At 48.5% G+C, this 143280-nt stretch overlaps 4 protein-coding genes and 2 long non-coding RNA genes across 15 annotated transcripts in view; 5 read left to right on the top strand and 1 right to left on the bottom strand.

Annotated features, from left to right (window-relative positions):
- The window catches only part of LOC144145727 (monocarboxylate transporter 12-like), a 46952-nt gene extending 25386 nt beyond the window's left edge, over positions 1 to 21566 (top strand). For all 5 annotated transcript variants that reach the window (XM_077677430.1, XM_077677427.1, XM_077677426.1 and 2 more), the window contains exons 2-7: positions 1274 to 1558; positions 3480 to 3623; positions 4642 to 4790; positions 14219 to 14375; positions 15507 to 16529; positions 21226 to 21566. In XM_077677430.1, coding sequence (XP_077533556.1) covers positions 1348 to 1558; positions 3480 to 3623; positions 4642 to 4790; positions 14219 to 14375; positions 15507 to 16529; positions 21226 to 21365 — 1824 coding nt within the window. In that variant the 5' untranslated portion in view covers positions 1274 to 1347 and the 3' untranslated portion in view covers positions 21366 to 21566. The remainder of the gene's footprint in view (positions 1 to 1273; positions 1559 to 3479; positions 3624 to 4641; positions 4791 to 14218; positions 14376 to 15506; positions 16530 to 21225) is intronic.
- A 1156-nt stretch (positions 21567 to 22722) lies between these two features.
- On the top strand, positions 22723 to 28626 carry LOC144145723 (uncharacterized). The gene is made up of 3 exons (XR_013317574.1): positions 22723 to 22950; positions 23558 to 23644; positions 27806 to 28626. It is a non-coding gene; the product is annotated as an uncharacterized LOC144145723 (long non-coding RNA).
- Positions 28627 to 42911: 14285 nt separating this feature from the next.
- Positions 42912 to 87372, top strand: LOC144145722 (uncharacterized). Of its 3 annotated transcripts, none has more exons than XM_077677420.1 (7): positions 42912 to 43310; positions 59432 to 59716; positions 62444 to 62587; positions 64377 to 64525; positions 73212 to 73368; positions 76187 to 77209; positions 87011 to 87372. In XM_077677420.1, the coding sequence occupies exons 2-7, from the start codon at positions 59506 to 59508 to the stop codon at positions 87148 to 87150; spliced, it is 1824 nt and encodes a 607-aa protein (XP_077533546.1). In that variant the 5' UTR covers positions 42912 to 43310; positions 59432 to 59505; the 3' UTR covers positions 87151 to 87372. The 3 variants fall into 3 exon arrangements, with proteins under 3 accessions (XP_077533546.1, XP_077533547.1, XP_077533545.1); XM_077677421.1 differs by having other exon boundaries at positions 42912 to 43349; XM_077677419.1 differs by lacking the exon at positions 42912 to 43310 and adding an exon at positions 46212 to 46447 and having other exon boundaries at positions 87011 to 87371.
- Positions 87373 to 87701: 329 nt separating this feature from the next.
- LOC144145721 (uncharacterized) lies at positions 87702 to 94445 on the bottom strand. Its single transcript, XR_013317573.1, has 3 exons — positions 94234 to 94445; positions 93414 to 93551; positions 87702 to 88725 (listed from the first exon to the last, which is right to left on the bottom strand). It is a non-coding gene; the product is annotated as an uncharacterized LOC144145721 (long non-coding RNA).
- LOC144145719 (monocarboxylate transporter 12-like) lies at positions 90901 to 103651 on the top strand. Of its 4 annotated transcripts, none has more exons than XM_077677417.1 (7): positions 90901 to 91263; positions 94875 to 95090; positions 96328 to 96471; positions 97486 to 97634; positions 98312 to 98501; positions 99892 to 100815; positions 103335 to 103651. In XM_077677417.1, the coding sequence occupies exons 2-7, from the start codon at positions 95042 to 95044 to the stop codon at positions 103454 to 103456; spliced, it is 1578 nt and encodes a 525-aa protein (XP_077533543.1). In that variant the 5' UTR covers positions 90901 to 91263; positions 94875 to 95041; the 3' UTR covers positions 103457 to 103651. The 4 variants fall into 4 exon arrangements, with proteins under 4 accessions (XP_077533543.1, XP_077533541.1, XP_077533540.1 ...); XM_077677415.1 differs by having other exon boundaries at positions 90903 to 91263; positions 94878 to 95166; XM_077677414.1 differs by having other exon boundaries at positions 90903 to 91263; positions 94875 to 95166.
- A 3236-nt stretch (positions 103652 to 106887) lies between these two features.
- LOC144144336 (serine/threonine-protein phosphatase PGAM5, mitochondrial-like) lies at positions 106888 to 117269 on the top strand. The gene is made up of 5 exons (XM_077675734.1): positions 106888 to 107039; positions 111356 to 111534; positions 113223 to 113440; positions 115054 to 115184; positions 117119 to 117269. The coding sequence occupies exons 1-5, from the start codon at positions 106888 to 106890 to the stop codon at positions 117267 to 117269; spliced, it is 831 nt and encodes a 276-aa protein (XP_077531860.1).
- The last annotated feature ends 26011 nt before the right edge of the window (positions 117270 to 143280 follow it).

Here is a 143280-nt window from a genome sequence, read left to right as displayed (position 1 = left end):
TCGCAGGTGGTTGCCTTGGTCGCCGCGCGTGACAGCGCGACCAAATTTGGGGAGGGGGTGCGTGCTGAAGCCCCAGAAGTCCCCCTCCCTACGCCACTGCTTCCCTGCAATGCATATTTAAGCAGCAGTGAGGCCGACTTTAAAGGGGATGGGTGTTTACCGCTCGGTAGGAATACCTGAGATCTTATGAACGTATTTAATAAAACCATGCACCACTCCGCCTAATGACGACCGTGGTTAACGCGAAGCGTTCTCGTGGCGCATTCCTGGGTTTTCATTTTAGTTTGTACTTTGACACTTTGAGCCTTGCATGCAGTTTGTTCGCACTTTAGATCGCCGCGGCTTTGACCCTTCGCCATTTGATTTCGCGCGAAAAAAGCTTTGTGTTCCAGCAACCGTCGTGATCAGACGGAGAGGTGCATGATTTTTCTAATTTTGCACGTCCACGCGCCCCTCTGCAAATTCAGACTCCTTTGGCCGTGACAGAATGGTGCAATACTGTAGACTTCGCTTTCATAACGTGAGGGACCGAGGTTCGACTCCAACAACGGGAAGCGTTTTTTTCTTTCATTTCACCCACGATCATCAGCACCATCGTCTGCGAAAGTTGGCTTTCCTGCCGTGCGTTTTCAACGCGACATACGCCACCAGTGAGGCGTAGGAAGCTTCGATTTAGAAGGTTCTAGAGCATTCGTACCTGGGCCGAGGAATGCTTCCGGAACGCAGTATTCGCACTCGAACGAGGTTCTGAGACAGTTCTTGAAGTCGAGGAAATTATGCCCGAAATGGTCAATCGTTTCCTCCTTTTTAGAAAAGTCGCTTGCCGATGGCACTATGCATGTGCGGTGTAGGTAAAAAAATTTACCAGTCGAGGAGACCTGCGAAGTTCTCGTCGTCGTTGTTGTAGTTGATGGTAAATAATGGGTGGAGCTAGCCTTGCAAGGTATGCCGGTGATTTCTCCACCCGATCAACATCTTTTTAATGCTGTGCTCGGGAGATTTGAGGCCTTTTTTCTTTCAAATGCTGTTTGACGAGGCGCAAGATGTCCGTTTTTTAATCCAAAGTCCATTAGGGAGTATTAACGCCCAGCCTATAGACGCCTATGGGACGCAAGACGAGGGTTCCACCCCGTCCAGTGCCTGGGTGCACTAGCCAATACCTTTATTGGGCTCAATAAAAGTTGATTATCTCTCTTTCTTAATTATGTTCGCACACGCGAGATAGCCGAGGGTCCCTTTTTTTAAAGCCTGACGGATGTTTTGCAATGCGCAGCCGCAATGACACCCATCGGCGGGCCAGGAAGCTGAGTGCCCGCTGACGTCGTCACGAAGGAGTTGCAGCGCAGCATGCCATGCTGTCGAGGCCTGCCGGCCTCGGGACCGGACAGTTCCCGCTCCTGGCTGGTGGCGGTGGCCTGCTCGTGGAACCTGCTGTGGAGCAGCCTGGTTCGCCGCTCCTCGGGAGTCATCTACGTGGCACTGGTGGACACCTTCGGAGTCAACCGCGAACAGACGAGCTGGACGCTTAGCGTCAGCATCAGCCTCGCATGGCTTTTAGGCGAGTTGCACTCAGAACCACTTTGTGTGAACGTCCAACAAGGTGAAACATCTGACCGAAAGATAAACGGAAACAAAGTTTACCGCCAGGCGTAGAGAGTGAGTCTGTTAAAGAAGGAATTATCAAGAGGCTGAATTTATGTCTTAAAGAGGGATATGTGGAAGTTTCCGCATGCATATTTAGAGAGAACGGTTGGGTCGACCGTAAATTCAGACGCTCTGGCGAATGAAGAGCCTTACGCGGTGATGATGAATATGTAGAGGCGATGATGATGACAGGAGTCAAGAATTAGTACTGATGATAAAGTACAGATGATGAGGAAATCTTATGAGGTTCGAAACACTGTATTACAATATAATTACGGTAAAATGTCGGCCCCTCATTGTCTATTTATTCCTCAAAAACGATTGGAAAAGCTCCGCCAGTAGCGTTTCACCATTCGCGATTTGCGACGTCAGAAATCTTAGCGCGGGAAAGTGCATGAGGAGGTGATTTTTGTTCTCACGCTTTTAGAATTTTCGGTTGATAGACAACCGCTACTGCCACGGATGATACATTTATGTTCATGTGGCATTGTTTACCCTTTAAAGAGATTTCACTAAATGCTTTAGTTTCTGAGCTGCTTAAACCGGTGTAAAAGCTTAGTCGTCAATAGCATAAAGTTGGCTCTTTCTATGGCCATTAAACTGGTGGAACGACATAAAATTGTGCCATTTTTCAAAATAATTTCATTTTATTCACTTGGTCTGTTTTTAAAAGTGGTTGTTGAATTTTTCTGCGGCTTCGGTCGAAACAAAAACTGCGAAAAGCGGCTTTCTTCGACATCTGATGGCACGTGGGCCAGCAGATCACACCTAAAATTTGAAGAGTAGTAGCAAAAGGTGGAAAGCAAGGGATTTGTAGCTAGAATCAGCGCCACACTCTTAAAAATCGCCGCAGGTGCGCCTCAGCACAAAACTACAGGATGGCCAATCATCGTGACCAAATGTGCGAATTGGTGAATGACGAGTCCCAGCATGCGATTAGGGCAAAAATTAAAGCCGTTCCATTCAATTTCAAAGCTATCAGAAGTGCAGAACAGTGATTCGCCATAATGGGCTGTAGTGCCATTTAATAAAGTTGACAGTTGGGCTAGTTGTTTTGAATCATCGTAAGTAGCGCTTGAAACTTCTACCACCCATAACGCTATTCGCCGCCATGTCTCACTCCTCTCTTCGTGAATATACAATTCAAATTTCCTGCCTTCGCAGCGCTCGCGTGCCCCCTGTCTGAAACTGCGCCAGCGGGAGTTCTGTTCTTTTTGTGCTTGCTTTGATTTCGTATGCTGTAGCTGTTTTGCATCATTTCGAACGCGTCATTTTTGTCATGCGCAGCTGAAGCCTTTCTGCGTCATTTCGAATGCGCCATTTTCTTTTTCCTGCGCGGCTGCTTTTTTTGCTTAGTATCGCAAAAACTAACCCAACGAGTGTTCCTAACTAAACGGACAGGGAGGCTGCCGGTTATATACACAGATTTTGACTGAAATGTACCTGCAGTTTTCTTTGCGCTAAACAACGAGGAGATTATGACAAGCGCCAGCGTTTAACGAGGTTCGAACGGCTATGCATATTTAAACCACGTGGTTTTCGAAGCCTCCGCGTGACTTCCCTGACGACGGTACACCAGGCTCTACTTGGGTCCGTTATCTCGCTGCGCCGCCTGATTCCGGCAGTTGCTTGACATCGACCGTTAGCGAGCTACGACGACAAGGCGAGCCCATAAGGCGCTCTGCACTTAAAAATGCGCTGTGACAACAGCAGCGCTATACTATTTTTATTGGTCCTCAGCCAGAGTTGGTCTTCAGGGTCGGGGCTGGCCAGGTGGGCCCCCCACTGCCCCTAGTCGGTTAGGTAATGAAACTTCTGATATCGTTCATTCGCAGGTCCCGTCATTGGCGCGCTCACAAAGTGCGTGCCGCTGATGGCACTGTCGATAGCAGGCACAGCGGTATGCAGCGTGAGCGCCATTGGCTGCGCCTTCGCAGGAGATATGACGGCAGTCTTTCTGCTTCTGGGGATCTGCGCCGGTAAGTTGAGCAAATTTTTGGCGAAACTTGTCCCGTGTCAGCCGACGGATAAAATAAAATCGGTGTGTCACCTCCCCCCCCCCCCCCACCCCCCCGACTCCCACCTCCCACTTCCTAAAAAAATTAACAGTTCTCAGCGGCGGCCATCTTGCGAGTAGCTCGGATTTTACCCTTAGATAGCCAGGCAACAGCGCTACTAATCCACGACTAAAAATTTACCATCCCTTCGTAAAGAAAGTTGAGAGAAGCGCGAAAGCTAAAGTGCGTCCAAGCTTCGCTGAGACTGCGTCCAGTCGATGGCCAAACCTTCAAAGACCCAAATGGCAAACGAAGAAAGAACCCGTGCGACCATTTTTTCGCGCACTAAGTAAACGCATCTGCGAACGCTCTAAATGTATACCGATACCTTCTTCATGACCTATGCTTGTATTATCTCATCTGGAACCATTTCCTTGTAGCGATTTTCAAGTAATCGTTTCGACGAAATGGAAGCCCCGTTTCACGCGCTCGCCCTATGTCCAGAGGTCCTAAAAGAGCTTTTCCGTCGATCAGCCGGCCAATGGAGAAATGCATTCGTGTTGTGACAGGACACCATTGTCCCAATAAGAAAGCTTTCGCTTAAAAAAAAAAAGGTCTCCGTAAAAGCCCTTAGTGACCCGAGATCGGCCGTGGTTTAGATGTAGAGACAAACGTCGGGCTCTTTCTCGACATGCGCTGCCAAAGGGCTTTTCTTTTGTTATGACTCGAACCACGACATATTTGATTTCCTCCCACCGTAGTGCGTGCGTACGGGGAGGCATAAGGTTGGGGGGGGGGAAGGGAGGTGTCAGCATGCTGATTTCGCTGCGTGAGATTCGTCCGCTCTTCTGAAACCACACTCGATAGCTCGACTGCAGTGCGTTATCTTGTCTACAGGTGTGTACCAGAAACAAAACAGGACGTTGACCGTAAACTGTACTCCAGGGTCCGAAGGATGAATTGACGAATAATTTTTGTTTCCACGTTCGTTGTCTGTTAGGCATCGGCAACGGCATTGTGGTACCGACAAGCGACGTCATCATCGGCCAGAACTTCCGACTCTACCGGGGCTCTGGGAACGGCATCTACTACACCGGAGGAACGCTCGCCGCTTTCGCTTTTCCACCTATCTTGCACATCTTGCTAAAGGTAGGCCCTGTTCGTGAGCTGTCTGCTGTGGTTGCAAAGCCGTTGTGCCGCGGCTGCGTACAAGGTCGCTGCATTGGCGTCCGCAATAGATGCATCTCTGCTGCAGGCCAAATAAAAAAACACAAACAATAAAAGAACAACTGTTTTATCATTTTTAGATGCGTGTTAAAGGAGAACTCAAGGGTTTTACAGCGCAGTTGTTCTTCCCGTTTTGTTGGGACGTCTCGGTGCAGTTTGCTCGGTTGATCACTCGATAGGCAAAAAGAAACAGTCCTTGTTATCGTCGTCGTATCCGCAGACGTTGAAAATTTGACAACAAGCTGAATGTGAGCCACCATAACGTCTCGAGTGCGGCGTTGCAACACAAATGAATGTTTTTCAACAACAACAAACAACGATAACGATAATGTCAACACGAAAGGTGTATTTTCCGCTCAGATAAGTTTGGTAGTCAACTTCCACGTAAGCTGCGCTTACGTGGAAGTAAGCTGCGCCTAAATTAGCCAATACACCTTCTGTGATCACCTGCCAACATTCGCTCGCCATTTTGAGTTGATTGTCGCATTATTTTCGTGAGAACGTAATTTAATTAGTGCAAAATGCAACTTTTAAATCTTTAGTCGACATATTTTAAGTGTTTTTTTTTAATTGCCAGCGACGGCAACAGTAACTCGGTCGATCGTACTAAAGTTCAAATGCCGTGGGACAAAAGAATATGAAAAATTGCGGGGCGGGGCGCGGGTGTTCTGTGGCTTTGGATACAGGTCAGTTGACAGACGTGCATTTGATGCCAGCCCACGCAAATCCACGAATGCGCGGGTACTCAATGTCAGAGTAGCTGAAAGAAGTAGCGACAATCTCTAAGGCATTGAGGCGGTCGATAGGCAGAGTAAACCTTCTGCTGAGATGCGTGTTTCTTCCCAACGATATGCGGTTACAAGAGGCAATGACGTGGCGCATGTGTAGTGAAACCGTGTGTAGGGCCGTGGTTCTTGTGGCTTTTTGTGGGCGTTGGCAAAAACGGGAATGGACATCGCTATGTCCATTGCACCTGCAGCTGTAAACAGGTATCCAGCCCTTCGTGACGACAGAATCCGCGCTGCATGTGGTGCGAGATTTTCTCACCGCCCACTCTTAATCTGGTTCCACGTAAGATCCACTTAGTAACTGGAACTTTTTTGCAAAAAAGTTCCAGTTATATATTTGGAACCGTGTTCCACATATCCTGAAAATTATGTGGAACAGTGCCCCACATATTTTTGCAACTAAATTATGTGGATCGGTGTTCCAAATAAAAGTATGCGGATCACTGTTCCAAATAAAATGGTAGTTTAGGTTACTGGAACATTGATCCATGTAAAATGATTATGGAATTTATCCGGTGCGCCGTTCCAGGTACCTTCAGGCCAGCTGTTTATATGAAACTGTGTTCCTATAGGCATTGGGAAGCTGTCTATGGGACTCCACTTTTCCAATATTTCTGCTTTCCTGTCGGTATACACCGAGGTCATATGCCAGGCTAGCGGATGCATTGGTATCAGCAGGAAACCGCAACCACCATTTTAACACAGCCTTGATATATGACCCGCAGTGATACCAACAATTGGAAAGCAGAAACCACCGCAGCAGTGTGGTCCCTGACAGTTCCCAACAGTTGCCTATCGGAGCACAGTTCTATATAAAAGTTGGTCTGAGGCACCTAGAGCGGCACAGTCTTTGGCTTCACCCGCAGAATCCTGTTCTGACTTTCAGCTGCATGTAAAAGAAACAATATACTTGCAATAAAATACGCACGAAACCAACTATTATGACTCATACACTGCTTTTCAATATACTATACAACTTTATTGGGTGTTAGTATGCATACATTTCAGATTTGAATAGCTGTCTATTTTAAATGACACAGGAAATGACAAACGTACAAGGAATAAATACCATAACGATAACACTAGGCTCCAAGTGGCATTTTCACATATTCACCTTTACTCAAAAACATGGTTTATAAAGACGGTATTAGGGGCAACTGCTTCACAAATAAATTAACGTGTGCGTCTACCGCGGCACTGACACAGACATTATACAACAGTGAGCATCAAATATGCTGTCTTATCAGATAAACCAAGGTAATTCAAAGGCGGAATGACTCATTCCGCTTGCCATACTATGTTTACGCATAACTGTTTGGGAAAATGCAGTTGGCTATTAAATTGTAGGGAAAGGCCTAAAAACAAGCCATACATGGTTGTATTATCACAAACCTACAACAGTGCAGTGCAAGAGTTTAGGAAAACAACGCTCGAGCCAAGATTAACTATAAAACATTTTGACACGAGAGGTCACATGTGGCAGTATGCCACCATTAAAACATGAATATTAAAGATAGTAGTTTCCTGACACCAGACGTAAGTGTAACATCAAGCTATTTGTAGGCAAAATAGACTTTATGAGCGTCCTGAAAAGGCCTTTGACTTAAGGCACGTTACTTGCCCAAACAATTTGTAGTTGTTTAAAATATTTCATCCCAAAAAATCTCACAAAAGCCAGCGTGAATCTTATATAATTTTGCAAACCAGGTAGCTGGAAGTATGTTACACATATTAAAATTTAACAAGCAGACTAATTATATACGTCATCAATTCAAGCGGGAACAAGTCAGACATGGTCGCGGGTTCGATTCCCGGCCGCGGCGGCCGCTTTTCTGATGGAGGCGAAAAGCAAAAACGCCCGTGTGTACGAGATTTCGGCGCACGTAAAAGATCCCCAGGTGGTCTAAATTAATCCGGAGCCCTCCACTACGGCGCGCCTCATCGCCTGCGTTGCGTCGGCGCGTTAAACCCCACCATCATCATCATCAACAAGTCAGACATCCTTAAGAAGCATACAAGCCAGCGTTGAATCATACAGGTGACCAGTTTTACAAAGCAGACTTGAAAGCATTTTTTCCAGCCTCAACATTTTACCTAAGGTGAAATTCACAGTTGCGTGTTATAAAAACCCTCCCGTCTTGCTATCAGTGTAATTGTGACCAAAGCCTTGCTTCTGCCAAGCAAGAAATGCAGCTTTGTTCAAAGAAGAAAACTTGTTCAAGCCAAATACGCACATTTTCAATTCTTCTAGGTCATGGGTGTCAGCTCATATCCGGTACTAAAATTTATCAATGAAGGCGGAAGCCATCTGCGTAAATAACCACTGTCACTTTTGCATCAGCAGCAGCACTGCCATGAAAAAAATATCATGAGCTACACTTGCATAATAAGGACGTTACAATGCGGTGCCATGAATTACATTAACACCCACTATAGATTCAAAGGCAGCCTGAGCATTGTGCCAATGATGAAAAATAAGGCACGACTTCAATGTTCAGTTGACATGAAACTTGCATGTGAAAGTAACTTAAACCTCTTCATCTGATTTCACCCCCTTCATGCCTTTCATCTGACCTCCTTCATGCCTTTCAAGAGATACTTTAACCTCTACCAATAATTTAAAATCCCAAGTAGTGTAGAGCTGCACACTTCAAGTACTATTTCAACAGAGACTCCAACTTAAATGCAACCAGGCCACTGTCAAACTTCTCATGATTTCCAAGAACTCCCCGCAAAAGTCCCAAGAACTCTCCAAAGGCACACAACCATATGAACATGATTGCACGATGAAAAAGATGACATATGCGGAGAAGAGGATGACCACATCCTGAAGTGACAATGCAGGCGGCGAATCCGTGATGTGTTTCTTGCGGGCAATATTGATGCCGCCAGTCCCTTCTCTCAGAATAACCGTGCCTCGAGAAGACTTACTGCTCACCTCATGTACCTTCAAGGAAACAAGAAAATGTTGTTACATGGTTGCTTTAAATGAGTGAGTTGCTTAGTCCCTTTCATAACACAGTAATTGATTTAAAATCAGTGATTTCTTGGGTTTTTTCTGGGAGTGCTGCTAAAGGTGAAAGTGCGCTAAACAATATCACCACAGACAATCAATGAAATTGCCTTGATTCTGGAAAGTATCTAACTTTGCTGCCTCGGTATCCTCCTGAATATAAGGTTTTTTATCCTTGAGAGGTTTCGTTTATTAATCAAATAATAATTACTATAATCACCTTTCGGCATTATATTTCACACATCTTCTCTCTGCAAGAAATGTTCTCTGTACTGTATAATGTGCTCCCTAAAATGCTGTAGTGAAACTGGCTTATTATAGCTTACAGCTAAATGATGTTTCTACCACAAAGAAATAAATGGCCAGTCATAGGAATTCATAAATATCGCACTGTGGCAAAACTTTTTGTAGAGTTCGTTCCCCCTAAAATATTTCCCTCTCGATATGTATTACCTCCATGGTTCATAGTGGTATGAGGCAGAAGTTGAGCTGACTAATGCTGAACTAGGCTGTTGCACAATTTTCTTATAAATCGCAACTATAGCACATTTTCTTGCAGACGTCACTTTCTGTGCTCTAAACAATTCCCTTTAAAAAAATACCCCTTATTTAACCACCTGTGAAAATCCAATGCAAGCTTTACTCATGCTACGCCTGTATTTGGGAGTATTTTTGGTGCTACGGGCGTATTAAAAGCGGGAAATTTAAATCGTCAGTTGCCACCGTATTGTTGTAGCAGCAACCACGTTGGGCGTGTCCGTGGTGCTGGCAAATCACAACAACTCTCAAGGTGTAAAAGCTAAATATTTACAAAACTAAAATACAAAATAGTGTTTTTTTTGGCCACTGTTGGAGCATCCGTAATAGGCGGAATGTGAACACAATGGCTAAAATATTGGCGTTCACGATAACTTCTTAACACTGAGATTTTATAAGGACGAACAGACCCAGAAATTGAGTATCGCAAAAACAAAATGCCAGCTTACCCAACCAAAATTAAGACCCGGGTGTTTCTGCCAGGGCCGTCTCAAAGTGCACTTCCAGGAAAGTTTCGCTAACGTGTTCCGAAAAGCTCCTACTGTCACCTTGAGCCACAGGCCAAGCTGTCACTGAAAAGAAGTTTCAAACCATTAGTTATAAAGAAACTGCCTAAAAACGCGCAATGAAAGACCCAAAAATGGCAGTGCGTACTTACTTGTAGAATGCAATGATTTCATCCCGTGCAAGAGCTTTAATGTGTTGCCTTCTGATGATACACTTCCAAGAATGTGTCCAAATACAATTAAAATGGCCATATGCATTCCTTGTACCACTGTTTAAGGTCTATCTTCGCCCTATTGCCAAGAAAATAAACAGTACAAAAATATCAGAGAATACATTTATGCCTTGCTTTACCCAGGGAGCACGAGAAAATATTGAACAATGTCTGATTCGTTCCACGAAAGTAGAATGTCTTTTTTACAGCGGAAGCACTGGTAATCTATCCTTGATAAACAATTTGAGATATGAAAATATTTGAACATACTTTAAGCTCACATGTCCTTGGTCTATGCGAACTGGTGAATATCTGCACAATATGCACAACTCAAAAAGTACTCTTTTGTGGCTTATGAGCTCCACAGGGCATTCATAATCCGCCACACTCTCCCCGATGACCCTTCAGCATGCCAAAGATGTCTCCAGCCAGTGAATGCCACAGCCATGACTTTGCAGGAGCATGTAAAGAAAGAAAATAATTTGGTTTCATTTTTTTTTGCAGAGGAACAAAAACATTTGTCACAACCTATCAGTGGAGGGCCAAATGTCTCCACAGTCAGCCATATACTCTTTTTGAACAGGTCATAGAGTATGAATCCAGAATGTAGCAATCTGCTTTTGCCGTATAATTTCTACGTTCAAAGGAGAACAGAAATGGATTAATGTTTGGTGCACATCATGATGCAACAACTTTGCACCCGAGCGTTTTGAAAATTATTCCAACTCTCGAGCTGCCACTGACATTGATAGCATAAAATGGCAGGAATGGATTATTTTTAAACTTACTTTGTGACGTTAAAACTTTCTGCGTGTTTCCACCTGCCTTCCCCTCCACAAAAGGAACGTTTTGTTCCTACGCTACTGCTCAGACAACCACTTTTCCTTGCATTTCACTACACGTCAGGGAGCCAACTAACGTTGACTAGTGTAAATAGACCATCTGAATTCATCGAAGGGATTGGAAGAAACAAGGAACAACTACACACACAGCACAGATAAACGTAAGCAGTGCTGCCGCCAACGCCTTGAACGCACGTCAACATTAGGCGGAATAGCGTGATTAGCACAGTAAATTTATGGCTCTCAGAAGACCAACACAACGCAATTAACACGGAAGTTTAAAAATACCGATACGTCTAAAGACAGACGCTCCGACAAACATGTTGTGCAGTGTGCGCGCGTGAGACAATAGCGTGCGACTAACCCGAGAAGATTCAGTACCGCTGACAGCTACAGCAACCGTCAATATACAACTAAGCAACACCACACCATAAGGCGACATGCACACTCGAGAAATGCGCGCACCAGCCACTTTCTAAATAGCACTAGCTAACGTACGCAGTCAGAAATGTCCAGCCGACTCCGACCCACAAACACACAAGCTTAGTGAATAACGGCCGCAAACGTTTCTCGCATCGAACAGGCAGCGGAGCGGCACGTTTATCGGACTCAGTGATGAACAAGTCAAAGAACAACAACCGTTACCAGAACATAAATAAGCAGCACTGACCTTTTTTGCGTCTCCCGGCAAAACTTCACTTCGTCGAACAGTAAATACAGCCCGAGGACATGAAGAAATCCGCAGTCTCGCGCCACAACCAAACTGGTAACAGTTCCCGCCAGTCTGACCGACAGTTTATTTAGTACATCAGGCGCATAACGCGAGCAATCGAGAAAACCGCTATAGAAGGCCACTGGTGGCGCTGCATGCGGATGAACAAAAACTAGCTTCCGTAAACGTTGAGATGTAGGGGCGCTGCTGTCGTTAAAAGTGTTCACGCAGTCCCGTTTTTCCCTCATCGTCGTTGTACCCGTTGCCGTCCCACTATACCATGCATCAACGCAAGCGGCGCTTCCTTGTATTCTTTCCTCCATGCTGTCAACGCATGCGCACGGCATGCCGCACTGAAGTGGCGGTCGTTTCGTAATCGTTTCGGCCAACTTTTTCTTCCTCCGTGCCTTTGGCGATGCACGCCGTGGCCAGTGACCAGTCCGCGGAAAAGATCACAAGCTCGGCACCCTTGATCGCTTATATTTGCTTCGGAAAATGGGAGTAGGCCTGAGTAGGCCTCTAAGCGGACATCTACGCTGCTCTGAGGCTGGAACAAAGAGCTCAGATATTAGCCTATTTAACACGTTAGTTGGGCTAAAGTTGTTTCTCTCCGCGGTCCGTGAGCGCGTGCGGTATGTGTGCATAAACTTTGATGATAGCGTTATTTCTTTCTGTGCAGTGAAAACAAAACGACGCTTCTTTATTGACTGCGTTCTCTTGACAAGTCTTTCCAATACCAATAATATATACTGCGACGCTCTTTGATACCCACGTTATAGAAAACTACTTCCGCATAGTGAATCCAGTGTGAATACTCGCTAATTAGCGAGTAATAATAGATCTGCCCATTTTCCAGCAGTTTTTCTTCATGAACACCAATAGTGCAAGAAAATGGCAACGGGGGGACCAGCAGGAGAAGGCAGGTCATTCGGTGAACTTGAATTACTACAGCAAGTAACAAAATTAGGGTAACACTGCGAATTTTCGCGATACTGCAATGCATAATTTGAAATAAGAATGCCATTTCAGTATAAATATATAGAATGTAAGGCAGATACCACGGGGTAGATTTAGTTCTCCGGGTTTTGTGTCATTCTCCTCCTGCAAAGAGGCTTTCGTTTTTGCTTGTGAAAATTACTAGCCGGGACGAGACAAAATACAAAAACTAACTTCTAAGCATATAATTGCATGCGTAGCATGATGTATGTGGTGTAAAATGTGACGCAGTCGGTTATCATGTATGTACCCCATCACAACATAAGTAACGTGGACTAAGTGCCATTGAGCGCGTACTACACCACAGCGAGATGATGACTGAGTGTTGAACAAAAACTGCCGTTTCTGCGACGCTTTGTAAACCAAATGCATAAAATGTCATGGCCTCAACAAGTATTTCGTAATGAAGATGTTCACAAAAGCACCACGAATTCTTCAGCGCTATAGCAGCTATGGCTTTGTCCGAACGGCATATGGGGAAAGGGAAGACGTTTAGTCTTTCTCAAATTGAAGTCACTGGTGATTTTGTACTTGACGCCTCAAATTAGAAAAATACGATGTTCACGAAAGCGGTTTGGGTGCCGCAGAACACCTGGAAATGGGTTCCTGCAATTTCTTCTTTTGCCTAAGATATCCTCCTCTCGACATTTTTAATGCTTTGTACGGCGTTGACAAAAAAGTGGGATTTCGTTTTCTGTCAAAGAACATCACTAAAACTACAGCTTAGCCGTATTATGGAAGTTAACTGCTGCAAGGTAGTTTCATAGATGTCGGCGAAGTTCATTAAATTTTATGTGCGGTGTGCGCGTGTATATTAAATGCGCACGTGCATCTTGGGTCAAGAAGCACCTAATATATATGCGGTTCATTGTTCCAGTTGATGCATGAAAGAGTGCATACTTCGCTGCCGTGCACGAGTTATGTGGAACAAGAAACGAGCAAAAAATATACAAACGCACTCTCCCCAACCGTTTACTGGGACATAAGTGGAACAGTAACCGGAACCGCCGACATCGCATGACCACATTTCTTCGGTTCCAGATAAAAACCACGAACATAAAGAAAACAAGCTGACGGTTCCAGATAAGATCCACCTATGTGCCTCGTTCCACTTATTCTTTCGTTCGGATCCACATAAAATATATGGATCACCCTTTTTAACTGGAACCTATATGGAACCAGATTAAGAGTGCCGCAGGGCCATGAAAACGTTCATTCACGTATGACGCTTTACTGAATTACACGGCTAAATTTTATAAGCAGGTTTGTGTTGTACACAGTCGGCCAATAGTGCTCCTTAGTTTTTGGCACAGTTCTTTTGTGGTTTCGCTGATTGATTGATGATGTAAAGACCTGCGTATTGTGGCTGATGTTTTGTCTTACCTTCCGCTGACCTCCTTTGGTCGCCTCTGCCATAGTGCAGAACGTCTCTGGTCTCTGCCAGAGTGTCCCTCAGCCAGCCGCTTCTTGTGAGATTGCAACTGAGCGACGTGTTAGGCTCCTGGTCTAGTCCCGAAAGCGCATTTTGGGCAACCAAAGCACTTCTGGCTTTCTTGCGAAGCACGCTCTTATACCAGTCCGTAAACCACTCTACGTATGCGGGCACATCTTCATCATCGCCAACATTGTAGTTTTCAACACTATTTCTCATCCATCCGGTGTAGCAATTTTTTTGCTAGGCTAACCTGGCCCATTTTATTAATGAATATTCTTCCTCCCCATCCATCTCTCCCTCTCTGTACAGGAGTACGGCTTCCGAGGCGCTTTTCTCATCACGGGGGGACTCATGCTCAATGGTCTGGCAGCCTGCGTCTTCTTCGGCACGCCTCCATGGGCGACAAGTGCGGCAGGGAGCGCAAAGGTCTCTCCACAGGGGACGAAAGCGTCTGAGGAAGTTCCAGGTAACACCAGAGAAACTGCGGGCATGCATCGCTAATGTTGGTTCAGTTCTAGTATATGTAGCTTAGTCTGAGTATATTCGGTTGGATCGAAAAGGTTATCAAATCAGATCAGCTTTATTTCGGACGTGAATACTGGAACACAGAAGACCCACGAGGTAATGCAAAAGGAGGCAAGAACATCTTCCAACGTCAATTAGGTCTGGCGTTTACATGTAGGACAGCAGCGTACAGCATGCGGTATCAATTACCACATCACCATCACATCGACAACGGTAGTAACTTGGGAACCGTGTACACAATATATTTTCATGAGTAAGGCCGGTTCTTTACGGGATGAGCCGAGGACACTGAATCCCGCCGGTTAATACCCGTCTTGTTGAAGGCTACAATATCAGGCGGGGCTGCAGCAGAGATATGTCATTGTTTCTGGAGACGTACCCATAAGAGATGGCTAAAACGGTATATTAGGCCGTCAGATCGAAGCGTTTTTATGCGTCATCATCAACGAGCTCGAACCAGCTTAACTCCGATCTGAAATAAGCGCCTGAGAATTCACATCAGCCGATGAACATAACTCCGGAGTAACTTATGTGCATCCCTATATTAAGATTTAGCAACTCCGAACGGAAAGTTATATATTTTGTTTGGTTTACGTATGAGTCGATCTGATTTTTAAAGAGGCCCACAACTAACTGAGATGGACATGGGATATTCACCAAGGGCACCCAAGGTCGGCACCATAGACAAAGCAGATGTGTTACTTATCTGTGCTTTGTACTTCGCATTTTTATTTATCTATACTACTTGCTAATACGTATCCCTGAACAGTATTTAATGGCTTAAAGTAGCGAGGAGGGGACTAGAGTTGCAAATTAGGGTTTCCTTCTGTTTCCAAAGCACAAAGTACAGAAAACATACTGGACATCTGCCAATCAACAGCAAAGCCACCTTGGCGCCTTATATCGACTTAGTTTGAAGGGCGCGAGTAATATATGAATGTTCCGGAAATCAAGAGATGCCACAGAAAATGTTCTGTGCATACTTAAAAAATAATATTAAGTCCACCACGTAAGCGTCCTAATTTGCTTACTATGCTTTATTGCTTAAAAAAAATGTCTTTCACGTTTGCAGTGGCGACAATCAACGATGCGTACAAGGCAGCAATCGAACCCGCAAGCTCGCCTGACAAGGGAGTGAATGGCGTTAACCACAACGAAACCAAACCGGAATTCAAAAGCACGGTGAACTCGGGAACGATCACCCAATCTTTCGGTTGCAATGACAGGACTTGTCCAAGCGAACCAGCGGACGCTGCTGTGGTTCACAGGGGAGACAGCCCTACAGAGAACGGGTCCTCTACGACCGTGGACATTGCGAGAGCAGTGGTGAAGTACGAGTTCCCGCCATCATCTTCGCCAAAGCATACTCGAGGTCCCCGCTCCAACCTTCTGAAAAAACTAAAGCATGGCCCTGGTGACGTGCCAGAAGGAATACAAGTGATCAACATGCGACAACTTCACAATGACCTTAACGGTAGAGGTGATTGTTCGCACGGACAGTTTGACGAATGTTTAGAACGGCAAATGGAGGTAACACTAAATGGAAGAGCTACCGCGGTAGAAGATGCAACGACGAGTCGTCGGGGATCGGAACCAGAGACAACGTCTGCTCCACCGGACTCCCAAGGACACTGGACCTTTCTCCGCTCGCCCGTCTTCTACATGGTAGCCGTGACGTGTGTCTTCTCAGTCTACAGCCTCCTGATACTGATGATACTCGTGGACTTCGCGGAGGAGAAGGGCTTCACAAAGCGTGACGGGGCCGTGCTTCTCTCGTTGACTGCCATTGGCGACGCGTCCGCGCGTCTGATCTCCGGCTTCTTGTCGGACAGGAAGTTCTGCGACCGACGGACGCTTCTGGGCGGGAGTGCGCTGCTGTCGGGTGCGCTGTGCGCGACGCTTCCGTCGATGCATGCCGACAACTACGCGCTGGCGGCCACCCTGTGCGTGCTATTCGGCTGGTGCAACGGCAGCGTGATCGTGCTGTTCGGCCCCGTGCTCGCTGACCACGTGGGCGTTGCCAACCTGGGCCTCTCAGGTGGAATCATCCGGTTTGTTATGGGCCTGGTATACCTGGCCTGCCCGAAGATCACCGGTGAGTAATGTTGCGAATACCTTCTGCACTAGACGAGACTGCCGACCAGCAGCAGGCAAATCATGTATGGTTGTTGCTTTTTAACAGCGCAGCTGTTTAGCAATTCGTTGATTTCCGCGTTTCACAAAACTCATTCATCATCATCATCATCATCATCATCATCACCACCACCATCATCATCATCATCATCCTGTCTACACCCACTGCAAGGCCAAGGCCTCTCCCACAGATCTTTTTTCCGGTCCTGTGCTAACTGCGACCAATTTATCCCCGCCAACTTCTTGATCTCACCTGCCCACCTAACTTTCTGCCGCCCCCTTCCACGCTTGCCTTCTCTAGGGACCCACTCTGTTGCCCTTATTGACCAACGGTTATATTGCCTTCGCATTACATGCCCTGCCTGCGTCCACATCTTCTTAATTTCTGCTAATATGTCCTTAACACGCATTTGTTTCGTGACCCACTCCGCTCTCTTCTTGCCCCTTAATGTTACACCTATCATCTTCTGTTCCATTACTTTCTGAGTCGTCGTCAATTCGAGTTGAACCCTTTTAGTGAGCCTCCAAATTTCTGCCCCGTAGGTGAGTACCGGTAAGATGCAGCTGTCGTACACTTTCTTCTGCAGGGACAATGCTAGGCTGCCATTCATTATCTGAGAATGCCTGCCGAATATACTCCACCAAATTCTTATCCCTCTAAGTATCTCTGCCTCATGGTTGGAATCCGGGGTTACTACTTGGCCTAAGTAGATATATTCGCTTAACGAACTCAGTATAACAGTACAAAGGAAAGAAATCACCGGTACCGGCAGGATTCGAGCGTGTGTCTGGTAGAACAATGAAGTTCGAGTCAGTCGTCTTGCCCACTCGGCTAGAACCGCTTTTTTTCTTTATTACCTTTTGGTTCTCGGCTACAACCGTGAGTTAGCACCCGTGGGTCAAGCGGCTTACTCACTCGACTTTCACTGTCGGGAAAGGAATCGCGGCACCTGCTCGACGCAGAACACGTTATAGAGTACATGTTGCACCGGCTGGAGCCTAGTTTCTGCGTGCGCGTTCTGTTCGTTCATTCTGCTTCTTCGATTTGCTTCTTCTTCGCCATTATAACAACAAAGATGGAGTAAAGGTCGTAGCGGCAGCGAAGAAGAAGCAAATCGTCTGCAATCGTGGATATAAACCTTTGGGGTGGTCGGGAAGGTTGCGCATAGCTTCACTGCATTCAAGCCTTACGCGTTAGTGTTAGCTTCCGTCATTTTTTTTATTGCACGGTAAAATTAGCAGGGATAGGAAGGGCTTCCAAATTACAAATAAAAAAACAAAATCAAATTGGCTATTTTGCCTGGGACTGTGGGGAGGCCTGCACACACAGAATGCTCCAGAAGTGGAGGGACGGGAAGAACAAAAGAAGAGTAATAAATTGGCAAAAAAATGTGACAATTTGTAACGCTGTCTAATTTACAGTGCGTACAGTGCGCCAAAATTTTCTAGGCCACGCCGACCGTGACCGGAGCAGGGACGCGGCCAGGCAGGGACACTGCGGTTTCCGTTGTGGGCTGGTTGCGCGGCTAAAAAGAGCTAAAGGAACTTTTGCTCTTGCTGTCGTATTGTGGATGGACCGACAAGTGCAGCGCGCGGCCGGTTTCTCAGAGCAGGTTAACTTCGCTTCAGCGCAGGCACTTCGCGCAGCACCTTTCCGACCAGCCATACTTTGAAAGCAAGAGCAGAAGTTCCCCATATATCGTTAGCCGCGCAACCAGCCGGCAGCGCAAACCGCAGCGCCCCTGCCTGGACGCGCACCGTGGCTTACAAAATTTTGACAAAGACTTCACGTGCTATCTGTCTCAACTTTTCACCCGGTTTAGAAGCGCCTATATTAGGACTCTACCAAGAGCACATATATGGTTACCGAAATAGGTCTCGCAGCGGCTCTGAACAAATCGGTTTCGAATTCACGAATGATACTGTACAGCAACGAAGTAACGCTGGAAAGTGGTCGGCCGAACTACGTGTTTTCCCCAGCGGAGCACGGGTGCTATTCAGACGCTTGTATATGTGTCGTAAAACGTGTAGTACGTCTGGTACACCTGAAACTCGGGTCAGTGCCAACAGAGATCGAGATACCATTGGTTTTAAGCGCGAAAGAACCCTTGCCTACCTGCCTAGATTTTTCCTTTCTATGAAAACTCTTCGCAGCTTGAAAAAAAATTAGATCCACTCTGTGAAGGCGGATGCCCAGTGAAGTGGTATAAAATACACTTTACACACATGGTTAGAGAACGTTCACGTATTTATTTTTTTCATCGCTTCGTTATGGTAGTGGCGATGGCTCTGTGACTAGCTCATGAAACTTGGATCGTATAGAGTTTCATCCTGGGAGACAAACATGGGGATGCCAGTTATCTGCCGCAGAGGCCCATCATCACATGTACCGACAGCAGACGGGAATCCCACAGCCTCTGCAACTTCACGGGGAAGTAATTGCGATAAGTAAATGAAACTCGGAGTAATGATAGAATCGTCTTATCGGCCAATCTTCACGTAAGTGCTTTTAGGAAAATTTTGTTAAATCAGAGTTACAGCCGTTTTCTGGAGAGTGTTAGCGGTAAGGCTGACTTTCCCGCAAGGCCCTTCTTGAGCATTGCCGGACACATAGTGAAGTTTCAGTATCATTGTTCATTTGCATAGTTTCGGTGCTACTAATCGTCGTCATATGCATCGAAGAGGTTGTCGTCTTCACGGCGAGTGGTGGATGCAAAGTCGTCCTCAGAATTGTAGACTTCCACCAGCTTTTCGTCATCGACTCGAGGCAGCGGTGGCGGGATCTTCAAGTAGTCATGGGAAGGACTGGCACACTCGTAGCCATATCTCCTATTTTCGTAATGGCTTCTCAAGAATGCGTTTGCTGCAGTGACCTCTCCCAAGCAGGGTGTGTGTTTAGCTTTAGCATTAGCGCGGGAGTTTTGTTGTTTTTAAATGCGCAGTAGCGCTTGACGACAGCGCTGGAGTTTTTTTTTTCTTTTTGCTAAAGCCGCTCGGGGACTCGGCGATCGCCGCGTGGCAATTTTCTCGCTCCTCGGGGTTTTTTCCAGTTTCTTTTTTTTTGGTAAATCCACTGCGCCTGCCGAGGACGCTCTGCGGTAGCCACGACGAGCGCGCTAACGAGCGCTCGGCATTTTTTGGTATTTTTTCTTGCAACGGCGAAGTGACGGTTTGTACAACAAAGAGAGAAAGGGTGATGCCACATTAGAAAATTGTAATTACCCCGGACGGGTATGCGTCAAGTACTTCAAAGGTCGCGAGCGTCCCCAAGTGGTCCGAACTGGTTTTGGAAGAGGAACAGGTTTTTCTGCCGGTTTGGCTCTCGTTCGCTGTTCTCAGCGCTACATTGCCCATAAACCTAGCACTGCTCATCTCAACTGCTTCACTACCTGGTGACATTTTGGTGGAGGTGCTTGTCAGCCAATACAAGCTCCGCTTGTTGTTGCTGTTGATAAATGTTTATCGAAGCGTTCATTGTGAGTGGCCTTCATTGTGCCGTGGCCACCGCTCTTTCCCGAGACTTCTGGATAAATTGCGTCTCAATCAGGCAGCTGGTCAGCTCGCGCTCCCGCTGGTCTAAGGAGGGGGAAATGATGGGATCTGGGTGGTAGGGACAAGCCGAGACTAGGTAGTATGCGGTGTTCGGGTTTTTATAGGTTGGGCATTCATAGGGGTACATAATTAAAGATATGTTATGTAGAAATGTTGTGTTGTAGTACGTCCGGGTTTGTAGCGGACGCCAAAGGCGTGCGTCGTTGGTGTTGAAAGATGGATGAGAGGGGAGGGGGTGGATAAAAAAATTGGCCGCGTATCTGCTCCTTTCGTCACAAATGTCGTCAAAAGACGATAGTCTTTGTGGACATTTACCTAGGAAATGCACCCTTTTGCTTTCCCGCTCACCTCTCATGCTGTTCCTGTACCGTCGCGCTCATTCCAAGGCAAACACATAAAGGTTTGCGCAAGACGATTTGAATTTACCGCGTTCCACTGCCACAGGCCGAGTTCCTCGATGCCAGCGATGCCGTACGGCGGAGACGCGCGTGAATGGAGGCGGCCGACTAGAAGGTCTATAGAGCCGCGTGGCCGTGCTTCACGTGCGTTCCAAGAGAATGTGCAACCTAGCTAGTGGAACCTTTCGTTGCTGTTGCCGCGTGATTTTTCCTATGCCGCCAGAAGGCGGCGGTTTTCTGCAGTAGATGGAGAATATCATTTGCTATCGAAAAACCAAGCATCCATAAATTTTTTAATAAAGGAACAGTGTAAATATCCCTTGTGTACTAATTTCCTGTCTTATATTTGCGTAATGCCTTGTTTTTGTTCAACAAAGTTGACAAGTATGAACACATAACCCGAGCTTAGACGTTTACATGTGGCTGTGAGCATATAAGACTATAGCGCAATATAAATTTTACTTTGGCCGGGTGGCTGAATCGAGTCAGACATACAGACAGACCAAAATTTCTGGGTTTAAGTAGCCCAAGAAAGTCTATCGTCTTAAATAGCAATCCGAGGCCAATACGGAACAATCAGTGTGGGCGCGCTGGTTAGTTCTCGTGTCTGCGCGTTGGGCGGTGGGGCAAATGCACCTTTAACGAATTTGAAACAGGTCGTTATTGAATGTTTTTTTTTCATAAATGTCACGATTGTCTTTCTTTCAGGGTACTTCAAGGACGAGGTTGGTTCGTACAACGGACTGTTTTACCTCATCAGTATTGGCAGCTTCCTCGTGGGTCTCATGTGGACAGTCGAACTCATCCATCGAACTCTTCGCAAGCGGAGGACAAATGCTGGACATTAGAGTGGATAACCTGCTCGTCTTCACGTGGGTGCGCTGTGATAACACGAACAGATCTGAGCACAGTGCCCGCTTGGCGGGATGGTGATTACGATGACTGCACGACTTTCAGACGTGATGTAGTATGCAGTGCTGGCAAGCTGAAATTATTTTGTTGCTCATTCTTCTACAATAAATATTTTTATCACAACAGGAAGTCGATTATATGTCGAGGCTTTTTGACAAGGTTTCAATTTCTTTATTTCCACCGTGGATATCACATAAAAGTGAAGGAGCGGCTTAGCGAGCCCGCGGCTCCTTTTGCATCACACTAAACTTTTTTACGCCCTTTTGGCCAAAAAAGGTGTAAAATAATTGAAAAAAGGGTGTTGGGAGGCCCTCACACCCTTTTTCTTGAATCTCCACACCCTTTTTCGTAGCTCTCCACCCTTTTTGCGTGAAAAAAAGGGTGTTGACCAACCTCAACACCCTGTTTTTAGGAAGGGTGTTGAAAGGGTGTGGGAAAGGTGTTCAGTTCTTCATTGATTGAGGCCATGCATGCAATATAATTTCAAAAAGACATCCCATTGCACCATCCTCCCAACCTCGTCAAAAATTTTCAAAAGAAAAAAAAAAAGCTGCCAAATTCAATAAAAAGCATCGGCAGCACCGACGTTGAAACAGGAAAAAATATCAGCCCTTGCTTGTTACGACTTCGACAGAATAACACTCCCCCTCCCACTTTTTGTTTTCTACAGCCTTGCACGGAGCACAGCACAGCCTTGAACTGTGACATCTGTATCATCATTCCGTCGTTCCCTGTTCCTCTCCTGCCCCACCAGCACAATCATAGCCCTCTCTGACAACAGTCATTCTCGTCACTCAGTGGAGTTATAACGTACTAGCAATCACAATTTTATTCCATTCTTATTGTTAGCGACCGTAAATATTGTGTACAAATGCAATAAACAGACCACATAGTTTCTCCTGCAGAAACAACGTTGGAGAACAAGGCAGATATCAAAAGAAAACAAAAGTTGGGGAGGTAGGGGCATGAAATCGGGCGCTAAATAAACAGACGCCAAATAATAATACGATTACTTACACTAGAACACTGCCAAATTTCATTGCGCAGTGTTATCTTACTATCTGCTGCTTTTTTTAACGTTCAAATCGAGCGCCAAAAGCTTCAGTTCGCGTTTTGTGTTTGTAAACTTTAAATATCTAAGCTTCTTTATTATAATACACACAATAAATAATAAACCTAAAGATTATGTTATATTCAGTAAAAGAGGCAATTATTTATTGTTGTCGTTTTAATTTGTTTACGCAACTCCCTGCCAACGGCCGATTCCCTGAGTACGGCGCGCGGCGGCGTGGCCGGATTCCGGAACAGATACCCCGTGACCCGTCTTACGTGTTTACAGTGGTGTGCGGTTAAACAAGCGCAGTTATTATGATTAATTGGGCACCTCGTCGTCTTCGGTTGTGTCTGTCGTGTTCGACTTCGCGATGGAGTATTTGAGAACAACTTTGCCACCTGAAGACGGCTAATTTCGTTGGCGCTTGCCTCTGAACGTCGCTCGCTCTTCTGCGTCGGCTCCTCTCGGTAAGCTGTCTCGTCACATTTGCCGCCTTTCTTGTCACTGGATGTCGTTTGTAGCTGTCATCGCCGCTTTAAGGATTCGTTAACAGGAGCACGCGTGTGTGAATTGTTTAACTGAACTGGCGAGGTTGAACCTAGAGGGCTCGTCTCTAGAAAGGCGATGTGCGAAAGATTGTGGTGCTTGCATTGAGCGCTAAACACACTGGCGCTCAGTAACGCCGTGGCGCTCAGTAACTCAGTAACGTTTCCCATTCCGCAGCACTATATTGAACAGCTTCAGAGTTCACCACTGCGAACCACGTCTTACGCGTAGTTTATCAGAACACGGGCGGCTACTCCTCTAAACTGTGCTGCGCAGCGTTTTCGGCTTCGTTGATCACCGCAGTCGTTTGTGCCGTGTTGGGAATTGCGAGGGAGAATCGTTTGCGAGCGAATGTGCGCGCCTCGCAAGCTTCGTTGCGTTTGCGGCGAGCCACCTCACCATGTGTACGGTGCCGCGGTACGCGGGCAGTGATTTTGGCTGAATGTTGTGTTGCCCGAGACGTAACATTCGTGCACCTAATCATTTCCATTCTTGCATGTGTGGTAATCATGTGTCATCCCGTTTTAGACCTCTGGACGGTCTGAGCGCATCACGTCCCTCCATTCAACCGGACAAGAGCCACAAGCATTGTCAACAGTGTTTGGCCGCCAGAACGTAAGTTTTCAAACACAGTTTTGGTAGCACAGTGGGCTATCATACTTGAATATTGTTCGATCACTTGCATGTACAAGTTCTCTCCCCCGTAACAATTATTGGTGTTTCATGCATAACCTAACATGTAGGCGCTCAATGGCAACCTTTATTGTTAATTTCGGAAAACTCAGTTTCACCCAAAATCATAATGTGGGCGTAGCAGTTAATCACCATGTATACGAACTTCCTGGTGTTAGTCATGTTTACGGTGAAGCCACATTTCTTAGGTGGTGACACAAAAATGTTATTACCTTTGTAGTTTAGTCTTCGATAAAGCCTTACCAGTTCTGTTTTCAGCTATTTTTTGGATGTTTATCATGTGAATTGACAGTCCTTGCAGTCCACTTTTTCAAATAGTTATGTAACTGCCTGTACCATTTAAACATGCCTGATTGGGGTTCTGAAGGCTGCGATTTACGCACGCTAGTGCTGTACCGCCAATAAACAAACATCCTTCCACAAAGAAAAAGATTTGAAAAATGTAAAGTATCCGCAGCATTATTCTTAACTGGAACATGCTAATTGTTAGGCCTGGGGCTTTTCCTGAAAGCACTGTGGATGTTATGAGAGAGGAAAACCACTCAAACACATCTGCCAAGGCCGTTGCTGCTCCAAGATGCGTGCAAGCATTGAGTCTTCTGAGCAATACATTACACCCTTTTTTTTAAACAACCGACGTGCATGCTGAACGTACTCCTGATTGGGCGTTTGCCAGGCGCAAGGAATTTTTTTTCGGGGGGGGAGCCGTGGTCGACCAAAAGATGGGACGGGGAAATATGTAGGCAAGGCATCTTGCGCGTTGTTTTGCAAACGATGCTTGAAATAACTGACTTTAACATGCGATTTGTGTATGCTCAACGCTAACTGTAAAGCCCACCTTAAAGGAGCCATGAAGAGAAAATGCAAGTTGGTTTTATTCGAAAGATTTCGTGTTTTATAGTGCCCCCAGCGCTTGTCTGGATACAAACGGTGCTTTATTCACTGAGAAATTAAACAATTTAGGTTAAAATTTTGATTTTCCCGCTCAATCGTGCGTTTTCGTGGTCCCAAATGACATCACAGGAACCGACCGCTCTGCAGCCTAGAGTACCTTCATTCACGCATCCGCCGTACAGGGCAGAGACACGTATACGCTGGCGCCGCCATTTTCGGTTGCTCGCTCGCCGCCGAAGCAAGTCATTGTGTCAAAACCGCGCTAAAATTATCGCCGCAACGCGGTTTACTGAAGAAGTTTGAATCATATTGTCTGTTTCGCGTTGCTAGGTCTCGTGGGAAACGAAAAGAATAACGCGTTGAGCCTGTTGGCCCAATTGCGGCGGCACGGGACCGTTCAAAGGTTGTCTCCACCCTGTACAGCGGTGTTGGTTTGTTCCCGCGTTTTTTTTACGTTCTGTAACCTAGATGGCGCCACCATACCGTGGCAAGCGTTTGGTTTGTTTTTGCCCGCATTTAAATCTGGCTTGTTTTTGTTCTGGGAGAAAATATTCGTTCCCTGAAACAGTGCTCGCTCGACAAATGGGGTCACGTAAGACACCGTTGCTTGCGTCAATCGGCCAGTGTCGTCTGAGACAACCCCAAGCCCCGTAGTGGTGTGCACAGCTAAACCAAGCATGCTGTGCGCAGTACGAACAGCAGAACGCATCAGTACTTCTATGTTTACATGTGCTTTCGTAACTTCCACTGTTTGTCCCATCATTCTTATTGCTTTGTAAAGAATGTGCCCTAAATTTAAGCGCAAATCGCTCATTCGTCTAGTTTGTAAGCTCTACCTAATTGGCGTCTGCTTCTGCCAGCCTCCGCCAATCGCAGAGCTTAGCTCATGTGACATTATAGGTTCTGTTGCGGGAAATGAGCTGGTGGGTCGTATGACCATTCCCGTTTTTCCTAATTATGTAGCTTATTTGAGCGAAGTTTACGTTAAAAGTGGTGTCAGTATGATTCTAACGAGACAATCTTTTGAATGAACCAAACTTGTGTTTTCTCTTCATGGCTCCTTTAAGGAGCTTAGATGGTGATGATAATTAGGATCACCTAAATTCCCGTTCGCTGGTCTATGGGCAGACCACGGGCGAATCATTCGTCCGCAGAGCAGGTGGTTAGGCGGACCCGCGCTCGTGAGCGTGATCATGAGTGCGCTCGTGAGTGGCGCGCGGTCCCCGAAGTTCGTCGGGAGGAAGTGGAGGCCAACACTGAATGTTTGCTATCAAGATTCTCGTGTTTTAGATTTTCCTTTAGAAAAGGGACTATTAAGTTTTCTTGTCAGCTATGAAGTACAGTCGAGCACGATTTGAAGGTTATCGCGCCAGCATCGAGCGGCCAAGCGTGCCACGAGCCCACGGTTTCGTTTCGGAACCATGAAAATCGAGATTTCGCACTCTTCGCTCCCTTGTTGGCTGTTCCATGATACAACAATGGCCCGCACGACTGACTTGCCACCCTTTGGGTTTCAAGCTGTACATTCGTTGTTATCAACCACAGACTTGGACTTGGTTGCCCTTTATTACGCCGACGATAACGAAACTTGCATGGAATATTTGCTAAAGCTGGTGTTCTTTCTGCTTCGTTTGAAAGAGTAGCTTTCCCGCGACAACCATCGAATCGCAGTGGACTGTACATGCGGCGCATTCGTATATTATGGCGGTGAAGCTAGCAAACGTGCGTCTTCGTCCTTAAGTAATCGCCTTTTGTTATTTTTTGTGCTAGTAACGTGAGTAGTACACTTGCGCTAAGCAGAACACCTTATTGCACTGCTGTTGAATGTTGAGCTTGTTGCACGTTTCTTAAATTTCATTATATTTCTATCTGTTAAATCGAAACAGACATGGCTTCAGTAAAATTCCGGTTAAGCAAATACAGAATGCTGATTCTAACCAAGAGGGAGGTCAAGGAAACAGTGGAATAGTGCCAAAAAAACAAAGCTCCGCAATAAGGAGAATTGTGTAGTTTTGTTGATGTGGAGGAAATACAACATGGGCAGAGCAATGCTTTTTATGCAGCAGAAATTATGGATCTGCAATAGTCAATGAAATGCGATGTCAGTAGAAAAATAAACATATCAAGGATTGATAGTTGACTGAACAAAATACAGCGACATGCTCTGTCATGTGATTATACTTTGTACCAGTGTAAAGACAAGGAATGACACGCTCCCGACCACATGTAAGCCTATATGCGGCTTTTCCTGCTGTTCTGCCATTCCCCGGCCGTGCTGTTCCGCCATTGAAACAGTGGGGCTGTTTTGATCGGCTCGCGGCAGGTTCCCGGTGCTTTCGGTGTATCCGGCGCGAAATGCAGCCGGGCTGTATATATTGACAGGTACAGCATCTGGAGCGGGCGCAGGGATCAGACGTTGACATAGCCCTTGTTTTCAGCTTTATGTGAGCAAGAATGTCCTTAAAACTGCAGGTAACTTCAGGCGGTTTTTCAGGCTGCCTAAACCGCACCCCAGCCTTGGCATAAAACATTATGAAGAAGGGGGGGGGGGGGGAGCACCTGGACCCCCCCCGGCTACGCCCTTGGCGTGTGCTTATTCTTTCTTGCATCCACCACATTCGAGTCGTCACGTTGAATTGGGAATGCTGGAATCCAGCATATGCTGGCAAGATACGAGAGCTTGAACACAACCCACTTGCCCGCAATGAGTTTTCAAAGATCTCCACCACCTGAAGGTACTGAAGTGAGGTGTAAGCATTGCCTGAAAACCATTCCAGATAAGGGTACGAAATCATAGTTATGGGCCTTTCTCGCCCATTTACGTGTTTTGAACAAAAAAAGTGCCATTTAAAGGTAACACGTCGTTCCCTGCCGATTTCTGATGCCTGATTAAGTTTGTGGGCATAAATGTAGCAGCTTTCTCACATGTCTAACGTGTATGCGGGCTTGTTAGGAGTGAAGTAGGTAAAAATTGAAAGGTTTGATTGTAGTTGTGTATAGATTACCTACATTGTTTTCATTCCTAGAAAAGAAAAATTGAGGTAACCTGCCAATTGTTCTGCATTGCTGCATTTTATTATGCTTGTATGATTCGTAGAACCTGCAGGAGTTCAGCTGCTTGTTAAAGGAAAAATGAACAATGGTACAAAAAGAAGAGCATCTACTAAATAAAAATCTTCACAATCGCAGGATGCCAACGGTCCACCTACCAACTTGCGTCCTCCATTGTTTCTGCTGGCTGGAGCGGCGCATGGAGCATTTTTCAGCTTCTCGAAGTTTGTGATCAAGCGGTGCCCCAAGTGAAGGATGCCGCAGACGGATCTTCTGTTTTAATGCCACAATTTCATGTGCTGAGCACTTACTCGTAAGGCATTTTAAATATTCATCATCCCAGAGGGTATGTTACCTTCGTCTTGGGTGGAATGTGGCTGCAATCAGGTTATTTGTGACAGAAACAAGTGAACCACGTGGGGAGAGTCATTGAGGCCTTGTTGATTGCGCATGCTTCTGAAATAACGTTTTCATTCAGCTGAATACTTTCTAAATATTACAATTTGTGAACAAAATATGATAAAAGTCATGATTAGTTGTACTACAGTGCAGGAAAGAAATGCCAGCACATGTTTTAAGAGCCTCTTATATTTCAGGTCATTGGCTGGTGAGCAATAAAAGAGAACTCAAAATTGTTTAAAGTGAAATCAAATATTTGTTGTCACCAGTGCATGACCCGTAGTAAAAGCTATCTGGTCTCCCAATTTCAAATGAGACAGGAAATGCCAAAAAAATAAGGAAATAAACAAGACAGCTTGCTACAATAAACCAATTCAAAGAATTGCTCAATGTCCATAAAGTGGTTGCTTGCTACAATAAACCAATTCAAAGAATTGCTCAATGTCTATAAAGTGGTGATTCAGGCGGGTTAGTTCGGTGTTGATGAAATACAAGCAGGCACTCGCCTGGTCAAAAACAAATAAACAAATAAAGACATTTTGGGGCCCCTACTGATCCCTTGATCACAATGAAAGGGGGGTGAAAGGTCTCGATTATTTATAGGTTCGGTGGCGCAGAGTGCGCATGTGTATCTCGGGGAGATTACCCCGCGACCGGTTAATCGTGTTTTTAGTTGGTTGAATATGCACTGATTCTAAAAGTAGTGTCGACAGGCGCTTCTCTGATGCGATTATGCTTGCGGAATCCCAATTGATGACGTGGTCAGTAGCCAGGTGATGATCCGCCAAGGCATTTCAGCTTACATTGCCCTTTTTGACATCGTTCTGGTGCTATTGAATTCTTCTTTTAAAAATTTCCAGTGAACTATGTAGGATGCATCGCTATCCTTGCATGGAATTTTGTAGGCAACTCCGGGGAATCTTGATTTTTCTAAAGGGTCCTTCACGCATACCAGCTTCTGCTTAAGCCTGTTCGTTGGCACGTGTGCAGTTTTAACGCCATATGTGCCAAACACCCTTGCAAGAGCTTCACTGATGCCTTGCGTGTAGGGGACGGCAGCGCGTTTTTGCCTGTCTTCTTCAGGAACCCTTTCGGAGGAGGCAACTGAAGCCCGCAATTGTTGCGTCCTCACAAGCTTTGAAGGGTAGCCGTTACTGCGAAGGTCCTTCCTTACCACGGCTAGCTCTTGCTTGCGCAGACCAGGCTCAGAGCAGATTCGTGATGCGCGTGAGAAGAGTGCAGCGGCGACGGAGCGTTTTTGGCCTATAGGATGCGCAGAGTCGAACCCCAGGTATCTACCCGTGTGGGTCGGCTTTCGATACACAGTGGTTGTAAATCCTTTGGCCGACCGTCTCACAAGTACGTCGAGGAAGGCGATCTGTCCATTATTTTCCTGTTCCATGGTGAACTGGTTGCTTGGAACACAAGAGTTTAGATGCTCAATTAAAGGCATTACGTCTCGGTGGTGGATCACGCAGAAACAGTCGTCTACGTAGCAGACAAAAATCTTGGGGCCGTCTTGTACAAGCATAGCGCAGAATTTTCTAGAGCCTCTAAGGCAATATTCGCACAGACTGCTGAAATGGAATCTCCCATCGCTGTTCCAAACTGCTGCTTGTAACATTATACGTTGAAAACAAAACGTGTTCTGCAGGCCAAATTCCAGGCAAAATTACGCGGTCCGGAGTTGCAAGGATCTACTCGAGAACGATGCATCTCTGCCTTCACGTTCGCCAATTGAGACGCAAGACTTATATTGTCTCCTGGAATTTGGCCTGCAGAACACATATATTTTGTTTTCAACGGACCAGCGGTTTCGAACAGGGATGGGAGCTTCCGTTTCAGCAGTCTGTGCGAATATTGCCTTAGAGGCTCTAGAAAATTCTGCACTATACTCGTACAAGACGGCCCCAAGATGTTTGTCTGCTACGTAGACGACTGTTTTTGTGTGATCCACCGCCGAGACGTAATGCCTTTATTTGAGCATCTAAACTCTTGTGTTCCAAGCATCCAGTTCACCATGGAACAGGAAAATAATGGACAGATCACCTTCTTCGACGTACTTGTGAGACGGTCGGCCAAAGGATTTACAACCAGTGTGTATCGAAAGCCGACCCACACGAGTAGATACCTGGGGTTCGACTCTGCGCATCCTATAGGCCAAAAACGCTCCGTCGCCGCTGCACTCTTCTCACGCGCATCACGAATCTGCTCTGAGCCTGGTCTGCGCAAGCAAGAGCTAGCCGTGGTAAGGAAGGACCTTCGCAGCAATGGCTACCCTTCAAAGCTTGTGAGGACGCAACAATTGCGGGCTTCAGTTGCCTCCCCCGAAAGGGTTCCTGAAAAATACAGGCAAAACCGCGCTGCCGTCCTCTACACGCAAGGCATCAGTGAAGCTCTTGCAAGGGTGTCTGGCACATATGGCGTTAAAATTGCACACGTGCCAACGAACAGGCTTAATTAGAAGCTGGTACGCGTGAAGGACCCTTTAGAAAAATCAAGATTCCCCGGTGTTGCCTACAAAATTCCATGCAAGGATTGCGACGCATCCTAGATAGGTGAAATCGAGAGCATGATGGAATCCCGTCTGGCCGGGAGGGTACATTAGGAACGAAAAAGAGACGCCGACCAGTCCAAAAAAAACGTACTGACGTTTGGGCTTCCAGCACCGAAGCCTTGTTCACAATAAATGCATCACCAGAAGTGGGTCGTTTAAGTGGGCTTCTATAATCGCTGCAAAGAGCGTGAGTAGATCGGGTTTAGATTTCCGTCGTTACGATTGACTGTGTTAGATGTGGTCTGAATGATTAGTGATTCCAGATGTAGCCGTGATGGTCACTTTTTCTGTAGCGACGATTCTTGCATTGTCCCAATCAATCTTGTGGTCATTCACGATGGCGTTTGGCTAAAGCATTGTTGCGGACGCTTTTATTCTTTACTTCACGTGCGTGCTGCTGCCGATGATTCTTATAATTTCCTGATTCCCCGATATACACGCCGCTGCAGTCTGCACAAGGTATCTCGTATACCACACCTGGGAAGCGCTCCTTGTGCAAGCGGTCCTTGACTCTCACGAGCTCATGGCGCATCTTTTTGGCTGGAACGTGGGCCACCTGCACGTTATATTCCCGTAGGATACGTGCCAAACATTTACTTGTTCCTGGAAGGTAATGCACAGGAGCTCGCTTCATCGGGGCAGGAGGCACGTCCAGTTGTCCCCGTGGTGTCAGTTGGCGTTCTGTTGTGTTTTTAAAGTGCCTAGGGTAACCGCAGCTAGCCAGGTCGTCCCGTACCTTTGCCGTGTCCACCGCCGCATCCTCGGGCTTCGAGCACGATCTTTTCGCACGCTGCAGTAGCGTGCTAACAACAGCCGTCTTGCGGGAAGAGGGGTGCACGGAGTTGAAGTTTAGGTAGAGGTCTGTGGGCGTTTCCTTGCGGTACACGCTGAAACGTAGCCTCTGGTCCTGCCGAGACTCGAGGACGTCCAGGAAGGGAAGTTTGCCATCGGCCCCCTCTTCTGACGTGAACTGAATGGCACGTTCCATACTGTTGAGGTGGGCCAGCAAGCTGTTCGCCGCGTCTTTCTGAACGACGCCGAAACAATCGTCGACATAACGCAAGAACACTTTTGGTTGAGGGGCAAAGGAGGCTAGCGCGCGTGCTTCCAGCGCTTCCATGGTCAGGTTCGCCGCCGTGACCGAAATAGCGGCACCCATTGGAGTCTCCTGCCTTTGCTTGTAAAAATGGCCTATAAAGACGAAGTACGTATTGTTCAGGCAAAAATCTAGAAGCCTGCGTAGTTCTGGCTCATCCATCGGTGATCTCTTGGGCGTTTGATCAGCCTCGAGAGCAGCGGTGCATAGTTTGACAGCCAGGTCAATCGGAATGCTCGTGGAAAGGGACTTCACGTCGAAGGACACCATCAAGTCGTCTTTCTCGATCACGGTGTTGCGAGTCTTCTCGACAAAATTGAAAGAATTACGAATGTGAGTGGTCCCTTTACCGACGAGCGGAGCCAGAACTTGGTGCAGGGCCACCTGTCGAAGTTCCTGCACCAAGTTCTGGCGCCGCTCGTCGGTAAAGGGACCACTCACATTCGTAATTCTTTCGATTTTGTCGAGAAGACTCGCAACACCGTGATCGAGAAAGACGACTTGATGGTGTCCTTCGACGTGAAGTCCCTTTTCACGAGCATTCCGATTGACCTGGCTGTCAACCTATGCACCGCTGCTCTCAAGGCTGATCAGACGTTGCCCAAGAGATCACCGATGGATGTGCCAGAACTACGTAGGCTTCTAGATTTTTGCCTCAACAATACGTACTTCGTCTTTATAGGCCATTTTTACAAGCAAAGGCAGGAGACTCCAATGGGTGCCGCTATTTCGGTCACGGCGGCGAACCTGACTATGGAAGCGCTGGAAGCACGCGCGCTAGCCTCCTTTGCCCCTCAACCAAAAGTGTTCTTGCGTTATGTCGACGATTGTTTCGGCGTCGTTCAGAAAGACGCGGCGAACAGCTTGCTGGCCCACCTCAACAGTATGGAACGTGCCATTCAGTTCACGTCAGAAGAGGGGGCCAATGGCAAACTTCCCTTCCTGGACGTCCTCGTGTCTCGGCAGGGCCAGAGGCTACGTTTCAGCGTGTACCGCAAGGAAACGCACACAGGCCGCTACCTGAACTTCAACTCCGTGCACCCCGCTTCCCGCAAGATGGCTGTTGTTAGAACGCTACTGCAGCGTGCAAAAAGATTGTGCTCGAAGCCCGAGGATGCGGCGGTGGACACGGCAAAGGTACGGGACGACCTGGCTAGCTGCGGTTATCCTGGGCACTTTAAAAACGCAACGGAACGCCAACTGCCCCGATGAAGTGAGCTCCTGTGCCCTACCTTCCAGGAACAAGTGAATGTTTGGCACGTATCCTACGGGAATATGACGTGCAGGTGGCCCACGTTCCAGCCAAAAAGATGCGCCATGAGCTCGTGAGAGTCAAGGACCGCTTGCCCAAGGAGCGCTTCCCCGGTGTGGTATACGAGATACCTTGTGCAGACTGCAGTGGCGTGTATATCGGGAAATCAGGAAATTATAAGAATCGTCTGCAGCAGTACGCACGTGACGTAAAGAATAAAAGCGTCCGCAACAATGCTTTAGCCGAACACGCCGTCGTGAATGACCACAAGATTGATTGGGACAATGCAAGAATCGTCGCTACAGAAAAAGTGACAGCATCACGGCTACATCTGGAATCACTAATCATTCAGACCACATCTAACACAGTCAATCGTAACGACGGAAATCTAAACCCGATCTACGCACGCTCTTTGCAGCGATTATTTAAGCCCACTTAAACGACCCACTTCTGGTGATGCATTTATTGTGAACAAGGCTTCCGTGCTGGAAGCCCAAACGTCAGTACGTTTTGTTTGGACTGGTCGGCGTCTCTTTTTCGTTCCTAATCCTACATAGGTGAAACTGGAAATTTTTAAAAGAATTCAATAGCACCAGAACGATGTCAAAAAAGGCAATGCAAGTTGAATTGCCTCGGCGGCGGATCATCACCTGGCTACTGACCACTCCATTGATTAGGATTCCGCAAGCATAATCGCATCAGAGAAGCGCCTGTCAACACGACTACTTTTAGGATCAGAGCATATTCAACCAACTAAAAACACGATTAACCGGTAGCGGGGTAATCTCCCCGAGATATACATGCGCAATCTGCGCCACCGAACCTATAGATAGTCGCGACCTTTCACCCCCTCTTCATTGTGAACAAGGGGCCAGTAGGGGCCCCAAGGCGTCTTTATTTATTTGTTTTTGACCAGGCGAGTGCCTGCTTGTATTTCATCAATGAATCACCCTCCCCTGACGAGTTTTCGTCGAACCTTGACTCTGTTAGGTGTCAGTGGGTTTACACAGCCAACTTGTGGGGACGCACATAAGCTCTTAACAAATGAGCTGCGTAGTGGCTATGCACTAGCCATGGTTTTTATTAGTTGCCTTGATGTATATGATCTTCTGTCGCAGTGTTTTAGGTAGCTCACTCGCACATTATTCCTTTCTTTTTGGACATTGTGGAGTGTCCAATGTATATTCGTTCTATTTCTGATTTTTATTGCAACTGTAAATATGTCAGGAGTCCCGTACTGTGTGCATGAAGGCAGCCTAAATAAAAAAATTGGCTGCCTTCTCTTTGCTTAGAGGGGCCATGCAGACAACACACAAGTTTGATTCATTCGACAGATTGCCTCGTTAGAATCATACTGACACCATTTTTAGCTGCACTTCACTCGAATAAGCTATATAATTAGGAAAAAGGGAATGGCCATGCGACCCACTAGCTCATTTCCCACAGCAGTACCTATGATGTCATATGTCCCCAGCTGTGCGATTGGCTGAGGCCGGCAAAAGCAAACGCAAATTGGGCAGGCATTATAAGCATGCCGAACGAGCTATTTGCGCTTAAATGTAATGCATATTCATTTTACAGCAGTAAAAATGGGGCAGTAAACAATGAAAGTTACGAAAATACGCGTACACATACAAGTACCGATGCGCACTGCTGTTGGTACGGCGTGCACTATGCTTGTTTTAGCTGCACAGCACTCCGCCGCTTTGGAGTTGGCTTGCACGGCCCTGGCCGATTGGCATAGGCGATGTTGTCTTACGTGACCCTGTTTGTCGAGGATACCTCATGTTTCACAAAACCATTACTTTCTACAGTAACGAAAACAAGCCAGGTGCAGACGCGGTCAAAAACAAAGCAATGGCAAACAACGGTTTGTGGATGAGTATGGTAGCTCCACCTGGGAGGACTGATGGCTAGCAAGGCTGCAGACCCGAGTGACGCAGTAGTTTGTTTGATTACATGCACTTATGGCTTCATTGCTGACATCCCAAAAACACACGATATGGTGGGAGAATCAGACTTTTAACCTAAATTAATTTCTCAGTGAATGCAGCATCATTTGCTGAAGCGGTGGGGCACTATAAAACAGGAAATATTTCGAACGAAGCGAACTTCTATGTTGTCCGAATGGCCCCTTTAATGCACTGTATTGTATTTTTGGTTCCTGTAGTGATGTCACCATGAAGGAACCGCAGTAGACAAAGTTAATGTTAGCGCTTTACCATGCATTTTTTGTTTTGTGTTTGATGGAAACAAATATAATACTCTAACCAAGGACTTTATCCGAAGCGTTCCAAACGTTTCGAAACCTACTTGGCTCCTTCATTAGAACTGTCTATGTTTGACCAAGAGCCATAGTTCTACATATAAACAATTTTTTTGTTTGCTGCAGCGGATCAGAGGCTAGGGCACAAATAGGGGGTAGAACAGCTAGATATCTGTTCATCTTTCGCCGGCTTGCTTTGGTGTGACAACTGTATCTAGTTGTCAATTCCAATTTGTTGTGGTCAGTTTTTCTCAACTAAATTGTAGCTTTTTTAAAGATTATGGAAGGTTTTGTGGGCCTAAAGGGTTGCCGCATTGCATGTTTGGCCTATGTAGCGTTGAAAGCGGATATTTTGCTTCAAAGTGGAATGTTGGCCTAGCATCATGGTCCTGTGGTTGCTGCTCACTTTCATTCATGCCATTATTTTTTATATTATCACTTAAAATTAAAAGTTAACCAATCTGCTGTCATTTTAATTTTGTCACCTGCTTTATACTTTCTTTTTTTTCAACTGTCTGTAAGGAGTGACAATTCGTCTTTTTATGATACCAAGGCATCGAACTGTGCTAGTTGGTACATGTTTGAATGGATGAAAAACCAGTGGAAAACACAGGGTACGGAAGAGAACGACGGGATAAACTTGTCCTGTTGTTCTCTTTTAACTGTGTCCTGTGTTTACCGCTGGTTTTTCATCCATTCAATTTTCATGAATTTGTTCAACAGTGATTAGTTTAAGTGCTCAAGCAATTTTTGGCTTGAAGGTTCCCTGTAGCATTTATATAAGTGCTCTCTGCTCTTTTTTTACCCAAGACCCCATTACCAGCCTTAATGAGATTGTCTTTTGTAGAGATGAAGTTGAAATAAATATTTGTTTGCATTGCTTTGCATATTTTGAAAGAATTGCTTGCTCACTTTCTTTCAACCCTGTTTCTTAATCCTGCTTAAAGCATTTTTCCATGTTTATTTTTTTTCAGAACCAGGAAGGGTGCTCATCCTCGGTTCTTGCTGAAGCACCAGTATCTGTACTTCACACGTGAGCTTTGAACACACAGTAATTATGGTATGAAACATTTTACCAGTGTTAGCTTGCTTTGTAGATGTCAAAGCTCTCGACAGTGTAGTACATTGTCTGGTGTAGTGCACAATCTCTCTATAACAGCACCCGCTGGGTGCTGTTGTAGAGAATAATTTTGTGGCTATAATACTTGAGATTATTTTAAAATGTACATCAAATACTAGTAAGAATAGCTCTCTAAATTGGTGGCCATTTTCCTGGTGGAGGCAGAAAGTGAAAATACCCATGTGTGGAGATTTAAGTCCACAATAAATATCCCAAAGTTGCCAAAGCTAATCCAGAGCCCTCCTCGCGGTGCACTTAATATCCCATGTGCAGCTTTGTGTAAAAACAGCCAGAAATGTATGATCAATTTAAATTGATTTTAATGTTTCTAAATGCAAGTATTCTAAGTTTAAGCTGCCTTATTTAGTAAAATATTTTCTAACAATTGCATAGCTACCAAAGGTTTGCAGAAAAGCTTTCATTGGTTATGCACCTTCTCAGCGAAACAAAAATGTCATTAAGAAAAGCAGAAAAAACCTAAATATGGCAAGCAGCAACAGTAAAGCTGCTAATAAAAAAGATGCTAAACGTTTTATTGATAATATTGCTGATTTTACTTCTAGTCAACTCTTAAAAGGGCTATAGACGGGTTTGATGGTTCCCATGACGCACCTCGTAATACTAGACGAAACTAATGGGCACTGGCTGTTGGCTTTTCATTTGCAACATCGAAAAATGACCCCACATCCACCAGCAGGGACATAATGCAAGGCACCATGCACAAGCTAGACTCATGATAAAATACTGCTATAACAACAATGTCATCACATTTCAACCAGGGAACCCATATGCAGTGTTCTGTGATGTTTACAGTTCTTGGTATTGCTATGTGGGGTCATTTTTCATGAAGCAAAAAGAATAATGTAAAATAAAATAAGTGGCAGTGGGGACCCAACTTTTATGGGTAGAATAAAGCCACAGTACGTAGGGAAGTATACATATGGTATTTGGTCTGCCTTAATATTGAGCTTTTCTGCTCAGCTCAAGAATAAGGCACTAAACATTGCGAGTAGCTACCGTGATTGGAAGTTTGATGAAATGCTGAGAAGCCAAGGGTTTTAAGGTTCGAAGAACTTTTGTGCAGTTGATTTGTTGCACGCCTTCTTGCTTTCACTGCATAACACGTTTATGCTGTGCAGTGAAGCTCGAAGGATGTGCGCTGCAGTATAGCAAAATGAACATAAAATTGAATTTTTAACACCGTTTCGAATAATCAACATCCTCTAATGATACAACTTCTGTACTGCGATTTGGCTGTAATATTAGACTTTATAAATGGATGTTTCAAAAATCGGTGGGTCAGAAAGTTCAAGTAAATTATCAGCTGACATTGAGCTTTAATGGAATGTCTCATAGAACGGAGCTTGGAAAGCACGAATGTTTCATACCGTAATTGTGTGTCATACTGTGCCATATGTGGCTGCACACCTGCAGCGCCATTTGTGAACCGAGGATGATGCACCCTTTTTGTACCCCTTTAGGTGGGTGCTTTTGCAGGAAAAGCTCCTACCTATGATATTTTGGGCAGAAAAGGGTGCTCCTGCGGCGAAAGAATCCAAGCACCCTAAAGGGTGTGCTTGGATTCTGGCGGTACTTGTCCGTGCTAAGCGCATGATATGGTTTGGACATTCCAAGCTCTAGCCCGCCAAACGCAAAGTAATGCCTTGACTCCAACGCGAGTGCTTTTAATAACAACTTTGATGACACCACTGTTGAGAATCGGTTGAAACGGAGCAGGCGACGCACGTCGGTGTTATATTTTTCTTCGGCGTGCGGCCGCAGTGGCACGAGCCGTGCGATCAGCCATGTTCGTGGCTATTTCATTCAGTGTTGCCAAACGAAGAAATTGACAGCTAAACTTTTCAATGAATACCGGCTATAGGATGGGTCAAAGGTAAATGTTCTTTATAGTTCAGACTGCTGTGTCCACCTCATTGCATTCGGAGGGAAGGAAGTTCATAATTGCTTGTATCTTAATATTTGGTATGTGCTTGGCTGTAAAGTTTTAAGAGAAGTTGCCAAAATGTTTATTAATAGACACCTCAATCATAGTTTATGGTTGTGAATTAGTTTTAGTCTCAGGATTCATGCACAGAATTTTGCAAACATTCTTGTTTCTTTTTTTGTGTTGCAACATTTACTGTCGATTGTAAAAGTTTGTTCGGAAAACGTGGTTTCATTCGGCTTGAGTCTCAAGATTTTTGACACAAAAGAAATTGTGCAATTTATGGTCAATAGAACTTATAAATGTGGTTGTCTGCCTTTTAAAAAAGTTGTGACGACAAATACCAATACAAGTTCTCTACGGGTGCACATCACATGGGATATTGTTTTTGGAAGCTACCACCAGAAAACATGATTGCAATTGTAGTGGGGGTCCAGTTCTGTCTAGTTGTATCACTTGAATGCTAATGTGTAGTGAGCACACTGATAACGGTTTTCAGTGGTCCCTCTAGTGCACCAATGTTGTGATCGTCACGTGCATGAAATTGGGAAGTTCTATTATTTCTTCTTTTTTGGTTCAGACTACTACGTTTTTTTTGTGTGTCATGTCAAGTTAACCGATATTTCAAGATATCCGCGTTTGATGCCACGAGGGATCACTGTATATATAACTTAAAATTGTGCCATTAGTCATAAATTGTTGCATTTCATTTACTTACAGAGCCTCCAGACATACACCTGTCGCCATGAATTGCATTAGGACACCATGGTGATAGGTCGCAAGCCTCCAAGGCTATGGTGATGACATGCGCAACACCATGGTACTGCGCGTGCCATCACCTTTAAAAAACGGTGTGAGGATGCTCAACACCCTTTATTTAGGGTGTTGAGCGTCCTCACCACCCTTTAAGGGTGTTGAGCATCCTCAACACCTTTTTTTTGTTCTTACACCCTTTTTTCGTCCGTACACCCTTTTTTGGCGAAAACACCTTTTAAAGGTGTTAGCCATGGGACAAGGTTTTTACACCCTTTTCGGTCAAAAAGGGTGTAAAAAAGTTTAGTGTGATCGACAGCGATTTGAAGCCCCAAAAAAAAACAGCAGGTTCAACAAACAACCCCCTTACAATAAAAAAATTGGGCCCGTCTCCCCGCGCGGGGGGGACTCGAGTAAATGCGTCGCATAGGGGGTGGGTGTATTGCGTTAACGTTTAGTGTTTGGGGAGTTGGTGGTAGTGAATGCGTTGTATCAGCAGCTTCTTGACGTAGTTTGAATGAGTCAAGGATATAAGGCGCGTTCGTAGCCTTTCATTCTGTGTCGGTTTTGTGGCGCAGTTGGAAGAGCACCATGTACCTCGCGTTCCACCCACAGGTAGTGAATGCGTTGTATCAGCAGCTTCTTGACGTAGTTTGAATGAGTCAAGGATATATAAGGCGCGTTCGTAGCCTTCCATTCTGTGTCGGCTTTTTGGCGGAGTGGGTAGAGCACCCTGTTCTTTGCGTTCCGCCCGCAGGGTCGTGGGATCGAAACCAGGCGCCGATAAGTATTATTTTTTTATATAGTGTAGGGGAAGGGGTGCGGACCTGTTCTTGAGAGCGAGGAGGGTAGCGTGATGCGGGAGAGGAGGAGTGGGGGAGAGGGCGCACCTGCGCGCTGAGCTGTTGCGGACGGACGGCGGACGCTACATGTGAGTTAAAGAAATGCTCTGCATTTAAAAAAACACTAGGAGTAACGCAAATGTTTAGACAACTTTCCCGCGATGGTTAACAGGTCCGGAAATAATTAGCCCGAGAAGAAGCAAGGCGGAAAAGCACTATAAACCTTCATTGGCGAATTGTGAATGAAAATAAACCACACCATGCGGGCAGTAATAGATTCGCAACGGCTAGAGCATAACAAGCGAAGGAAATATTGCCAGACAGTCCCGGTGGGAAACATAGTGGGGAAATTAAGAAGCGATATAACCGTAATAAAAGGAACTAGAACTTGAAGAGTAATTATTGCATTCATTTAAGAACATTTCACGAATGTAAGGCTTTACGACGAATGCCGCATGTGCCTGATCCTGTCGCACGCGGCGTTGTAGTAGTAGCTGTTGTTCAGTACAGAAAATGGCCGCCGCTGTAAGGGGGAGGAGGAAAAAAATTAAAGCCGTTCCACTCAATGTGAAAGCTGTCGCATGTGCAGAGCAGTCATTCGTCATAATGGGCTGTAGCGCCGTCATCCGCTCACTGCTATCACTCAAAGCAATTCAAAATTCTCGCCTCCGCAGTGCTCGCGCACCCCCTGCCCGAAACTGCGCCAGCGGGAGTTATGTTCTTTTTGTGCTCGCTTTTCCTCCCACACGGGGCGGCGTTTCACTGTCACTTTTTTCGGTTACTATCGTAAAAATCAACACAACGACCGTTCCAAACTAAATGAACGCGGGCGCTGCCGCTTAATTACGTATGTTTTGGCTCAAACGTACCTGCAGTTTTCTCTGCGCTGAGCAACGGGGAGACGTATGACAAGTGCCAGCGCTTCACAAGTTTGAACGGTTATGACTATATAAACCGATTGGTTTTCAAAGCCTCTGTGGGACGCCGCTACGACGGGTCTCCGCTACGAGAAGATTCTCCCTCGCTCCGGGGGAGACCCTACCATGAGTGGCGTCATCGGAGTTGAATGATGATCGGTGGTTGAGTTTTGCTGCTCCGGGGTGCGGCACTTTGGTGCCAAACTCCCCACCATCTGACAACGGTAGGGGCTCTACTTGAATGCCTTATCTCACTGCGCCGCGTGATTCCGGCAGTCGAGCGTTATGCGCTACGTGTCCCAGCGAGCTACGGCGAGAAGGCGAGCCCCTAAAGTGATCTGCACTTAAAAGTTATTCAAACACAACATTAAGCGTCGAGAACGTCTCGGGCCAGGTTCACCAACTCTAACTGGTCCGTCAACTGGTCCGAGGCTCACCAAGTCCGCCATGTTGGAGGTGGAGGGTGCGGAAAGTGTGGGGACTGTATGGGGCAGGAGAAAATACAATGTTCTAAATTAGCGTACGGATTGGGACAATTGGGACATGCTGGAGAGGGCCGGGCATGGTAGAGAAAGGAACGAGCAGGTCTAAGGAGGGTATTTAAGTGTATGCGTCGAAGAATGCGTATATAGTTGCGTGGTAATTGATTGATTGATTGTGGGGTTTAACGCGCCGACATTTCACAGGCGATGAGGCGCGCCGTAGTGGAGGGCTCCGGTTTAATTTTGTCCACCTGGGGATCTTTAACATGGGCCGAAATGTCGTACCCACGGGTGTTTTTGCTTTTCGCTTCCATCAAAAAGGCGGCCGCCGCAGCCGGGAATGGAACCCGCCTCCTCGTGCTCAAGTTTCGTGTTGGTTAGAGGTTTATTTGGAACAGGAAGTGCACGGAGAGTTTTCCTGATGTTCTCACAGTGAAGCTTTATTTCTTGTTTCTAGTCGCCAGTGGTGTCCTACGTGGGTAAATAAGGCCAGGGAATCCTAGGCGCCCGGTGTCGCAGTAAAGAATAAATAAAGAACACATTGTTCGAAGGAAAGATTGACATCCACCTGAATGCACGCATACAGCTACAAAGGAAAGCTGTACAGTTTCCTCAGAAACTTTGCAGTTGAAGAAAAATTCGTCCTGGTCCAGGATTCAAACCCGGGACCGGGAAAAAATTCGTCCTGGGCCAGGACAAATTTTTCTTCAACTGCGTGGATGTTTGTTGTAAAATTGAAAATTTTGTAAGAAAAAAAAATTATGATCAACTGAAGCAGGCCTGGACCATTTCACACTTTTTCTGAAATTTCGGATTATACGCAAGAAATTAGTCGAGACATGATTGAAGCATTTTTGAAACGTTGCCGGACATTTTTTGCGACAATGTTGTTGGATTCCGAAACACGCATCACGACATCTCATTTTCTCCAAAGCGCGGCCACACTTTCGCTTCACACATTCATATTTACATATTTCGTTTACCGTAATAAATTCCCTAGCTTTCAAGAAACTCGCGCAAAAGTTAGTCCAAGGCGTTCGGAAAATTTTGAGGCTCTTTGCTGTTTTGCAACAATGATAAAAAAGATCGGCTAGACTGAACGGTCAACAAGTTAATTATTATAGCCTAATTTCCAATAAATAAAATGTAAAAAAAGCGTGAGAGGGCTCACGGCCTCTTGAATGATTGTTAATTACCTCGGTGCCGAAAAATTCAGTGTTTACAGTACTCATTTTTCGTATACGAGTTAGTGCAGCAGATCGTATGCTCAAACGGACCACCCGGGGTTGTTAACGGAGCGCGAGTTCCGCATTCGATACATAGTTCGCACGCTGTTCTGTATTCACAATGCCATCGGGCACCGAGTAAGACTCAAGAGAACGTCGCCAATTTCGCAATTTTCATGCTCGCGTGAGCAACAACAAGAAACGGGCACGCATGATAAAATGACAGGCAAAGTAGCTTTTTTTCCGCCTGCTGACTCTCCGCGGTTGACGCTTCGCCTTGCCTTTCTTTATCTCTTTCTCCCACTGAAGGACACGGCTTAGCTTCCTTTGCGCAGCTGCTGCGATCTTTCCTGGTTTGCCGACAACCCGAGGAGCGAACATAAGGCGCACCGGACGTGAATAACTGGCGCCAGCGGGGTCTTCCACTTCGCGGTCGTACCGGTGAACGGCCGTGGCATCTCACTGACTTCACCACGCAATGCGCGTGAGGAGTTACGTTTCACCACTGGCACGGAGATCCCCCCCAACCTCCTTCAGCGTCTGTTTCGTAATCAGACGAGCGCGGATTTCGCGAGCGCTTGCCTGGGAGTCCGTGAAGTCGAGACGCTTTTAGAATGCGCTATTCAGCGGTCCCGGGAGGGCGGGCGTGTAGCGGCCGCTACTGAAGATGTGTTACGGCGGATGTGTGCGCGTGTGTGTTTAAGTTAATAAAGATCCCGGACCTGTGAGGTCACCAAATGCGTCGCTGTGACGAAAGAGATCACTTTCAGCCCGCCGAGCGACATACGGTGAGCCCGCACTGAATGGTTTACATCTATTCGTTCAAGGTCAGTGTGGCGTTGCAAAGATATTACAAGGTAGGGAAAGGGGGGGGGGGGGGCAGGAGAAGGGGGGAAAAGTGGAAAGGGCAAGTTTGACTGACGTAATCCGCATAGATTATTCATGTGTACCGGTTACGATAGAAGATTTCGTCACAGCTTCGTTGTGCTGCCTTGCAGTAGTAATTTTTCGGCTTCATTGCCAGCATTTTCTTCAATGTGTGTTTGTGGTAAAAATGAGCGCAGCGTTGAGACGCAACCGCGTAGCAAAGAGAGTGGCCCTTTGGTCAACTACACAGCACAAGGAAAAAAAATTATCGTGATATCGATGAACACCACTTGGAGCGTCAGAGGCTAACTGACGCATAATGTGGTGATCTGTGCATTATTTACGAGAAATGGCGACAAATTACGGTTGCCTCTTGAGTAGTTGTAAGCATAAAGTGCTTTCGGCATTTTTATTCTGGTTGCAACTTATCAAATCCTCTAGTGCATATTGTTATATTGAATATAGTCACCCCCCCCCCTTCCCCCGCTGTTAAAAGTTTGTTTGGTTTCCCTGTCTGTATTATCGTCCAAGCGTATATAATGCCTAATTGCATCCATAATGACGCGCCTATAGAGACTGAATGAGGAACTTGAACATCGATAAACGGACGTCTCCTCCTATGCTCTGCATAAGGCGTTGTGCTGCTGTGCACGAACACGTAGGTTCGATCTCGGACGCGTGGGCTTTTCGTCTAACGGAGGTAGAAAAAAAAAAAAAAGAAAATCCCGCGCCATCTCCGCTAACGTGAAACCTGAGGAGGAGCGAAGCATGCAGTATATAAGTGCACCTTGGCGTTCTTACCAACGGATATAAAACCGTTTGGGGTAGAGGTACACAGCTTTGCTGTAAAAGTCTCTGGACTTTGAAGCCCGAAGCTCTCCAGCGCGAGGTGTAAACGAGCGTCCCGGTGTTTTAGTGCTGTTACTACATGATACGACGATTACGACGACGACAGGAGACGCCAATAGGCCGTGCCCCTAAGGGGTTCGCCCCTAAAACATCCCAATGCACGAGATGTCGGCGCGCGTTGAACACCTCAAATTGGTTAACCGTTTCGGAGCGCGCATGATTTTTAGTCATACCTAAGGCGTAGCAATTAAGCGAAATTGATGCCCCCAGCTCACTCACTCACCCCCCCCCCCCCCCCCCCCCCTTCACAACACACCTTCTACAGGGAAGCTGTATATGTGTCACAGAATTGAGCGAGGTAATTTAGTGGCCGATGCTTCGGACGGGAGGAGCGACAAACAACTCCCCCCTGGATACGAATAAAGGATGTGGTTCGGACCTGCTAACCGGCGATAGGTCCACGCCTGATTGGCCGCTGGCGTGAGGCACGAGACGGGGCACGGGAAAACAGTTTCAAAACAACTGGCATTTACTTCACATTCACAGGAAATTCGAAACTGACAGACAGGAGGGTTGACGAGTTAATACACACTGCAGTTGACACCTTGTTGGGGTCAGAGCTGCCAAGACACCGACACGAAGTACATTAATCACAATGAAAGAAACGGTACACGCCGTTGCGAGCCCGAGGAGGAGGCGACTGTAAATGAAGGGGACAGTAGAGTGTACAATAGGCGGGGTTGGAGGCTTCCCCCAACTACTAACAATAGGCCCGCTAGAAACACATATAGCGTGGTGCACTGAAGGAGGCGGATAAGAAGCCCGTGCAGTCCGCTTAGGGAAATATAACACAGAAGATGAATAGGAAGAGTCCGAGGAAAGGTGGAGAAGGGGAGAACATCTTAGCTGCGGTCCGGCTGATGGTCTCGCCGGGGTGACGGAGGCTGTCGGTCGTCTGTGGTGGGGCGCCGCTGATCAGCGACGCAATTTGGGTGAACTCCGGCCGCGCACTGTCGCCTCCTTGGGGAATCTTCGGGGGCCCGAAGTTCACCGCCGTCGTCGCTCGGCCTCCCCAGCACAGCCCTCAAGGCCGACGCCGCGTCCTGGCCGTACGTCCGGCCACCACCAGTTCTCAGCCCATTCTCCTCGGAAACCCCGCGCTGCACCACGCACACCGTCCACCGGGCCGCGCGTCTTCCGAGAATTCGCGGGGCGCAGCTTTCAGTAGGCCGCGGCACTCTCGCCCACCTCTCACCCCGAAACACATGGCCAGCCGACCCGGGTGCGACAATGGCGGCGAGAACATTCCTTCGCTTTGCGGTACGGCTCCTCTCGGCGAACGGCAAGAAATGGCGAGCGGCAAGAAAACCCGTCAAGGAGGGACATGAATTTCGCGACAATATGCCTCGGTATCCACGTAAGGTGTCCGTGGATAAATCGGTGTAGTCCGAAAATGTTTTGTATCGAAGAGCTAGCGTTTTGCGTTTCTTTGTTCAAAGGTTCCTAGTGTGACGTTTCTGCCGGTGTTTTTTCGTCGTGCATGAAGGGCTTCCGGTGTGGCATTTCGCCCGGTGTCCTTCACGTCTAAGCACGCGCACATCATCAGTTGCCAGTCATGCGTGCACGGTAAGGGAGGGGGGGGGGGTATAGACTAGGACGTCTCACGGACCAATGTGACCTGACTGTTGTCCTCCGTGGTCTAGCGCTTTGCATTGGTGTGTTACACAGGCGGTAAGATGCCTAGGACGCGGGAGAGAAACGAACAGCTTCATGTTTGACCTTAGAACGAAACAGTAGCCCTTCCAAGTTTCATTCAGATAATCAGCTAAAAAGTATGCCCAGTCGCAAATTACCACCAAACGAATTTTTTTCCGTCCACTCCTTGGACTTCCCCCAGGCTCCCTTTTATAGACATTCATGACGCGACACAATGCGTATTTCCAAAGGGCAGGAACATGCAACGGAAGGGTGGATGTCTGACCTATATCTACGAGCTATGCTCCGCGTACGCTGTGACGCTCTGCGCGCCGTGACATCCGCTGCGATAAGGCGCAGGTCGTGCAACCGCTATCTTCAGTGTTAGGCCTTGGTTTCGCTCTCTTCATTAGACTCTAAACACCAGGGAAGAAGGACGTATTGAGTGTAGGCTGCCAGCGGCGAGCTTCTGTTCTTCGTTAATCCGGGATAATCGAATACAAAAGGCATCCAGGTAACTGTTTTTTTTTTATTATTATTGTAAGGTTTAACGCGTTGACGCAAGGAAGGCGGCTAAGCGCGCCGTAGTGGAGTGCCCCGGATTAATTTTAAACACCTAGGGATCTTTAACGTGCACCAAACTCTCGCACAGACGGGCGTTTTTGTTTTTCGCCTCCATCAGAAAAGGGCCGCCGTGGCCGGGAACCGAACCCGAGTCCTCGTGCTCAGCAGTCCAGGTAACTGATCTGTCTTCTCTGGGACGCATTGGGTGTGTAAGTATTAGAAGCAGTGTCGAAGGTTGAACAACTCCCGTTTTTTTTTTTTTTACATGAAGGAGTGTGCAAAATTTTCGGAAACTATGTGCGTAAGCATTCGCATGCTTCTCTTCATTGTGCGTTTTATTTCCTTCGACCAATCATCGCCATTTACCCTGTTGTAACGACTAAACGTGTTAACAAATTTTTGTTCAGCTTTGTTCAAATAGAGGGAATTACACAGTTGGTTTCTATTGCGAGTTGTTGGGGTTTCGGTCTGCCTTTCCGACTTTTTTTTAAATTTTGTCTTCATCTTGTGAGGGGAGTGTATAAGATAGGCACACCTTTTGATTTCGTTCGTTAATTTTTACTTACTATTATTATCATTGTCGTTACTTTTTTTTTAAATTTTCTGGGTACTTGAAATTTGCTTGGATAAATAATCTCTATTTATAATAACAAAATAGCTAGAAGGAAGTGCAAAATGATTGCCTATCTGCCGCGCTTTTTGTAAAAAATTTCCGCGAGAAATTCCTGTAAAATATTTCTGTAAAATATTCCTGCAATGGGCCGAAATCAAAATTGAGGGTACAGTGCAAATAACTGCCCATTAAGGCACTCGCTAAGTTAATTTTTAATTTGACGAAGAACAGTGCATGTAGGGCCGACCCAGAGAAGCCTGCAGGAAATGCACCAGCGTAAACTAGAGAATTTATTTTTAAATAGCCTTATAGTGTTTCACGGAGGCCTGTTTCATATGCGCAAGCAGTTTTGCCTATACGCTGATTAAAAGGTCACTTTTTGCGGTATGTTTGAACGTAAGCTGCTTCCAAAGTACACTCGTTAATTACTGTAACGGCTATACGGTTGTTGTTATCGTGCAGATTCATTGTGTTGCCTCTGCGTTTCACCACGCATGCGCGGTCATCGGCATGGCGGAAGGGTACAGTACGGTCACTCGACCGTAGTGCGCAGTGTATGTAATAGCAGGCGCTACACGTCAAACAAGCAGCTTACATCAGCCCAAACTGAACTTGGCACCGATTTTAAATTCTGTGAACCTTCATGCATTGCGTAATCTGCATTAAACGCTATTAAACACTGCTGACTACACACACTGCGGGATGTTTGGCATAACAGATGCGTTTGGCGTAATGCGTTTAGCGTAACAAAATGCTATCGGGCTCTTTAACTGGGTGCGTCGACGATGTTTTTCACAAATAATGACCATTTCTCGTATTGACTTTCTTACTCTTCGTATAGTATACATACTGGAGACGTATAAAATCGAGAACTCATCTTGTAATCAACATTTTGTGGTTAACAGTGATTTCCAGGTGTCGAAAGATCTGCACTTTGTTCAAGCAGCAGGGCCCGAACACAACAGCTATGTTTCTTACCAATGTCACTAGCGTTGCATGAACGCTTTGTTGTGAATGGGGTAGCTCTGGTTATGCCTTTGGGCATATAATGGATTTAACCGCACCATTTCGCAACTTCAATATGTTGTGTGTGCATGTGTTTGCAAAAGCAGTTAGCACAGGTTAAAAAAAGAGACACAGTTGCCTTTATGAAGTTGAAGATAAGGAAGAGCAACACATTTTGTTTCACAAGATTTTTTTTTAAAACTGAAACCAGAAGGGGCTTAAAATGCAGGCGGTTGCAAGAGGTATTTGAGGGTTGTTATGGCGTAAAGAAGGCTAAGCGGATCCGAAGTAATCTGGCGCGAAAAAGAAACAAAAACAATCGCTTAGCAATGTATTGCATAGACATATACGCATTACAGGATCACAGCCCAGTCGAGCCCAGCTATATAGCGTTGTGAAGTTGGCTGCTTTGTTCGTTTATTCTTGGGGAGGGGGTGAGGAATGGGTAAAGGTAAATGTTGCAAAAAGATATTCTGTTGAACCGCAACATCTTGTACAAGTTTGTCGTATATGTGCAAAATAAAGTAAAGCAATGACCTTTGCTCTACAATCCCCAAAACCTGTATAATCCGTGCTTTAAAAATTCCCTGTAGTACTTCTTTTTTTAACAAAGTCATGACAAGCAAACTGGGGTGGTTATAGCCTTTGTGAAGTTGAAATGCTGGTGCAAATATCTTGTATGAGCAGAAGGCCCGATGATGTGAAAATCGAGAGCTCCTCTCTGAAGCTGCGTTGCTCCCCTCTTAAGTTCGTTCAGAGCGCGTGCACAAGTCTTAAATTTCCTTACACAACTACCTCCGCCGCATGACCCGCTTTATTTCCATAAGCTCTAACAGTGACGTTTGGCGCACTTAGTTTCTTTTATTGTCCGTTCGGATTTTAGCATGGCTAACGATGGAATGGTATGTCGTCTTGTTACTGGTGGCTATTATTAACATCTGTGTGGATCTGTGTAGACGAAGGAATTCCAGTTTTTGGGTTGGGGAAGAATTATAATGACGTGTCATGCGGTTAAACTACGTATTTTGTCCTATGGTTGTAATTACATAGCAACATTTCGGGTTTGGGAGGGGGGGGGGGGTATTCTTTCTATGAACATATTTTATTGTGTGAAGAGACAGCTAGACTCTGTTCCATTGTAGAACTGGGTCACATGTAGTGAGATGAGAAAAACACGACTCGGGAATGCTCCCCTTAATGTTTCTTTTTTCATTTTTTAATCTTCGTGCTAGTGGCGGGATTGTGTCGCCGGAATTGTCTTCCACACAATACATCGCGATATTGAGATAACTTGTAGACCGTTATTTAACGGTATACGAAACAGGGTCATCGCACTATCGGGGCAGTAGGGAAGCACAATTTCCGCTTTCTTGCCAAGGGTGAACTCTTTACGAAGGGCGTATACCGAGACAGTCTGATAATAATCGCTCTAATGACCCCACATATCTCCGGGAATTTCGCATCGCGGCAGAAGGAATTAAATCACCGCTTGGATGTGTTCCAGCTGACGAGGCTACGCACATAGACAGCGGCTAGTCTGGCAACGAATGGACACCTAGAAAGGCTCTCCCAAATTTCAGTTAGGCTGATGCCTCTTGTGACAGTGCGGTGCAAAATAAAAAAAAAAAGTTTCGGTCGTTTTCTTTGTGAAGAGAAACGGGTGAATCCCATAATGCGTATCTATGCACAACTGCGTACGGTTAAAGGGGATGTCCCAGCGCACTAAGACGAGAGCACAAAGAAGAAAGACAGGGCAATGCGCAGATTGCATGCTGCTCCTGTGCCCTGTGTTAGGGCGCTGTAACACCCCCTTTAAGGATGCATGACCAACTACCCCACCAAGCCATCGTCGTCAACTGTGTACTCCTCCGCCAATATTTCTACACGCCCGAGGTAATGTGCTGGCAGATGTATGTATGTATGTATGTATGTATGTATGTATGTATGTATGTATGTATGTATGTATGTATGTATGTATGTATGTATGTATGTATGTATGTATGTATGTATGTATGTATGTATAGTTGAGAAAATGGTTGGCTCACGATTAAAAACAAAAACAGTGGTTGACTGACGTTTCGACTGGAGGACCAGTCTTCATCTGAATAACATACAACCTAGAAGCACGCATGCTTATGCGGAAGGTGTGCTGCAGTGCACCCTTGTTAAGAACATTGGCGGATGTGCGTACAAACTTTCGTGACGTTGTGGTCCTCCCAATCTCTCCACACCAAAGAAAAAAAAGGAAAGAACAAAAAAGCGACGTTTCATAGTAACAGGAGATGCGGTACCGCGGGCGACAAACTCTTTTCTAAAAAGCAAAGTAATAAACAACTTCCTTCCATTGAAAAAAAACAGGGTGGGAAGCTGTTTTTGTAATTCCTGTAATTCGTACGTGAAGTTCCCTGTCTTTTTTCAATGGAAGAAAGTATTTTATTGCTTATATATATATATATAGATATATAAGAAAAGAAATCATCGAACAAAGTAGCAACAACGATTGTTGCCAACGTTTCAGCAAAGAGACTCCACACAATGTAGTCTCCCTTTGCTGAAATGTTGGCAACAATAGTGGTCGCTACCTTGTTCGAAGCTTTCATTTCTTGTCTTCCCTACCATCTTCCAAGTTTTATTGGTTATATATATATATATATATATATATATATATATATATATATATATATATATATATATATATATATATATATATATATATATAAATCTAGAAAAAGATAAACTCACAAAGCGCGCAGAAATAGTATAAGTAAAGAGTCGGATACACAGCAAGAACAATAACAAACAATGTTTACTTACGTAGCGGCAACGGGACTTGCCTTCATCAGAGTAAAGTTGATCATGTAACTTTAAAAAATCATGTAACTTTACTCTGATGAAGGCAAGTCCCGTTGCCGCTACGTAAGTAAACATTGTTTGTTATTGTTCTTGCTGTGTATCCGACTCTTTACTTATACTATATATATATATATATATATATATATATATATATATATATATATATATATATATATATATATATATATATATATATATATATATATATATATATATATATATATATATATATATATATATATATATATATATATATATCGCTGTGTCTAAAGGTACGTCGGACGTACCCGCAAGATTTCTTAAAGATACGTCGGACGTACAGGGCCCAGAGTGGCTCGAAAGCGGCGTTGCTCAAAACTAGCGTGGTTATCTCGAACCATCGACGGCAAAACCATCACGCGTTTGCTGTATATATGCCAAGAATCTGATGCCTAACCTGACGCAGAATGTATTTTTTTCCCTCGTGTTCTCTAGTTGGACCTTATTTGAAGGGACGGTTAGAGCCTTCGCTGAGGTCAGAGATCGAATGCGGACCACTACGGGTTCTCGCAAAAGGGAAACAAAATCATGTGCGACGCGAGTATCTTTCTTTTTTTCTCTCTCATATGTTTCTCGTTCGGCGTCAACGCGCGGGCCCGCAGGAGGCCGGCGAAGTCGCGCGCCAGTTGCTGCGTTGGCAGGCGTTGCTGGACACCTATGCCATCCTGTTGTAGTCGTTTATGAGCAGTTATTGTCGCTTCTTGAACTGCAATTATCAAGACTTTAGCTTTAGCAAGAAAAAAAAAATCACTTGGCGTCTTTACTTATTGCTATAGTCTGTTGGCGGGTAAATATTAAAATGCTGCGAAATGTATCTCGAGCCATCACGGTCAAATCTAGCGTCACTAAATAAACAAAATAAGATAGAATGATAAACGAAGACGCACCTCGAACAACTGCTTTACTTGCTACTTGATTTAACCTTCATGTTGCGTACCGACTGCACGTTCGTGAATTCAAATTGTAAGCAAAACAAATTGCAGCGCTGCCTTGATACTGAGGTTACCGTCGAACGTCATTTGTTGGTTGAAAGGCAAGGTACTCTGGCACCCTGTCTGTACCCTGTAACAAACAGCTGATCAAACCCTCGCCACAAAAAAAAAAGAAAAAAAAGAGGGGTTTTGTTGGGATTCGAACCACAGACTTTCAAATCAGTAGGCCGGCTCTCAACCGCACGACCACGGCACGAGACGAGGAGCCTCGAAGAATTTGGTGTACCAACTGAGGCTTCCCACAAAGAGTGTCGTGTGTGTGCTTTCTTTTGGTCGTACTTGAGAGCTTGGAGCAGTGGTAACGCTTGCTTCTTGCGCACCGATCTTGGAGCCGAGGACAATAATGCTAGTGCTACAAGCAATGTAACCACAGCTCCCTTATTTGAGCCAACAAAAGCTATCGCACATCCCCGGTCTCCCCTGCGCAAGCCACGGGAGCTACGAATGGAATGGAATGCGCCAGAATTCTGGCGTTGATAACGCTTGCTCGTCACGCACCGATCTTGCTGACAAGCCACATTATGCTAATACTGGATGTGATGTAATCAGAGCTCCCTCATTTAACTCACACAAAGCTATCGCAGATCCCCGATATCCCCGATGAAAGCCGAACAAGCTACAAATGGATGAGCGCTTGGGAATAGAAATAGCTTGCAATTTGTCTCAAGGCAACCGATTACCGTAAGTTAAAAAGAAATTGATTGTTTTCTGCTGAAAGGAACGACCCCAAACCACGCGAAGACGGACGCTGCCGCTCGATTTCCGATGCTCTATCGCGCTGCGTCGACGCCGATATCTGGCGAGCGTAGACATCGGCGTCGCTCCAGTTTCAGCTCGCGTCGCCGTGCATTTCTGGCGACGCGACGTCGGCGCGAGAAAACGCTGAACGTACGCTGCATGTTTGGGCTGAGTGAAACCGAATACACCGACGTACTTAATAAAGTTTCGCGGATACGTCCGAAGTATCTTACGTCCGACGTATCTTTAAGAAATCTTGCGGGTACGTCCGACGTACCTTTAGACACAGCGTTTATATATATATATATATATATATATATATATATACGATAGAGAAGTCAAACTGAAAAACATAACAACATTTATTCTAACGTTTCGACCGGGGGCCGGTCTTTTTCAAAGATATATATATATATATCGTAAAAGGGGTGTAATATAAAACATAACAACTTTACTTCGAAAACATAACTTTACATTGACGTTTCGGACGGGGACCGTTCTTTATTTTATGTTTTCGAAGTAAAGTTGTAATGTTTTTTATTGCACCCCTTTTTAGTATTTAACCTTCACTAGCGTAACCGTTTATCATAAATGTATATAATATATATAGTATGGAAAGATAAAAATTCACACAGAGCGCGAAAAAATAAGGTTAGTAGAGACAGAGACACACGAGAAAGACGTAGAAAATAGAAATAAGTTTACTGACGTTTCAGGAAGAGGACTTCCTTTCTTCAGACTGAAGAAAGGAAGTCCGCTTCCTGAAGCGTCAGTAAACTTATTTCTATTTCCTACGTCTTTCTCTGAAGAAAGGAAGTCCTCTTCCTGAAACGTCAGTAAACTTATTTCTATTTCTACGTCTTTCTCGTGTGCCTCTGTCTCTACTAACCTTATATATATATATATATATATATATATATATATATATATATATATATATATATATATATATATTCATACATACATGCATACATACATACATACATAGATACATACATACATGCACATACACACACACATCCCAACGAGAGCAGCCACACGCTATGATGCTAAGGAAGTAGACGAAGTGTTTGCGGTACTAGACTTCGATAATGGGGATAATGTGAAGGTTAATTAATTGATTTGCGTTCTTCGGAGCTTCATGCTCACCCTATTTTTTGTCATACCTCACCCTCTACGATAAAATAAAACGCTGAGTGTGATGGGGCATCTACTCCAACATCTGAAACCCCACCCCGAGCAAAACCGCCACGAGGCTGGGTGAATCTGTGCAGTGATTCTGTTGCCCGTAATCGGCGAAATCCCGAAGGAAAGCTGCGCAATATGCTGGCGTGACGATGCACTTCCTGCGTGTTTGGGATGATTCCTCGATCTGGACATTTCCACGAGCTAGCTTACGGGCCTGAGCGCACGCCCCGTTATCTAACAAACGCCCCTGCAGCCGTTTTCGATAAGAACGTACGTCGTTGGCAGTGGTATTCGCAAACGCATTCACGTTAAAAGCAATAAGGTGTTTTTCCCTTTGCATTACTGATATAAGCTTATCTTGACGCTGCTTTTTCTTTGCCCCCACGCTGTACTAAGCTTTGCAGGACGTCCTATACCCCGATAAGGGAGGAACGTGACTCTTGGGGCAACAATGGTATTTCGATTAGAGCAAAATGCACAAACGCCCTCACTCATTGTGGCTTCACCGTATACGCTATAGTTAAACAATGGTGTATAGCATTCCATTGTGTGGAATACTTTTTCGCCCGGTGGAATTGAGCGTACGGCTGTAGCAGGTATTGCGTGAATACCTTTACAGGTGTGGACTGGTTTTTAGCAGGCTCTGACTTGTTTGTGAGAACTTGGCTTAAGGTTGTTCTTTGTCAATATTATGCCTTCTTTTAGGCATAAAATACCTCCAGTAGTACCCAGCCTCTCGTCAAGTTTTCGCGAGTGCGTGGGTGCCTGCGTGGACATTTTTATCGAAGATCTTACAAATAAAAGCACTCGCAAGTATGGGGTATTGAACGCAGATTCCAGGGACCCTGAAATCGGAATCGCCACAATTAACGACGTCACACTGGCACGGTGACGGGGCAGGAACAGGTACGGGTCAGTCGGTTGCCGACTCGTTTGGGGCGACCGTATGGCATCAAGAATGCTAAACGTTAATTCTTTCTCTCACACTCTGCGTACAATGCAGGACACACACAACATTGCGGGATTCGCCCGAGAATGAATAGAAGCTCCGCGCTCCATGCTCCGTCTTCCTTGCGTGCGGGGCTACATTGTAAGATAGGTCACTCACATTTTAAATGCTTCAGCATTTCTGTGTAAACTCAACGAGTAAATCCGCCCGTCCGTCTGTAGCACTTGATTAGTACCACTTTTGCTCCCTTATCAGTTAGCTTATATTGTTCCGAAAGATGCCTTCCCTGCAGGCGGCGTTGCATGAAATTTTGCTCGGGGTGGGTGCCGAGATTGCACCTCGACCTCCCTAATATGATTTTTCAAATAATTAAAATATTTATAACATTTACATAACTATTAACTGATAATACACATAACTATAACTGAAAATATTATCTATTCACTGGAAATACACAGCTATTACCTACCAAGAACAAGAAAAAAATATTTCATAAACAAAATTATTCTCATGCTCCGAGAATTCTGGCAGACTTGCTATCACTCAGCAAATGTAGCGCAGCAGAAACACACGGGACGGAAAGAATGCACACGGGCGAGCGCTCACTTCCAACTGATTCTTTATTCACATGACAGCAAATATATATGCTTAGCCTTAGCAGGAACAATAAAAAGAGGAAAAACACAACAACAAAAACAAAAAAGGGCCCATCTCCCCGCGAGGGGGACTCGAGTAAATGCGTCGCATAGGGGGTGGGTGTATTGCGTTAACGTTTAGTGTTTGGGGAGTTGGTGGTAGTGAATGCGTTGTATCAGCAGCTTCTTGGCGTAGTTTGAATGAGTCAAGGATATCAGGCGCGTTCGTAGCCTTTCATTCTGTGTCGGTTTTGTGGCGCAGTGGGAAGAGCACCATGTACCTCGCGTTCCGCCCACAGGTAGTGAATGCGTTGTATCAGCAGCTTCTTGACGTAGTTTGAATGAGTCAAGGATATAAGGCGCGTTCGTAGCCTTTGTTTCTGTGTCGGCTTTGTGGCGCAGTGGGTAGAGCACCATGTACCTTGCGTTCCACCCGCAGGGTCGTGGGATCGAAACCAGGCGCCGGTAAGTATTATTTTTTTACATAGTGTAGGGGGAGGGGTGCGGACCTGTTGTTGAGAGCGAGGAGGGTAGCGTGATGCAGGAGAGGAAGAGGGGGGGAGAGGGCGCTCCTGGAACGGCTGTTGCGGACGCCGAGGCACGCCAACGCCGGGTGACATCGTGAGTTAAAGAAATGCTCTGCATTTAAAAAACTGGTAAAGAAGGAACGAGTACACCCAACACGCGCCAAACATTTTGACAATCACAGTGGCCTGTCGCGTATGGCATCACATTGCAGGAAATGTAGTTCACGGTCAGATACCGCAACCGACGGTTTGCTAACACAGTCGTTCCTTTCAGTTGGAACAATCAGTTGGAAGTGAGCACTCGTCCGTGTGTATTCTTTCCGTCCCGTGTGTTTCTGCTGCGCTACATTTGATCACTATGAATTACCAACTATCCCAGTCTACAGCTTTACTTTGCTACCACTGCTTGAAATTTTCAGTTTTGTCGTCACAAGAGCCAATATCACTTGAAGAAATATGGAAATGTAGAACAAACATATACATATATGCTTAAGAAACGTGGAAGCAAGAAACATGGAAGTAGATAACTAATTCATCTAAAACTAACAAAGCACGGAACGGACTTTATTGCCGCTTTGTCATACAAGAGTATTTTTTTTCTTCATTTTTGCACACATGCGACGGTTAGGGACAAATCTTAAACGTCTGTCTTTTAAGCCAATATATCGCGTAGGAGCAGCTTGTCAACCGTCGCGTACTGCGGATAATTGCGCCAAAATTAGTCTCTCTCTCTCTCTCACACACACACACACACACACACACACACACACACACACACACACACACACACACACACACACACACACACACACACACACACACACACACACACACACACACACACACACACACACACACACACACACACACACACACACACACACACACACACACACACACACACACACACACACACACACACACACACACACACACACACACACACACACACACACACACACACACACACACACACACACACACACACACACACACACACACACACACACACACACACACACACACACACACACACACACACACACACACACACACACACACACACACACACACACACACACACACACACACACACACACACACACACACACACACACACACACACACACACACACACACACACACACACACACACACACACACACACACACACACACACACACACACACACACACACACACACACACACACACACACACACACACACACACACACACACACACACACACACACACACACACACACACACACACACACACACACACACACACACACACACACACACACACACACACACACACACACACACACACACACACACACACACACACACACACACACACACACACACACACACACACACACACACACACACACACACACACACACACACACACACACACACACACACACACACACACACACACACACACACACACACACACACACACACACACACACACACACGCACGCACGCACGCACGCACGCACGCACGCACGCACGCACGCACGCACGCACGCACGCACGCACGCACGCACGCACGCACGCACGCACGCACGCACGCACGCACGCACGCACGCACGCACGCACGCACGCACGCACGCACGCACGCACGCACACGCACGCACGCACGCACGCACGCACGCACGCACGCACGCACGCACGCACGCACGCAATACGTCAAAAGTTACACTCGCGGTGGAACATGCGACAGGGTTATACTTTGATCAAGGCAAAAGTGTCACTGGCAACACAATATTCGCTGCTGCTGAGCCGCACGTGCGGCAAGACGCGTATTTTTGTCGCTGTGGCAATAGATCGTTTTGCCGATCAGCAGCAGCAAATGCGCAGGTAAATTCGCGCAATGTAGAAAGGGGCTGGGCTGGGGGGGTTAGACGAAGTCCGGAGTCTAGCGCACTGGTTTCCGGCGGCGGCCCTGGTTGCGTGGAGGTACTGAAGCAGCCATGCCCGCGGTTACGCCCGTGAATCTCCGTTTGTTCTGCAGCAACTCTCCGTAGCGCTGCGGAGCGCGCGTTTGCAGAACAACCTCGTGGATGAAGGCATCGCATAGGAGGCCTTCATCGCATAGGAGGCCTTCATAGGAGGCCTTCATAACAGGTCACCAAGGGAGAGTAGGCGCGCATTCCGGGCAGGATTTCTGGGGTTCTATAGAGAAAATCCCAGGATGCTTTCCGTCGCAGGTGGTTGCCTTGGTCGCCGCGCGTGACAGCGCGACCAAATTTCGGGAATGGGGGGGGGGGGGTGCGTGCTGGAGCCTTACAATTCCCCTCTCTACGCTCCTGCTTCCCTGGAATGCATATTTAAGCAGTAGTGAGGCCGACTTTAAAGGGGATGGGTGTTTAGCGCTCTGTAGGAATACCTGAGGTCTTATGAACGTATTTAATAAAACCATACACCACTACGCCTAATGATGTCAGTGGTTAACGCGAAGCTTTCTGGTGGCGCATTCCTTGGTTTTCGTTTTAGTTTCTACTTTGGCACGTTGAGCATTGCATGCAGTTTGTTTATACTTTAGATCGCCTCGGCTTTGACCCTTCGCCATTTGATTTCGCGCGAAAAAAGCTTCGTGTTCCGCAACCATCATGATCAGACGAAGAGGTGCATGATTTTTCTAATTTTGCACATCCACGCGCCCCTCTGCAAATTCAAACTCCTTTGGCCGTGACGGAATGGTGCAATACTGTAGACGTCACCTTCATAACGTGAGGGACCCAGGTTGGACTCCAAGCACGGGAAGCGTTTTTTTCTTTCATTGCACCTACGATCATCAGCATCATCGTTTGCTACAGTTGGCTTTCCTGCAGTGCGTTTTCAATGCGACATACGCCACCAGTGAGACATAGAAAACTTGGATTTAGAAGGTTCTAGAGCATTCGTACCTGGGCCGAGGAATGCTTCCCGAACGCAGTATTTGCACTCGAGATTCTGAGACAGTTCTTGAAGTCGAGGAAATTATACCCGAAATGGTCAATCGTTTCCTCTTTTTTTTACAAAAGCCGCACGTTGCCGGTGGCGCTATGCGTGTGCCGTGTGAATAAATAAAAAAAAATACCAGTCGAGGATATCAGTGAAGTTCTCGTCGTCGTTGTTGTAGTTGATGGTAAATAATGGGGGGACCTAGCCTTGTAAGGTGTGCCGGTGATTTCTCCACCCGATCAGCATCTTTTTAATGCTGTGCTGGGAAACTTGAAGACTTGTTTCCTTCAAATGTTGCTTTACCAGGCGCAAGATGTCTGTTCTTATAATCTAAAGTTCATTAGGCAATATAAACGCCCTGCTTACAATTATGTTCGCACACGCGAGAGTAGCGAGGGTTCCTTTTTTTCCCTGACGGATGTATTGCAATGCGCAGTCGCAATGACACCCATCGGCGGGCCAGGAAGCTGAGTGCTCACTGACGCCGTCACGAAGGAGTTGCAGCGCAGCATGCCATGCTGTCGAGGCCTGCCGGCCTCGGGACCGGACAGTTCCCGCTCCTGGCTGGTGGCGGTGGCCTGCTCGTGGAACCTGCTGTGGAGCAGCCTGGTTCGCCGCTCCTCGGGAGTCATCTACGTGGCACTGGTGGACACCTTCGGAGTGAACCGCGAACAGACAAGCTGGACGCTTAGCGTCAGCATCAGCCTCGCATGGCTTTTAGGCGAGTTGCTCTAAGAACCACTTTGTGTGAACGTCAAACAAGGCGAAACACCTCACCGAAATCTCAACGGAAACAAAGTTTACCGCCAGGCGTAGTGAGTGAGTCTGTTGGAGAAGGAATCATCAAGAGGCTGAATTTATGTCTTAAAGAGGGATAAGCGGAAGTTTTCGCATGCATATTGAGAGAGAATGGTTGGGTCGACCGTAAATTCAGGCGCTCTGGCGAAGAAAGAGCCGCACGCGGTGATCATGATTATGTAGAGGCGATGATGATGACAGGAGTCAAGAATTAGTATTGATGATAAAGTACAGATGATGATGAAATTCTATGAGGTTCGAAACACTGTATTACAATATATTTAACGGTAAAATGTCGGCACCTCACTGCCTATTTTTATTCCTCAAAAACGCTTGGAAAAGCTCCGCCAATTGCGTTTCACCATTCGCGATTTGTGACGTAAGAAATCTTATCGCGGGAAAGTGCATGGGGAGGTGATTTTTGTTCTCACGCTTTTAGAATTTTCTTTTGATAGACAACCGCTACTGCCACTGATGATACATTTATATTCATGTGGCGTCGTTTACCCTGTCGCGAAATTCATGTCCCTCCTTGACGGGTTTTCTTGCCGCTCGCCATTTTTTGGCCGAGAGGAGTCGTACCGCGTAGCGAAGGAATGTTTTCGCCGCCATTGTCGCACCCGGGTCGGCTGGCCATGTGTTTCGGGGAGAGAGGTGGGCGAGAGTGCCCCGGCCTACGAAAGGCTGCGCCCCGCGAATTCTTGGAAGACGCACGGCCCGGTGGACTGTGTGCGTGGTGCAGTGCGGGGTTTGCGGGGAGAATGGCTGAGAACTGGCGGTGGCCGGACGGACGGCCGGGTCGCGGCGTCGGCCTTGAGGGCTGTGCTGGGGAGGCCGAGTGACGACGGCGGTGAACTCCGGGCCCCCGAAGATCGCTTCGAGGAGGTGAAAGTGCGCGGCCGGAGTTCGCCCAAATTGCGTCGCTGATGAGCGGCGCCCCAGCACAGATGACCGACAGCCTCCGTCACCCCGGCGAGACCATCAGCCGGACCGCAGCTAAGACGTTCTCCCCTTCTCTACTTTCCTTCGGACTCTTTCTAATCATCTTCTCTGTTGTATTTCTCTAAGTGGACCGCACGGGCTTCTTATCCACCTCCTTCAGTGCACCACGCTGTATGTGTTCTTCGCGGGCCTTTGTTAGCAGTTGGGGGAAACCTCCAACCCCGCCTATTGTATACTCTACTATCCCCTTCATTTACTGTCACCTCCTTCTTGTGCTCGTAACGGCGAGTACCGTTTCATTTATTCTCATCAATGTGCTTAATGTCGGTCTCTTGGCAGCTCTGACCCCGACGGGGTGTCAACGGCAGTGTTATTAAGTCGTCAAACCTTCTGTCTGTCTGTTTTGAATTTCCTGTGAATGTTAAGAAAGTAAACGTCCTTTGTTTTGAAACTGTTATCCCGTGCCCCGTCTCGTGCCTCGCGCCAGCGGCCAATCAGGCGTGGACCTATCGCCGGTTAGCAGGACCGAACCACATACTTTATTCGTATCCAGGGGGGAGTTGTTTGTCGCTCCTCCCGTCCGAGACATCGGCCACTAAATTACTTCTCAATTCTGTGACAAACTACCCTTTAAAGAGATTTCACTAAAAGCTTTAGTTTCTCAGCTCCTTAAAGCGGTGTAAAAGGTTAGTCGTCAATAGCATAAAATTGCCTTTTCTATGGCCATCAAATTGGTGGAACGACATAAATTGTACCATTTTTAAAAATAATTTTGTTTGATTCTGTTGCTCTGTTTTTAAAAGTGGTTGTCGAATTCGTCTGCGGCTTCGGTCGAAAAAAAAATGGCGAAAACCAGCTTTATTCGACATGTGATGGCACATGGGCCGACCGATGACGCCCAAAATTTTTGAAGTGCAGTTGCAAAAGATGGAAAGCAAATGATACGTATCTGGAATTTGCATTACTTAAAGGAACCCTGCAACACGTTTTTCAACTTTTTAAATTAAAATCTTAAATGCGTGCAGAACGTAGTCACCCAGCCCACTCAGTACTTATATTAGGGGGTCACCAAGTACCTCTGCCAAAAATTACTGCTCTATGCCCATCAGATAACTTGGAAACTCGCTCAAAATATTTGCTCTCTTTCCCGGTCTTGACGTTCTTGGACGGCTCGAATTACGTCGTTAAGACCATTTAGTGGCTGTTGGCCGGTTTTCCTTCAGTTGCAGCAATGAACGCTTTTCGATAGCAACTTTAAAAAATAAAGCCACAAAAACAAAGCAGAAATGGAAGGCGTATCTGGTGCGACGAGGAAATCACGCAGTGCCGCTCCGTGCTGGCGATAACTATAGCAATAACAGTCGTTCCAGACGCGATGGAAAGAATAAAAGCGCTTATAGAAAGTGTTGCAGGGTCCCTTTAAAACTCGCCGCAGGTGGGATTCACCACACAACTTCACAATGTCCAATCATTGGGACCAAATGTGCGAATTGGCAAATGACAAGGACCAGCATGGAATTAGAGCGAAAAATAGTATCTGCGCTGTGACAACAGCGCAAGGCGTGCATGTGCGCTGTAGTCACCGCTCAGATACTATTTTTATTGGTCCTCGCCGGAGTTGGTCTTCAGGGTCGGTGCTGGCCAGGTGGGCCTCCCACTGCCCCTTGCTTGGTTAGGTAATGAGCCTTCTGGTATCGTTCATTCGCAGGTCCCGTCATTGGCGCGCTCACAAAGTGCGTGCCGCTGATGGCACTGTCGATAGCAGGCACAGCGGTATGCAGCGTGAGCGCCATTGGCTGCGTATTCGCAGGAGATATGACGGCTGTCTTTCTGCTCCTGGGGATCTGCGCCGGTAAGTTGGGCACTTTTTTGGCAAAACTACTCCCGTGTCACCAGAATCATGAAAAGACAATCATTGTGTGTCGCACCTCCCCCCTCCCCCTACTTCCTAAAAAAATTAACAGTTCTCAGCGGCAGCCATCTCGCGAGTAGCTCGGATTTTACCCATAGATAACCAGGCTACACCGCTACTAATCCATGACTGTTTAGAGAAGCTTGCAAACTAAAAGTGCGTCCACCCTTCGCTGAGAGTGCGTCCAATCGATCGCCAAACCTTCAAAGACCCAAATGGCAAACAAAGAACGCAGCCGTGCGACCCGTGCGACCCGCAGTAACATCTACAAACGATATAAATGTATACCGATACGTGGTTTATGTACTGCTTCGTCATGATCGATGATTTTATTGCCTTATCTAGAACCGTTCCCTTTTCGTGATTTTCAAGTAACCGTTTTGACACAATGGAAGCCCGGTTTCCCGCGCTCGCCCTATGTCCAGGGGTCTTATCATAGCATTTCCGTCGACCAACCGGTCTATGGAGAAATGCATTCGTGTTGTGACAGGACGCAATGGGTCCCACTAATGTAGCTTTCTCTTTAAAAAGTTCTATATAAAAGCCCCCAGTGATCCGAGTTCGGCCGTGGTTTAGGTGCTGACGTCTAGCCCTTTCTCGACAAGCGCTGCCTAACGGCTTTTCTTTTGTTATGATCCGAACCACGGCGTACAGTTAAATCTCGATGTAACGAACCTCTATGTAATGAATTCCTGGATTTAACGAAGTTTTTCAATGCCACATTTCTACCTTCATCGAAGCCCATGCGTTAGCGACCTCTATGTAGCGAAGGAGTTGCTATGGTTAACCTGTATGTAACAAATTCGCTACGCTGATGAGTCAAGGTTTCTTGCCGTTTTTCTGAAAAATCGGCCGGCGAAATGCACTAATTTAGCGAATTTCGCCCGCACCGCAATCTTTCGTGCGTTTTCACGTGTGAGTGCGATGCCGGTTAGGTGCTAGGCCTGCCTGTCGGCTTGTAGTCGCGTGTGTCTCCTGATATCTGTGGTATGGGTTCGTGGATGATTTCTGCTGCCTGAATACGAAAAGATTTGTCTTTTCAAGAGAAGCTCGCAATTTTAAATGCCGTCTCCGCCGGCGAGAAAGAAGAACGTCACCACCCGGTACAGTGTCCCAGCTAACGCACGTTCACCAATTTTGACTGCAGAAAGGGCACGAAGTTCGCGAAAAGGCGCCCTTTCAGCATAAGTTTGGTTTTTGAAACGCGTTAAGGTAACGAAAAGTACCAAAAAACAAAAGTGATACTTAGTTACGTTTTTGAATTGTGGGGCCGTGTACAAGCAGCAAACGCCAATCACGCAGTTTTTCAGCGTGAAATATATCCTTGAACAAGGTGGAGTTAAGCATCACTGATGCCTAGTATATTGATTTCCTTCCCGCTTCATTCCCGCGAGCTTCAACGCCAAACCTGCATACGAAAACCTGGATGTAACGAGAAAATGCGAATTTTTGTCAACTTTTTTATATCCAGGTTTAACTGTATTTGATTTCCTCCCACCGTAGTGCGTAGTGAGATCCATAAAGGGTGGGGGAGGTGTTGGCATGCTGCTCTCGCTGCGTGAGATTTGCTTGTTCTTCTGAGACCCCACTCGATAGCTCAACTGCAGTGCGTTATCTTGTCTACAGGCGTGTAACAGAAACAAAAACGGACGTTGACCGTAAACTGAACTCCAGGCTCCGAATAATGAATTGGCGAAGAACTTTTGTTTCTACGTTCGTTGTCTTCTAGGCATCGGCAACGGCATTGTGATGCCGACAAGCGACGTCATCATCGGCCGGAACTTCCGGCTATACCGGGGTTCTGGGAGCGGCATCTACTACACCGGAGGAACACTCGCCTCTTTCGCTTTTCCACCTATCTTGCATCTCTTGCTAAAGGTAAGCCCTGTTAGCGAGCTTTCTGCTGTCGTGGCAAAGCCGTTGTGCCGCGAATGCGCACGAGGCCGCTGCATTCCCGTTCGCGATAAATGTATCTCTGCTGCAGGCCAAATACGAAACAATAGGTTTTTTCATCTTTCGATGCGTGTTGAAGGAGAACTCGAGGATTTTACAGCGCACCTGTTTTTCCTGTTTTGTGGAATGTCTGGGTGCAGTTTGTTCGGTTGGTGCGTCGATAGGCATAAACCAACAGTACTTATTATCATAGGCGTGTTAGCAGACCATGAAAATTGGCCAACCAGCTGAATGTGATCCATCATTACACCGTTGTCTCCAATGCGTCTTCGCAACACAAATTAATGTTTTTCAACAGCAACAACAACCAACAACAAGAACGACAACAACAAGAACAACGACGACGACGATGATAATGTCAACACGAAAGGTGTATTGCCACGCTCATAGAAGTTTGGTAGACAACTTTCACGTAAACCACAATCATGCACAGCTGCGCTTAAATTACCCAACACACCTTCTGTGATCGCCTGCCAACGTTCGGTCTCCATTTTGAGTTAGTGATCGCATTATTTTCGTGAGAACCTAATTTAATTAGTTTAATATCCCACTTTCAATTCTTTAGTCGAGATATTTTAAGCGCTTCTTTTAAATGGTAGTGATGTGCGGCAACAGTAACTGGGTCAATCGTACTAGAGTTCGAATGCCGTGGGACAAAAGAATGAACAATGTTGGGGCTGGGCCGTTAAGAGGAGGGGGGGGGGGGTTCTATGGCTTAGTGTACAGGTCCGTTGCCAGACGTGCATTTGATGCCAGCCCACCAAAATCGGAGAATGCGTGGGTACTCAATGTCAGAGTAGCTGAAAGAAGCAGCGACAAACGCTCGCTCGATAGGCTGTGTACAGTCAAACCCGGCTATAACGAACCCGGGTAGAGCGAATTATGCTATATATCGAACAAAAATATTTCAGTTACGGAAATACATGGGAAACATATTCCTTATAACAAAGTTCACATCCGATATATCGAACTCCGCGCGCCTAGAATGGCCACCGAAATGCGTGGTCTCGGAGCGGCTATTGAGATGTGGAGAGAGAGAGAGAGAAAGACTTTATTAAATGCCAGCAGAGGGGAGGTCCGGGCTACACAGAGCCGCTCCCTCCCCCCGACGCGTTTACGTCGCCCTCGGGACTAGGCCCCGCCGGCGTCGGCGAGAGCGGCGCGCGAAAGGTACTCGGGAACTCGTCCCTTTCCCCCCCGTCGGTGCCTCTCTCCGCCTCTGCCTGGCGAGAGCAGCCTCGAGCTGCTGGACGGCGAAGGTTTGTGATGTCAGGTCCGGTGAGTTCGCGGCACTGACGATGGTGTCCGGCAACCGGCCGTAGAGGTCGGCTGCTTCTACAGGATGCACTGCACAGTCCCACAGGATGTGGGCCAAAGTTGCGCGTTCACGCTCACATACACTGCACACATCACTGACATAGACGTCCGGGCACACGTGGCGTGCGAGTGCCGGCGTGATTACCGATAGTGTCTGTAACTGGCGTAACAGCACTGCCTGCGAACGCGTGAGTCCCGGGTGGGGCGGTGGCGCGGTGCGGCGGCCGAGCCGGTACCACTCCAGCACCTCCCCGTACGTGAGGAGGGGCTCCGGGTCCCACCCGTCGTCGTCGTCGTCGTCGTCTTCTCGGTGGTCTTTCGCCGCGGAGCTCGGAGGAGGAGGGGGGGCCCCGCCGGTAGCTCGGTGGCCGCCGGCCGGACTCGCCGTCGCCGCCGCCGCGCGGTTGGTCAGTCCTCGCGCGGCGGCGTCCGCCGTCTCGTTGCGGTTGGGGAGACCGCCGCCCACGTCTCTGATCTCCGTGTGCGCCGGAAACCACCGAAGGTGGGTGGCCGGCACCGCTTCACTGATCACTGCACGACACCTCACAACGCGCACAGCACTTTCACACACGTTGTTCTTGGCGTAGTTCGCGATGGCCGAGCGCGAGTCACTGATCACCGTGGTGCATCGCGGGTCCGTCAGCGCCACTGCGATCGCCGTCTCCTCCGCATGGCGGGCGGACGGGGTGCGGACGCTGCAGGCGCTGTACACTTCACCCGTGGTGGCGCGGACCGCCACCGCGACGTAGGCGTCGGGTCTGTCGGGGTACCGGGCGGCGTCCACGTACAGGGCGCCCGTGTCGTTTGCGTGCGTCGCGGCGAGGGCGCGCGCCCTCGCTTCTCGGCGGCCGCGGTTGCGGTCGGGGTGGATGTTGCGGGGTAGCGGGAGGATCCGGAGCCGCTGCATCACCTCCGGCTGGAGCTGCGTCGTCTCGTGCCGATGCGAGTCCGTGGTCTTTGGTCCCATCCCGAGGCGCTCCAGAATGCGCCTGCCCGTTCTTGTGGAGGCGAGGCGCTCGAGCTGCGCTGTCGTTTGGGCCTCGCTGATTTCCTCGAGGGTGTTGTGCACCCCCAGCTCGAGTAGCCTGGCCGTGCTGGTGCTGCATATCAAGCCCAGGGCCGTCTTGTAAGCCTTGCGGATGGCGGCGTTGATGCGGTCCCGCTCCTGCCGTAGCCAGTAGTGGAACGCGCCGACGTAGGCGACGTGGCTCATCGCAAAAGATTGGAGCAGTCGGAGGAGGCTGGCCTCCTTCATTCCGCTATGCCGTGTCGCCACACGTCGGACGAGTCTGGCCGCCGCGCCGATCTTGGTGACGAGGCGGTCGACCGTGGTCTTGTTACTTCTGCTGGTCTCGAGGTACATGCCGAGGACCCGGAGCGTGTCTACCCTGGGGATGACGGCGCCGTCCCTCGTTCTGATTCTGATGTTCGCCGAGTCCTCGGCCTCCCTCTTGCGGTACTTGCCCGGCGGCGGGACGATCAGCAGCTCCGACTTTTGCGGCGAGCACCGCAGGCCCTTACCGTCGAGGTGGTCTTCGATGGCGTCCACCGCCGTCTGCAGCGCGTCTTCGATGTGGCCGTTGCTACCCCCGGGGACCCACAGCGTGATGTCGTCTGCGTAGATGGTGTGGCGGACCTGTGGGATCCCCGAGAGTCTGCGCGCCACCCCGATCATCACGAGGTTGAAGAGCAGCGGCGATATCACCGAGCCCTGAGGGGTTCCCGTGCTCCCGAGCTTCTTCGGCGGCAGCTGGAGGTCTCCCGCGTGTATTTCGACGGTCCGCTCCGACAGAAAGTCTCGGATGTAGTTGTAGGATCTTCTGCCCAGGCCGAGCCTGCCGACCTGTTCCAGGATGGCGGAATGCTTGACTTCGTCGAACGCGCTCTGCAAGTCCAGCCCGAGCACGGCCCTGTTGTCTTGGGTGCCGACGGACGTGTCCAGGATGTCGTGTTGTAGCTGGATCATGGCGTCTTGAGTGCTGAGCCTCTCCCGGAAACCCAACATGGTGTCGGGGTATAGCCCTTCCGTCTCGAGGTAGCGTTGCCATCTGTTGTTCAGCACGTGTTCGAGAATCTTCCCCACGCACGACGTTAGGGATATCGGGCGCAGATTCTCGATGTTGGGAGGCTTGCCCGACTTGGGTATCAGCACCGTTCTCGCCGTCTTCCACTGGCGCGGCAGCGCTCCCGCTCGCCAGCAGCGGTTGAAGTACCTCGTCAGGGACGCGATGGCCCCGTCGCCGAGGTTCCGCAGGGCCTTGTTCGTCACCCGGTCCGGCCCGGCCGCCGACTTGCAGTTGATGGTCTGCAGCACGGCCCTGACCTCCCACTCCTCGATGTCGCGGTCGAGAACGGGATTGTCTGCGCCCGCGTACTCTCCGTGGCGTTCGCTGGGGGTGCTCGGGAGGTACTTCGCGTCGATGCGCCTGCATGTCTCTTCCCTTCCCAGCGCTTTGGTGGCCGTGTGCACGACTTGCGCGAGGCGATGCTGCTGGTAGCCCTTGGTGCCGGTCTCGTCCAGGAGGTGACGCAGCAACCGCCACGTTCTCCCCTTGTGGAGCTGGCCGTCCGCTTCGTTACACACCGCGTGCCAGCGCTGGGTGCAGAGTTCTCTGCTGTACTTCTCGATCTCGCGTCCCAGCGTGGCTATCCGCTTGCGGAGACGGTGATTGTTTCTCCTTCCCCTCCATCTCTTCTGCAGCGACTGCCGGGCCTCCAACATGTTTGCCAGGCGGCTGTCTATGCCGGGGTGTTCCTCGTCCGTTTCGAGCTCCGTCGTTGCGTCCGTTATCAGGCGGACGATGTCTTCGGTCCAGCTCTCGATGTCCGCGATGTCTTGCGTGGACTCCTCCTCGGCGCGCGCGCGGAAGAGGTTCCAGTCTGTGATCTTTTGCTGGCGGCGACGCTCGTCCCGGGGTCGCGCGGTCGTCGGCAGCTCGATCTCTATTACGAAGTGGTCGCTACCCATGTTCTGGCCCGTGTTTCGCCACTTTGCTCCGCCTCTGACCGAGTTGGCGACGCGGACGAACGCGAGGTCCGGGTTCGTGTCTCTGGTGACCGACGTGCCGATGCGAGTGGGGGACGAGGGATCTGTGTGCAAGGTGAACCCCGCGTCGGCCGCCTCGTCTAGCAACTCCTTGCCCTTCAGCGTCGTGCGAGTGTACCCGAGCTCTTTGTGGGGGGCGTTAAAGTCTCCGCAAATCGCGATCGTGTCCCTCGGCGCCGTCGCCAGCGCCGTGTGCAGAATGGTGCGGAATCTCTGTTGGCGATGCGCGGGATTGCTGTACACATTCACCAAGAGGATGGACTCTTTCTTCTTCTTCCCTAGAACCACTTCGGTTGCGCAGTATTCCAGTGCGCTGCGGCCGAGGAGGCCCTCGTGCTTCACAAACGGGATCCCTTTCTTCACGAAGGTGCAGACGCCCTGCGCCACCCCCTTCCCGCAGTCTCGTGCACTCGGGGGGCTTGCGTGTGCTCTGTAACCCGTGAGGGACGGGGCGTCCTCCGTGTGCGTCTCTTGCACCATTATGATGTCCGGGGGCCTCTCGGCAGCCTGGATGATTTGTAGTAGCGTTGCTTTCCGGCACTGGAAGCCGTTGGAGTTCCATTGCCAAATTGTGAGCGTCGAGTTGGTCCGGGGTTGTCTGGTCATGGCGATGTCCTTGGGTTGACGGTTGGGCTGCGGTCTTCTACTGCCACGTCGTCATCGCGGCCTAGCTTCCTGTATAGGAACTCTTGTAGCGCATCGAGGCGGCGCTCTACTGCCGCGAACCGGGCGTTCATGCGATGCTCGAGAGCGTCGACTCTCTTCTCTAAGCGGTCTATTCTTTCGGTGCAGCGTCGTAACCGGACGGCAACACTTATTCCACCTTGGGTTCGTGCCTCTTGCTCGTCGTCTCTTGTTCGCGGAGATTCCTCGTCTTCTTGGGCCTCCATGGCGGTCTCGGAGGATGGTGGTAGGCTTACGGTCGTCTCCGTTGGTTGTCGGCTTGCCGGTGTTGGCGGCGTCGGTTGGGGTCGGTGTCGCGGCGTAACCGACGGGGGAAGTGGGACCCGTCCCTGCTCCCCCTTTGGGTGGGCCGGTGCTTGCGGCTGTTGCTGCTGTGCGGCCAGGAGACGTTGCAGCTTCTCGTTGATGTCGGCTAATTGCTGTCGCAGTTGCGCGTTTTCGTTTCGCAGTGACACGATTACCGCGTTCATCCTCTTTTCAGGTGGGGATTGGCGACTCGTTCGCGGCGTGACGTCTAAATGTTCGCCGTCTCTCCGCGGCGTTTTGGAGCGGGCGCGGCGAGCAGGTGTCTCTTTGACTACGGCAGTCCACGCCACGCGCTCACGTGATCGTGGCGCGTTTCTGCTGCGGCTCCTCCCCCTTGCGCTTCGAGAGGCGGAACAGCTGGCGTCGCTTCGCGCGCGACTGTGGCTGCGCCCCCCGCGGCTGCGCCCGCGGCTGCGGCTGCGCCCGCGTCCTCTCGCGGGGTTTAATGGCGGGAAACTGCGGTCGTCGTTCTCGGGGGCCTGCTCCTGGCGTTCCCACTGCCGGCGCTTCACCACATACGGGGTCTTGAATTTATTCGTGCAGCCCGGTGCGCCGGTTGAATGGGGCCCTCCGCACAGCTTGCAGTGCGGTTTGCACGCGAGCTCGTGCCCCTCGCTTGGGTCGCGCGTGCCGCACGCGAGGCACACCCGTACGTGTGGTTGCGGGCACACGTCCCTTCGGTGTCCTAGCTTGCCGCAGGTAGTACACACTTCGCGGTGTTGTCTGTACAGGCTACACAGCAATAATACTGCGCCGTACTTGACCGTCGACGGCACCTTCAGGCCTTGAAAGAGGACGATGACCGCCGAGGAGTTACCGATGCGGTGTGCGTCCAGCGCTAGCGGGTTGTACTCGTTGACGACGTTGGCTCTGATCTCCTCTAGGCTGTCTTCCCTAGCTATGCCGTGTATCACCCCCTTGGCGGTGCCGTCGGGGGCGGCTTGGTACGCGTAGACCTTGTATTCCTGATCGCTCACGCGTAGCGCCTGTAGCTGTGCGTATTTCGCCGCGCGGACCTCGCACGGCGTGCTCACGACGATAATGTTTTGCTGGACGTTCGGGCAAATGGTGTCTCGTAGGGCCTCGTCTCTCGTAATTCCGGTGGCTGCCATAATCGCCGTCATGAGTTAGGTTGCCCTGACGCGACCGGCGTGGAGTCCGCCGCGCGGCCTGACGATAATCTTGTGCTCGTTCCTCGGTATGCTCGCGGGCATGCGTGCCGACTTCGCTAGCATGGCGTTGACTCTCTTGGCAAAGTGCGTTCTGGCGGTCGTGGAATTTGAGGAGGCCTTGGCGGCAGACTCACCCGTCGGCGACGCTTGCGATGCCGGTCCCTGTTGCCTGGCGGCGGCGCGTCGTCGCGGCAGCACCCAGCCGGCGGTATCGTCGGTCTCGAGGGTCTCTCCCCGCACGGCGGCGACGGTGCGGCCGGTAGATCGGTCGACGGTGATCGTTTGCAGCGTTAAATCCTCTTCGTGGTGGTGGGGTTCACCGCTCGTATCCATGGCAGCGGCCATTTCCGAGCCTCCACCGAGGCCGCGAGCCGCAGAGGTCGACCACGCCGGCGGTGGCCGGGCCGGCGTTCGACGTTAGGCTTAGCGCGGCGCTCGGCTGGCACTGGTCCAAAAGTGGTGAGAACTCACTAAGGGAGACACAGGTGGTCCAGGGTGTGGTGTCCGGTGGTGCGGATGGTCCTTAGGAAAGGGTATCCACACCAGAAAGGCACTTGTATTGGAAATTTCCGCCGGGAGAGGTGGAAAAACACGGAGCCCATGCGAAGGTACGTTCGCACTGCTCGGCCCCCTAGCGGCCGATCGCCTTGAGATGTGGATTGGCCGCGACCACGGAGCGAGAGCCGCGACTGGGACATTGCGCCTTGCACGGAGCGACGTGACGGCCGATACTTTCCGTAACTATTTCCGACGCGTGGGACTTATGACGGAACGCGCCCAGTCAGCGAGTCCGGACCAAGACAGCAGCATCGGTGAACTGTGGGAAGAGCTCTCCAACGTTGCCGATGATGTCGCGAGTGAAAGCCGGATCCGATGCTTATAGTGAAGCGCTTTCGGCAGTCGATGTTCTCCGCCAATGCTTCCTCAATTTTGGAGAACGCAGACTCGTAGTGCTCCAAACAACGTTTCGTGTAGAGAATGCTATGCTAGTTGTAGCCGCCAAAACGAAAGGGAAAACAAAAATCACCGCTTTTTTTTTGCAAAGTAGGCAGTTAAGGCGGAAACAATAAATGGATTATTTTGGGTATTGTTAATGGCTACTTTACTGTTTTCGTTTCTGCATGCGGTGATGGTGGTGTTGAGGAGGGGGGGGGGCTACCGCGCAATGCGAACTCGTAACAATAAGCTCGTTATAAGCGGGTTCGGCTATATCGAACTATTGGATATATCGAACAAATCGCGGTGCATATTGCAGTTCGCTATAAACGGGTTTGACTGTATAACGACTGCTGAGATGCGAGTCTCTGCCCCACGACATCCGGCCACAAAAGTCAATGACGCGGCGCATGTGTAGTGCAACCGTGTGTAGGGCCGCGGTTACTGCGGGAGGCCAACGTTCATGTGGCTGTTTGTGGGCGTTGGCAAAGAAAGGAATGAACATCGCTATGTTCATTGCACCTGCAGCTTATGCGGGTATCCAGTCCCTCGCGACGACAGAATGCGCGCTGCTTGTGATGCGAGATTTTCTCACCGGCGCGGAGCCTTGCGACACCTTCATGTACGTATGACGCCGGACTGAATTACAGCGGCTAAATTTGATCAGCAGGATTTTGTTGTACACAGTCGGGCAATAGGGCTCCGTAGTTTTGGCAAAGTTCCTTTGCGGTTTCGCTGATTGATTCATGATGTAAGACCTGCGTATGGTAGCTGATGTTTTCTCTTACTTTCCGCTCAACTCCTTTGGTCGCCTCTGCCAGAGTGCAGAATGTCTCTGGTCTCTGCCAGAGTGTCCCTCAGCCAGCCGCTTCTTGTGAGATTGCTACTGAGCGACGTGTTAGGCTCCTGGTCTAGTCCCGAAAGCGCATTTTGGGCAACCAAAGCACTTCTGGCTTTCTTGCGAAGCACGCTCTTATACCACTCCGTAAACCACTCTACGCATGCGGGCACATCATCATCGCCAACATTGTAGTTTTCAACGCTATTTCTCATCCATCCGGTGTAGCAATTTTTTTTTTTGCTAGGCTAACCTGGCCCGTTTTATTAATGAATATTCTTCCTCCCCATCCATCTCTCCCTCTCTGTACAGGAGTACGGCTTCCGAGGCGCTTTTCTCATCACGGGTGGACTCATGCTCAATGGTCTGGCAGCCTGCGTCTTCTTCGGCACGCCTCCATGGGCGACAAGTGCGGCAGGACATGCAAAGGCCTCCCCACAGGGGACGAATGCGTCTGAGGAAGTTCCTGGTAACACAGTAGAAACTACGGCAATGCGTCACTTATGCTGATTCAGTTCTAGTATATGTAGCTCAGTCAGAGTATATCCGGTTAGACCGAAAAGGTTTTAAAGGGACACTGAAGTGAATTTGTCAAGCTCCCGTTTTTGCTTGCACTGCGTAGACTGGCTCAAAATAGCACACTTTTCATCGTTTATCCGGTTGACAAATCGGTAATTATTTTACAAAGCGCGAAAGAAGAAAAACTACCATGCGCGGTTTGCGGCGGCCGCACCAACTAAGGCTGTGACGTTGAGAGGAGGGGCGCCGTGATTGGACGATGCCCAAGGTTAGCAATCACACAAGTTTCGGTTTCGGTTTCGGTTCTGTAAAACATAACCAATGGCTTTGTTGGATGGGCATTCTCAATATCTCAGTAATCATCGTACCGCGCTTCTGCCATGTTGTCGGCTGTAAAATGCACAAGATAAGCCTCCCAGGACGGCTTGTAGTCGTAGCATTCACTAGCCGAGACCTACGCAGTGCATGAACGCCCTCCGCGTACCCGAAGACGCCCAAATGTCATGCGCTTTTCGCCCATATTTGGAGCTTGCCTCCCTCATGCCTGTATCGTAAAAAGCGTGTTCGCACCAGGCCAAGGGTCTGTTCATTCTGGCCTGTGCCCACTGCCTGCAAGCAGTCGGTGCTTATGGCAACATCACGCCAACGAGAACTCGCTAGCGCGCCAGTGCCAGCCTGCGCGCGTTTTGTGAACTAGTTCGTGTAGCCATGAACGTTGCGGCCCCAAAAAAGGTGAACTCAACAAAGAAAACATCGGCGGAAAACAAAAAAGTTAACTTACAAAAAAAAAAAAGCACGTACCCGCGGGGATTCGAACTCGTGATTCGCAAAACATTTGCCGAGAATTCCCAGCGCCTCAGACCGCTAGGCCACGAAGCGGGACGCCGATGCTTTGCTAATATAGGGTATATATTGTACAACCGGTTTACACTTTTATTTAGTTTTGGCATTTCAAGCCGCTTAGGTGACTATTTGTTGTACTGCGATAGTGCAGTAAGCGTCGCCCGAGTTTCCACAGTAGCTCACGTCTAGCAATTGCATTTCGTAGACGGAAAAGCGTTCGCAGATGCGTAGTCGTGCTGCTGACCGCTGTGCTTGTTCGCCCAGCGCAAAAACGTGCTTCCCGCGCCCTAGTTTTACGCTGTACGGTAAAAATATCAGTTGATTTTATTTGCTTAGTACCTATATTGACTTCGCTGACTCTTCTCCCGCCTTCAAGAGGCCTTATATTTTCCTACTGGCGTACCAGTCAGCGAAGCGTCGCATGTGCAGCGCTTGTGTGAAGCGACCTTGACTTGGAGCTAGATACAGTGTACAAACAAACCAAGTAAAGAAAGGCACATTCTTTCATTCACAAACGTGTCCTGGCTTCGTTTCAACTAAGCGAACGAATTGCGACCAAGCAATTTTTTTTAACCTCCTTGATTGCGACGACCCGCCGGCGGCCGGCGGACGAAACGCTGGGCCGACTGGCTCTGTCGGCCGGGGAGCCGTGCAGTAGCGCAGCCGTGGCGCAGCCAATTGCCAGCTCATCCCCTCCTGACGTCACACGAAAACGCCACAGAAAATGGGCGAGCGTAAAGAGAGGAGGACAGCGTTTCCGAATTAGTTTTTCTACTAAATAAAATCGCGTAAACGCGCCTAGAGTGGTCGAAACATGGCCTGGGGACTCCGGACTACAATTTGCGCTAGTAATCCCGCAATGTTTACATATCACTTCAGTGTCCCTTTAAAATCAGATCAGCTTCATTTCGGACATGAACACTGGAATGCAGAATGCCCACGAGGCAATGCAAAAGGAGGCAAGAGCATCTTCCAACGTCAATTAGGTCTGGCGTTTGCATGTAGGACAGCAGTGTACATGTGGTGCCAATTACCACATCACCATCACATCGACAACTGTATTAACTTGGCAACCGCACATACAATATGTTCCTTGGCACATGGGTAGGGTTGGTTCTTTACGCGATGAGCCGAGGACACTAAATTCTGCCAGTTAATATTCGTCTTGTTGCAACTTGCAGCCTACAATATACCCGGCGAGATAGCAGCAGAGATATGCAATTGTTTCTTGAGATGTACTGATCAGAGATAGCTAAAACGGTATTAGACCGTCAGATGGAAATATTTTTATACGCCCAGCATCAACGTGCTCGAACCATCTTAACTCAGATCTGAAGTCAACGCCTGAGAATTTACATGAGCTGATGAACTTAACTTCGCAATCACTTATGTGCAACCTTATCTTAAGATTTAGTATTTAACAACTCCGGGCGGAAAATTGTATATTTTGTTCGGATTACGTCTGAGTCGATCTGATTTGTACCGAGTAAGAAGGCCCGCAACTCACTGAGACGGGCATGGGCTAGTGGCCAAGGGAAGCCAAGGTCGGCACCAGAGAAAAACCAGATGTGTTACTTACGTGTGCTTTGTACTTCGCATTTTTATTTATCTATAACACTTACCAAAACGTATTCGTGAATATTATTTAATTTCTTACAGTCCAATTAGGGTTTTCGTTTGTTTCCAGAACACAAAGTAAAGAAAACGCACTGGACATATCAAATCAACAACAGTCACCTTGGCGCCTTTTATTGACCTAGCTCGAAGGGCGCGAGTAATACATGAACGTTCCGGAAATCGACCGATGCCACAGAAAATGTCCTGTGCATACCTAAAAATAATACTAAGTCAGCCACGTAAGCGTCCTAATTTGCTTACTGTGCTCTAATTGCCACCTTTCAAAGAAATGTCTACTACGTTTGCAGTGGCGACAATCAACGATGCGTACAAGGCATCAATCGAACCTTCAAGCTCGCCTAACAAAGGACTGAATGGCGTTAACCACAAGGAAACCAAAGCGGAATTTAAAAGCACGGTGAACTCGGTAACGATCACCGAATCTTCCGGTTGCCATGACGGGACTTGTCCAAGCGAATCAGCGGACGCTGCTGTGGTTCTCAGGGGAGACAGCCCTACAGAGAACGGGTCCACTACGACCGTGGACATTGCGAGAGCAGCGGTGAAGTACGAGTTCCCGCCATCATCTTTGCCAAAACAGACTCGTGGGCCCCGCTCTCACCTTCTGAAAAAACTAAAGCATGGCCCTGGTGACGTTCCAGAAGGAATAGAAGTGATTAGCATGCGACAACTTCACAATGACCTTAATGGTAAAGGTGACTGTTCGCGCGGACAGTTTGACGAATGTTTAGAACGGCAAATGGAGGTAACACTAAATGGAAGAGCTACCGCCGTAGAAGAAGCAACGACGAGTCGTCGGGAATCGGAACCAGAGACAATGTCTGCCCCACCGGACTCGCAGGGACACTGGACCTTTCTCCGCTCGCCCGTCTTCTACATGGTAGCCGTGACGTGTGTCTCCTCGGTCTACAGCTTCCTGATACTGATGATACTCGTGGACTTCGCGGAGGAGAAGGGCTTCACCAAGCGTGACGGAGCCGTGCTTCTCTCCTTGACGGCCATTGGCGACGCGTCCGCGCGTCTGATCTCCGGCTTCTTGTCGGACCGGAAGTTCTGCGACCGGCGGACGCTTCTGGGCGGGAGTGCGCTGCTGTCGGGTGCGCTGTGCGCGACGCTTCCCTCGATGCACGCCGGCGACTACGCACTGGCCGCCACCCTGTGCGTGCTCTTCGGATGGTGCAACGGCAGCGTGGTCGTGCTTTTCGGCCCCGTGCTTGCTGACCACGTGGGTGTTGCCAACCTGGGCCTCTCGGGTGGAATCATCCGCTTTGTTATGGGCCTGGTCTACCTGGCCTGCCCGAAGATTACCGGTAAGCAATGTTCCACATACCTTTTGCACTGCAGGAGGCTGCCGAGCGGCCGCAGCCAAATCGTGTTTGGTTGTTGCTTTTTAACAGCAAAGCTGTTTCTCAATTCGTTCATTCAAGCGTTTCACAAACCCCAGTCATCACCATCATAGTAAAGGTTTGGTCCGTTGTTTCTTGCTTCGATGCGCTGATGTTGTGGCGTGTAGGAGTCTTCCGATGGTCTGCGTTGGTGCCTGATGGTTGCGGCACTGATGACACGACGATAAGAGTTGTTGAGGGTTTTCAAACTGTATATTTAAGCGAAAGACATATACAGAATATTTACAGACGGAAGTAGACAGAGTAAGAAATAAAGTGGGGTTCTTGGTCAGGTAAGACTTTGTGCCCGCGGCACCCCCGTCAGCGACGGACCCTGACCTAAGAATACCCAAGTGGTGAGATCCTCCCTAGCCTGACCTGGCTAGCCCGGCAATACGCCGGCCGTGTATAGCACATTAAAACCCTGAGGATTCGACCCCGAGACCTCGTGTCTCGTGGTTTTAAAGGGTCACTTAGTCTCCACCCCCGATACACAAGCCAATCAGCATCCCCTGGCGATCTGATTGGTCGGGTTACCACATCAGGGTTTGAACTATGGTGGGCAACGCCCCCCGTAACCCTGGAACATCGGTCACCCTCTCTCACAACACAAAGAAGGAAAATATCAAAAGCAAATGAAAGAACTACAAGAAGCATTCAGAAACCCGGGGAAACACGGGCAAGCGCCAGGGACAAACTTATACGAACGCGGCCCGCCTTGCCTGTTCCCACGATTCGCGTCAAAGACCGGACAGCCACTCACGCCAGCTGGGACCCATAACCGTCCATCTTATGGAAAGGCGGCGTGTCTGCGAGAGTGTCCGCCGTTGACAGGCGATGCCCGGTCAAGTGGACCGTGCGCCAGAATCAGCGCGTAGGGGCAACAGGATACGGCGGCTGGCGCAGGCGTCGCATTTCCCATCCCGGGCCGCCACACGAACACCCTCGCACGCCTTCACTCAGCGCGCGCACGGGCCAACAAAGGGAGCACTTTCCCATAAACCGACCGCCGTCGTACTCCAGTTGACAGCTCCAAGCTTCCCCATCTCCGGCGGCGCAACGGACCGGATAGGTTTGCAACCGCCTAATGAAAACGAGTGGGACCAGAGACAGCTACTGCCAAGTTCCCTGAGTGTCCTTCAAGCCACCGTACCGCCAATGTTTTAGATGCGACTGCATCTCATTCACTCGCCTTGTCCATGCATGCATGCATCCCTCCATCCATTCGGCGTCGTCGTCGTCGTCCGCGCCAGCTGCGCATGCGCTCTCCGCCGCTCTCACCGCAGCGTTATCTGCGGGTTAGCGCTCGCTCCTTGCAATGCCAGCTGTGCGTCGGCGCGCGCTAGCGCTCGGTTAACGCATGCGCATGCGCTGCTCTCTCTCATTCCCCTCACCGTTATGCGGCGGTATACGCCTCGAGCGCGGCCTGTAGGGGCGCCACTGAAATCCCCCTAGCGGCCCGTTTCGAAAGCAGGCGCGGGAGTCCGCGTCCGGCTGCCCAGTGCCGCCGCTGCTTTTACGGCACGCTCACGCCTGAGATATACCGTTTGCGGGAGTTTGAAATGAGTGTTTATGTGGAGCAGTCACTCTGTTCGCAAATTGGGTGTGTTTACGAGAGTATAAATGTTTCTGGCGCGACCTTAGTGTGGTATATTCGATCTGTATAAGCGCCAGGTGTTAGTCACAGGCCAGCGTCGCGGAACCGGCGTATGATGGAGCCGATTGTAGTTACACTGACCTGAATTTACTAGCAGTGTCTCCGTAACCACCGGGTCCTCAGATGTTCATGATACGGCTATACACTACGATTTGAATCGGTTTTGTTCGCAATCAGAGGAGCCCTCATACCTGACAGCACGCCAGTTACGTTTGCCAATAATATACCTCAGATATTAATCACCACCATTTACAAGCCAGTCTGTGTTAATTTCGGGAATATTCAACAAAAGTACGATGGACAATGCGTAATTATACTCGGGAATCAGCACACGACAAAGAGTCGTCTTGTCGTGAGGTGAGCGCCCGCAAACATTCATCTGCTACATATATCCTCTGCGAGCAGCGCGGAGACGGGCTTAAAATATAATCCGCGTCCGAGACTAAATGCTTCTTCGAAATATCGCCATATGGCACAGGGAGCCTGCAGAATAAAGCAGAAACTGAAATCAGAGGGCCTTATCACATACCACATGTGCACTCTTCCAACGACACCTTTCATCGCTTGTTGAACAGCCTACCCTGTATACTTCCAAAGATGCGTCCGCCGTACGATCAGCTGTTCGTTGAAGTAGAAAAACAAAAGGAAAGTGAACGCGAGATTTGTGTGTGATTACTAAAACGTTCATTGCTTGATTCCGCTCCGCATTTGTACACAGCGTCCCCCTCCCCTCCCCCCCACCGATGTCTCCCGAAATAGCAGTGCATTTCGCGTATAGTTGGTCTAGTGAACCCTACCTGGCTTAAGTTTCGACGAACGTCTTTAGCATGTCAGAAGCTGCACTGTGTTTTTTTTTTTTCATTTCTGTTAGAGCTATTGCGTTTCTTAATTCCTCACTTGCACAGCCTTTATTTTTTCGTGCTTTCATTAACTTGCCTTGGTTCTTGCTATATGGCGTTTGTGGGCACATATTTAACGACGCACAGGCTTGGAATATACTTAACATTTTCGCAGGGTTTATATCTTATAAAAGGTATAAGTTATTGTCCTGGATTGGGTAATCAAATCCCCGAAACATGTTTTTCTGCGACGTATACATATTCGAAACGAAGCCGCATTCGTTGTCCACGCAGCAAAATAAAGCCAACCTCTCATTGTGCCAGTATCAGGTCTAAACGAGGCGACAGTAGAATTCATTTGTGCCTGATGTTTTGGAGGTGACAGGGATGATACGTTGCTGCCGTCGCCGACGCCCGGAAGAGCGGCGACGAAGCGCGCAGAACCGCGTCCCCGGGTATACGCTCTTGCAGGCGATCGCGTACTCTACGAAGACGCAGCTGCATTTTTAGTGACCTAAACGTACTCTTTGCCTATATAGACGTCACCATAACAAGCTTTTTTAGGGCGCGGAAAGGCGAAAAGAAGCGAAACAGAACCAAAACACGGCACGAGCCCCTATCAGCCACGCAGCGCAAATCCCGTCAACACCGCGGAGAAGCGGCGGCACGCGGCGCAGCGATGGCGAAGCTCGAGCCCTCCGCTCCGTCGTTCCAGCGCCGGTGCTCCGATGTCCAACGCTGCTTTAAATGGAGAATAACAAGCCTGCTATCGCGATGGTAGGCGCAACCGCAACAAGCACTGGCCAGCCCAATAACAGAACTGCTAGCACCACCGACGATGAGGCTGCAAAGCGACTTGCACGGGATGCGGGAACCACGTAGTAGACGGAAATGCATCGTACGCGTTCATGGCACGTTTCACGCGATGGGAGAATCAACCCAACGAAAACGCCGAGGGAAACCCACGATGCGTCGCATCTACACAGGGTTCCCGCGAGGGGAGGTGCACGTAATTTTTTGACACAGCTGCACCATGCACTCCGACCAAAACAACGCGACGACGCGGCTGCGGCCCGAGACAATGCGTCCTCACGCGAGCGGCTTGACCCAGAGGCCGTTTGCTCTTAACAAGCTGGCTTCCATAAAGTCATTCATTCCCAATTCCCGGAACCGCCGCTCTCTCTGCGTCCGACACATTCCGCGTCGCTGGCACCTGCAACCCTTACAGTCATCATCATGATCAGCCTGTCTATGCCCACTGCAGGGCAAAGGCCTCTCCCATAAATCTCCAATTACCCCGGTCCTGTGAAAACCGCAACCAATTTATTCCCGCAAACTTCTTGACATCATCTGCCCATCTAACCTTCTGCGGCCCCCTTCCACGCTTGCCTTCTCTAGGGATCCACTCTGTTACCCTTAACGACCAACGGTTATCTCGCCTTCGCAATACATGCCCTGCCCACGCCCATTTCTTCTCAGTTTCTACTAATAAGTCCTTAACACGCATTTGTTTCCTGACCCACTCCGCTCTCTTCTTGCCCCTTAATGTTACACCTATCATCTCCCGTTCCATTGCTCGCTGAGTTGTCCTCAATTTAAGTTGAACTCTTTTAGTGAGCTTCCAAGTTTCTGCCCCGTATGTGAGCGCCGGTAAGATGCAGCTGTTATACACTTTCCTCTTCAGGGACAATGGCAGGCTGCCATTCATTATCTGAGAATGCCTGCCGAATGCACTCCACCCCATTCTTGTCCTTCTAATTATCTCTGCCTCATGGTTGGGATCCGGGATCACTAGTTGGCCTAAGTTGATATATGCGCTTACAAAACTCAGTATAACACTACAAAGAAAAGAGATCACCGGCAACGGCAGGATTCCAGCCTGTGTCTGGTTGATCAACGTAGTTAGAGTCAGCCGTCTTGCCCACTCGGCTACAACCGTGAGTTATCACCTGAGGGTCAACCGGCTGACTCGCTCGGCTGTGAGTGTGGGGGAGGAATCACACCACCTGCTCGACACAGAACACGGGATAGGGTAACGTTACACGTTACCCGTTCTGCTTTTTCGATTTGCTGCTTCGTCGCCGTTATAGCAACAAACATGAAGTAAAGGCCGTTGCGGCAGCGAAGAAGAAGCAAATCGGCTGCAATCGTGGAATTAAACCCATCGTGATTTGTCGTGAAGGTTGCATACAGCTCCGCTACCCTCAAGTCTTACCGGTTAGTGAATGTGAGCTTCCGTCATTTTTTTTTGTTGCATGGTAAAACCAAGAGGGCAAAGGAGGGGCTTCCAAAATGACAAATAAAAATAACAAAATCAAATCAGTTATCTTATCTGGGACTGCGAGAAGGCCAGCGCACATGGAAAGCTCTGGAAGTGGAGGGACGGGACGAACAAAAGAACATAAGTACGATTGCAAAAAAGTGTGAAAATTGGTAACGCTGTCTAATTTTGTAGGCCACGGCGACCATGGCCGGAGCAGGCGCGCGGCCTGGCAGGAGCAATGTGGTTTGTGCTGTAGGCTGGTTGCGTGGTTAAAGAGAGTGAGGGCAACTTCTGCCCTTGCTGTCGTATTGGGGCTGGCACAATAAGTGCAGCGCCCGGCCGGTTTCTCAGAGCAGGTGAACTTCGCTTTAGCACAGGCACTTCGCGCAGCACTTGTCGGACCAGCCGCACTGTGAAAGAAAGAGGAAAAGTTCCCCATCTATCGTTAGCCAATCAGCATTCCCAATATCTTTGACTACCGATTGCTTGATTGGTGTAGTGAATTGTTTTTTATGTATTGTTGTTTCTATGTTTGATATTTTGTTTGCCATAATGTGCGGCTACATTTTTGTGCTGTTTATTTGCGTGTATTGTATGTGCTGTATCGCCCCTCCTGCTTGGGCCCAAACTGGGCCTGCAGTATGTACTAAATAAATAAATATCTTTGTTAGCCGCGCAGCCAGCCGACAGCGCAAACCACAGCGTCCCTGCCTGGACGCGCACCTGCTGTGGCCACAGTCGCTGTGGTATACAAAATTTTGACAAAAACTGTACGTGCTATCTGCCTTAAATTTTTACCCGGTTTAGAAGCGCCGATATGAGGACCTTACACTGCTCAGATATGGCTACCGACAATAGGGCTGGCAGCGGCTCTGAACAAATCGGTTTGAAGATCACGAACAACTTTACAGCAACGAAGTAATGCTGGAAAGGGGTTGGTCGAACTACGCGTTTTCCCCAGCGGAGCGCGGGTGCTGTTCAGACGCTTGTATATGTGGCATAAGACGTGTAGTACGTCTGGTACACCTTAAACTCGGGCCTGTGGCAACCAGAGATGGAGATACCATTCATTTTCAAAGCGAATGAATGAATGAAACAAATCTTTATTAAAACAACAGGTGCAGTTGTTAGGGCCCCCGCCCGGTGGAGGGGATCCCTAGTCCGGGATCCCCTGGCTGCGGCTGGCTGCGCGGGCCCTTTGCACCAGGTCAAGCTGGAACGTAGGGTCCTTGCTGGTCAACCGCGCCGTCCACTGTTGTATAGAGGGGTTGGGGATTGGTTGCAGGTCCGGTGTCTTTTGGCACTCCCACAACTGATGGTATAGGGTACCGGGCGCTGGGCAGTAGTGGCAGGTGGCTGGATAGTCTGTCGGATAAATGGCATGAAGAAGGGTACTGTCGGGCGCTTCGACGCACGAACTGGCGCGGGCCGTGGGACGAGCAGCGGACAAATGAAACGCACGTGTCGCGCGCCGCCTTGAAACGCCGTGCATTCCGTGGAAGGTCGCGCCTGTTCACACCGGATGCGCTAATGGCCAGCACATGGGGTTGGACACCCACGAAGGACTCGCTCTTCCCCCTTCCCCGGCCCCAGCGGCAAGACGAGGGGATGAAGACAAGGGGGACGCGGTCCGGGCGCAGGAGAGCTCGGCCCGTCGTCTTCGAGCTCCGCCTGAGTACTGTTTTTTAGCTGCCCGCCGGGCTGTAAATAAATCTACAGTTTTGTATCGTAGGCTGAGTTGGTCGGTTGAGGATACCCGGGGTGAGATCCTCAGCGCTGCTGCGGCTTGGAGGAGAAGCCCCGGGGAAAAGAACATCACGAAGATAACTGGTACGGTGTGGATACGTGTTAGTTTGAAGTCGTCTGAACGTTGTTGCTTCATCCCTTGTGAGTTGGTGGTGTGGAATGGGGAAAATTTGCCGTTTGTGTCGGTAGTCCGCCAATATATCTGTGTAGCGCAAGAGAGGCTGCGGATTAGGTGGATGAGGTGGTGACTGTCCCGTGAGAGAAACGGCCCGGTGTATGTATTCGCGGGCAGCGGCGTGAGTCGCCTCATTCCCTTCAAGGGATTCATGTCCTGGCACCCAAACTATGTAAACTTCGGGAATGCTCTGTCTTGTCAAAAGTAGACGAAGTGCCAGAAAACCCTTGCCAGCCAGCCAGGATTTTGCCTCTGCATGAAGACTCTTCGCAGCTAGAAAAAAAAAATGATATCCATTTGTGAAGGCGAACACCCAGCGAAGCTGTATAAAATGAACTTTACACACATGGTTAGAGAACATACACGTACATAGTTTTCTCATAATTTCTTTATGGTAGTGGCTATGGCTTTGTTATTACCTATTGAAACTTGGGTGGTCTATAGCTTTATTCTAGAAGACAAACATGAGGAGGTCAATTATCTCCAGCAGAGGCCCATCATCCCATGTACCGACAGCAGACGGAAATCTCACAGACTTTGTAACTTCACAGTGAGCTAATTTGGATAAGTAAATGAAACTCGGAGTAATGATAGAATCGTGTTATCGGCTAATTTTCATGTAAGTGCTTTCAGAAAAATGTTGATAAATCCAGAGTTACCGACGTTTTCTTGACAGTGTTTGCGGTAAGGTTGGCGTTCCCACAAGGCACTTCTTGCAGCCCCAGATTTGTCTACGGACACGAAAAATTCACGCAACCCTAGGCATAAACAGCTTTGCCAAAAATATTAACACTCCCCTTACCTCCGGAAACAGGGTTGCAGCGAAGCTTGGCCTCAGCGAAAACGAGAACGACCACAATCAAATCGCAATGACCGCAAAATGAAAAGAAAAACGCGTGTGCCAAAATCCAGACGCTGACCGAAATGAAACCGCAACGCCACCGATCGGCAAAACAAAACCCTTTCATTTCGCTGAGCCTTAGGCGAACGCGAATGTTTGGTATACGTTACAGCAGACCTTTCTTCTGCGATTATCGGGAACGTTTACGCTCTTCAATGGCTGCTTGCTATCCCGCGGAGCGAACCCCGCGCAGCCTACTCATACCGCCCTAGAAACGAGAGTGAGCGACCGCGTCCGTGATGCGGCGTGGTGCAAGCAAGGAGGTTAAAAAAATTGCTTAACCTCCTTGGGTGCAAGCGACGACGCTGGTTGGCTGCCATCGTGGCGTGACATAGCCCGACACATGAGCGCGCGCGCGTTCCGGCGGCAGATACGAACGGCGACCTCCAACAATCTATATCTATAAGCTCTAACGGGGGCACCGTCAGCACTTCATCCCTGAACATTCCCCCCCCCACCCCTCCCCCGAGTGTATACGTGCCCTGCACTTCAAGGGCGTCACGATCGCCATCATCATCGTCGTTATTAGAGCACGTGGATAAAGGATTGGCTTTGCCACAAGGCATTTAGGCGTACACCACTGGTACTTGTCTTACTCTCTCTTTGCGCCATCGGTGCGCCGACGTCGTAGAGAGAGAGAGAGAGAGAGAGAGAGAGAGAGAGAGAGAGAGAGAGAGAGAGAGAGAGAGAGAGAGAGAGAGAGAGGGAGAGAGAGAGAGATAAATTTAATGAACGCTGGAGGTGAGCACCACTGACGGGGAGGGCTTTGTACTCCGGATAGGGAGTACAGGGAGAGGAAATTACAGGGAGAGGAAAGAGCGAAAAATTCAGGTAAGCATGCACTCACGCGCAAGACTTGACAGGCAAAGCTGTTGTAGGTGAGCATTGCCGGACACATATATAGTTATGTTTGAGTATCATTGTTTATTTGTATAGTTGCGGTGCTAGTAATCGTCGTCATATGCATCGAAGAGGTCGTCGTCTCCTTCGCGGCGAGTGGTGGATGCAAAGTCATCCTCAGCATTGTAGACTTCCACCAGCTACATCATCGACTCGAGGCAGCGGTGCCGGGATCTGCAAGTCATCACGGGAAGGATTGGCAGACTCGTAGCCATGTCTCCAATTATCCATAATGGCTTCTAGAGAATGCGGCGGCCGCGGTGACTTCTCCCAAGCAGAGTGTCTTTTCTTCTTTATCATTAGTGCTGGCGTTTCGTTGCTTTTAAATGCGCATCAGCGGTTGGCGACAGCCCTGGAGTTTTCGTTTCTTTTTTCTTTTTTTTTTGCTAAAGCCACTGCACGAGACGGGAATTCGGCGGTCGCCGCGAGGCGCGCGCCCACGAGCGCTCGGCATTTTCTTGGTATTTTTTTCTTGCAATGGCGAACGTACGGTTTGTACAACAGCTCCGCCGCATAAAAATGGTGATGCCGCATTAGAAAAGTGCAATTAACCCGCACGGGTATGCGTGAAGCGCTTGAAAGGTCGCGAGCTTCCCCAAGTGGTCCGAACTAAGAGGAACAGGTTTTTCTCCCGCTTTTGGCTCTTGCTCGCTGTTCTGTGCGCCGCATCGCCCATAAGCCAATAAAGCTTCGCTCGTTGTTGTTGATAAACGATTATTGGAGCGCTCATTGTGAGTGGCCTTCATTGTCCGGTAAGCTGCGTGCCGTGGCCACCGCTCTTGCCCGAGACTTGTGGCTAACCCGCGTCTCTGACAGGCGGCTGGTCCACACGCACTCCCGCTGCTTCAAGGAGGGAGAAGGAATGAGGTTTGGGTTGTAGGGGCAAGCGCAGACTAGGTGGTATGCAGTATTGGGAATTTTATAGGATGGGCATTTACAGGGGTACATAGTTGGTGATATGTTGTGTATAATTGCTGTGTTGTAGTCCGGCTGGGTTTGTAGGCGACGCCCAAGGCGAGCGTCGTTGGTGTTGAGAGATTGGTGAGAGGTGGGCGGGTAGATAAAAAAAAAAGCAATCCGAGGCCAATACGGAACGATGAGTTTGTGCGTGGTGTGGTAGCGCTGGTTAGTTCTCATGTCTGCGCGTTGGGCGATGGGGCATATGACCTTTAACGAATTTAAAACAAGCCGTTCTTGAATCTGTTTTTTTTTTTCTCATAAATTTCACGCTTGTCTTTCTTTCAGGGTACTTCAAGGACGAGGTGGGTTCATACAATGGACTGTTTTACCTCATCAGTATTGGCAGCTTCCTCGTGGGTCTCATGTGGACAGTCGAACTCATCCATCGTACTCTTCGCAAGCGGAAGACAAATGCTGGACATTAGAGTGGAGAACCTTCTCGTCTTCACGTGTGTGCGCTGTGATAACACGAACAGATCTGAACACACAATGCCCGCTTGGCGGGACGGTGATTACGACTACACGACTTCCAGACCTGATGTAGGATGCACTGCTGGCAAGCTGAAATTATTTTTGTTGCTCGTTCTTCTACAATAAATATTTTATCACAAAAGAAAATTCATTATATGTCGACGCTTTTTAAACAAGGTTTCTGTTTCTTTATTTCCACCGTGGACATAACATACAAGTGAAGGAGCGGCTTAGCGAACCCACGGCCCCCTTTGCATCGACAGCGACTTGAAGCCCAAACAAAAAACAACAGGTTAACAAACAACACCCTTACAAGAAAAACGACGACGAGTAACGTAAATTGTTTAGAGAACTTTCCTGTAATGGATAACCAGACCGGAACGAATTGGTTCGGGAGGAAGAAGGCGAAAAAGCACTATAAATCTTCATTGGGGAATTGTGCATAAAAATGAACCACACCGTGCGGGCAGTAATAGATTGCCAACAGCTAGAGCTTCGTAACAAACCGGACGAAATATTGCCGGCCAGTCCCGGTGGAAAATATAATATAACCGTAATAAAAGGAACTAGAACTCGAGGAATGATTATGGCATTCATTTAAGAACATTTCACGAATGTAAAGTTTTCCGGCGAATGCCGCAAGTTCCCGATCATGTTAATAAGCGCCGTTGTAGTAGTAGCTGTTGTTCGGTACATAAAATGGCCGCCCCTGTAAGGAGTACGAGGAGAAAACTTTTTTATTCAAACGCAACATTAAGCGTCGAAAATGTCTTGGGCTAGGTTCGTCAACGCCAACTGGTCCGTCAGCTGGTCCGAGGCTAGCCAAGTCCGCCATGTTGAAGGAGGAGGGTGTGGAAAACGTGGGGACTAAATGGTCCTTTTTCCAGTAGCGATCTGCGCATGCGCTACTCTCGCTTCCAGCGACCGATTCGCCATTATTGGGGTGGGGGGGGGGGGGGGGGGGATGTAAACAAAATGACGCCGTATTGGATTAAGCAGTTGCGAACGCCAAGTGCTGCTCCGTTTTCTGAGCCCTGAAAGCGGCCGACAGGTAGGCGCTACGGCTGCCATTTAAAAAATTTCTTTGCCACCAAAACCATGCGTGGCGCTTCGGCGGCTTCCTCAACTCTGCAGGGCAGGCGGAAAAAAAGGGGTCGTGTTCTTCTCTAATACCCCAAGCGTGGTTCAGGCGGCCGCTAAAAAGAGAGCTACGCTATTGGGAAAAGGTCCATTGCAATGGCGCACGAGAAATTACAATATTTTAAATTAGCGCATAGTTCGGGACAATACGGACATGTTGGAGAGGGTAGGGCATGGTAGAGAAAGGAACGAGCAGGTGTAAGGAGGGTATTTAAGTGTATGCGTCGAAGAATGCGTAGTTGCGTGGTGGTCAGAGGTTTTTTAGGAATAGGAAGGGCACGGAGAGCTTCTCTGACGTTCTCATAGCGAAGCTTTATGTGTTGTTTGTAGTGGCGAGTGGTGTCCCACGTGGGTGGATAAGACCGGGGAATCCTAGGCACCCTGTGCCGCTGTAAAAAAGTAAATAAAAAAAATTAAACCCATTTAACTCAATGTGAAAGCTGTCGGAAGTGCAGAGCAGTCATTCGCCATAATGGGCTGTGGTGCCGTGATCGGCTCCCTGCTACCACCCAATGCAATCAAAATTTCCCGCCTTCGCAATGCTCGCGCGCCCCCTGCCTGAAACTGCGCCAGCGGGAGGTTTGTTCTTTTTGTGCTTGCTTTTTGTGCTTGTTCTTTTTGAGTAAGCCCAATGCGGCCCGAACGGCAGGTGAAGGTGACGGCACGTGAGTAGAACAGGTGACCGCGGTTACGGAGAACTCTGATTCTAGGGTAGCCTCTCGTGTGAAGTGTATCCAGTCTGCATGCCAAAGTATTCGCGCCAAGAAACGAAGAAACAAGAGCGAAGAAAGAAAGAGGCGAAACCATGATATAGCCGTAAAGAAGTCGTCGAGAGAGAGAGAGAGAGAGAGAGAGAGAGAGAGAGAGAGAGAGAGAGAGAGAGAGAGAGAGAGAGAGAGAGAACTTTATTCTCTAAACAGCCCTAGACCGGGCCGTCGTGCCACAGTCTCTTTATTAGGAGGCGGCTGGACCGTAGAACTCCCAGATGTCCGCACTAACACGAAGGCAGTGGGCCGCCGGGAGTTCTTGCATCGACTTGACATCCACGCCAGGACACGGGTTCAACCAGTCCCCCCCGGAAGCGATGCGGGGAGCGCAGGTTGGAGGTAGGTCTGGTGGATGGCACTCCCAGGAAAGGTGTCGTGCTGATGGGTAAGAAGGGCAAGCGGGTGGAAGGCAAGTGGGACGCGAGAGGTTGCCATGTATGTAGTGGGTATACGGGATGGAGTCATAAGAGAGGAGGTTTGCGCTTTCCGGACCACAGATGCGGCTTCACGGGAGAGGGTGAGGTTCGGAAACACTGCCGGGAAACACTGCCGGCTTGCGCGAATTCGTCGATAAGTATGACCAGGCTTTCGCCTTTCAAGCATGCTCGCAGACAAGTTTTCAAAGGAATTTCTTCGCGTCTCCAGCCAAATGATTTACTATCCTTTCCACCCCCCTCTATTTCGCTCCTCCCACGAAGCATATAATGAAGAAGTTTCCGTTCGGATAGTGGTTTATGATGGGGTGTTAGCTACGCGCGGTTCACGTGTTTTTGCTACAGTTTTAAATGGCATTTTTAGGTTTAATGTTATCCTTTTACAGCATGGTTGGTATGGTTAAATGTGGGTGGTTGTGAGGAGAATGCGGGCGGCATTTGTTTGGTCTAGCTGGATATTAGGGCGTTTACTGCGTGCGTTCAGGTCTAGCTTAGATGTGTGGATGTTTGTCGTCAAAGTAAAAAAAATTGTAAGAAAAGAAATTCCGGAAGGAACTATTAACGGTTCCATGTTAGAGATTAAGTGTCGCTGGGTTAACGTCGCGGTCACATTATACTATTGTTAGATATGAACTGCGGGTGAGAGATACAGATTCAAGTAAAAGAGTATTAGTGTCTTCAAGTCGCCGAAAGGGAAATAATGGTGGTGGAATCATTAGAAAGCGACAAAGTTGACCGAGGTTGTTACACCGTTCGAAAGAATTGGCAAAAGAGGTCGTGGGGACATATTATAGGAGCAAGCTATATGGCTCGCAGTAAATAGCAAAACCCACTCGTATGGGCTATGCAGCCAGGTCTGGCCAGATCCGGCCCTAGGGTTCAGAAGGAGCTGATCCTTAGGTTCAGAGTTGGGGCAGATGAACCCTGGGCCCTGGAAGAAGGGAACCAAACCGAGCCCAGTCAAGACCTTTTATTTTGAACAAACGCATTCTCTCTCTGTCTCCCCGTATCTCTCTTCCTCTCTCTCTTCCTCTCTCTCTCTCTCTCTCTCTCTCTCTCTCTCTCTCTCTCTCTCTCTCTCTGTCACACACAGACACACACACGCAGAGCTAGGGAATTCTTCCCAAGCGGCGGCTGGGTGCAAGGGGTTGAACAGACAGACAGACAGACAGACAGACAGACAGACAGACAGACAGACAGACAGACAGACAGACGAAAACTGTCACGCTCGTAGAACAAGAAGGATCGGCGCTTTCAATAATCAGCGTATGGGTGAAGTGCGACGCACAGCGTGCACGTCTCGAGTGCTTTGAATAAGCGTCTCCAGCTGGATATCCGTGCTTCGCATGATATCCGGTCGTCGCGCGATGCCTCACCTGAGACCGCGACACCGAAAGTGAAAGGAACGGGCAATGTGAGGCCGCGGTTTTGCAGGGCTGTACACAGGGCGTGCTTGTTCTGTTCGGGCGTGCCCCATGGACGTGCAAGGTGTTTCACTTTGCTTTTCTTTTTTTCGTGAACCGCGTCAGGCGGGAGCCTTGAGAAAAGTGAGGTACGTTTTATCTCTCAGGTCACTCGATATCTCGGGAACCGCACGGCGCACTCGCGAGCACAGGGACGTATATGAAGAAACGAAAGACTCTGCGCTGCGTTACGGGCTCGCTGAAATACTTTTAGAGCTTCGGGCCTCGAAGGAACCTTGTTCAAGGCACTCCGAAAGCATCAGGTGCGTGAATATTTGTAACTTTGTACATTGGTATTTATGCTGAGCATGGAATAGGATATCTGTTTTGCAAACTCAACCATTCTTTCGTTTTAAATTGGTTGTTGTTCCATTCCCCCACGCTGTATACTCTCCTTTTCTCGCGCCCGCCGGCGTGCAAACATCTTCCTCACAGTTTTAGGGATTGTCGTTTTGGTGGTCATGGGTGCAACTGCCTTCTTTTATCTCTATAAATGCACGAAACCCGCTAATGAACGCGAAGTCAGAAGCGGGAGATGGGAGATCTCTCTCTCTTTTTTTTTTTCATTGGAAAGGATTGCAGGTGCCTTGTCGTGGGTCTCAGCGCGTTCGGACTGCTCGGAGAATTTTATCGCTGGCACCGGTGTAACATCCTGTGGGCGTCATTGCAAGCGCGACAATTATAACGATAGGAATGCAATAATAACAAGTGCACTGTGTTAGCCGCAGCTCAACGGCCCCCTTGTGGGGATTAGATGGTGACTAAATTTTGCGTATATCCATGGCTTGAAAAACACGCTGATGTAGCTACAGTGCATGAGCATAGCAATTCATTCGTCCATCAGCCTATTTACATCCACTTCAGCACGAAACCCACTCTCGTTAGGGGATGTTTGAGCCAAATGCTGCCCCTGAATGGCCCAAGTTCTTTTCCTGTGACGGCGCGCTGTTTTAGTTTCTTGGAATGCACCTTGCCGTTTAAGGTCCCCTAAACCTTTCGGTTCAAGGTGTTGTCCATTCTGTCCACCCGCATCGTGTGGGCGCCCGTAATTTCGCGAAATTTTCTGATTGTGACATTCTCCAGAATCAACCCTGAGATGTCCAGTGTTGCTCAGGAGCAACGACGCAAACAATATTTTTTTCTCTCGCACTTTTTGGTTTTTTCGACATTTAACACCATCTGTTGACAGACAAGGGTTTCCGGACCTTCAAAAATTAAGAAAGAGAGGGCAACACGTACTTCCGTGTGGTAAAAAAAAAGTCTCGTTTATGCCTGTCATCTTGCATCGAGCCCGGCGGCTCACTGGGTTAGTGACACGTAAGCGAAATTGTAATATTTCGTTGTTGTATAAATGATAGCAATACGAACTTTATGTCATTGTCTTCACTTGTGTCATTAAATGAAGCTATCAAGGTAGCTTTCTTGTCAAAGTGCCCAGTGGGTCATTGTGTCCATCCTAATGAACGAAAACTTTTTTCTGACTTCATATCTGTGATGTCGGAGGTCCTTTGATATCATAAAAAATGTTTTCACAATCTTAAGCAAAAAATTAAAGTTTTATGCATCAAAGGGTTAAGGGCCGGCAAAAAAAGGAAAGGCTTTACAGCATACGCGGATTGAATTGTTCATGTAGTTGAATACAATGGGATAGGTATTCTCCTCAAACAGAAAACAAAGAACAGTAAATTGTGCACCAATGTGCGCACATAGTCGTGTGCTTCCATGATTGCTGATAGCTTTTATTGCAAACTAAATAGAAACCCCGGTACGCCGTTAAGATAATTTAGTCCATGACCTCATCTCCGGAACATATAGTGATTACGGCTTACTTTCTTTCACAATGTTCAATGTGTCTATTTTTCTCCCTCTCTCTAGCTCTCGGGTTTTTTATTTTGCTGCATGTTAATAGCCTCTTGCTGGTTAAAAGCTGAAGGCTGTGCAGCCCAGCATGGTGGGAGATTTCTTTTATTCAACGTTCGCTGACCAGAGAGAGCAACGTGCAATCCCAGAATCTTGGAATGCACCCAGCTTATCAGATAGAGCACTCGGCGAGAAACGAGGCGCCTAGCATTTGGAGTTCAGGATAGAAAAAACACAAGCTGATAACGCCGTACATCTCATGTTCCGTGCACAGTGTAATAGTGTACTTTCAGGCGTCTGATAAAACCTGTTGCCCTCACAGAAGATTCGATACAACGATTACGCTGAGTAATAGCGGCCAAGCCCCTTACGGGAACAATGCCAACTGTCGCAAGAACGCCGGAGATTTTCCGGCAGTTCCTTGAAACCATCCGATGACGACAGCGAGGAATGCGTTTTTGAAGTGCTTCCCAAGTGACTTTGCCATAACGACTGAGGCTTTGTGACGCAAAGGCAAGGGGGAGGGTACGGGTTGCAAAGCGTTACAAATTACCGTGTATGTGTTTCCGGTATGCCGTTTGTCTTGCATCCACTTCTAATCGGCCTGCAATTATCCATCTCTCCTCGGCCATCCGGCTGCATGCTTGAAGTCATGACGGTGGAAGAGCTTCCCTCCTGTACTGTTGCCCACCTGCAGGATGAGCGCGTTGCTGCCACCACCATCGCGAGACGCGAGTCCGTATTCTCGACATAGCCTAGGCACCCCTATCCACCTGAAAGCTTTCAGTTTTGCCGCGATGGCTGAAAGACAACTAGAAAAGTGGATCCACGAAAAAAACGCAGAATTAGGTTGCGCCGAGGCGCTTTCGAGAACAGGGCCCCATAAATTGTTCGCGATGTCTTTGTGAATATGAACGGCGCCGTGATTAGCATTCCGAATGCATTCAAGAATCAGGTGTTCATGCCTCCGCTAATGTCAAAGTCGAAGTATGTTACCGACGAAGTCAAAGTCGCACGCCGTATAGCTGGTTGAAGGCGGGGTCCGGCAACGGCTTGCAAATGATATAATAAACAACAAGTACACCCAAGGAAAGGTTATTCCATCTATAACACAAACAACACACGCGTCCCCACACAGACACTGCGAAGACACTTCGAGCTCCGGAATCACAAAATTTGCGATAAAGCATGGCACACTCTGCCGCCCAATTGGCTTATATTACTGCTGCGCATGGCTCCTCAGTTCACAAGGAAAGCGGCATACTGCATGCGATGTGCAGTTGTAAATGCGATTTCCCTTTGAAAGTAGGGAACACTCAACCAAACCTGTCGATCTAGAAAGACGCCGTCTAATATGTTTGCTCTTTCCATACCTCACATAAGAGGGAAATGCTGTCCGGTCGGAATCGCGTTTCCCGCACGACTACTGTTCCGTCACGCATACTTGCAGCCGAACAGCGAAGAGCAGCGTTGGAAACCTGGCATCCACCGAGACTGACACGCGCTTCAACAGCCGCCTAGAAACAAGGCTGCCAGCGAAGAAAAAGAGGATTGTGAAATAGTCAAGCAGCTTAGAATACTTCCGCGTTGCCAGGTGCCTGATGCAAAGAGGTCGGCCCTGCCGCCGAGAGGAGCTATTTATTTCGAGGTCGCAAAAATAAAACGCCTGCTCCACGGGTACCTACAGTGGCTGACGTAGAGGTACGTCACGGCGTGCCAGTTGACTGAGAAAGAGCGACTCACTAGCGCGCTGGCAGTACACAGGCTGGTGTACTGGTAACAGGCTGCTGGATGAAATGGACCGAGAGCCACTCATTAACTACCATTATTTCTTCCCTTTAAGCCTAAATGATGCCCTCGAGACTGTCTTCACCGCCTCCGGTAGGTCCCTTGGCAACAACCGCTTCGGATTGTCGCCTGATTGCGAACGAGTTCGTGCGGTGCTCTGAAAGGCCCTAAGCTGCAACTTTCACTTCGTTCGCGCACTTGACGCAAACTCTGCGTAACATTGCAGCAGCGATGGCGACCGGCTCTTCTGGGAGCTGACGCCCCCACTAGAAGCTGATTCTGGCATTGAGGAGACGGTACAAGCAGCATGCCGTGCTGCCGAGGTCTGCCGGCCTCGGGACCGGATAGCGCCCGCTCCTGGCTGGTGGCGGTGGCCTGCTCGTGGAACCTGCTATGGAGCAGCCTGGTCCGCCGTTCCACGGGCGTCATCTACGTTGCTCTGGTGAGCGCGTTCGGCATCACCCGCGAGGAAGCGAGCTGGGTGCTCAGCATAAGCATGAGTATCGCCTGGTTACTCGGTAAGTTGCTCCAAACGTGTAGTCAGTGGTGAGAACTAGTGTGTCCACGTGTTCCGCATCTTTCGCCTCGAGTGGAGGAACGCGTAGGCACTCTAGTAAGTATGCATGACAATTAAGAATTGCATAACACTCAGCCGGTTTTTTATGTTTAGAAAGAAGTAGACGAAGCAAATGGTGGCAGTGTATGGGACTAGCAAACAGTGTTAATAGGCATTAACAGAAAAAGTAACTAGAGATTACCATTACTTCGAAATAAAAGGAACGCATTGCCGCCCCACATCACCTTTTTGTGAAAGTAGCCCACAGACATTACTGTTGCAAATAAAGTAACGTAGGTTACTTTATTGTTACTTTTCACATCGTTCCTACGCTGTTTATTAGGTACGTTATAATTAAATGAGCATGCTGTTAAGCTGGAAGGCTGGTGTGGGCACGGGCATGGAAAGAATGACCACCCGTATACTTACGGCTGTGGTGGTTGAAAGAACTGAAAGACACTGAATAATTTGCAGCATACCCGCTCAGAATGTCGAACATTTACTGAGAATTAAGGTTCTGTTCAATGCGCATTTAGCAAGTGACGTTGGCCAATAAGACCCGCTCCCTTTCTCCCCCACCTAGAATTATTTGAAGGGGTGGGGGAGGGTATACGGCACCGTATTTGGGTACTATTATTTGTGCCCACCATTGGTACTCCTTTGCAATTGCATCATTTGTACAAACTGCTCCATTATTTGTAACTTATTGGAAATTTTGCAGGCAGCACTGTATTGAAGCGCTATTGTTTGTGCCCATCATTTGCACCACTGCTCCATTTTACCACTGGACGAATAGCACCATTATTTTTATTTTTGCAGAAATATTGCAGGTCTCATCGATGTGTTTAATTTTGATCTCTAACTTCATGGCTGCCATCTGCTTCTGTTAAATGCTGCGTTGACATTGTTTTAATGCAACCAAATTTGAAATCCTTCTTAAGTCGTTTACTTTACCGCGTGCCGCGTTCCAGGACATCCTTATGCTCTAAAGTTGTACAGACCAATTTTCCCAAATGACGACTTGTAAACATGAATGAAACCGCTTTGGGAATTCGTGCTACCCGACATATACTCGAAACATTCGCGCGGATTCTACTCATTCTCGATACCGACTTGCCGGCAGGTCCAGTCGTCGGCATGCTGACGAAGTTCGTGCCACTGATGGTGCTGTCACTTGTGGGCAGTGGCATAACCAGCCTCAGCTCAATCGGCTGTGCCTTTGCGAGAGACATGACGGCCGTCTTCTTGCTGCTGGGAATCTGTAGCGGTGAGTTGTTTAGTCTTAAAAATAAGTATTCACGTATACTAGTGTTCCCAAAGGGACGCCGAGCCAAATCATAAACATAACGTAAATACTTCATTTGCAAACACTTCATTCGTAAATACGGCGGCTGTAAATCATGTGTGAACCTTCCACGCAAATGTCACGTGGTTCGGATGAGCCACGTAACGGGGAGGAGGAGAGAGAGTTGCTTTATTGAAAGACAAAGGAGCAAAGGGGAGGCCCCTGGAGGACCGATGTACGTGCATCTCGGAGCACGTGCATCTTCTGTGACGCCGCCTCGGCATACGGCCCATATCCCCCTCACACTTTTGCCACCTTTCCTCCTCCAGTTTCCTTCTGTATTAGGTGTTCCCTTCGTTCCCTCCGTTACGAGGCCGACGAAGCCGCCAAACTACAGTAGTGGGCGCTTAAGTGCTGCGCTCTAAAAATACATATACAAACCGATTGTGAATACACGTAATGGTAGCGCATGTGGACCTGGGCTAGTTACCTTCATGACTATAGGTTTTCGATTATTTTCGATTCATCAGTTTGTTGTGTTTCAATCCTTATAATTATTATTCTTATCCTTTTCTTTCATAGTCAATCGACCTCAGTGTGAATGAGACAATACTTTGTGGGCCATCTTTGGCATCGTTTCGCTGATAATTCCAACGTATCGCAATCATTCCACAAGCATTTTCTTAATTCCGCCATGTGGGACATACATATAGCGATCTGTACAGATGTACTCTCGATTTCTGAAAAAAAATACAGATGCCGAGGAGGACGGTGTCAGCCTCCTATTCGCGCGATGTAATGTCGCGGATGGAGATGCTGAAGGCGTTTTGTGGCTGCGAAGATCCATCACCCACCTTCAATAGTCGCTCATGGGTTGTTTCATCTAGGTCAATCGCGTAACGAGAGTTTCTTGAAGATATCTGCATCGCCTTTCGATGATGTTTGGATTGCCTAAATGAAGCAACTTTCATCTTTAAATGTTTTTGTCCTTTTCAGGCATCGGTAGCAGCATGGTATTGCCGACAAGCGAGGTCATCATCGGCCAGAACTTCCGCCGTTACCGGGGATCTGGGAATGGCATCTACTACACCGGAGGAACGCTGGCCGCTTTCGCCTTTCCACCCATCCTTCACCTGCTTCTGAACGTAAGAAGTTCGCCAACACTATTTTTAATGCGAAAGCGTTAGGGTGCCTATTGGGCGAAAATGTCGGTGGTGTCCATGGTAGCAAAACGGCTCCTGAACTACCATGACTACGAAGCTTTGCACGGGGCGTGCTTGGTATTTAAGAAAACACCAACAGACGTATGGAATTTGGCATGCGCAGGGCCACGTTGAAAGCGGAGAGTGCCGCTGTGGCTGCGGCCACCAATCGGCGTCAGCGGCAGCAACACGTTGTCAGTCACAAGTTCAAGCTTGCCTCATCTCAGTGGCGCTACAGTAACCAGCGAGCCAATTTGCCAATTATTTTCAAATAGCGCACCTCTTGGGCCTTCGTTAACTTTTCTGCAAAACAGTGCTTTCGGTTTCCGAATACCAGGGTTACGGTTCGAAAACTCGCCGTAATGCCATAAATATTCACGGTACGAACGCAATTTATTTTGTGGCGCGTTTATGAGTGTTTGAAATGATCAATATATAAAAACAATAAATTTTGATTAAAAAAAACTGACTTTCGAGAGTGACCTCACACCATTAACAAATTAATGGCATGGTTATGCTTTATTTGGGAGACAAAAAATAATTTTATCCTAAAAGGCAATTATGTATTTACCCGACAAGCCAGAGAAGCCTCATTTTGCAATCCTCGATCGTGTCGACAGGAATATGGCTTCCGGGGCGCCTTCCTCATCACGGGCGGCCTAATGCTGAACGCCCTGGCAGCATGCCCCCTCTTCAGAGCGCCGCCCAGAACCGCGGCGTCAGCAAGGCACGGAGTGATGTCTCCAGAAGCTCCCGTTGGGGGCAAGCGTTGCCGTACTCTGGAAACGAGCGAGAATAACCCCGAACAAGGTCTGTACAATGGATATGGCTTATGCAGAAAGATATGATGGATAAACCCGTCTTTCGGATGCATTGGTAAAAATGTATGGTTACAACTTGATAGGTGCATCGCATACCCCGCACCCATGAAAACACGTACGAACGGGATATACAGTGAAAGCTCGTGCATTCGAACTTCAGTATTTCGAATCCATGGATAATTCGAACTGTACAATTTGGTCCGGCCAAGTCTCCATAGAAGTCTATGTATTGAAAAGCCCGTTAATTCGAGTACGAGTACGTCCCGCCACGGATAATTCGAACTACGCCCCACTACGCCTGTGCGCTGGTGACTGCGTACAACGCGCAATCAAAAATGTGGTAAAACCAATTTCAATCCCACATGGCGGACGTTTTCTAATGCACGAACTTGACTAAATACGACGATGAAGACGCAGTGGTGTGTGCAGTGCGCTGAAAGATGAGGACATCATTTCTCAGGTCAAAATCGCAGAAACTTCCGGTGCCAATAACTACAAGGAGGACGAGGACGAAGCGTAGGTAGTGCGCGGCCGTAAGTCGCGGCCCGACGGCATGCCGCCCGTCTCTTCTTCAGTTTTCAAGAAGGCGAAAGCGACGCTCCGTGCTACATTCGTTTGTTAGAACAAAAAGTGCTGACTGTCGCCTTTAGGGACAAAAGACAGGCTGCAATCCCTGGATTCTTCAAGCATGAAAGCGTTGACATGTCCTACTGCTTCCCAATTGCAGTGTACTGTTGTTATCGTTCACTTTCTTTAGTTCTAACTTTCGTTAATTCAAACCGAGGTGGCGTCCTCTTGTGGTTCGAATTAACGAGCTTTCACTGCATTATCTTTTCCGTACAGGTGAATAATCACGAATGAAATGCGTGCAGCACAGAAGAAATCACAGTTGATTGAAACTAGCCCTTACACAAGAGGTAAAAATAAAAAGAACAAAAAAAAGTTAAACTATACAAGAATTCTTTCAATTGCAATTACCTAAGGGCATAGTAGTGAGTTCCATTTTTGAAGCGCTCGTCGAAAGAAGCTGAACTAAATAAATTCGTTCTCGGGTAAATAGCCCAATGTTAAGGTTGTGACTATCCTTAGTTTCCTTTTACCAGTGGACCGAAACCTTTTCGTTAGGAATTGCTGTTTTCAACTGATTCAAGCGCCTTGGTAATGGTTCCCGATTGAAATTATTCTATACTGTAAATATCTAATACATCATACTATTTACCACATAGCACACGGAAAAAATAATTTTTTTATTGCAATAACGTTTTTGCTCACTGTAATAAGCATCAAATCACGTTGTAATAATAGATTTTTAACTGCGCCCAGTGTACATTACACCAGCGTAAGTATCTGCGCTAATCTTGCATTTGTTGCGTTTGCAGTGGTCCCATTGAGCGCTACTTACACGCCTGCTGTCGAAGCCGTCACTTGTGCTGGCTGCGAAGAAAATAATATTGGCACCACGCAACCGAGGTCGTTGAGGAGCGAGCATACATCGCGAGCCTACGACGATCTGTGTTCGCACGCTAATGGATTTTCGCCCAGCCTCCAAGAAGGTCCAGTCTGTGGCAACGCTGGCGGTGGCCCTGCGGTTGCGCAAGACACGACAGCAGCAGTGACGTATAAGTTCTCGTCATTCTGTTCACCACACGAAGACCTCAATGGCAACCACACCAAGGCGTCAGTGCAACAAAATGGTGTGAAGGACACAGCGAAGGAATCCCTCTTGAGCATCACGCCAAGTCTTCAGAATGTCGAAAGAAGAAACTCGAAGATTACCTTCAATGGGAAAGCTGCAGCGACGAGCTGTCGCAAAGCGTCCGTTTCAACTGCCGCCGGACACTGGGACTTCTTCCGTGCTCCAGTGTTCTACATGGTAGCCTTGACGTGCACTTTTTCAGTGTACAGCCAACTGGTGTCTATGGTGCTTGTAGACTTCGCCGTCGAGAAGAGATTCACTCGGCGCGACGGTGCCCTGCTCCTTTCCGCGATCGCCGTGGGCGACGCCAGCGCGCGCATGATCTCGGGCTTCCTGTCTGACCGTGCCTTTTGTGACCGGAGGACCCTTCTAGGCTTGAGCGCGCTCCTGAACGGGGTGCTATGTGTGGCGCTGCCAGCAGTGAGTGTGGACTACTACGCACTGGCAGCCTTGTTGTGTGGGCTGTACGGGTGGGGCAACGGTACGATTGTGGTTCTCTCCAGTCCCGTGCTCTCTGACCACCTGGGTGTGGCCAACCTGGGACTCTCGAGCGGTGTCGTCAGATTCGTGAAGGGCGCAGCCTACCTTGCGTGCCCAAGGATAATCGGTGAGCAGACGGTGCAGATATGGCTTCAATGCTTGCGTTCCGTGTCAAGAAATATTGGTTTGAAAAACGTTGTGAGCTGATACGTTTGGGTATTGTTTTAACTAACGTGCCGTTCTATTATGCCCGAGGTGTTTCCAGCGCATCACAGTGGCGCTTGAAAAAGATAGTACACTCACTGCGACTTCTGAGGAAGAGCCTATTCTTTGCGTTAGTGGGGCTTTGGAGTAAATGGTTCCCCCCAATCGTTGCCTTCCAATATTACACAAAAGAGCTGACCTATATATAAAGCCGCAGGCCTTCCTATGACTTTCTTTCTAAATGAGCCTTTTTGGCCATGAATATATATGGAACGGCCTAAGAAAATCTTCGTGGTGAGCCACTAAATGGCTCCATTATTTGAGCGTGGTTCTTTTATATGGTGTCTTCCCTTAGAGAGTGCACTGTTAGCGATTGTGTCGTATAAGTTATAAGAAAAATATTTGAGCAATCTCCTAAAGCACGCTGTCTTCTCGATGATTGAAGTGTCGGAAGAAATATTCTATTCTCTAAGTCGGGTGATAAATTTTGCCGAGAAAATTACAGACGAGTATCAATGACTTCGATACCATGCAAAATAATGGACATGTCGTTTACTCGCAGCTTGTCAAATTTTTAGAGGGCAATTCTTTCTTTACCGATTTAAAGCATGGGTTTCGTAAAAATATTTCCCCTGAAACGCAACTACTATGTTTGCTCACGATTTGCATTCCATTTTTGAGTACCATACACCCATTGACTGTCTCTTTATAGATTTCTCAAAAGCGTTCGACAAAGTACCTCATTTTTTACTCCCTTCAAAATTATGGAGCCTCAATTTAGGTGGAAAAGTCCTCGCGTGGCTGATTGATTTTCTCAGTAACCGTTCCCAATTCGTAACTGCTAATAACTTCGACTCGCCCAGGGTCCCGGTTGGCTCTGGGGTCCCACAGGGCGCTCTGTTGGGACCATGGCTTTTTCTGGTCGATATTAACAATTTGCCTGGGAACATTACGTATTCATTCAGTCTTTCCGCAGCCGACTGCGTAATTTATCGGTAAATTAATGGCCGTTCAGACATACTTTAATTACAGGCTGATATTGATCGGGTTCAGTAATGGTGTGAGATTTGGGGTATGGCGTTAAACATTAACAAATGTAAGTACATGCATGTCAGCCATCTGCCAGCGCATACCACATTTATAACGTTCTTCTGAAAGCAGTAAATTCTTATAGGTATCTGTGCATATACGTAACTTCGACATTATCTCGGAATACACACATTGAACATATTACATCTAAAGCTAATAGCATGTTAGACTACCTTGGAAGAAGTTTTAATCACGCGCCCGTTTCACTGAAACTCTTACTCTACAAGGTACTGGTGCGCAGCAAACTGGAATATGCTGTATCTGTTTGAAACGCTCGTCACGAATCGCTTATCTTCGAATCAGAAGGAGTGCAAAATCTGGCAGTGCTCTTCATTCTTTCTAATTACCATGGCATTTCGAGCATCGCATCAATGAAAACAACACTTTCATTACCTCTTATGCCTCTTCGTAGGAAAGTGTTTCGGCTGTGTCAATTTTATAAAATTTATTATACCAAGGCATCACTCTGAAGTAGAATAATGTCCCCACCAACCTACGTTTACACTCCCCCCCCCCCCCCCCCCCACCAACCAATCAGCGCACTGCAAGTGTTTTCAGTAGTCATTTGCGCCAAATACTTTTGTCTGTTGGAATCGTCTTCCTCATGACATTGTTGGCATACAAGATGCTGTTTTATTTGAAGTTGCTGTCACTAATTTTATTTGTATATAGCTTTTAGATGAACCCTGTATCAAGCGATGATACCTGATTGTAATTTTTCTGTTGCATTTTTATTTGTATGTAGTATATGTATGTACCACTCCCATCTAAAATGCACTCATGTCTTGAGCGTAATTGAATAAAAAATAAATAAACTTCACGGTAAACTAGCTAAGTATGCCAAGTAAGCAATAGCTGGGCAGGTGTGATACGCATTATTGGAATTAGTATAGTGGCCTACCCGGGCATCGCTGGGCGCTATCGCTAGTTATCTATGAAGGTAGGTGCTAAATGTGGATATTTTCCTGGGGAATACTAAAATTATTTCTGCTCTCTCCCTCGCTGTGCCAATCTTCGCGGTAGAATACTTTAAAGCCGTACTGCATGCACTCCGTTTTCGGTCCTCACAACTACACACTACCTAGCATCCCATATGACGGGGTTTCAATAAAATCTTAGATATATTAGGCCAACTGGCTGGCTTTTGGGCTGTGACTTCACTGGGCACCGAAAATTCCACTGACGTGTTGGTCACAGTGACGAGCAAAATTTCAAATATTCTGCAAAATAATGGTTACTTTCACTGAATTATTGCGATACGCCGAGTTTTATTTGAAATTCTGAGCATGCACCGTACCTTGTAACTGGGATACAAAAGGGGTTTCAAGAACATGTGTCCTTTTTTTATTGCAGGCTACTTCAAGGACGAAGTTGGCTCGTACGATGGACTGCTGTATATGGTCAGCGTTGGCTGCTTCTTCGTCGCCCTTATGTGGAGCGTTGACTTCGTGTATCGATTTCTCCGCAAAACCTGATAGAAAAGCTGTGGCTTCAAGTTCTTCGCCGTGGACATACGGCTGTGCTGTGATAATGCGTACAGATACGTCGAACAACGTGTCGAGGACTGAAACCTTTTAGAGGCCACTGTGGTTTTTGCTTTCAAGTTCTGTTATAAAATGCCGTGCCGTTATAAAAATGCTCCGTCCGCAAGCAGCGGTGCCTTGCAGGAATTATTGCTTACTTTTTCACGCGTATAGCGCGACTGCGGCTTTATCCCTGCGGTGGAGCTGATTAATTTCCAATTTGATTCCTCTCTTTTATTTGTAAATTTAACAGGATTCCTCGAACATCGCATTATTTTTCCGATTATATTGTTCAGAAGTTCATGAGTGTACAGCCAAGTTGCCCCGCGGGGCTAACAAAGACCTTGCTTTGTGTTCAATATAACGCGTAAGACACGGTTCTACCAGCGCACAAATTTGGGCTAGTCGGTGAAACGCCTTCGAAATGGTAAGAAGAGCGACAAGCCAGTGACACAAGAAGGGACACTTACACGGGACGAACTCTCAGAAGGTTAACGAGCACACGGAAGGTTAGAGCTCGTCCTGTGTCGGCGTTCCTTCTTGTGTCCTCGTCTTGTCGCGCTTTTTACCATGTCGAAGGTTCTACCAAGCTCTACAGATCTGAAAGCCATCAGCCGTAACTGTTTGCAAAGCCACTTTTGACCAACGATTGCGCAAAAACCACGGATATTTCTACAGTTTTCTTAAAGCTAGACCTCAAGATTTAAGCTCACTGAATGTAAGATATCGTCTTTGCAGATCTGTTCTACTGCGTTCATGAGAGTAGCACCCAATTTAGGAGCGTTGTATTTTTTAATTGGGGTTTTGCGCACCCAAGCTGCCCCTTGGCTATGATGTATCACGTCATGGAGGGCTTTGGGTTAATGTAGACCACCTGTTGACATTTAGCATGCACCGAAATCTCGACGCACGCACATCGTTATTTCTACTCTTACAGACTCCGGCCGCTCTCGCCGGGACTAGAAACCGTGACCTTGTGTTCACTGCTCAGCAGGACAACGCTTCAGCCACTGAGCCTCCGCGGTGGGTTAGTCTCACAAAAAACTGAGTATAACGGGTCGTTCCGGGTGACCTTGGCCGATGTTGGTGAAAAACAAGCCGGGGTCCAGCCATTACGCCGAAGCAGCCCTGGGTGCCCTGGGAACTCAATTCTTTATTGCGTGCGCCCTCGTTTCTTTAAGGACCATGTGTACCGCAAGGCGTGTGCGAGTTGTTGCGGCCGGAAGATTTCTTCGCAGCTCGGAGTACATACGAGGGTACCACATCATAGGTGCGCCGTCATACACATCTGGGGGAATACTGAAATGATGTACTCCCGGCCTCCACAGCGAACGATCGACAGATCGAGGTGCTGCAGCGTCACACCAGAGGCAATAGGTAGAGCTGTAGAAGCAGGAGAAATAACAGGACGCCTAGATACAGAGCCCTTGCCCAGGATATAGAATGTTTCCCGAGGTCGCCGTCATCTTGCTAGTCAACTCCACAAGAGACAGACAGACAGACAGACAGACAGACAGACAGACAGATGGACGGACGGGCGGACGGACAGACAGACAGACAGACAACAGACAGACAGACAGGCAGAGTGTGAGATGGAAAGAGGTTCCTAGCCTGCACCACAAAAGTATCGCAGGAAAAGAAAAGGAATGGTTGGGGAGAGAAATTTGGGTTAGGGTATTGGGTAAAAAACAGACAGACAGACAGACAGACAGACAGACAGACAGACAGACAGACAGACAGACAGACAGACAGACAGACAGACAGACAGACAGACAGACAGACAAGAAAGCAAGCAAATAAAGAAACAAACAAATGGATCCTTGTGATCCTTCAGTATTGTGTGTGGAATACCGCCAGTTGTTCGTTAACGTTTATAGGAGCGAAATATTGTGTTGCAACCGTAAGTGACATTCTTAGCCCGGAGAGCCACAAGCCGTAGCAGCCGCTCTTGCACGAGACACGAAGTCTACCTGCTGCTGGGGACGCAACAAATCGACGGCTTGAAACGTATGAGAGCTTTGCAGGCGTCGCCAAAAATCGTTTCGGAACGCAATATTTAAACGGCACGTTCGAGGAGTTAGACGAGGGATAGATTTCGCCCTTCGAAAATACTGGACTGAGCTGTTCCCCAAACGCATTAGCAGACTCTTAGAGAGGAAAAAAAAAACATATTTGAGCTTTCTGAAGTAGGAGTAGTTCCCTAGTCTGGGAATCCATGAGGTGAGCACTGGTCACCAGGTTCTCCCACAGCTCAGGGGTGGGAAGGGGATGTGGTTACCATTCTTGTTTTGGTGGTTCCCAGTTTCTGCCCCAGCTTTTTTTAGGTGCGTTTATTTTGCCACAGGGCATAGACAAGGGGTATTAGTTGGTGATGAGAAACGTTGATAAGATGAACATGAAAATTTTTGCTTCGCGGATGCAGTCTAGGAGGGATGATGGTGGGGCCATCGTCTACGGGGAGGCCCGTCGCCGCAAGATGTCGCAGTCTCGTCGGACGCAAGGTGAGGCAAGACCGCAGCAAGTGGCGTATGTCGGCTGTTGCATCGCAGCGGTAAACCAACTGGGCAACCGGGGTTTGCAAAACAATCTCGGAAGGGAGACCTTTGGTGATTCACGGAGTAGTTAAGCCCCCCCCCCCCTCCCTCTTGGATCCTCCTAAGCGCTGCCCAAGTTTCCAGTTTCATTCTGTGGTTGTGAGAATGGCCTTTCTCAGTTTAAAAGCACATTCGAGTTTTGTAGAACACCAGGGAATAAATCTGAATTTTACAAATTTCTTTTGAATCCGCATATACATCAACTGTTAAATTGGAAAGTTTACCAATTCGACCACCAGCGGAAGACAGCTTCATAAGAATGATAAGAATTCCTATAACTTTCATCATCAGAATACCTATCGTCGTCATCACCAAAATCCCAACCGTGTTCGCCTACCGGGAGGCGTATTTCCAAACGCTTCGCTGCACAGAGCACCCACGTGATATGTCCGTTCGCGCGATGGAGAACCGTAATTCAACGTGTTTATTGGCTGCGCCCCAAGCCTAAAGCGACCTAAAACGTACCAAATCACCATTATTAACAAAAACGACCCGTAGATTTTAGTTTAGAAGAAAAAAATAAAATGTAGAAATAAAATAGGCAATGAAAAAAAAAAAAGAAACAGATCAACTTGCTGGGGCTCGAACCGAAGCCGCCGGCGCCAATACTCAGTGCTCTACGTCAAGCCTACAGAGCCAGAACGGCAGGATCCCTTCAGCAGGCGCTCAAAAGAATAGCGCGCGCAGTGACATCACACGTGTCACGTGGGTGCTCTGTGCAGCGAAGCGTTTGGAATCACGCTACCGGGAGCAAGAAGAAGAGAAGAAAGAACGAGATCTAGTGTGGAAATGTTCCGGCGCGTCGTCACGGGGGTTGCCATTGTCGGTTGCAGCGCAGCGGCTTTCGTGGCCTGCAGCGAACGACCGAAAAAATTTCTGGTGAAAGCTTCGTGGACTACGAACTCCAAGCCCACCTGCCGGTGGGACGATAACTGGGACAGGTAGGCATGTAGTGACGAAACCTGTGGCAGTGAATTATTATCGGGCCTTAGTTTAATTTTCACGTTCTTGATTGATTGATCATGACGTTTAACACGCCGACGCTACACGGACGATGAAAAGCGCCGTAGTGGAAGGCTCCGGATTAATTTTGACCACCTGGGGATCATTAACGTCCGCTAAAATCTCGAACACATGGGCGTTTTCGCTTTTCGCCTCCATTAGAAAACGTCTGCCACGCTGGGAATCGAACCCGGGTCTTTGGGCTCAGCAGCACAACGCCTTAGCCACAGAGCCACCGCGACGGGTAATTATCATGTTCTACGGCGGATCGTAACTAGCTTGTACCTATAGAGGCTCGCGTGTCTTTTGCTTTTGCATACGCACATCATACAGAACTTTAGAGATGTGGGATAGGGCCCGTTGTTTTGCACGCAAGGCTGTATGTTGATGTGCGCTATTACCGCGAAAGCGCGTTCCTTAACTGGGTTGTCGAAAAGGCGCACCTGGCTGGCGTCAGGAAAAGGCGCCCTCAAAAGCGATGCCTGGAATTCTCATAAGCTGACTGCCATAAGCTGACTGCAATTCCCGCTGGACGCTTTCCGCAGCTCGTGCATGCGAAATACAGGAGCGCGCCTATTGGCTGGGACGCGTTCAGTCTCGCGGGAATCAGAAAAGAAACATATGAAAGCGCGCACATCTGAAACTCAATTAACCTTCAGCTTCAGTGAAGACAGTGTGCCAGCAGTAGCATGGGCGCTGATTCTACAAGAGAGTCTGATGCCGCGGTTGTAAGCTTAGAACCGGCATCAGCAGGAGACTCGTTGACGAACATAAAGAAAAGAAACGGCTTCAGGTTCTCATCCTGTAAGAATATTCTTAGTGACCCTTCGCAAGTTTTCGTGTAATCAACTGCAGTATCCAAAAATAAATCACAAATACCAGGCCGTGCGAGCCTCGTGATGGCGAAGCTTTGGCAGCCGCAGAAAGTTTGCCCTGACCACGGGTTTCATTCATTCAATTAAATTCAGCATTAGCAAATATATATCAACAGATGCAAGATACCTTGTGCACAAATACAGACATATAAACATAAATACACTGAAGCCCTTCCTTCCCTCATACAGGCGCTCATGCATAGGTGCAGTAGTGGTGGGACCACTTCTTCCTAGTTTGAAGTTGGGACCATTTGTTCCGGGACCACTAGTTCGAGGACCATTTGTTCCGGGACCATTTGTTCCGGGACCATTTGTTCCGGAACCATTAGTTCCGGGACCATTTGTTCCTGGACCGTTTATTCCGAGACCGCCTGACCACACATCCTTCTGATGTGGGGCTGGCGTTTCCCAGGTCTGTACTCACTTGGGGAATGCAAGAGAAAAGCAGAAAGTTTGGCCAGGCTAGAAAATCCTCTGTCTGCACAAGAGAACGAAACCCTGCAGAGGCAAAACACATCGGAGAAAGAAAATACCAAGAAGAAGAGGGGAAGAAGGGACACCCTTGCATCTGCACAGGGTTTTAGTCCTGCGCAGTTCGGGGCATCAACTATTTTGAAGACCCACTTTTGGTGTTCCCGTTCTTGTTACTAACGGCAGCCGCTGCAAGGAATAAAAGTGCTGGGAAGAGGGGGGGGGGGGGGCAGGATGTGTAGGCCTTCTGAGCCAAGGAGTAATGATCAGTGACCAGGAAGTCAGTTCCCGAGAGACCGTGCATGGTCCTGGGTTTGGGATCTGGCGGAGTAGGGGTATCGTCATGCCAGACGATATAGCACGGGCCTGAGGTGTCCATTCACAGCGGTTCTGGGCTTTTCTCTAGGGGACCACAATGGGAACTTCAAGCGTGGAAAGCTGTGCCTACCAGAACAGCTCCTCTACCATTGTCTGATAACGGCTCCTCATGACTGGGCAGGCCACCCGATAAAGGCAACCAGCTGGTACACGCGATGTTTTGGCACGCTGATATGCGAGGGTCCCACAATTGACTTTGTACACGAGGAGATCCTGCATAAGCTTCCGGACGATACATTAGGTTTGCGAAGCCCCTCTCAAGCTGTGCGAAATATGGTGGATGAAGCTATGGACGGGAAGCTCTCTAGCATCGCATTCGACGATGGAGATAGAAGCTGGACTAGACACGGCTGTTAGGGGCGAGTTGGAAAAGCTAACCATTAATGTTGCAGATCTCGGAAATTTCAGTCGTTGTTGCTTTGATCGAGCCTTTTTCATAGCTACCGATAGCTGTACGCCGCTACGGTGAAAATGCGAATTGCTTCTGAGTGAAAACTGAGTGGTCGTACATTCCTTCGCTTCTTACCGTGTCATTTATATATTCTGTGACGTGGATGACGCCGACCCCTGTTACGCCACGCGCGAGCTTGTTCAGGACAACGCTGAAGAGAATGGGCAGGATGATTGCCTTTTGCAGTAGCACGTTTTGTTGTCTTGAGCGAAGTTCAAAATTGCCGCAGCCGATTTAGGAGGTCGGATTCGCAAGGAAGTTGTTCACGGGCCGTTAGCCGAGATATGTCTCCGCCAGGGTTTACAACACTGCCTGCTGGGCGATGGTGCATAAGGCGCTACGGGTTCAGCACAATCGTGACGTGGGGTTTCTCCGGGGAGTCGTTTTTATTATCCTCTAGACAAAGACAAGACATTAGGAGGTGTTTAGCTTTTACGGAAACCAGTCTGATTCGTGTTTTAGAATGGGGCTCATCCGCCAACTTAAAGGGACCCTGTAACACTTTTTTCAACTTCTTTTGAAATCTTAAATGCTTGCAGAACGTAGTCAACCTCTGTCAAAAATTACTGCTCAATGCCCATCGGATAACTTAGAAAGTTGCTCAAAAGAATTTTCTTTCTTTCCCGGTCTTGACGTTCTTTACCCGCTGGCTTTCAGACGCGAAGAAAAGAGTGAAAGCGTTTACCGGAAGTGTTGCAGAATCCCTTTAATATCCCAGCGTGGTCGCGGCATGTCCCCACACAACGTCCCCACCACATTTTCTGGTGCACTGCTCTCAGCCTAATTCCTCAGCGCTGTTGGAGATTAAAGGGGTGGACGAGTTCGGATGCTTCCAATATGCACGCGCGCGTCAACATAACAGCTACTGCGACGTCCGTGCAAACTGTCTATTCGACCTTCTCACAGACGACGGATACGAGGGCGATCGGACGTAGATTGTCGTATTTAATGGTATCTTCTCCTAGCTTTGGAATTAGGATGGTCATGGAATTGGAAATATTCTCCACAACTTTCAAGCGCCCATGTGCCGTGAAAGAATTCGCGGCCCTCCTCCTAGCGCGTGATGGTGAGGAGTTTGTCGCTTTAAGTGCCATTTGTGGCAGTAACTGCGGAGACGGTCGCGCAAGGTGCGGAGCTTGGATAATAAAGCGAAGCTTTAGTTTTAGTGTTTTCACTGATCCCGTCTGTGACGCGAAAACTCCGACGTGAAAGACGAAAATCCCGGGCCATATCCGCTAGCGTAAATCCTGGGGAGGGGCGAAGCATGCAGTACATAAGTGTATTCTTGGTACCTTGGCGTTTTTGCCCACCGAGAATGAACCGTTGGTAGTAGAGGTATACGGCTTTGCTGTAAAAGCCTCGTGTCTCTGAAGCACGAAGCGTTATAGCGCGAGGCGTCAGAAAACGAGTGTCCCGGTGTTTTAGTAGTGTGACTACATGAAAGGACGACGACTATAGGAGACGCTGACAGCCCGAGCCCCTAATAGGCTTTTCTCCTAAAAAACGCTTCCCGTAGCCGGAATCGATCCCGGGCACCTCGAGTTACGAAGCCGGCGTCTATCCGATTGCTCCATTCAGACATGGTCGAAGCGGTTTGCAAAAATTAGACGACATCCAAAGAATCCGTCACGAGAAAGCTTCCCGTTCAATCAGCGTCGTTTGACGGAGGGGTGCATGATTTTTTAATGTTACTGCCGGAAACGCCAGTACTTGTCGAGTTGGTCATTCCGGAGCTCACAGTGGTACACTTGGCCTCCGCTGAATTGCGGTTGGCGAGTTGTTTTTCCGCTGGGCCCCCTTGTAATAATGCGCATAATTTTAGCCAATCGAAATTTATTCTACCTCGGTACGCGCAGCCACGCACTTCCTTTCCCACGCACGGTTGCTGTGTCGATAACCAGCACACTCCTGCAGAGCCCCAGCTACATTCACTCGTTTGCTCCTTTCATGTGGCGTTGGTTGTCTGCTTGCTTAAAAGCAACGTGCCCGGCAGCCACATGGAGCTAGCACATTTGGCTGGCGAGACATAATGGGTTTCATGAAGTAAAAAAGCTAAAAGCTGATCTTCATCCACTCGCAGGAGAGACCCCAAGTCATGCACAGTACCCCAGAAGGACTCGTCGGAAGAAGAGAAGCGCCGTCACCACGACGACGTGGCGATGGCGAAACCCTCGGCATCGAGGTTCCTCTACCTGATTCGGCATGGGCAGTACAACATGCAGGGGGCCAGTGAGAAGGACCTGACCCTTACCGAACTTGGTAAGAGTCCACTTCTAAAACTCCGGAAGCTGTGTCTTCTAGGCTACCGGAAGGCGCCCTAAAAAGGCTGATTATGTTAGCCCTTTCCTTCTCTTGAAGTATTTTTGCTAATTCCTTGCTGACGAGGGTAAAATTCCGCCATTAGCAAGTAGAACCGAATACCAAGCATATTATGCGCACCAGAAAGAGAGAGAGAGGGAGAGAGAGAGAGAGAGAGAGAGAGAGAGAGAGAGAGAGAGAGAGGGGGTGAGAGGGGAGGGGGTAAGAGAGAACGAAAGTGAGCGAGAAAGAGAGAGGTCTCAAGGGGCCCTGGAATAAGGACTCTTATTCCCCAAGGCTAACTGATTCATAGGGGCGTTTATTCCTCCTCCTTCCTCTTTCGCCAGCGGATGCCAGTAAAGCTTTGAGAACGGAGCTGGACAGTACTTTCCCCACGTGTGGCATCAGAGGGCCCGTCGACTCGCAGTGGTGGCAGATTGGGGGAGTGTCTTGCCCGCGACTAAGGCGAGGGAGTGTGAAACTTACATTCTGACTCACAGTGTTTTAAAACTCCTTGGACATGCGCTATCGGTTGCGCGGACCATGGCTCGCATTGCCGTCTGCCGTGCCACTCAGTTCCCTGGCCAACTGACGGGCGGCTGCATTTCAGGAAACTACCATGTGGCCGGAGGTCCGCACACTTTTTCTGCTACTTTCCTTGGGCTCTTGAATTATGAGAGCCATTTCCAGTGGGAATTCCTCCGGTCATCAATTACGGCAGTACCGCTGAGAGTTTTACAACGTCTGTGTCTGCATGGGGTCAAGTGATGACTAATGCAATGGCCATTTTATCCGTTTGTGCAATGGCGGCCCTTGTCGGTGTCGCGCTCGTGATGTGTCTCCTTGTTATCCATGAAAGCCATATATATTATCGCTCTTTTGCTGGTGTAGTCTGCAGAATCGGTGTGTAACACTCCTTCGGGCTCGCCGTACTGTGGGTGTAGCACCCGTGCTGCATGGCTGCTTTTCTGTAGCGATGATGTGTTGGATTCATATGGGATCACGTTTATTATTCGCCTTCTTATGGCTGGAGATAGATTTTCTTGTGGACGCTCACTTTCGGAGACCGAGCAGGGCATATCGGGACGCACAAGGAAGCTTTTCAGTGCAGCCATGGTACCCAGCCGAAAGCGTTGATTGGACAAGCGTAGAAGCACCTTTGTGCAAGAGTTGTTGCGTGCGGGACTCTGGGGGACCTGTGCGGCCATTAACTGCGGCGCGCCTGCGCATCCCTGTCGCTTCGGAAAGACATTGGGAGGGGAGCCAAGGCCGAACAGAGACAAGTGTATGTCCGGTCGGTAAAATAGGAACACGTGTGCGCCCCAGCGTAACCGGGGGAAGGGGGGGGGGGGGCGGGGGGAGACCGAAGGCCGGCTTCTAAGAACCGCGCGGCCGTGGCGGTGCGCGCGACTCGGGACCTCCGGAAGAGAGAGAAACGGGAGAGTCGTCTCTCGGCAGCGGTAAAGAACGGCTGTCCACGGAACTTTCGTCCGGACGACAAAAGGCCTGGGGCCTCGTTCGTTAGGATGCAGCCAAGAATAAACGTTCTTTTCATCGTCACCGGTCCGCAGACTGGCCTCACTCGCAACAGATTACTAAATCTTTGCAGCCACCTAATCATCCGTCTTTGTCTATGCGTCACGACGCAGGGTGCAAGCAGGCGGACCTGACGGGGCAGCGGCTGAAGCACCTGGGCGTCCCTTTCACGCTGCTGGTCCACTCTACCATGCCGAGGGCCGTCGAAACAGCGCAGCTGATCCACAAGCACCTGCAACCTGTCAAGCTGCTGCCGTGCCAGCTGGTCCGGGAAGGGGCACCCGTACGGCCGGATCCCGCTCTTGACAGCTGGAGGCCGGACGCCCAGGTAGTTGCAAGAGGTCCTGGTCAACGCAAGGAGTCACTTTCATATGCGCTAGCATTTTTCTATCTTGAGGCTCCTGACAGTCACAGAGTTTCTTACTACTGCATGCCTGAAAGAAATCTGGGGCTTGTGTCTTGGCGATCCGCGCTTCAGCGAGCGTTCTGTCATGTGCCGGGTGCGAACGTTCCACTTGTCCTTGGCATGGCTCGTAAGCAGACTGAAGAGTTTTCTGTGGCTGCAAAAACACATTATTGTTGAATGATTCAAGGATCTTTTATAATAGAATAGTGGATCTCCGAAAGAATTATTGGTCAGGAATTCTACAGAAACTTCATGCGAAAGGAACAAAAAAAATGTGACCCCTTTTTTTATTTTGGATTTAAGACAAAAAGAAGCCATTTGGTTAGCCAAGCCAAGTAGGAGAGGAACTTCGCTAGATGCTACAGCGGCGCCCATGACGGCTTCCGATTGCAGCGACTGATTTCGTTCAAGTATAGAGTACATTAGGCATGCTAATATATAGCGTATCAGTATGCTCATTTTGGCCAAAGTTTTATACCAAGTTATCATGGCACTCAAGCTTACACTAAAGTGTGAACGAAAGTTGGCATGTATCGGTAGATTAGAGTAGCGTGAATACTAATGTACCACTCGCAACAGTATCACTTGCCTATTAACTCATAAAATTCCGAAAGCGTGAAAACAGGTATCGACTCCCGTACACTATTTGCACTACAGTTACTGACATCACGAATGCATGGTAAAATGGGATTGGTGGAGCCATCGCTTTCTTTGTGGAGCTTGTCGAAGCGCTTTTTATGAAGCGAACTATGCGTCAAAGACATGTCAACGTAGTATAATTCATGCGGGAATTACTGAAGTAATGTGCTTTTGAAGGACACAAAACTCAGCTAGCAAGCATTCGAAAATGGTATGCCTCAGTCCCGTTGAAGTTCCGATTTTATTGGAACATCCCGCCTCTCTTTTTATACTTAATTAATTTACTTTTGTTTTCTGCGCGCATTTTAGGGGCCGTTTCTCTGGTACATACGGTGGACGGCGGCTTTGCTGTTCTCAGTGGGCCATTGAAGGCTTTAGAATTAAAAAAAAGGGATGTGCTTTGTTTGAACGCATTTTGGGCGCATATTCGCATGCCCTGTGTGGTACAGTCCCCTCAGCGATGCTAATCTGATCATTAACCTTGGGAACACATAGGTCGGTTAGTATTAACGAATCTTCGGTCCATCCGGAATCGTTTATTCGGGCGAAACAAGACAGCAGAAAAGAAACGTCCAAATCTCATAAATTGGAGTCAAATAGAAGCTCTACACTTCACCCATAAAAAGTGGGCGTTGTTTCACTAGCGTACAAATCCACGAAACGTTATTAAAGCGAAGCTATCTTGGTCGCACTGATCGCGGTGCCGTAATCAAGACGCACTGCAGGAAAGCCAACTTTACACAACGGGAGGACACACCTGATGATAATGATAGTGAAACAAAAAATTACGCCCACCTCCCCTCGCGGGAACCCTGTCTTAATTTATGGCAGCTCGCAGCATTTATAACAATCACTTGAACGGAACCTGGAACTGACTACGGACGCCGCTCTCTTGCCAGTTCTTCGAAGACGGTGCCAGAATAGAAGCCGGATTCCGCAAATACTTCTACCGCGCGGATCCTGGTCAGCAGGTCGACTCTCACGAGATCATTGTGTGTCATGCCAACGTCATCCGCTACTGGGTATGCCGGTGAGTGCGCCTGATTTCACAATACCGAAAAGTGAAGTGAGTGTCCAGCAGGTGCCCACAGATGCTTAGTGGGGGTCCACAGGGGTCCTATGGGGTCCTATGTCCGCAGCCATTCGCTTTCAGCAGACATGCCGTGCGAGCGCTGAGTGCGGCGGGTTCGTTGTTCCCGGAGACCTACAAGGAAGGCGGGAGGCGATAAGGTTAACATCACCGGCAGCATTTATTGCACTTTCGTAAAGTTACTTCATATAAACTAATAACCGTTCATAGCCATAACATTGTAGCAAGGCAATAAACAGCTCTTCATAAATTTACATCATTCGACTCACCAAAAGGATTCGGGGGCCCACAGGGCGCTGCACCTGCGCACGTGATTTCCACATCGGGGTGGTGTGGCAGGCAGGACCTCGCGAAAAGACCGTCCCCTCCTGCTGTCCACAGTCGTCCCGCACGACTTCGCCAACCGGTTACATGTGTAGGCACTTCTCTCCAGGACAGACCGAGCCCGTCGCGGGTACATGGGTATGCTCCCGTGGAGCGTGCGCAGGACGCGTTACGTAACAGAGGCCATGAGGGAAAGGTAGCATAAAGAGCTCGCGTGAAAACAGCGATCCCCAAAACTTTGGCGTCCGGTAGAAAGCCCGCCTAGCTCGTGACTGCAACTGCGCACTACGACCGGGCGAGAGAAGGTAACACACACAGAAGGACATACCCTGATGTCCAAATGTTAGAAATAATGTCCCTCCCTACCCATCTCTCCCTCTATCTCTCACACACACCCACACAGACAAACACACACACACGCGCACCCACACGCACGCACACACACACAATACGAAGCATGAAAAGAATGTACTAAAAATACTCCTTACGCGGTCCCCTCTCTTTCTTTTAAAGACAAGTCTTTCATAGGCTACTTAAACACGAAAATTTCAATTCGTCCGCCCGTCCATCCCTCTGTCTGTCTGTCTGTCTGTCTGTCTGTCCGTCCCTCGAGTCAGCCGCCCACCCAAGAGTTAAAAGAATTTTTGAACAAGACGTTTACATAGAACAAAACAGTTCCACACTACTATATGTGGTGCCGGTGCTCATACTTGTTAACATTGCTAAGCAAAAATAATAAATTAGGCATATTTGAGGCAAAACGTCAATGCATAAGTGACACTTGCAATGTCTTTTTGATTAAAACTTCGTGGTTGCATGATTTTAACGATAACAAATAAAAAAATACGCTTTAAAAATGTTTTCGCCCTTCTAGCCCTTCTGGCGAGATTCCAAGAGGTCCATCAGTAACGGAAGGTTTCAGTAGATGGCGCGAACAGTGAAACGCGGTAAAATTGAATTCAGCAAACCTCCATCGTGTTTATCGTCGGAGGAGCGAGACGAGAGGGGAAGAGTAGCGTCACTAAATAAAGGCTTTTAGAGTATTGGCACTCTTTCCTCTCATTGTTATGTGCCCTCAGGATTTTCATTGGTCGGTCGGCACCACGTGATATTTGTTTACATATGGGCGCAGCCATTTTGTTTCTGCGCGCCTCTCCTCTCTTTCTCTCTCTCTCTCTCTCTCTCTGCTGCGCGGCCTCTCCTCTCCTCTCCTCTCCTCTCCTCTCCTCTCCTCTCTCTCTCTCTCTCTCTCTCTCTCTCTCTGCTGCGGGGCCGCGTGAGCGGCCGGTCACACTCTGCCCGTCACAACCGGCGGCGGTTTCATTGGGAGAGATGGCAACACTGCAAGCCAGAAACAAAATAGCCCCAGAAGCTTCGAGTGACGCTACTTTTGAGCGTAGCTTATTTAGTAACGCTAGGGGAGATGGTGGCGGGTGAGCTTGAGGAAAGAGAAGAGAGGTATTTACGTGACAGGGGCGGAAGACGACTACCGTCTTTCGACGACATTTGCAGCAAAGTGAGCTGATACCCTGTCAACGTTTTTCGCACAGGGCTCTGCAACTTCCTCCCGAGGCCTGGTCTCGCCTGCTGATCACCCACGGCAGCATAACTGTTGTGTGCATCCTGCCCTCGGGTCGGGTCTCTCTGCACGCACTCGGCGACACGGGACACTTCCCCCCGGACATGATCACCACCAACTAACCTAGAGTGTGTTGCCATCGGAACTGCATACTTCTCAAGCATTTATGCTTTGTTCTTTCTCCGTACTTTTCGACGAAATTAACACGCCCGTAGACTAAATGGGTTTGTAATTACTGCATCTGCGACATTTTGCCCGGGCTGTGCTTTCCTCGTCGTTGGGGCACTGGAAAAAAATAAAAATTTCCGACCGCGCACTCACTTTCGTAACTATCGTATCGTATCGTGAAGACCGTGTTTTTTAGTGAAACGGGCTAATATGTTCAACACGAGTTCAACAAGACTGTTTCGCATGTAGGACTTTTAAAGAACAATTTGAAGTTAGGCTCAAACAAAGCAGGGTACGTGACCTCTCCATGAATATGTGTGTGGTGTGACGCTGAGCCACAGAAAAATGGCAGCGTATTTTATCAACGAAGAAGGCTGTAGCGCCGCTGAAACTTGGTATTGCTACGGAGCGAATTTTTTCACGTAGACATGGTCGAGTGTAAAGGCGCGGTGCTTTGCCAACGAAAAGCGGCAAGTGTGTTCAGCGGCCAATCTAACCAGCAAAGCGAAGAGTGCGGCGGCCATTTGGAAGAGAAGGAAGAAGCACGGGGCTCGTTTCTGCAGAGAATAAACATGGCGTCCTGAGACACGGTCGCGTAAAGGCGTTTCCTAAGCACAGCCAAGCGACGCATGGTGCCATCTAGAAGCATGTTTGAAGCTATGTCCACGTGCCTGCGGCCCTCAATTTAATCGCTCACAACCGTTCGGTATCGTAGTTTAGTAGTTCCGCTCCTGCGAAGCGAACATTTTAACCCCGGTTCAAATCCCTTTACCGATTTTTTTTTCAATTTCAAGGGTTTGTCATATGTGAATATTGTTTGTTGTCACGTCAATAATCTACTTATGACATCTTTATGCATTATAAGTAGGATTTGGGGTATTTTTCTTGCCTTTTGGTCAGTTTCAGCTACTGCTTCTTGTACTTTTTAGCGGGTTTTCCCCTTTTTGGTCAGTTTCGGCCATTTTCGTTGAATATTTTTCTACACCGTGGTTTTCAACCATTGCAGGCCCATTTTGGCAGTTATTTATTTTATTTCGGGTGGTTTTGTATGCTTTAGATGCGTTTATTCTGTGATATAACCCCCATAAGCAAGCTCAGGTGACGACTGGCCGTACTGACTAGGAAACACAGATACGCGACCCGGTCGTGTTTTGTTACAAGACATAAAGGTAAGTTTATTCAGCACGTGACGTTTGAGGTAACTGTGCTCGCGTAAGCAACATGAAGTTTACGGGGAAGTTGTCTCAACTTTGGTCATGTCTACGAAAACGTGCACGTGTTCGGTTGTTCCCTTCATGCAAAACTGGTATACCAGTTGAAGCGAGGGTTGCGAGTATATGCAATGAGGCGAGTAAATGAGGTGACGGTTTTGCGTGTGTTCAAAGCCATCGAATCGTTTCTCACGGCGTTGTACGGCGGGTTTCCCACCAGTAGAGGAAATGACAAGCCGTCGCTTCCAAAGGACACCCAACTTCACCATGTCGCCAATAAACGTTGGCAGCAGCTTGCCAGTTCGGTTGGAGAAAGGCAGCGGTAAAAATGCCCTCAGCCCCCTGGGACAAAAAACGAGAGTAGAAAGCAATGAAATGATGACTACAAATAAAAGTAAATGAATTATATTACAACAAAGAGTTGTTACCAGCTCACTCTATCAATTTTGTCTGCGGTGCATGTGTGTGTAACTTAGGAAGTTCTCATGAACAAAAGAAGTGTTTTTTTTTTTTACAAAATAGGGACAAGACTGTGGCTTCTCGTTTCCATCCTATGAGCGCCGGGGCTCAGGTATGTGCATGGACGCGGTAGAAAAAGTTTGAAAGTTGCTGGCCCGAGCAGAAGGAGAAAGCAGAAAAATCGATGGAGTGATGACAAAAAAATTCGGGCTTTGTTGTTGTTGCAAGCTTCAATACCATTTTCTAATAGTCCCTGGCGCAATACAGGTGTTGGTGAAGATCTTGTTCAAGAAGATTTCTTGTGGTTGCGTTAGATAGGAAAAAAAGCTGAGGTGGCTTCGAACAATGATTGGGATGGTGCATTAAAGAGCATGTGGAAGTATATTGGGGCGGGTACTGCTGTGGACATAAACAAGCTTCTGATACTGCTGCTGCCCAGGCTAAGAATAAATTGTTTAAAGGGACACTAAGGCTGAATGATATTTTGTTTTAACTGAAATATCCTACATTTCGGAGCACTCTCAGCTTTCGTTCGACGAGCGACGATGCGTTATTTGCTGAGGAGAAATAAGTAAATAAAGCTGGCATTTCTCTCTCCCGTTTCCCTTTCACTTTTTCGTGACATATCCAATGTAGGAGCGAGGCACCGGTGTGGGAATAGTGTACACGGTTGGCGCTAGGCGCTCTCACGCTGGCAACGGCAGCTTTTACGTCTCGAGGCGACGGCAGACCACCCAGAACGTTTCTGTGGCCGAGGTGGCTGGCTTGGACTCGGACACGGAACCAGAAATCCTTTTAATCGCCCGAGCACCCGGTGTGCCCGCCTTCACCGGACACCCAGACTCCATCAAGTCGACCGCCAGCGAAGCCCCCTTCAGGAGCGACAAGCGCCGTTTCATATATCGGACAAACGCGGCTGCCCGGCTAGGCCAACCTATTGTTACGTGGCGGCAGAAGACATAAAGCGAACGATTGTTGATAATGAAGCGTTGTATTTACATAATGGTGGGGCCACGGCCATGACAGCACCGACGTGAGCTGATGATGACGATGATGATACCCCCAAAGTTTTTGGCACGTACCCACAAGGGGAAATTGGCCAGGGCTAACTCAATTACTGAAATTCGCGAGGACGTCAAAATACTGCCTTTTCTTACTTTAGGATCCTAAGTGTTGTTGTTGTTGTTGTTGTTGTTGTCATTGTTGTTGTTGTTGTTGCTGCGTCTTTAGATATGGCACATACCCATCTTAAGTGTTGCTATGCGCGACATCTTCTTCTTCTGGTAATACAGCCCCCGAGCCCTGTCTCGATCGATGCATTATGCAATGAACGAGTGAGGTGGAGATCAGATGAGATAAGCGACAGTGAAGTCCTTCCCACCACCGATGACGATGACTGGCAGGCTGAAGACTGGCCCGGAACAGCGATGCCGTCGACGCCACGAAAAAACGTTCAAAGCCACTGGATACGCGCCGGGGATGTGGGCAGGGGAGCGGCGTCTCGTCCGGTCACGTCCCGGCTGGTCACATCGGCTGGTCTTTGCAGGTCATTGGTTGGGGCACAGGGCTGGGGATGGGCGCGTTCATGGATCACCGGGGCTGAGGCAGGCCGACGCAATCCAGGAGGCTTGGGACGATGTACAGGCGACGCAAGACATGGTGAAGCTGGTGGACCAGGATGGGGATGACAACTGTGACCTTCACCAAACATGTTACGTGGCAGCAGGAGAAATGACGCGAATGACGGTTGACAATCATGCGTTGCATATAACCCAGTGTCTAGACTGCCGTCCGACGGCACTCTAGCTGATGGCTGCAGGCATGGCTAGTGCCGTCCGACGACATTCGAATATTTAAAACTAAGCTAGCACCGGCCCAAGCGTCTGTCGTTGTAGTGTAGAGTTTCGGGTTGTTTGCCAATGGGGCAGTCGGTTCCCCATGGAACCGAGAGCCCCCTCTCATTCATCCAAGTAGCGGCTGAAAGTGTACCCGTGTGCAATTTAAAAAAGAAAGCCTTTGCCCCAGGTGACACTTCCATTCACTTGACTCTTTTTAACACATCTTGTCCTGGACCATTGCTGTACAGAGCTATATACAGTGGCACTGGGAAGACTACGTCACATAAATCCTTATATAATTTTTTCCTAATTACATTGGCCAGATATTGCATCGAAAAACGCGTTGATAAAAGAGCATGTTTTTCTTCATTGTTGGGCCGCAGTGTTCCTTTGCGATGTCCTCCAACGGTCACTCCAGAAAGATTTTCCACTTAGCCCACACGGTATTCGTTTTTTGTGCATTGATAGAGAGGACGGTGTACCATTTGACAGTGTCATGTTGTTAGGTCTGCACAGCATTTGGCGTTCTCGCATGGCTTGGCTGCATTGCGATGTCGACGCGCGACCAACGAGACAGTATTTTAGGAAAAGTGTGTCACAGTTTGTTGAAGTTCAGAGAGCGAAGAACTCTCCACCAGAGTGGTTGTCTAAAATTGAACCCCTGACTACTCTTAGGGAATTTTAAATGACAACACCGGCCCTGGGGGGCATAACGGCATTACGGTGATTTTTTCTTTGTCATTGTCCGAGATGGGCAATAAAGAAAAAAAAAGTTGTAGTGTAGAGGATCCGTCTTAGCTTCTTGATCCCGAAGACAGTGATTCGAGACCGGCTTTTGCCTTAATTGTTTTTTTTATCTTACCTTACAGTATACTTTTTATGGCTTAGGGTAGTTTGGATGTTTTAAATGCTTTCCTTCTGTGCGTTAGGTCATGCTATGCTATGTTTAGGTTAGGTTTGCTTGCTTTGTGTATGAGAGCGATGTAGTGCCAGCCGCGGCAATTTTGTTAGAAAACACCGGTGAACGTCGATATAGTGGAGTGTTTATAATACCGTCAGACGGCACTCTAGACACGGCCTTTATATAATGGTGACCATGGCCATGACAGCGCCGACGTCAGCTCCGTGCGATGCACTGTTTCTTCTTTTTCTAGGATCCTAACTGTTGCTATTCGCGACGTCTTCTTTCTTTTTGTAAAAGTATAAGCGCTGGGCTAGGCGTTGCTCAGGCGGGCGCCTTCATCTCACGTCGTCTAGCGATTACGTCCATCTCATATTCTCTTCTCTCACACCAACCTAGGGAGAAAAAATTCCCCGCATTTCCCCGAGGGGAAGAATGTGAAAGTGCGAATGCACGAGTTGAATTTGCGCGGTTCGGTAATGTTTGCGAAAGAGAGATCACACACACACACACAACTACAAAGAAAGAAAGATGCATTTATTCACAGACACCTATTTGTGTTGTTGTACTTGATTGCTAGAGCGGATCTCAGCTTTGAAATTTCGTGTCAGTACTCCTTCAAGCAGGTGCATTAGCCCTTCTCACGCCCGATTCTTGGCCAATCCCCCAAGTGGGTATGTGCCATGTCAGCGGCCAGGCAGCGCGCGCCCATCTCCCCCCGTTGCCAAGGAAAACAAGGAGATTCCTGGCCAATCCCCCACGTGGGTATGTGCCATGTCAGCGGCCAGGCTGCGCGCGTCCATCTCCACGTGCGCGGACATCGCCGGTGGACGCAGGTTCAGGGTCGCTTAAGAAGTGCATTGCACTTAATATACACTCGTTTTCCGGCACTCGTCTGGCGTAGTCCTCGTGGCCGAGGTACGCCGGGCCCAAACACAACAGACGCAAAGCTACGCGACGCGCGATTTACGGATTGTTTATCAACAGCGGCTCCCGGCGAACGGAACTGCACAATGGGTAAGACAGACTGTGAAGTTGTGTTGTGTTGTTAGAATGGGGTGCGGGCACACCTTACCGATATAGCAACATCCGCGCGCGGAGAACGGATTAGGAGCTCAGGCGGGTCGCTTAAATACTTGCAGTGCGTCTTCATCCCTTTGCCGTTTTCTGCCTGGGCTATTGCTTGAAGATGCTCGGGCGTTCACAGTGATGGGTTATTGACTTCGCTAACTGCGCACCAATGATCTTCCAAAACAAAACTGAAAGCATGATTGCCGACTCTGAGGCATAAAGCAGCCTGAAGCATAAAGGAAGCAGCCAGTTTCGCTGTAGTCTGTGTTTTTTTTAATTGGATCAGCTCACGCAATGTTTTGATTTACGTTTATTTCCCGTGCTCAACCACTAAGGAACTGTTTATTTGAGGAAAAAAATTATAGCTGCTTCTCTAATGAGCTCTCACTGTTCACAACTTTTGTGACGTCAGAAAACGTAGTACCCCAAACCGCACTGGCATTTTATGCCTTATTAAACAACTGCTTGTTGCGAGAATAGGGTAGTATTTACACTCGTAGCACCGTAATCCATCGGTACAGGCCAATTTGTTTTCACCCTTTATCGTCCCTTCAAGCTATCACCTAATTTTCCCCACCAACCGGGCGAGGAGAACGAAGCTGGCTATGCTTACTATCATCATCGTCACCATCTTCATTCTCTTGCCGGGGCTGACGAGGAGCGCGGAGCACGCTCGACGACCTGCAAAAGGTAAGATTTCGCCATAGAACAGGCAAGGCAGCCTCAGAGCAACGTGAACGGGGAAGCCCCAACACACAGACTTAAGCGCAGGTTGAAAACTGAGAGGCTTCAATAGAGAGTTATAGCAGAGCGGAGAACCGTCCCCGGTACGGTACCCGCGGCCGACCGGCACCACTGCGCCTGCGCCGAGTGGGAGATACCGGCTGGGCGCATGCGGAGGTATACCGTGTACCGGGCGCCGTACCGGGACAGGTTCTCCGAGCTCTGCTATAACTCTCTAATGACATACCGCTGTCCCATATGGGACTTACGTTCGCGGATCACGGGAGTGGACAGGAGACGGGGTTAGAAATGCACAGCAATCATAATGCGGTCGCGTACGCATCAGGGATCGTGCATAGCTTCGTTTTGTTATACGGCGGGTGTAAATGGTAGGGATCGAAGCGGTAGCCGGGCAGATGCGTTCTCTTCGTCGCGGTGATACGTGCACTTCTGCAGGGATTATAACTGACAGTAGTAGAGAGGTGCTCCGCGAAGGCGTTGGCCGAAACGTAATTATTGTCCACATCGATTGTATTAATTTGCGACATTATTGCGAAATTATTCTCTTTGCCTCTTTTTCTGTCTTCACAATCACAATTTTTTATATAGCATAAAACACTCGTCAACATTTGAAAAAGGCGACAGAATTACTCTAACTCGTTCTCCTGGTGTCCTCTAAAATACACACACACACACACACACACAAAACTGTGAGCCTTGTAAGAGCTTCGTTTGAAGGTATCTTGGAATGCTCTCACGAAATAGTTCTCTATTCCCACCCACAATAGCGTTGTCACTGTGCTGGTACGACATCGCATTTGAAGAGAACCCCCTTAAAAGGGGCCACTTAGAAAACACAACTTTGTTCAGTTTGAAAGCGCCAGCCTTTCGTAACTCACCAGGTTTAATTCAAGGTACGAAAGATGGTTTTTAACCGTAAAAGCGCAATATGAGAAACTTACTTTCAAGCTTCGCGCCACAGTGACATAATGCGGGCAGGAGTGGCGTGTTATGCGTCAGCACTAAAACACTGCTGTCAGTAGTTTAACTGCGTGCTAGCATTCGAGTGATACGATCAAACGCAACTAGAGGCATCATTATGAGCTCCCAGTCATGTTTCTTGCACGATCGCCCAAACAAGATTCTTTGACGTCATTGAAAAACTGCCGAAAAGTGGATGGGCAGTCACCACTGCCTCATCAGTTTTCCTTATTATATTAATTATCTTCATAATGTTTGCCATAAAAAGTCTAATTATTTCGGGGCGAAGCACCCTTTTTAACGAATCGAGTATTTTGTTTTCGAGACGGCATTAAAGGGACCCTGCAACACTTGAAAAACTCATTTTTTTTTAAATCTTAAATGCTTGCAGAACAGAGTCACCCAACACACCCAGTACTTATATTAGAGGGTCGCAAAGCACCTCAGCCAAAGTTACTGCTCTACGCCCATCAGATAGCGTGTAAACTCGCTCAAAAGATATTTCTTTCGTTCCCGGTCTTGGCGTTCTTCGACCGCTTGAATTACGTCACTAAGGCCATGTAGCGGCTGTTGGCCAGTTTTCCTTCAGTTGCAGCAATGAACGCATTCGATGGCATCCTTAAAAATAAAGCCCCCAAAAAGCAGAAACAGAAGGCGTGTCTGGTGCGACGAGCAAATCACGCAGCGCCGCTCCGTGCTGGCCATAACTATAGCTTTCCCGGTGCTTCCAGACGCAAAGGAAAGAGTGGAAGCGTTTATCGAAAGTGTTGCAGGCTCCCTTAAAGATTCATAACCGCCCACCCATTCGCTATTAAAGTTCCCTGTATGTCGTCTTCACCACAGCGCTCCAGAATGACCAGTTGAAGATATACCAAGATGTGCGAATTCGGCGAATGACGAAGCCCAGTACATGATTTGACTAAAAAAGTGCATGTACGCGGGGACAACACGCAAGGCGTGAAGGGCGTTTTGCATTGCGCAATGTCCCTGCACAAATGCCCCTTTATTGCGAAAGCAATATTGCGATATTGCAAGCAATATTGATTTCGCAATAGAGCGGCATTTGCGCAGGGACAATTTTACGAAAGCATATAGCGATATTGCAAGCAATATTGGCCCAGTCTAGCGAGCTTCACCGTTCGTGGAGATTTGATCATCCTTTAGTGCCGCCCCACCTCCATCCTTCAAACCACCACTGCGTGAATGAGGGAGAGTGAGGTAGGGAGGAGGACGTGAGGGAGGATGAGGGCGAGTGCAGCGGCAGTATAGTGTCTAGTATATTCTAGGCACTATAGCAGCGGTGTGAAGGAGGTAAAGGCGACGTTGAACCATCTATGAGGAAGTTGTCTTGTCTGCGCGGTACCAGCTTCGAAACCAGCAAGCTACGTCAGACCATGTTAGAGACGTCGCTCTTGCTAATGAGTTAAAGCGGAAACGTATGTACGAGTGCGCAAAGTGGCAGGCGGGAACGAGTAAGGAACGAGAACTTCGGCGAGCTAAGCGCCGCGAGAAAGATGCAAAAAGACGCCCGCGACAAGCTTTAGAGGCTGTGATGGACGCCTCGCCTTTAGCTTCGATGAGGGCTTCGGAAACTGAAGAAACGGCGGTAGTGAGTGCTCGCAGTACGGAACGTTCGACTAGCCGTTCGGTTGGAAAACTTGATTGATTATTGCATATGAGGTTTAACGTGCCGACGCTACACAGGCGATGAGCCGCGCCGTATTAGCGGACTCGGGATTGATTTCCTCCACCTGGGGATCTTTATATTGCCCCGAAATCTCGAAGAACACACGGGCGTTTTCGCTCTTCGCCTCCATCAGAAAACTGCCGCTGCGGACGGGAATCAAACCCGCGTCCTTGGGCTCCGCAGCACAACCCATTCGCCAACTGTGCTTCGGCTGTTTCCCTAGCATAACCGGCCTAGCCGAGCCAAGCCGCAGCCATTTTTTCATTCAACTTGAATGCTCAGCATCGTCATTCGTCGAATTTGCACCCTCAGTAACTTCGATCGGTCATTCTGGAGCATTGTGGTGAATACGCCCTACGGGGACTTATGCCTGTGCTACACGGCAGATTTGACAATTGAACGCTCACTTACAAGTGTTGCCTATGTATTTACAATGGGGCGTCAAGCAAGAAACAACCTCGCACAGAAGATCGAGTGCCTCAACCACAGTTCCTTGACTTTAAAAGCACTTCTGGGACCATGGCCATCTCCCTCCGCTCAGCGTAAAGTGCTAACAGCATTATTTGAATATCTCAATGACATCGGCGTCGCTGAGCTGATATAGGACCAGACCATTCTTGCACTGTACAACCGCCCATAGACTTTTCACGTGTCGCACTGACGGACCCCAACGCACACGCTTCCTCCTTTTTTTTTTCACTTCTTTTATTTTCTCCTGTCTTCTCTCTCTTCCCCCTTTCTTCCTATTGCAACTTTTTTTCCCTCCTCCCGTACCCCGCAGAGTAGCATGTCGGCGTTAACATGCCGGCAGACCTCTCTGCTTTCCTCTAATAAAGAGCTTTCGCTCTCTCTCTTTGGATAGACGATTGGTTCAACGCCCTTCGGAATGCCCTTCAAATGGCCTTGTAGCGAGGAATTAGCGTCATTTTTTTATTTCTTCGTACTGTGGCTTTCTCCTTAGCCGCCCAAACTGACCTCCAGTTTTCTCCGGTAGGGGCCGCCATGTCCATCAGCCAGTGCAACGTCACTGTGTCGCGCAGCGTGGAGACAGTGACTCCAGTTGTTCATCGAAGGTCCAGCACCCTGGTGATTCCGGTGGACGTGACGTACACGGCGGTGCCTGTCGCCGTGCCCGTCGTCGTGGAGCCGGTCGTGGAGGTCGTGGAGGTCGTGCAGCCCGTGGTCGTTGCCCAACCCGTGGTTCCCGTAATCCCCGTCGTTTCCGCGGTCCCCGTCGTGTCGGCGGTGTCCCTGCCGACGGTGGTCATGTTCTGAGGATGCGGCTCCACGTTGTAGCACCGCGTTGAGGAAAAATTGCGCGCAACAGCGTCAAGAATTCTCTTGGGGAGCAGTGATGGGGGAAGGGGAAATTTCTACTGGCTTTCTAAGCCCAAGCCAACTTGCGCGCTCTTGACTCGGCCACATGGTCTTCAAAGGAAATTGTTGGAACTCGGGGCAGGCCAGTTTGCCCCCCAAAAAATGTTTTTACATTCCGCGAAATTCACATTATGAGTGGCCATGATGCGTGAATTTGTGTTCAAAAAGTAAACTCCGCGAAGTATGATGCTGCTATCCTGCTTTCTTGCAGCTTTTTTACTGTGAAGATGTTTGCCAGAGCTAAAACGCGGTTATCCTTACACTCCAGAATAAATTTGGAAGCCTGGACGTTGGTGTAATGTTGTTCTGTAACACGAACATAGAATGCTTGTCTTTAACATTTGTTTCAGGGGTTTTGTGACAAAGCTACAATTTCAACGAGTCATTTCGATATACTCACGTTCTTTGGAAAAAAAAAAGCACTTACGCGTCAGAACGTACGCAGGTTTGTTCAGGTTCGATCTGGTGGGGAGGGGTGCGCATATCCCCCAGGTCTGCCTGATCCGGTAACAATAATATCCGATACCAGCCTAAATAAGCAAGAGGTGGCATGGCTGGGTCAATCAATCAATCAATCAATCAATCAATCAATCAATCAATCAATCAATCAATCAATCAATCAATCAATCAATCAATCAATCAATCAATCAATCAATCAATCAATCAATGGGAAAGCATTTCGGTCAGTCACTAATTCAAAAACAGCGCCGGACATGTCCACTTGCATTAATGATATAATTACTCCTCCATACATCCGTGCACACGCCGTAGTGGCTCAGTGGCTAAGGCGTCGTGCTGTTGAGCTCAAGGACGCGAATTTGATCACGGCCGCGACGGCTCCCTTTTCAGGTGGATTCGAAAGGCGAAAACGCCCGTGTGTGCGACATTTAGGCGCACGTTAAAAATCCACACATGGTCGAAATTCATCCGGAGCCCACACAACGGCTCGCCTCACAGCCCAGATGTAGCTTTGGCGCGTTAAACCCCACAGTCAATGCATACATTTGTGATTTGTGCAAATCTGCCCATCCCGGGATCCCTCGATTCTTCGAAGATGAATGGGTCACATCATGTCCATCACAGGATACTGCAGGGTCCCTGGTTTTTGAAGTTTCCGGTATAGCAACCAACAAACTAGCAGGTGCGTGGAGTCACAGCTTAAAAAAAACTCCCACCTCCCCTCGCGGGAACCCCTGTGTAGATGCGACGCATAGGGGGTTCACGTTGCAGCGTTGGACAGCGGAGGAACGGCGCTGGAACGATGGAGCGGAGCGGCGCAGGCACCGCGTTTTATAGCGCGCATAACGGTGAGGGGACGCGCCGGCGCCAGCGCGTCTGCCGCGGCTATGACGCAACACAATCCAACACAATCCACTTTAATCCAAGCCAAGCCAAGCCAAGCCAATCCAGTCGAATCCAATCCAATGCCCCTCGCGAGAGTGTGTTCGCTATCGGAGAGGAGAGGGTGTGAGCGGCGAAGAGCGCAGCTCGCGCGGCGAGGAGAATGAGGGAGGGGCGGACGCCAACGACAACGCCGACGACGCCGGATGCAAGGACAAGGCGAGTGAATGAGATGCAGTCGCATCTAAAAACCGAAGGATGGGGGGCACCCGAGCTCTTGTGGCGATGTCTGAACACGGAGCGTTACTTCTAGATGATTGTGTGGCTGAACATAGAGCTGCTTTTCGCTGCATCTGCTGACACCTTCCGCTGCTCGCTGCTGCGCCTCCTGTTTCGCCTGGCGCCTTGTTCGTTGCCCCGCTGTGTTCACCGATTGTCCGCTCGTCGGGGACTTGTGTGCACGGTGCATCGCCGTGCTTGCTGCACCTTTATTTCAACTCCCCCGAGGCAGCGTCCAGCGGAACCACATAGCGAATGGGAAGTCTGTCCAGCTCTTCCGTAACGCCTTTCACAATTAGCCAAGTCCTCCTTAAAATGACTGTTATTATTGCGTGAAGTACACAGAGGGGGCATGTCAGCAAAAGTTTGCGCCGGCGGTCTGTCATCATCAGGTAACGAGAGCAGACGTGTGGTGAGGGTGATGTCAAGCCGAGCCCCGAGTGGCATTGGCTGCGGTGGCACTGTGCTCACAGTTGCTAGGGAAGCGTCAAGCCGAAGCGGTGCCAGCTGGGAACGCATCTGGAACCGTCATGGCCTCCATGGGAACCGTTCTGCCCGCCGCCGCCATCACATGCCATCCCGACGGGACCTGTGGCTGCCGTAGGCGCTTGCGCGAGCTGTAAAATGCATTGTGCAGATAATTCAAGGCCGGTAGGCTCCAGAGAATGATGCAATGGGAATGATAGTCACGAAATGCCCAAACTGCTGGGAAATCCAAGGCGCAACAGGCAACCAGTGCCACTGCTAAAATGTGAGCACTACGGGACCACTGAGACGGTTTGAACGCAAAGCATGACTGACACGTGCGCGAGGAGTGTCAGTTATGGCCAGGCGTCCGACTCGGGTGAATCTCGTGTTCGCGAGGGAGTAGAAATATGTGTGTACGCCTTCTTAAAGATTCTCGAAAAAATCTAAGATATTTTCCTGGCGGTGACGTAAGACAGGAACGACCATTGGTAAGAAGTTTCTGTGTACGAAATTTGACTTCGTCCGGTAACGCATACAAATAAGCGGTTGCTAGTACGGGTGATGAGGAGAATTGGTTATGGTTTACACGTAGTTTAATCTATGTCCCGGACCGGAAGGAACAGGAAAGAAACCGAGAAGAACGACGCTGAATAGGCTACCAATCATCATCGTCCCGACCATCATTTTCTCACCGGTGTCGAAGGACAGCGCGAACCCCGCTCGACGACCTGCACAAGGTAAGGTCTTCATATAAAACAACCAAGGATGCCTCAGAGAGATAGAGAGCAGGCACTTTTTCCGAAGGGTCTGGGCTACGGACGTGAGAGTACCGATAGCTGCAGCCTGTCGGGGACTTTGGCAGCTCGTTCCTTGGGACCATCCCGAATGTGCAAGTCCGAGCTGCTCAAGCTCCCAGTGCTCGCCAGTGGGCACTACAGGGAATGGGTTTTCGGGGAAGTTCCATATGAGATGAGTGGTGGTGTCTTGCGCAGCAGATGGAGCGAAATTGGACGAGCAGTGTGGAGAAATTACATGTACACTCAGTCTGGCGCGACATGGAAGTGAGTTGGTCTCCTTCAGGCGCCAGAGTCTCTCCTCAGCCGTAGTGAGTTCCGTCGTGGTAGCTCAATAGGATGTCGCGAGCCGACTGCCCTTCATGTAGAGGGCAAGGATATAGGGCCTGCTCGTATAATAAGCTCTCTAGCTGATATGTTGATTGCTTCATTGCACCAAGTTAGGCTCCACTTGGCAGGTTAGAGGATTTTGAGAGATAATTTCGAGCGACGTGGGGGAAAGCGTTCCATTTGCAAAGCTCTTGATAGCTGTTTTTGTGTCAGAAATAGCCGTGGTCGGCCGGTGTGAGAAGCCAGCACAATGGCCGCATCTTCCGCCGACGGGGCGTGGCGGTTACGTACGGCGAGGAGCGGTTTGTTGGCTGGAGGGGGTTGGGGGAAGGTGGATGTGTTGTAGTAGTGGAGAAGTTTTTCCAAAAGTAACAGCCCTCGCTTACGTGCTGACCGAAAAAAAATTCGTGGTGGTTGTAAGCAACCACCGCTACATTGGATACGTCCCCGCTTCTTGCCTTCAACAATACAATTTCACGACATTTTCATAAAATTTGCCGTTTTGCCTCGTTTTCTGCTTTCCCAGCGTAGGTGGGGAGGCTCTGAATACCACCTGGGCATATTGAATATTTGATTAACTTCTCGCTCTAACAAGTTTATGCGTCAGCTGTTTTGAATTTGTGTGCATTGAAGTCTAAACAGCTATATCATGATTCACTAAATATTTTGCGTGCAAGGAGTAGGCGCTCACTTTCTTAATCTTGCTGACATCGGCGGTCGGAGATTAGAAACCCGAAATCCTTCTGCCGCCCGTGGCAAAGAGGGTAGCCGACTAGAGCATAAACGTTTAGCCGATTTGCTTCATGTGAAACACTACCGGCATTAACTTAGAGGGGAGGGGTCACCCATATCCGTACCACATCTTTGTCTCACTATTCGTATCATAGAATAACGGCACCATATTGTTTTTGTTTTGTCGCAAGTGATGCACTACGGTAACGCGACTTCGGCATTTGCTCTCACCGCAACGATCCGTAATTTGCAAGTGACCCTATAGAAAAACAAACACGAAGAATGGGTACTTTATGCTAAGTCCAGTCCTGCACTCCAATGTCCCGCTCCTCAATGTTTTTTTATATGCAAAACGTATTTTAGCGAGCTTCGCCAAGTTTTACAGGTCGAGTTTTTATCATCGCCGCCATGGCAGCCTCCTTCCCAGAGTAGCCCATTTTAAACCGAGAGATTTCTTAGTGCCACCAATGGCGTCTTGTCACAAGACTAATGCATTTCCCCACAGGCCGGTTGGCCGACCGAAAAGTTCTGATAAGATCCCTGGACACAAAGCGCATGCGTAAAACCGGGCTTCCACTGTGTCAAAACGGTTACTTGGAAATTCGTGCAAAAGGAACGGTTCTGGATAAGACAATATAGAAGCATCGATCATGAAGAAGGGGTACAATAGTATACCTTCATCCCGTAAACCACGTATCTGCATACATTTTAATCGTTCGTAGATGCGTTTACTTAGTGGGCGAGAAATCGTCACATGGGTTCGTTCTTCGTTTGCGATTTCGGGTCTTTACAGGTTTAACGATCGATTGGAATAACGTTCAGAGAAGGTTGGAGCAACTTTTCGCGAGTCTTCTGACGCGTTTTTGGCGCAGTTTTGTTGTGAGAAAGCTTTCGCGTTCCTCCTCAGTTTTCTTTAGGAAGGGATGGTGAAGTTTTCTTAGAAGCCGTTTTTGGCTCCCGTTGCAAAATCACTTTTGCCGTGACAAACAGCATGAACACGTAGTATATCTTGGTAATACTTTCCCGTGCTGCTATCAAGAGGTATACGGCTCGTATTTGTCAGCATTCATTAGCGGAAACAAAATGTTGGGTAGTACATCACTACCTAGAAGATAATTAGTCTTTTTTATGAGAACTTATCGTTGGATTGTTTTTTTTACAAGTAGCAGTAGTATGAACGTTTATTGGCAACAAAAGAATGAGGGAGCGAGAGATGATAATTGTTTTAAGGACGGTCGCGGGTGTACGCCGCAAACGGGAGGCAGACGCAGAAGCTCAGCGTCAGCACCAGTTTATTAAAAGATCAGTTCTACCAAACTCCTCGCGCTTCCCTTTCACGCGCCTTGCCGGCGATGGCGATGTAGCTACGGATGCCACGGAACCTTAGAGGTTGACCGTACAACAATCATCTGCGTCGGTCTTGAAGTGATCACCTCGGGTGGTTGGCGTCCCTAGTCCGATGTGCCATGGCCTGCTGCAGCCCGAGCGGCCCTGGTCACCAGGCCGCCATGGTTTCTTCAGGTCTGCGCTGGGCAGCACGGCCTCCCACTGCCACGTAATGGTGCCAGTGTCACCGGTAGTTCCTTGATGCGCTTACACACCCACACCATGTGGTATAAGGTCTCGAGCGTTCCCTGGCAGAACTTGCATTCGTAACTGTATAATGTGGGGTACATCACATAGAATTGTGCGGCATGTGGGAATGAATTTGTCGGAAGTCTGCGTAGGTGTGTTGATTTTTCTCTGGTGAGCTTTGGATGTGAAGGCGCGTATTTCCTTAGTGTAAGCTTGTGGTGTTCCAAGATATCACTATTTCGTTTGGCTGTGGGGTGGCTATATGGCATCACGGGGAAGAGGTGCGTTCCCGAAAAGACAACTTCCCCGAGTGAGAGAAACAAAAACAAATAAAAAATCAGAGCTGTTTCCCTCTGTGACGAGAGAAGTCTAGCGAGGCTGGCGCTCTGTTGGGTTCACAAGGATGGCCTGGTGGGCTAGTCGGTGATTTGCTATGTGGGAATTTAGCTAAATTTGGTATTTGCCACGTTATATTATGAGGCAGTGGCGCGATCTATATCTCATAGATAAAGGACAGACACGATGCGTGTGTAGAGACAATGACGCCTGTAGTGCGCGGCACAGGTGGTCGCCGTATAGCCCGCGGCATTGTGCAATGTTAAAATGGAGAGACGCCGTGCGTGGCGAGAAGTATATACGACTCGGGATGGAGGCGCTGGCGGTGGGGAGCAGTATGAATTGGGGCTGTAACCATACTCCCTACGTAGATGGCCATGCTCCACTGCACAGCTCAAACGATGTGAGAAAGCCAGCTTACAAAGACGAATCTCACACCGATTCTTTTAGAGTCGGCTTTACCTCCTAACAGAAGTGCATTACTGGGAAGGCTTCATCTCGGGAAAAATATGAGCCGCCTTATATCAAAACATGAGGCCGCCATAGGACCTTCTGTTATTTTTTTTCAATGAATTTTTTCCATACGCTGACAATTGTTGCTGTACGCAGTGTTCGTCGCCGAAGACGATCTGCTGGATCCCAGCCATAACAGCTTCCATGTCAAACGATTCAGACGGCACCGAGAATGGTCTAGATAAAAGCCTAACAGAAGAAGTAGTGTCAGCTCGAGCAGCGCCGAGAACAACAAAAACGAAGCACGAGAAAAAAAAAATGGCTGGCGATTACGATACTCCCCAATGCGATATTTAGGCGCAGCAGCAATGCGCTGAGGCAGCACTCACTCGTGGGTTCTCTCGACGGCAGAGATGATGAGCCCCTGCGTTGGCGGCGCGAAGTGCGTCTCAGGAAGGGACCGCGAAGTGCGTCTTAAGCGAACGCACATCATAGACACGCGCACGCCTCCTCACGTTTTCCCCAAGCGCCGTGCCGTCGAGCGCCTTGTGCGGGCACAGCCTGCTGTCCCTCCCCTCCCCCACCGCACACTTTCGGAGAGCGCTGGCTCGCGCCGCCACGGCGAACAACCCTCCCCTACCAATTTTGCGACACTCTCCTCTTTTGCTTCCGTTCTCTCGTCGGTCTTCGAATCGTTCGATTTTTCTTTCACTCGTTGGTATTCCAATCGTTCGCTCGGTCACGACGACGGCGACGCGGCTCAGTCCAGAGACGGGCGACAAAGGGCTGCGTCCTAAAACACGCTGGGTGGAACTGTTGGCTCGAGCGACGCTCACAACCAAACTCGGCAGGTTTAAACCTCCAAGATTCGGTTATTTCCGCAAGGTGTACTCTTAAATAAAAAGTCCCGCGCCTTCCCGCGAGGGGAACAGGAGTAAATGCAGAGCATTGGGGCCTGCCTCAGTTCGGCGGCGTATGCGCGCCGCTTCGTGGCCTTGTCTTCTGCTGTCGATGACGTTGCCTCTCGTGCACGAAGTGCGGCGTCGGCGGCACGCTTCAATCGCTTGCGTTCGGCGTCGTACACGCGCCGTTTCGCGGCCTTGTCTTCCGCCTTTGACGACGACGACGGTTCCGATGTGGAGGAGGTAACGGGGTCTTCAACGTGTGCTGGGACGCTGATGTTGGCGCGTGCCTCAGTACTGGTTGAAGGCAGTGTTGCTTCCATCGCTTCTTCCGTGATGCTGGAGTAGCAGACACGAGTAAACGTGGGAGCGGGCGTCAACCAAAGAAGGAAGGAGCAACGCAGTGACAAGCAGCGCGCGGCCTTCCACGCTCCACCGCGCTGCTATCACGCACCTGTTATGCCGAGATCGCGACGGAGCGAACGGGCTGACTACGATGCATGCGCGCGCCAGCTGCTGTTGAGAGAGAGGAGGGAAGGAGAGGCGCACCTGCTGCGGACGCAAAACTGTTGACACCGTCCGACGCAGGAACAGGTAACGCTAAGAAATGCTCTGCATTTAAAAGAAACTGCCTGCCTGTTGCTGGCATTAGCCTGCCTGTCGCTGCCGGCATTAGCGACGTTGGCCAGGTCACATTTGGGCCCCACACCACTGCTGGTAGTGTCTGTTTCACCGGTCTGCGGTCAGTGTAGCCGCGGGTGTTGCCCGTATGATTTTATTCTGTCCGCCCATTCGTCCAAATTCACTTGTACCAAGGACACCTGGACGTAGCTTGAAGCTCGCCGGTCTATCGTACTGTCGTATCCTACCGACTTGTTTTATCAAACGACGTTTAACGGTGTCTGACGGCAGGTGTCTTCGCGCGAATGTGTGCGTGGCCTCCGCTGAGAAACCATCGGAGGAATCTCAGTTTTTTCCGTTTAGCATAAAACAGTTCGCCAGTTCACAACTCAAAGCTCATTTCTTAATTGAAAGATTGTTAAAATGTGAAGCTTTCTCCCATGCAACTTGACTCAGTCTGAACTCCAAACTGCTTCGACCGTTCCGGATAGGCGCAATGGGATATACGTCGGCTTTATAATGCGAGGGACCGATGTTCGGTTTTGACTACTGGAAGCGTCTTTTTAAGGGCGCAGCCCTTTGGCGGCCATCTGGGCTGAGCTGGTTATCGGCGTAACCGAGGGAACGACGGCCTGGACCGATGAGTGAAAGAAAAAGCGAACTATGAAAAAAAAAAGCAAAGAAGGGCAGTGTCGTGAAATTGTGAGTGGAGGGTGGTTCGCCGTGGCGGCGCGAGGCAGCGCTCTCCGAAGTGGGCGGTGGGGATGAGGAGGGGGCAGTGTGCGGTGCCCGCGCCAGGCGCTCGACGGCGCCACTCTGGGGCGAAAACGTGAGGGGGGCGTGCGCGTGATGATGATGTGCGTTCGCTTACGATGCAGTTCGCGGTCCCTTGCTGAGACGCACTGTGCGCCGACGCCGCAGAGGCTCACCATAGCTGCCGTCGAGGGAACCCACGAGTGAGCGCTGCCTCAGCGCACTGCTGCTAATATCGCATGAAGGAGTATCGTAATCGCCAGTTCCTCCGCTGATATTGTATTATCATCTTCATCATCATCATCGTCGTCGTCGTCGTCATCGTCGTCATCATGTGAAATCTATTGTCCGAAATTGGCTTTACTACAGTGCGTTCTGGCGCGACATCTTGACCAAATTAGTCAGGCGTAGAAAGCTCCGCTTAAAAAATCTTTAGGTAACTCCTATCAGGAATTTTCTGACAGTGCGCCAGCATTCTGGTGATCGTTCCGTCGTACATATGTGGTCTTACCACCTGGTTCAAATATTTTCACGCGACGTGACTGCAATGCACATAAGCAATGCGGGATAGCCAACTTTACGAAAACCAAGTGACCATGTAGTGGGCTTTATTGGTGCGCACCAAACACCTTTTGCGTCGGCGTCCCTTTGTGGGGACGATATAAGCGGTCTTGTATGAAATACGAAGGCTTCAAGGGATTCTGCTAAATTATAATCCATGTATTCCTACGGAGCGTTACACAGCAAGAATTCTGAATTTTTTAGGTAACTAGCCCTACAATGCTTATGCGCTAAAAATGCGGTAGCATTACTTGAATATAGTGCCCAACTATTTTTTAAGAACACCCTGAAAACAGTCTGGGTATTACTTTGATCGGAGCTAACCTGAAAACCTGTCGTGAGATGCAGTGCTTTATTCTCACCCATAACAACGGTGTCAATAACTTGTTCGAAATCCTGTTTAGTGCGAACTGCTTAGATTCGTAATAACACAGAAATTGCTTTTTTTGCAATACTCGGAACGTCTGCTTCATTCTGACCAGCCGTCAGTGATCGCCATGCCTAATCCTTCTTCTCTCCGGTAGAGGCCGCCATGAGCCACTACGTGACCGCTGCGCGCTGTTCGGAAAGGATTCCCCTTCCGGGAGCGTCCAACACCGTAGTGGTTCCGGTGGACATGGCGAACAAGGCGGTGCCGCTCAACGTTGACGAACTTCCGCCGGTTGGGCTGGAGACCGCCCGGGCCGTCGAGGTCGTGGAGCCGGTGGTCGTTTCTCAACCCATGGACAACGCGGTTCTAGCAGCTTCAGCGTGCCCATACCTGACGTCCTCGTGCTGCATACCGACGCTGGTCACGTTCTGAGCATGCGCCTGCACGTGTGCGGCTCCATCCCCTTGCGAAAAAATTGTGGATAGCCGAGGCCTGTAACACGGCTATGGGGGAAGGAGAATTTCCCATTGGTGCATTTGGCCGAAGCCAGCGCATACGCTCCTTGACTCTGCCGCGCGGTGTTCTGAACAAATTGTCGGACCGTGGAGCCAGCTTGTTTGCATCCAGAAATTATTTTTGGATTCCTCTAAATGCAAACCGTGAGTTAGAGCATGGCGAGAACATTCGTGCTGAAAAAATAGATCCAATAAGATCAGATTGTGATGCAGTTCTAAGTTGCGCCTTCTTACGATACATTTTGACATTTTTTGAACATGTTTTTAAATTGTGAAATGTCATTAGCCGAGCTAACGCATCGTGATATCTTTGTGGCTGCACAAGCAGACGTTGCAGGGCAGACGTTAGACATCAACTCACATGGGGTCCCAGTGAATATTGTACGCTCCGCAGCTTCGAAAGCGGGAACTGTGACTGCATAGCCACGAAGACGGTACTAATGTTTTTGCAAAATAAGTTGTGACAAAATTGCTACCCGTTCCTCATCAGCATCCCAACCACCACGATTGCCAACATCATCATCGCTATTTCTGTAAACGTATCTCGCGCCCAATCTCCATCACCATGTTACGCTCCAATAAACGTTTATCAATACCAAACAACTAGAACCGCAGCTACAAGTGTATACCCTCCGCGCTAAGAAAAAAAGTAGAATAAGCGCAATGACTAGGGACTGCATACGGGCCATTATCGTCTCATCATATGCAGCGTTTTTATTACTTAAAAAACACCTACCAAAACGAAAACTATCCATAAATGCAGCCCGTGGTTCCTCATTATTCTTGTGAGCGCAGTCAGACAGGTGGCGCCTAAAAAGCGCAGCTGATTTACGTACAGTCATAGACGAATGAAATTAAAACACGAAGATATGAAACACAACACGCAAAATTTAGAAATACTGTTCGCGGAGGTCCTATAGTGGTGCGCTGTGGGTACATTTATAGAGCCATATTTACAAACCTTATTACTGTAATTAAGATGTTTGGTATTTTGACTTGCATAGAATTAAAGAAATGGCGCTATTTCTGCGTACCGGTTCATATTTTCGTGATCGAGTTTCATTCGTCCATGACACTGCACAAGGCTTGTGCGGGTATTTTAATCTGTTCCTTTCCCGCTAGCAGCTGATAAGTCACATCCCCCCGTATTACTCGGGGAGAACAAGCCTCGGCTGTGTCTCCATTGGTTCCGAGCTACGTCGCGGATCCCCCGCAGCACCAGGAGGCAAACGTTTTCGCCCCTTGACTGCGCGTTTCCTTTACGACGGGTGAAACTTGACTGTGTCGGCAAAACTGTGAGTCTTCTTGAACCCGCAAGCTCCTGGCCTGAACGCCAAGTCATCGGCGAACCACGACCGCGTCAACGGCAAGGCCACCGACGACTTCTACCTGTCTCAGAGCCCGATCACGCACCAGACGTAAGCGAGAACATGGCGAATGAGACTTTTTCGTATGGGAACTGAATCGATTAGATTACCTTTTAAGCCTTTGTTGTAATTGTATTGTCAATACAAAACAAGCGAGTCCTGGTCTGACGTCACCCGCATCGCTTTGTCCCACCAGTACGACTTGAACCTCTTCATCAGTCAAACAACCTGTATCTTAATTGCAGCACAGGCGCCTGTTTAGCATGCCACCGCATGTGATATTTTAGCAGTCGGCTTGAGTTTAAAAAAGAGCGGAAGCCACCATTGTTACATGCACACACTACTATCATTTTATGTTCCCGACGTACGCACTTTTTGGCTGCCAGCAACCACGAAAAATTTTGTCATCCGCTGAAGCAGAGGACTGGCTTCATGTGACTCCGTCTGTGACATCTGCGATCTACACTCGACATCTGTATGTTGCTGCTGGTGGTGCTGCTTTCCAGACATCAAATAACTTACACCACCTCACTTCCACCAACAACTTGCCTGCTACAACGACCGTTTCATACATGTCACCATAGCGCTCACCCCTAAGCCTCATGCGCCCCTCTCAGCCTCAACCGACGAACCCATCTTACTTACTGCTTCTGCAAACTTTTCGAAGACATGATCACATCCTACCTCAATCACAACCTTGATCAACAGCCCCCTTCTTCCCGACAGCATGTTCGCATTCCGCTCACATAGATCGCCAAGTCCATCCTCAAGTGTTCAAAACAACTGCATATCGAGGACTGCCCGCAGACAATCCCGAAGCCTTCAATTTCCGTGCCGCAGAACCCCATAATCCCCAAATTCTGGTACCATCGCCCACATTATTTACCACAGCTCCTACTCCCCCCCCTCTACGGCACTCGCCAACACCCCTCCCTCCACACTAGCTTGCACTCCGACGACATAGAACTTTCTCAAGGCAGCGATGCCCATATCGAATCCATCCTTCAACTCAAAATGGACACCATCAACAACTTTGACCAATCGGCAGGCCTACCATGCAGCCCTAAAACGTCCCACATGCTCATCCTACCTCCACGTCGCCGACCAACCCCTACTTATCCCTACAAACGACCTATTCTGTCTACCCCAACCCTCAATATACACACCCAGATTGACACGGCACACAAACATCAGGACGCGTCAGCCGGATAACAGCGTATGACCACGGTCTTTCCGACAAATAAAAATTACAACTCGTTACTGCTCTCTACGGAGCACTCGGCAAGCACTCCCAAATGATGAAAAGTAAGCTACCTCTGTCACTCAAAAAATAAAAATCTACAACCAGAGCAGACTGTCGGTTATTGCGTACGGATCTGAAACTTGGCGCCTTACCAAACAACTATAAAGCAAACTTGGGTCCGCTCAAGGAGCCATGGAACCAGTAATGTTAGAAGTAACACCCGGGCACAGGAAACGGGATACCTGGATAAGAGGACAAACTAGAGTAGAAGATATCATAGTTCAAATAAAGAAAGAAATGAACTTGTGCTGGCCATCCAGTGAGAGGAACCAACAGCCGGTAGACAATTAGGGTAACAGAGTGGACACCAAGAGATGGGTCTAGAAGAAGGGGAAGGCCATTAATCCGATGGAGGGATGAAATTAGAGAATTCAGGGGGTAAAATGAGCACTCGAGCAGCGCAGGAAATGAGCGGTTGAAAGATGATGAGAGAGGTCATCGTCCTGCGGTGGACCTTAGCAGATTGGCGATGATGATGATTACAGCTATGTATGTAAGCTCTTTAACGCGATCGTAGCCACTGTAGTAGAGGTAGTAGCAGTTTTATATATCACCAAGTTTGTAACGTCTGAACAGGCAGGTATAGCCATCGGAAAGGCCAGGACAGGTGGGCCGTTTCGTCCACGAGTGCCCCACAAAGAGCCACAAAAGTTCAGCGGCGTTGCGTCATTCAGTGGTGTCCTTCGTGCCCGTGGTGGTGACGGATGTGTCGTTGTGGCTTCCCTCAGCCTCTTTCGCACGGATGAACTCTTCGCGTACCCGCTGGTATCCCGTCATCACCACTAGGACGAAGATCTGCGGGCAAACATGCGGAGAATGCATGGCGCAAGGAGAAAAGTGTAGGTTTGAGTGAATTCAAGCTATTCGTTTCATTTCATTTATTTAGCTCTCAAGCGCAGTCGCATCACAGAGGGGAGTGGGAAACAAAAAAATACAAATAGAAGGCACGATACAATCACATGAACAGATAAGTTAACACTGCTGTGACATGCCATAACGCGAAGCAAAAGCTGCCAGTGCCGGAGATACAGTGAATGGATAACACACACACACAAAAAAAAAACAGAAATACAGCGGCATAAGGGTTCTATTACATGTAACCGAGAAAAATAAGTAAAGCAATGAACAAACCGCTTAAGTACAGTTCACAGATCTTGGTGAAGAACAAAATTGGTGATGTGAGCATGAAACAATACGTTATCACTATTGAGACCAAATCTGAGGGGAGGCAGTTCCACCCAGAAGCAGTGCGTGGTGTAAAGGAATGAAAAAAATGAATCACGATTACATGTGGTGACGTAGACTTTGTGGCAATGATCGCGGCGAGACGAAACGTAAAAGGGGATGCTGATAAACTGATGGCTCAAGGTTTGGTGATGGTAAATTTTATGAAATAGGCAAAGCCGGGCTATTTTCCTGCGCGTGACCAAGGAAGGGAGGGACAACGTTTGACGGAGTTCATCGTATACAGCGAGTACAAGCGCGACTAGAGGACGACGACGCATAGTTGTCACCCGCGTTCATGGCATTGCGCTGAGAACGATGCGCAAAAGGAGGAAGAAGCACGGCAGGGCAGGGTAGCCCCACAACTGGGATGTAGGACACACTCGTCCGAAGGAAAGTATGATCGTGAACAGCGCGCCCCGCCATAGAGATTGATGCTAATATATACTAGAGGGAAATCTGTCACCACTGTGTATGGGAGCCGCGCTTCAGCGAGCGTTCCGCCATGTACCGGGCAGGCACGTTCCACTTGTCCTTGGCATGGCTCATGAACAGACTGAAAAATTGGCTCTGGCTGCAAAAAAGCAACAATATTACTGCAGAAGGTCAATAAAATTTGTTCTGTGGTTATAAAATTGACCTCCAAAAGATTACTTTGTCAGTGAATATCTAGAAGCTTCATGCACTGTGAATAAGAAAAAAATGTTACCCTTTTTTGTTGATTTTGGCTTCGAGGCAAAAAAGAAGCCATATGGCTAGCTAAGCCGAGTAGGTGAGAAACGTCGCTAGCGGCAATGGTGCCGCCCGCGGCAGCCCGCGACTGCAGCGAGAGATTTCCCTCTAGTATATATTGGTATAAAACTCTATGCTCCCCGCCACACGGGAGCGCGTGGCGGATAAGCTGAGGCAGCCAGGAATCAGGTGGTTGCGGAGATAATCAGCTTTTTGCAGACTGATACGGCCTTATCTTGTCCAACATCAATCCCGACCGGATAATTAGCCACAAAGTTCGGTGTGCGCGTACGCAGACAGACCACATAAAAGCGGGCCAAATCGATTTCGTCGTACACTAGAAGACAATCCTTCTATTCCGTTCTACGAAAATTCCCTCGATTGACCAATTCATAAATCCAACAATCAATATTCGGCGGCGAGTAACGATGTCGGGCGTACTATTGGGTTCAAAAGTTTCATCTCTGCTCATCACGCATGACGGCGCAACGGCTGGATCGTCCCGTCAAAAGGAGCAGTTTCTTCCAGCAAGTCCAAAGCTTGCAGCCGCTGTCCATCACACGCAGGAAGTCAGGAGCCTGACTACACGGAAAAACATTTCGGCGAACGGTGTTGTTACTGCCTTGAATTTTATCCTAGAGGTCTACCCGCGTCTCACCAAGATTTCGACAGAAACAGCCACAGCCCAGTGCTTCCTGCAAACGATGGGTTCTGCCTATTACTGCTTACGTTGTACTTACTTGCTACTCGCCCTGAAATTTATTTTATTTTAACACGAAGGTGTCTTATTCCCGGATATACGAAGATTTGTCTGACTTCATATCCGACACGGAAGTGACGCCAGTACAACGAAGGAAGCCGCCTGTGAGGGGTGCACCCCTGCACACAATGTCTTCTCGCGGGGAAGCAACCTTTAGTACCAAAGAGTACGTTATACTTAGGGTTGTTCGTTTTTAGGTTTTATATTTTAACACGAAAGTGTTTTATCCCAGATACGCCAAGACTTCACTGACGTCCTAGCCGTCACGGAAATGACGCCAGTACACCTTTGCCGGAACGAC

Source organism: Haemaphysalis longicornis, unplaced genomic scaffold, assembly GCF_048455015.1.
Source record: "Haemaphysalis longicornis isolate Haplotype H1 unplaced genomic scaffold, Haemaphysalis longicornis Haplotype H1 scaffold_7, whole genome shotgun sequence".
NCBI lineage: Eukaryota > Metazoa > Arthropoda > Arachnida > Ixodida > Ixodidae > Haemaphysalis > Haemaphysalis longicornis.
The sequence above is the reverse complement of the archived record's forward strand: the minus strand, read 5'-3'. Positions and strand labels throughout refer to the sequence as shown.

Coding starts and splice junctions, on each gene's coding strand:
- LOC144145722 (XM_077677420.1), top strand. CDS start 59,506: ATGCCATGCTGTCGAGGCCTGCCGGCCTCGGGACCGGACAGTTCCCGC. Junction 59,717..62,443: donor CAGCCTCGCATGGCTTTTAG/GCGAGTTGCTCT, acceptor GTTCATTCGCAG/GTCCCGTCATTGGCGCGCTC. Junction 73,369..76,186: donor TGCGTCTGAGGAAGTTCCTG/GTAACACAGTAG, acceptor CTACGTTTGCAG/TGGCGACAATCAACGATGCG.
- LOC144145719 (XM_077677415.1), top strand. CDS start 94,956: ATGCCGTGCTGCCGAGGTCTGCCGGCCTCGGGACCGGATAGCGCCCGC. Junction 95,167..96,327: donor GAGTATCGCCTGGTTACTCG/GTAAGTTGCTCC, acceptor ACTTGCCGGCAG/GTCCAGTCGTCGGCATGCTG. Junction 96,472..97,485: donor GCTGCTGGGAATCTGTAGCG/GTGAGTTGTTTA, acceptor TGTCCTTTTCAG/GCATCGGTAGCAGCATGGTA.
- LOC144144336 (XM_077675734.1), top strand. CDS start 106,888: ATGTTCCGGCGCGTCGTCACGGGGGTTGCCATTGTCGGTTGCAGCGCA. Junction 107,040..111,355: donor TGGGACGATAACTGGGACAG/GTAGGCATGTAG, acceptor ATCCACTCGCAG/GAGAGACCCCAAGTCATGCA. Junction 111,535..113,222: donor CCTGACCCTTACCGAACTTG/GTAAGAGTCCAC, acceptor GTCACGACGCAG/GGTGCAAGCAGGCGGACCTG.